This window comes from Eucyclogobius newberryi, unplaced genomic scaffold (assembly GCF_026437365.1).
Source record: "Eucyclogobius newberryi isolate DKJ021-1_F unplaced genomic scaffold, fEucNew1.0.hap1 SCAF_9, whole genome shotgun sequence".
Lineage (NCBI taxonomy): Eukaryota > Metazoa > Chordata > Actinopteri > Gobiiformes > Gobiidae > Eucyclogobius > Eucyclogobius newberryi.
In genome coordinates, this window is record NW_027316532.1 from 36,856,751 (window position 1) to 36,976,408 (window position 119,658).

Consider the following 119,658-nt stretch of genomic DNA (forward strand, 5'->3'; position numbering starts at 1 on the left):
GTGACCGGAAAGTTACTGATATAATTCCTGCATAAAAAGACAATCATCAATATATTATTGTGCATCATACTAAGCGTCTGTCAAAGCTTTTTTGTGTCTTTGTTCCATTTCTTGTTCAATTGTTCAATACAGCCACCAGGATATAGGGATCCAGCCACGAGCTTTACAAAATCGATGTTCCTCATAACATCACACTTCAGTTTAGTGTGAGCCAGATCCAAAAAGGACAAAATGTGCTCACAATTTTGCCTTAAAGAAAAGTTGAAAGATGTGTTTTTGAAGCTCAAAGAGAATTGGAAAAAAGTAAGCTGACATCTTTTGGCACGTCATTATACTGCAAAATGAATACCAATTAATAATAGACAAACAGAAACCTAAAAGTCTTTAAAGAAACCAAACTACAGCCTTTGCATATCGATTTAAAAAAGAGTGTTATCGAGAAAGGTCAGAGCATACAAAAATGACTCATTTAGAGAAATAGTCAGTGCAAATTCATGCATCATACGTCTTTGTTTGCAACATGAATTTCCTAGATTAATTTTGCAGAGTGCTTCATATTCCCATAAACAGGACAGACACAGGCTTCGGAGCTTGTAATAGCATAATGTGATAGATAAAGCTGACTTGGCAGATAATGGAGGTGGAAAGTGTTTTGAAGGTACACTTTAGAATAAACCTTGACTTGATACGGGTAATGAGCCGACTCCTCTGTGTTATTGGGAGGTTCTAAAGGAGGACAAGGTGAATGGAGTAAAACGTAACTGAATAAAGTGATGGAAAACCGCCAATGACACACAGGATACACGAAAAAAGACGGTCTCACGCGTTCGCATTTTCTGCAGCATTCGTCAGGACTAATTGAATTGATTACAAGTAAACGCACATACTTTGGCGTGGCACATGTTTTTGCGGGTGGGTTAAACTAGGCAGCAGCATCTGAACATGCAAATATTGACAAGCGCGTCAGGATTTGCAACAACCGCTTTGACCTATAGCTCTTGTGGTTAAAATAGCTCATTGTTGTGTTTAAAAGATTAAGATGAATGCATATAAAACTGCCCAGAAAAGAAGGTCAGGAAGATGCTGTAGATTTGACGTTATGTTTGATCAGCACAGATGATGAAAATGTACATAATAAGTCATCGGTTTGCCCAATGTTTCACACCTCTTCTCGCTCAAAGCTGATGACGTGAAAAGAATGGCTGCCGGGCGTCCGCACAGCTCCAAGTGTCTCCTTTCACCTTGCCGCAACACATCAAAAGAGGTCAGAGGTGGACAGGACCTAGAACATTACAGCGTGAACTTATCCCACTTCTGATCATGTGTTCTTTTGATTTCAGACAATAGCCACCGTCTCGATACCATCTGGAAAAACAGCTGCTCGCCCGCACCGCCGCGCGACGGAGGCCGGAGCCAGGGAAGAGGCGGACCAAATATCCCTCGCCAATATCCGAGGGGACCGAGATAACGTGTCGAGTGAAGCGGAGGAGGCATGCGAGGTCAGGAGCGAGTTCAAAACTAAATGTCGCAGCACAGACCTATTACATTTTTGATGCCGTTCGGAGGTAAACACGGTCAACAACACGCTGCCTCGGCTAAAACACACAAAGGGTGAGGGTCAAACCTGGACAGCAACAGTCCAAACATCAAATCTCAGTGATGAGGTGGGAAGGCGGGGTAATGGGGTGAAGTAACATCGACAATCACAAATGTTTTCCTTCAAATATAGTAGAAAATGCCACGGTTAAAGCTCCTGGTAAACTTCAAAAACCACTAAAACAGTCGATTTGCTCTTCAGTCGTCATCACATTTAAAGGGGCACTCTGCAACTTTCCCAGTGGAATGTAGCCTGCTGCTTGTCTCCATGGAGATGCTATTACTATGCTATCTCAGTGGAGGTCAAGTTACAGGTCAGATCTGTGGAGAGGCGGCCACGCGCACAGTAAGATGTGATGCGGGAGCCATTTTGAAAACAGAATTTGTTCAGAAAATTTTCAGAATTTTGGTTCAACATTTTTTCAACGATCATGTAATATTTATAACAGGTTTTATTTATCTTTATCACAAGGCAAAACATTAAGAACAGATTCTTATTCACAATGCTAGTCTGAGTGTCCTGTAGAGAAGGAGGGAGAGGGAGTGACCACAGAAATAATTGGCTTTAACTAAAATATAACAAATTAATTAGTAATTAATTTACACATGTTTTTTTATTGTTTAATGTTCTTTAGTTTGCATTTAAAAGCAGAACAAGAACTCCAGTTTTAGTTAATTCTGAGCCAAATTCCAAACATTAGCAGCAGCAAATCGATATTGGTACAAGTTGGTTCTAACACAAAGTATTGATTTATTTAATATGACTTATTTCCTGTTGAAATCAAAATGTCCTTCTTTAATCAATGCAACAAACAGTTGAAGGAAAGTGCAGACATAAATCAGGTGTTCACCTTTGGAGAAGAATCAATAATGTTGAGCACTCAAGAACACGTTGCTCTTTAAAAGTGAAATGGCACTGGCGTATGTTAATATTAACCTTACTTCCCCTCGGACCAAAGCTTTCTTTTCAGGAGTCTCATTTATAAAACATAGAATTCTGACAAGTGTGGACCAAACACAACCGTATTTAATAACATTATGTCATCTGTACAACAGGATTAATAATAGAATTTTTAGCCTGAGCTATAATTCCCAGCAACCCAAATACACAACAAACACTGACACCACTTGACACATGTTTCTACTGCATGTGTGACTGAAGTATCTCTGAGTTTGCAGTTGGTGCTGGTTCAGGGACAGACAACAGAGCTCACATCTGGCAGAATGTCTGGAGTTTGATCACAGGTGAGGGCCATTTTGTCCTGTAAAGGCAGTAATGATGTAACTAATCTTTCACACAGACCATTGCAGTCCTTCCAAATCAATGATTCCATCATTTGACCAAATTCCTGGTCTAGTAAAATGTTTATTCAAAAAATCAATGACTTTTTCCCTCATAATTGCATTCTTCTTGTGAATATTGTCTTTACCTTTCCCTTGCTTTTACATGTATGTGGGAAAAGCATGACAAATTAAAACCTTCTTGCTGCATTCATAGGTTAAAAAAATGCCAGATTAGCCACCGCTGGGTGCACGCCTCCGCCAGACTGTGTGTCGACCTAAGCATCATGAGCTCGAGTCCAGGCTCAGAAAACTTACTGAATGTCCTCACTACTCTTCACCCCCCCTTTTACCCCACAAGGTCCAAAACAACTTAAAGGAGACATATTGTGCTTATTTCAAACTATAGTGTCATAGTGACATTTCACTGTAACAAGTGGATTGTCATTTACATGTTTTTATTTTTGAAAAGTGGCTATGAGACATTTTAGAATATGTAAGTTACACTTTTCATTTTTCAAATACACAGCAAAGTACAGGGATGTGGGCGGAGACAGTGCATTTTCAGAGCCTTGGAGCTTCAGTGATAGGACAACACAGGAACTCAAACATGCAGGAAACAAAATACAGCTTTGAGTAAACTAATGATGAGGAAACATCATTGAAACAAGGTTAACAGTTTATTTAGCCTAATATGTCCTTTTTAATAAAGAAATATTGAATTGGAAACACATTACCAGTATCCTTCACCACATCTGCCCATTTCTCTGCCTGTCCTGATTTGGTCACGCAGACAGAGCCATCTGTTTGGGGTGTGATGTGATGATACTCTGGACAATTACCTCTTAATCACAGCGCTGACACCGAGAGACACATAACCATTTACACACACATTTGATTGCAGGGACAATTTAGACTCACCCTTTGCTCTCGTCTCAACCATTTTAGAAATACAAGGTTGCTCCCAATGGAATGGCACCGACGTGCAAATTTCTGGTCCAGCCATTGTCCTCCAAAACAATGAACAGTGAAAATGGAAGAATGGAATGTATTTTGCTCCTTTTATTTAGTTTACCCTCGATCTGCTTTTCCTCTTAAAGCCATTTTATGACATTGAGTCTAATTCAAACATTTTAAGCCAGAGAAAAAGTCTAGTTTCATGTTCCTTATTACATTTCCTCTGAAATGGAGACACAAAGTGGGTTAATTTTCATAGTTTTACCATTTTAAACACCCATGTTTAAAAATGCCACATGCCAAAAAGCTAAAATATGTTAATATATACATTTTTTGGGGAATAAATATTTTACTGCTGCATCTTTCAGTTTTGGTGATATTTTGAGAAATGGTCAAAACTCACACTCCCTCTTAAAGCCATTTCATGAAACGGGGAAAAAAGTGTTAATAATAATAATAATAATAAATATAGCCGCAAGCGGCAATGATCGGCCCTCGCCACGCCGCCGCCACACCGCCGCCACGCCGCAAGAGGAGGGGGCGCTAACGCGCCACCAATTGTCCTTTTATCACGCCTACTGCTGAATCTGTGACGCTGTCACATGTTCTCCCCTTTGTTTTACCATCAAAAAGCAATTTTATTTTGAATTCTTGGCAAAATGTGCGGCTTTGCCGCACAGACACCGTGACTCTTTGAATGAAAATGTGGATAACTTTTGATGGTCCTGAAGATGAGTCTCACCAAATTTCAGGTTAATAGGACTGACGCCCTGGGAGGAGTTTGTGAAAGTCTAAAGTGTAAACATGTTCTGGCCCCATTGGAATAACATGGGAGGTTTCGGTCATCGTTACGGCAACGCCATAACAATTATGACATGGGTCTCATTGACTTTTTTGATGGGGATGCTAAAATTGACTTGTGTGTCAAATTTCATATAATTTCGCAAAACTAAACATTTAACCTCCATATAAAATCTGTAGGGGGCGCTGTGGCGCCAAATGAATTTATTTCACTTCAAGTAGGTTTAGGGCAAAGAGTTTAACAACTGATTCTAATTTGACGCAATTCGGACTTTATCCGCGCAAACGGCAGAAATTTTAAATATGGGAGATTTCTGAAATTCTAGCTACAGTTTGCGGCTTCGCCGCACAGAGACCGTGAGAGGTATCAATGTAATTTGGATAACTTTTGATGTCCCACTCCTCAGTAGCATTTTCACCAAATTTCAGCTTTTTAGGGCCAACGCCCTGGGAGGAGTTTGTAAAAGTACGACGTTTGGAAAAACTCTGAAGTCATGTTTAGCCATTTTTGAAGCAATATGGGCGACATTTGGTTGGGCGGACGGCGTTGCCGTAATAATATTTTTTACTTCTCTTGTCACCATCTACCTCTGCGCCAAATTTCATGATCCTACGATCAGATTTTTTTTGGGTCATTTCCCATCTCTCAATGCATTTTTGGTACATTTGGGGGCGCTGACGCGCCAATTTTTTTTATTTTAGAAAAGGGAAATAGCCAGAATGTAGAGAGGCACGATTTTTAGAGGTGTGAACATTTTTGTGACTTTTCGTCAATGTTCACTGGGTGAAAAATAGGGGGGTTGGTCCCGAGAAGAAGAAAGAAAGAAAGAAAGAAAGAATATTAAAGCCGCAAGCGGCATCCAACGGCCCTCGCGGGCCGCCGGCCTTCCGACTCTGCTCTCTGCATTTTACAGAGATGGCGCTAACGCAATTGTCTAAGAACTAAGACAGCGACACATTGGACATGTACAATGCTGTGCTTAACCAGTGCAAATGAACACAAATGTCGGTCAAATGTGCAGCTCCAGCGCACAGAGACCGTGACACTTGGAATAAAAATATGGATAACTTTTGATGCTCCGCTTGTGTAGATTATTTTTCCCAAATATGAGCTTGATCGAGCTTTTGCCCACGGAGGAGTTCATTAAAGTGTGAAGCATAAATGTGAACATTTCAAGGATTTGGCGTTTTTCCCATTTGTGACAGTATATTTGCAGCTCCACGGCACAGAGACCGTAGCACTTAAAATCAAAATATGGATAACTTTTGATGCCCCATTTGTGTAGATGATTTCCCCAAATATGAGCTTGATCGGGCAATCGGCCTAGGAGGAGTTGGTGAAAGTGTGAAGCGTGAAAATGTGGTCATTTTAGAGATTTCGCTGTTTTCCCATTTCTGACATATATTTGCGGGTCCGCCACACAGAGACCGTAGCACTTAGAATCAAAATATGGACAAGTTTTGATGCCCCGCTTGTGTAGATGATATTTCCCAAATATGAACTTGATCGGACAATCGCCCTAGGAGGAGTTTGTTAAAGTGTGAAGTGTAAAAATGTGGTGATTTGAGCGATTCTACGATTTTCCCTGACTTTGGCTCTCATACTTGTATGATCAGGATGGCAAATTAGAATTTAGTGCAAAATGTCATGTCATTTGGAAAAACTCTATTGTTTATAGGCCACTCTGAAGGCCAAATAGTCAGAATTCTGGGAAACGTTTGCGGCTCCGTCGCACAGAGACCGTAAAAGTTATCCTTAAAATTTGGATAACTTTAGATGCACCACTTGTCTAGAGGACGTACACCGATTTTGAGGTTGGTGGGCAAAACGCACTAGGAGGAGTTCGTTGAAGTGTAAAACATAAAAATGTGGTAATTTGAGAGATTTTGCGGTTTTCCCATAGGGATAACATGGGAGGTTTCTGTCATCGCTACGACTACGCCGTAGAAATTTAGGCATTTTTGTGATTGGCTTTTGTGATCGGGACGGCAAAATAGAATTTTGGGTAAAGTTTAGACAATTTTGGTAAAACTAATTTTTGACCTTCAATGTTAATTCAAAGGTCACTCTGTAGGGGGCGCTATCGCGGCCATTTCAATTTTGTCAGCCTAAACTGGTCCAAACTAGAAAGTTTAACAACTGATTCAAATTTGGTCCTAATCGGACTGGTTTTGATCAAATGGGAGCAATTTTTAGATCTGCAATATTCCAAAATAAGTTGTCCAACTTTGCGGCTGCGCCGCACACAGACCGTTAAAGGTATCTCAAAAAATTGAATAACTTTAGATGCCCCACTTGTCCAGAGGACGTCCGCCGATTTTGAAGTCGGTGGGCAAAACGCCCTAGGAGGAGTTCGTCAAAGTTTGACGTGAACAAAATGACTAACACAGCGTATTTTCATTTTCAAAGGAAGATGGCGGCCATAGGGTAAGTCTGGGGGCGTGGCCACAATAATTTTTTTTGTTCGTCCTCACGAGAGGAATGCGTGTCCCGAATTTCGTAGCTTTACGCCAAAGTTGACCTCGGGGCGTCTCCCATAGGCGCAATGTATTTTGACTTTTGTCGGTGGCGCTGTCGCGCCATTTTTTAACGAAAAAAAAAATGGCCCAGAAAAAACAAAATTTTTCGCCGATTCTGAATTTTGGGCAAAGTTTGGTGAGTTTTTGAGCATGTTCAGGGGGTCAAATTAGAGCTCGAAAAGCAGAAGAACAAGAAAAATAATAAAAATTAAAGCCGCAAGCGGCATCCAACGGCCCTCGCGGGCCGCCGGCCTTCCGACTCTGCGCTTTCGACTTGATAAAGATGGCGCCCTTATTGTGTCTTGAATTAAAAAAGAACTTGACAGACGGCGACACATTGGACATGGCCAATCCAGTGCAAATGAACACAAGTGTCAGTCAAATTTGCTGCGCCGCCGCACAGAGACCGTAGCACTTGGAATAAAAATATGGATACCTTTTGATGCCCCGCTTGTGTAGATGATTTTTCCCAAAGTAAAGCTTGATCGAGCTATTGCCCACGGAGGAGTTTGTTAAAGTGTGAAGCGTAAATGTGAACATTTCAAGGATTTGGCGTTTTTCCCATTTGTGACAGTATATTTGCAGCTCCACGGCACAGAGACCGTACCACTTAAAATCAAAATATGGATAACTTTTGATGCCCTGTTTGTGTAGATGATTTTCCCCAAATATGAGCTTGATCAGGCAATCGCCCTAGGAGGAGTTCGTTGAAGTGTGAAGCGTAAAAATGTGGTCATTTTAGAGATTTCGCTGTTTTCCTATTTCTGACATATTTGCAGCTCCACGGCACAGAGACCGTAGCACTTGAAATCAAAATATGGATACGTTTTGATGCCCCGCTTGTGTAGATGATATTCCCCAAATATGAACTTGATCGGACAATCGCCCTAGGAGGAGTTCATTAAAGTGTGAAGCGTAAAAATGTGGTGATTTGAGCGATTCTGCGATTTTCCCATAAGGATAACATGGGATGTTTCTGTCATCGCTACGGTTACGCCGTACAAAATATGACTTTGGCTCTCATACTTGTATGATCAGGATGGCAAATTAGAATTTTGTGCAAAATATCATGTCATTTGGAAAAACTCTATTGTTTATAGGCCACTCTGAAGGCCAAATAGTCAGAATTCTGGGAAACGTTTGCGGCTCCGTCGCACAGAGACCGTAAAAGTTATCCTTAAAATTTGGATAACTTTAGATGCACCACTTGTCTAGAGGACGTACACCGATTTTGAGGTTGGTGGGCAAAACGCACTAGGAGGACTTCGTTAAAGTGTAAAACATAAAAATGTGGTAATTTGAGAGATTTGGTGGTTTTCCCATAGGGATAACATGGGAGGTTTCTGTCATCGCTACGACAACGCCGTAAAAAATTAGGCATTTTTGTGATTGGCTTTTGTGATCGGGACGACAAAATAGAATTTTGGGTAAAGTTTAGACAATTTTGGTAAAACTAATTTTTGACCTTCAATGTTAATTTAAAGGTCACTCTGTAGGGGGCGCTATCACTGCCATTTCAATTTTGTCAGCCTAAACTGGTCCAAACTAGAAAGTTTAACAACTGATTCAAATTTGGTCCTAATCGGACTGGTTTTGATCAAATGGGAGCAATTTTTAGACCTGCAATATTCCAAAATAAGTTGTCCAACTTTGCGGCTGCGCCGCACACAGACCGTAAAAGGTATCTCAAAAAATTGAATAACTTTAGATGCCCCACTTGTCCAGAGGACGTACGCCGATTTTGAAGTCGGTGGGCAAAACGCCCTAGGAGGAGTTCGTCAAAGTTTGACGTAAACAAAATGGCTAACTCAGCTTGTTTTCATTTTCAAAGGAAGATGGCGGCCATAGGGTAAGTTTGGGGGCGTGGCCACAATGATTTTTTTTGTTTATCCTCACGAGAGGAATGCGTGTCCCGAATTTCGTAGCTTTACGCCAAAGTTGACCTCGGGGCGTCTCCCATAGGCGCAATGTATTTTGACTTTTGTCGGTGGCGCTGTCGCGCCATTTTTTAACGAAAAAAAAAATGGCCCAGAAAAAATAAAATTTTTCGCCGATTCTGAATTTTGGGCAAAGTTTGGTGAGTTTTTGAGCATGTTCAGGGGGTCAAATTAGAGATCAAAGCGCTGAAGAAGAACAAGAAAAATAATAATAATAATAATTAAAGCCGCAAGCGGCATCCAACGGCCCTCGCGGGCCGCCGGCCTTCCGACTCTGCTCTCTGCATTTTACAGAGATGGCGCTAACGCAATTATCTAAGAACTAAGACAGCGACACATTGGACATGTGGACAACCAGTGCAAATGAACACAAATGTCGGTCAAATATGCAGCTCCAGCGCACAGAGACCGTGACACTTGGAATAAAAATATGGATAACTTTTGATGCTCCGCTTGTGTAGATTATTTTTCCCAAATATGAGCTTGATCGAGCTATTGCCCACAGAGGAGTTCATTAAAGTGTGAAGCATAAATGTGAACATTTCAAGGATTTGGCGTTTTTCCCATTTGTGACAGTATATTTGCAGCTCCACGGCACAGAGACCGTAGCACTTAAAATCAAAATATGGATAACTTTTGATGCCCCATTTGTGTAGATGATTTCCCCAAATATGAGCTTGATCGGGCAATCGGCCTAGGAGGAGTTGGTGAAAGTGTGAAGCGTGAAAATGTGGTCATTTTAGAGATTTCGCTGTTTTCCCATTTCTGACATATATTTGCGGGTCCGCCACACAGAGACCGTAGCACTTAGAATCAAAATATGGGTAAGTTTTGATGGCCCGCTTGTGTAGATGATTTTCCCCAAATATGAGCTTGATCGGACAATCGCCCTAGGAGGAGTTTGTTAAAGTGTGAAGTGTAAAAATGTGGTGATTTGAGCGATTCTACGATTTTCCCATAAGGATAACATGGGATGTTTCTGTCAACGCTACGGTTACGCCGTACAAAATATGACTTTGGCTCTCATACTTGTATGATCAGGATGGCAAATTAGAATTTAGTGCAAAATGTCATGTCATTTGGAAAAACTCTATTGTTTATAGGCCACTCTGAAGGCCAAATAGTCAGAATTCTGGGAAACGTTTGCGGCTCCGTCGCACAGAGACCGTAAAAGTTATCCTTAAAATTTGGATAACTTTAGATGCACTACTTGTCTAGAGGACGTACACCGATTTTGAGGTTGGTGGGCAAAACGCACTAGGAGGACTTCGTTAAAGTGTAAAACATAAAAATGTGGTAATTTGAGAGATTTGGTGGTTTTCCCATAGGGATAACATGGAAGGTTTCTGTCATCGCTACGACTACGCCGTAAAAAATAAGGCATTTTTGTGATTGGCTTTTGTGATCGGGACGGCAAAATAGAATTTTGGGTAAAGTTTAGACAATTTTGGTAAAACTAATTTTTGACCTTCAATGTTAATTTAAAGGTCACTCTGTAGGGGGCGCTATCGCGCCCATTTCAATTTTGTCATCATAAACTGGTCCAAACTAGAAAGTTTAAGAACTGATTCAAATTTGGTCCTAATCGGACTCTTTTTGATCAAATGGGAGCAATTTTTAGATCTGCAATATTCCAAAATAAGTTGTCCAACTTTGCGGCTGCGCCGCACACAGACCGTTAAAGGTATCTCAAAAAATTGAATAACTTTAGATGCCCCACTTGTCCAGAGGACGTACGCCGATTTTGAAGTCGGTGGGCAAAACGCCCTAGGAGGAGTTCGTCAAAGTTTGACGTGAACAAAATGACTAACACAGCGTATTTTCATTTTCAAAGGAAGATGGCGGCCATAGGGTAAGTCTGGGGGCGTGGCCACAATGATTTTTTTTGTTCGTCCTCACGAGAGGAATGCGTGTCCCGAATTGCGTAGCTTTACGCCAAAGTTGACCTCGGGGCGTCTCCCATAGGCGCAATGTATTTTGACTTTTGTCGGTGGCGCTGTCGCGCCATTTTTTAACGAAAAAAAAAATGGCCCAGAAAAAATAAAATTTTTCGCCGATTCTGAATTTTGGGCAAAGTTTGGTGAGTTTTTGAGCATGTTCAGGGGGTCAAATTAGAGATCAAAGCGCTGAAGAAGAACAAGAAAAATAATAATAATAATAATAATAATAATAATATTTTTAGCAAAAACAATATAGCCGTTTCCACTATAACAACAAATTATACATCGTTTGAAAGCTCTAAGCCTTCCCGATGCCGCCATGGGGTGGAATCATCATTACGAGCGCTTACGCGCTCGTCACTCCCTATTCCGTCGGGATGCCCCGCCCACTCCCCATAGACTTCCATTGATTTGAGCAGATACAAGCATGGCCCATGCCTGCGGCATGGATTCTCGCGTACGGGACGATGCCAGGAGGGTTTTTGGAGGAATGCAGCGCTTCGCGCTGCTGTTGTCAACAATTAGTGAATGGGCTACGCCCATTCACTAATTGTTGACTATTTCTGTCATAGCAGGAGTAAGTATGCATGATCCATGCCTTCGGCATGGGCTAGTTCACTGTACTTGCCAGGGGCGACGGGGTACCAAACATGCGGGCTGCGCCCGCATGTTTGGTCAGACAGTTGCAACGCTGCCTTCGGCAGCGTTGCGGGAGCAATAGGCCCTCCCCCTGCTGGGGCTCGGGCCTAATAATAATAATATTTTTAGCAAAAACAATATAGCCGTTTTTACTATAACAACAAATGATACATCGTTTGAAAGCTCTAAGCCTTCCCGATGCCGCCATGGGGTGGAATTATCATTACGAGCGCTTACGCGCTCGTCACTCCCTATTCCGTCGGGATGCCCCGCCCACTCCCCATAGACTTCCATTGATTTGAGCAGATACAAGCATGGCCCATGCCTGCGGCATGGATTCTCGCATACGGGACGATGCCAGGAGGGTTTTTGGAGGAATGCAGCGCTTCGCGCTGCTGTTGTCAACAATTAGTGAATGGGCTATGCCCATTCACTAATTGTTGACTATTTCTGTCATAGCAGGAGTAAGTATGCATGATCCATGCCTTCGGCATGGGCTAGTTCACTGTACTTGCCAGGGGCGACGGGGTACCAAACATGCGGGCTGCGCCCGCATGTTTGGTCAGACAGTTGCAACGCTGCCTTCGGCAGCGTTGCGGGAGCAATAGGCCCTCCCCCTGCTGGGGCTCGGGCCTAATTAAAGCCGCAAGCGGCATCCAACGGCCCTCGCGGGCCGCCGGCCTTCCGACTCTGCGCTTTTGACTTGATAAAGATGGCGCCCTTATTGTGTGTTGAATAAAAAAAGAACTTGACAGATGGCGACACATTGGACATGGCCAATCCAGTGCAAATCAGCACAAGTGTCAGTCAAATTTGCTGCGCCGCCGCACAGAGACCGTAGCACTTGGAATAAAAATATGGATACCTTTTGATGCCCCGCTTGTGTAGATGATTTTTCCCAAAGTAAAGCTTGATCGAGCTATTGCCCACGGAGGAGTTTGTTAAAGTGTGAAGCGTAAATGTGAACATTTCAAGGATTTGGCGTTTTTCCCATTTGTGACAGTATATTTGCAGCTCCACGGCACAGAGACCGTACCACTTAAAATCAAAATATGGATAACTTTTGATGCCCCGTTTGTGTAGATGATTTTCCCCAAATATGAGCTTGATCGGGCAATCGCCCTAGGAGGAGTTCGTTAAAGTGTGAAGCGTAAAAATGTGGTGATTTTAGAGATTTCGCTGTTTTCCCATTTCTGACATATATTTGCGGGTCCGCCACACAGAGACCGTAGCACTTAGAATCAAAATATGGGTAAGTTTTGATGCCCCGCTTGTGTAGATGATATTCTCCAAATATGAACTTGATCGGACAATCGCCCTAGGAGGAGTTCATTAAAGTGTGAAGCGTAAAAATGTGGTGATTTGAGCGATTCTACGATTTTCCCATAAGGATAACATGGGATGTTTCTGTCAACGCTACGGTTACGCCGTACAAAATATGACTTTGGCTCTCATACTTTTATGATCAGGATGGCAAATTAGAATTTTGTTCAAAATATCATGTCATTTGGAAAAACTCTATTGTTTATAGGCCACTCTGAAGGCCAAATAGTCAGAATTCTGGGAAACGTTTGCGGCTCCGTCGCACAAAGACCGTAAAAGTTATCCTTAAAATTTGGATAACTTTAGATACACCACTTGTCTAGAGGACGTACACCGATTTTGAGGTTGGTGGGCAAAACGCACTTGGAGGACTTTGTTAAAGTGTAAAACATAAAAATGTGGTAATTTGAGAGATTTTGTGGTTTTCCCATAGGGATAACATGGGAGGTTTCTGTCATCGCTACGACTACGGCGTAAAAATTTAGGCATTTTTGTGATTGGCTTTTGTGATCGGGACGGCAAAATAGAATTTTGGGTAAAGTTTAGACAATTTTGGTAAAACTAATTTTTGACCTTCAATGTTAATTTAAAGGTCACTCTGTAGGGGGCGCTATCACTGCCATTTCAATTTTGTCAGCCTAAACTGGTCCAAACTAGAAAGTTTAACAACTGATTCAAATTTGGTCCTAATCGGACTGGTTTTGATCAAATGGGAGCAATTTTTAGACCTGCAATATTCCAAAATAAGTTGTCCAACTTTGCGGCTGCGCCGCACACAGACCGTAAAAGGTATCTCAAAAAATTGAATAACTTTAGATGCCCCACTTGTCCAGAGGACGTACGCCGATTTTGAAGTCGGTGGGCAAAACGCCCTAGGAGGAGTTCGTCAAAGTTTGACGTAAACAAAATGGCTAACTCAGCTTGTTTTCATTTTCAAAGGAAGATGGCGGCCATAGGGTAAGTTTGGGGGCGTGGCCACAATGATTTTTTTTGTTTATCCACACGAGAGGAATGCGTGTCCCGAATTTCGTAGCTTTACGCCAAAGTTGACCTCGGGGCGTCTCCCATAGGCGCAATGTATTTTGACTTTTGTCGGTGGCGCTGTCGCGCCATTTTTTAACGGAAAAAAAAATGGCCCAGAAAAAATAAAATTTTTCCCCGATTCTGAATTTTGGGCAAAGTTTGGTGAGTTTTTGAGCATGTTCAGGGGGTCAAATTAGAGATCAAAGCGCTGAAGAAGAACAAGAAAAATTAAAGCCGCAAGCGGCATCCAACGGCCCTCGCGGGCCGCCGGCCTTCCGACTCTGCGCTTTTGACTTGATAAAGATGGCGCCCTTATTGTGTGTTGAATAAAAAAAGAACTTGACAGACGGCGACACATTGGACATGGCCAATCCAGTGCAAATCAGCACAAGTGTCAGTCAAATTTGCTGCGCCGCCGCACAGAGACCGTAGCACTTGGAATAAAAATATGGATACCTTTTGATGCCCCGCTTGTGTAGATGATTTTTCCCAAAGTAAAGCTTGATCGAGCTATTGCCCACGGAGGAGTTTGTTAAAGTGTGAAGCGTAAATGTGAACATTTCAAGGATTTGGCGTTTTTCCCATTTGTGACAGTATATTTGCAGCTCCACGGCACAGAGACCGTACCACTTAAAATCAAAATATGGATAACTTTTGATGCCCCGTTTGTGTAGATGATTTTCCCCAAATATGAGCTTGATCGGGCAATCGCCCTAGGAGGAGTTCGTTAAAGTGTGAAGCGTAAAAATGTGGTGATTTTAGAGATTTCGCTGTTTTCCCATTTCTGACATATATTTGCGGGTCCGCCACACAGAGACCGTAGCACTTAGAATCAAAATATGGGTAAGTTTTGATGCCCCGCTTGTGTAGATGATATTCTCCAAATATGAACTTGATCGGACAATCGCCCTAGGAGGAGTTCATTAAAGTGTGAAGCGTAAAAATGTGGTGATTTGAGCGATTCTACGATTTTCCCATAAGGATAACATGGGATGTTTCTGTCAACGCTACGGTTACGCCGTACAAAATATGACTTTGGCTCTCATACTTTTATGATCAGGATGGCAAATTAGAATTTTGTTCAAAATATCATGTCATTTGGAAAAACTCTATTGTTTATAGGCCACTCTGAAGGCCAAATAGTCAGAATTCTGGGAAACGTTTGCGGCTCCGTCGCACAAAGACCGTAAAAGTTATCCTTAAAATTTGGATAACTTTAGATACACCACTTGTCTAGAGGACGTACACCGATTTTGAGGTTGGTGGGCAAAACGCACTTGGAGGACTTTGTTAAAGTGTAAAACATAAAAATGTGGTAATTTGAGAGATTTTGTGGTTTTCCCATAGGGATAACATGGGAGGTTTCTGTCATCGCTACGACTACGGCGTAAAAATTTAGGCATTTTTGTGATTGGCTTTTGTGATCGGGACGGCAAAATAGAATTTTGGGTAAAGTTTAGACAATTTTGGTAAAACTAATTTTTGACCTTCAATGTTAATTTAAAGGTCACTCTGTAGGGGGCGCTATCACTGCCATTTCAATTTTGTCAGCCTAAACTGGTCCAAACTAGAAAGTTTAACAACTGATTCAAATTTGGTCCTAATCGGACTGGTTTTGATCAAATGGGAGCAATTTTTAGACCTGCAATATTCCAAAATAAGTTGTCCAACTTTGCGGCTGCGCCGCACACAGACCGTAAAAGGTATCTCAAAAAATTGAATAACTTTAGATGCCCCACTTGTCCAGAGGACGTACGCCGATTTTGAAGTCGGTGGGCAAAACGCCCTAGGAGGAGTTCGTCAAAGTTTGACGTAAACAAAATGGCTAACTCAGCTTGTTTTCATTTTCAAAGGAAGATGGCGGCCATAGGGTAAGTTTGGGGGCGTGGCCACAATGATTTTTTTTGTTTATCCACACGAGAGGAATGCGTGTCCCGAATTTCGTAGCTTTACGCCAAAGTTGACCTCGGGGCGTCTCCCATAGGCGCAATGTATTTTGACTTTTGTCGGTGGCGCTGTCGCGCCATTTTTTAACGGAAAAAAAAATGGCCCAGAAAAAATAAAATTTTTCGCCGATTCTGAATTTTGGGCAAAGTTTGGTGAGTTTTTGAGCATGTTCAGGGGGTCAAATTAGAGATCAAAGCGCTGAAGAAGAACAAGAAAAATTAAAGCCGCAAGCGGCATCCAACGGCCCTCGCGGGCCGCCGGCCTTCCGACTCTGCGCTTTTGACTTGATAAAGATGGCGCCCTTATTGTGTGTTGAATAAAAAAAGAACTTGACAGACGGCGACACATTGGACATGGCCAATCCAGTGCAAATCAGCACAAGTGTCAGTCAAATTTGCTGCGCCGCCGCACAGAGACCGTAGCACTTGGAATAAAAATATGGATACCTTTTGATGCCCCGCTTGTGTAGATGATTTTTCCCAAAGTAAAGCTTGATCGAGCTATTGCCCACGGAGGAGTTTGTTAAAGTGTGAAGCGTAAATGTGAACATTTCAAGGATTTGGCGTTTTTCCCATTTGTGACAGTATATTTGCAGCTCCACGGCACAGAGACCGTACCACTTAAAATCAAAATATGGATAACTTTTGATGCCCCGTTTGTGTAGATGATTTTCCCCAAATATGAGCTTGATCGGGCAATCGCCCTAGGAGGAGTTCGTTAAAGTGTGAAGCGTAAAAATGTGGTGATTTTAGAGATTTCGCTGTTTTCCCATTTCTGACATATATTTGCGGGTCCGCCACACAGAGACCGTAGCACTTAGAATCAAAATATGGGTAAGTTTTGATGCCCCGCTTGTGTAGATGATATTCTCCAAATATGAACTTGATCGGACAATCGCCCTAGGAGGAGTTCATTAAAGTGTGAAGCGTAAAAATGTGGTGATTTGAGCGATTCTACGATTTTCCCATAAGGATAACATGGGATGTTTCTGTCAACGCTACGGTTACGCCGTACAAAATATGACTTTGGCTCTCATACTTTTATGATCAGGATGGCAAATTAGAATTTTGTTCAAAATATCATGTCATTTGGAAAAACTCTATTGTTTATAGGCCACTCTGAAGGCCAAATAGTCAGAATTCTGGGAAACGTTTGCGGCTCCGTCGCACAAAGACCGTAAAAGTTATCCTTAAAATTTGGATAACTTTAGATACACCACTTGTCTAGAGGACGTACACCGATTTTGAGGTTGGTGGGCAAAACGCACTAGGAGGACTTCGTTAAAGTGTAAAACATAAAAATGTGGTAATTTGAGAGATTTTGTGGTTTTCCCATAGGGATAACATGGGAGGTTTCTGTCATCGCTACGACTACGGCGTAAAAAATTAGGCATTTTTGTGATTGGCTTTTGTGATCGGGACGGCAAAATAGAATTTTGGGTAAAGTTTAGACAATTTTGGTAAAACTAATTTTTGACCTTCAATGTTAATTTAAAGGTCACTCTGTAGGGGGCGCTATCACTGCCATTTCAATTTTGTCAGCCTAAACTGGTCCAAACTAGAAAGTTTAACAACTGATTCAAATTTGGTCCTAATCGGACTGGTTTTGATCAAATGGGAGCAATTTTTAGACCTGCAATATTCCAAAATAAGTTGTCCAACTTTGCGGCTGCGCCGCACACAGACCGTAAAAGGTATCTCAAAAAATTGAATAACTTTAGATGCCCCACTTGTCCAGAGGACGTACGCCGATTTTGAAGTCGGTGGGCAAAACGCCCTAGGAGGAGTTCGTCAAAGTTTGACGTAAACAAAATGGCTAACTCAGCTTGTTTTCATTTTCAAAGGAAGATGGCGGCCATAGGGTAAGTTTGGGGGCGTGGCCACAATGATTTTTTTTGTTTATCCTCACGAGAGGAATGCGTGTCCCGAATTTCGTAGCTTTACGCCAAAGTTGACCTCGGGGCGTCTCCCATAGGCGCAATGTATTTTGACTTTTGTCGGTGGCGCTGTCGCGCCATTTTTTAACGGAAAAAAAAATGGCCCAGAAAAAATAAAATTTTTCGCCGATTATGAATTTTGGGCAAAGTTTGGTGAGTTTTTGAGCATGTTCAGGGGGTCAAATTAGAGATCAAAGCGCTGAAGAAGAACAAGAAAAATAATAATAATAATAATAATAATAATAATATTTTTAGCAAAAACAATATAGCCGTTTTCACTATAACAACAAATTATACATCGTTTGAAAGCTCTAAGCCTTCCCGATGCCGCCATGGGGTGGAATCATCATTACGAGCGCTTACGCGCTCGTCAGTCCCTATTCCGTCGAGATGCCCCGCCCACTCCCCATAGACTTCCATTGATTTGAGCAGATACAAGCATGGCCCATGCCTGCGGCATGGATTCTCGCGTACGGGACGATGCCAGGAGGGTTTTTGGAGGAATGCAGCGCTTCGCGCTGCTGTTGTCAACAATTAGTGAATGGGCTACGCCCATTCACTAATTGTTGACTATTTCTGTCATAGCAGGAGTAAGTATGCATGATCCATGCCTTCGGCATGGGCTAGTTCACTGTACTTGCCAGGGGCGACGGGGCACCAAACATGCGGGCTGCGCCCGCATGTTTGGTAAGACAGTTGCAACGCTGCCTTCGGCAGCGTTGCGGGAGCAATAGGCCCTCCGCCCTGCTGGGGCTCGGGCCTAATAATAATATTTTTAGCAAAAACAATATAGCCGTTTTTACTATAACAACAAATGATACATCGTTTGAAAGCTCTAAGCCTTCCCGATGCCGCCATGGGGTGGAATCATCATTACGAGCGCTTACGCGCTCGTCACTCCCTATTCCGTCGGGATGCCCCGCCCACTCCCCATAGACTTCCATTGATTTGAGCAGATACAAGCATGGCCCATGCCTGCGGCATGGATTCTCGCGTACGGGACGATGCCAGGAGGGTTTTTGGAGGAATGCAGCGCTTCGCGCTGCTGTTGTCAACAATTAGTGAATGGGCTACGCCCATTCACTAATTGTTGACTATTTCTGTCATAGCAGGAGTAAGTATGCATGATCCATGCCTTCGGCATGGGCTAGTTCACTGTACTTGCCAGGGGCGACGGGGTACCAAACATGCGGGCTGCGCCCGCATGTTTGGTCAGACAGTTGCAACGCTGCCTTCGGCAGCGTTGCGGGAGCAATAGGCCCTCCCCCTGCTGGGGCTCGGGCCTAATAATAAAAATAAAAATAATAATATTTTTAGCAAAAACAATATAGCCGTTTCCACTATAACAACAAATTATACATCGTTTGAAAGCTCTAAGCCTTCCCCATGCCGCCATGGGGTGGAATCATCATTACGAGCGCTTACGCGCTCGTCACTCCCTATTCCGTCGGGATGCCCCGCCCACTCCCCATAGACTTCCATTGATTTGAGCAGATACAAGCATGGTCCATGCCTGCGGCATGGATTCTCGCGTACGGGACGATGCCATGAGTGTTTTTGGAGGAATGCAGCGCTTCGCGCTGCTGTTGTCAACAATTAGTGAATGGGCTACGCCCATTCACTAATTGTTGACTATTTCTGTCATAGCAGGAGTAAGTATGCATGATCCATGCCTTCGGCATGGGCTAGTTCACTGTACTTGCCAGGGGCGACGGGGCACCAAACATGCGGGCTGCGCCCGCATGTTTGGTCAGACAGTTGCAACGCTGCCTTCGGCAGCGTTGCGGGAGCAATAGGCCCTCCGCCCTGCTGGGGCTCGGGCCTAAATATTCCGATGCGAAAACAATGTTTCCCATTTTTCAAATATCATAAACTATACATTTTCGGAAAGCGCTCGCGCTTTCCTACCTCATGGTGTGGGTCCCTGGTCACTGACGGGTACTTTCGATAATTTTGAGTGGGCTCCGCCCACTTTGTGTTTTTGGCCCTCTATACAGTAATAATGTTCAATTTTTGCATTACATGCTTATATGCACGAAACATGCAAGAGATGGGGAACGTATTCGTGAGCTACTTAGCGCAAATGAGTGCTTTATATGGGGATGACGACCGCTTCGCGGTCGTCATCCCAATGTAAAGTGCTCGTTTAGTGCGAACTTTTGCACGGGCTTCGCCCGTTTACAACGGTAATGTTCCATTTTCCTACAACTAATTAGTATGCACGGGGCGTGCATGAGTGGAGGAGTGCGTTAGTGAGTGTTTGGAAGTGGGCGAGCGCTTCGCGCTCGATTTCGTGCGCACTACGTGCGCACTTTCGCAGCCGTGCTTCGCACGGCCTTACGAGATTAATAGGCCTCTCGCCAGCTTGTGGCGCTCGGGCCTAATAATAATTTACTCATGTGTCATAAACAATAATGTGCTGTATTTCCCACACAACAGTAAACAATGTAAAGTGATTCTAGTTTGTACAGATATTACTGGCCGCAGACTGGCCAAAAATCACCCAGAGGAGGTTTTTTGATCATCTTATAGTTTTGGTGTTTTTTAACAGATAATAAATAATAAATGGCTTCCTCTTGAAGCCAGTTTAGAGGCTTCATGAAGAGCTCTTGAGCTCCCAGACACCATGTGGAACATGCATGGCATGTCATTTTTTTCAACAATGTCACACGGAAACAAAAATGCACATGCCATTCTAGGAATAAAATAGAGCAGGGGTGCCCACACAATTTCGGCTCACGAGCTACTTTTATATTCAACAAAGCCCGTCGTAATCGACGTATTGGGCACCCCTGGAATGGAACATCATCATCATCATTGATGTCTGATGTTTTTTCCAGGGATCCTCTGTAGCCACTCCTCCAGTTTGGGGGTCACTGCCCCGAGTGCTCCGATCACTACGGGCAACCTCGGTATTTCTCCTGTTTCTCATGTTCCTTTTTCCGGCTTCTCTCTGCTGTTTATCCACCACCACAATGTGTGATTGGTTTGCCATCACCGTTCAGTGGAACTCCTCAGGGTTTCTACTTTTTGCCAAAGAGGTTTTGTAGTTTTTCCCGGCCGAGAAGGAGGGTCTAAGGACAAGGGAGCTTGAGACATTTGTCTAAGGACACGGGACGCTGGGACATTGTCAAGTCCTTATGAACATTGTTCAATCTGCTTTTTCACTGTCGCCCCTCGAGGAAACTGCTATTGTGATTTTGGGCATGACAAAAATGTAATTGACTTCAATTCCAGACCAGACTGTCTGAATCTGGAAGTCCCACAAGAGCTTGACTTGGTCATTCTCTACATCCTTTGGAGGTGTTTCCCACTTCGTCCTTGGGGTCTCTAGCTATACTCTGCACAGATGTTTCTACTCTTCTTACTCTTTCTTAGTGTACAGTCTCAGGGTGCTAGTGTACAGTCTCAGGGTGCTAGTGTACAGTCTCAGGGTGCTAGTGTACAGTCTCAGGTTGCTAGTGTACAGTCTCAGGGTGCTAGTGTACAGTCTCAGGGTGCTAGTGTACAGTCTCAGGGTGCTAGTGTACAGTCTCAGGGTGCTAGTGTACAGTCTCAGGGTGCTGGATTTGGGATGGAACCCTCCATGGTCAGGAGCTTCCATGTCAAAACATCTGTGGTCTGTACCTCCTCCTTTGGCCAACTGATTATTCCTGCACGGTCTGATCACTGGCAGGGCGTAGCTGTTTATTGCCCGGGACTTGTTCTTAGGACTTGCCTTACTCGTAGGTATTTGGCTGTTCCAATCCTTGTTAGGTTGTAATTTTTTGCCTGGGATATTCCCAGGTACCTGTAAAGATCCTCAATGTCTGCTATTGTTCCATCTGAGAGTGTGACCCGTTCTGTGTGGACTACCTTCCTTCTCTTTGTCACCATCATTGTCACAACACTTCTCAAGTCTGAATGACATCCCAATGTCAGCGCTGTAGATCCTGGTCGTGTGGATCAGTGAGTTGATGTCCCGCTCGCTCTTAGCATTCAGCTTAATGTCATCCATGTAGAGGAGGTGACGGATCGTGGCCCCATTCCTGAGTCGATGTCCATGGCCAGTCTTGTTGATTATTGGGCTGAGGGGGTTCATGCCTATCAGATCGGTGTGTCAGGTTCTGCAGTGTTGAGCAACTGTTCTATCAATATAAACATATAAATATAGATATGTGTTAAAATAAATAAATAAATAAACAAAGAAATAAATTTATACCAAATATTCTGTATTTACTATTGTATTATGTGGGAAATATGATTCTCACAATGTCCATCTGAAAAAAAAGAGGCATTTATTACATTTTATTTGATGTGTGTATTTTTCAACCTCAAATTCAAACCTGAAAAAGTGTGCCAGGGGGTTAATTGGGGTCAAATGTGTGTATTGAAAGGTCACATGTACTCTCACCAAAATATACCAAAACTGTCAGAATCAGAAAGGAAATGAAGGATAACCAAAAAATAAGCTTTTATTTTACTCTTCTTATGTCACCGTCTCATGTAAAGAGCTGGACTCCAATGCTCTACCTGGGCCAATGGCAAAAACCCAGACTGTCAAACCAAATTGGACTTCAGCTTGGAGAGAGGGGTGAAAATGGGATGGTGGGAGGTAATAACTCTGGTTGTTATTGTCCTTGAGGCTTGGTCTTCTCTGTCCTCTCTGGTGATAGGTTTTCAGTTGTTTTCATCTGTCCATAAGACAGATGGTGAGCTTGCTAACAATGAGCCATGGTCACTGGCGCTACACAATCAGGTGTGTCTGATGTGTAGATATGCACCAAATGAGAGGCTTTGAATATTTTCCATATTTCTGGTTGGGGTTTGTGTCTCAAACAACTCAGGATGGCACAAGGTTTTTAGTTGCACATCATTTTCCAGGTCTTTGCTTTTACAGCATCCACTTGCCAACAAACATTCAAATATTGTTAGAGTGTGGGAAGTGTGTCACCTTAAAATACACATAAGGTACACACTCTAAACACTGTGTAGGTTAGGTTTGCGGTAAGCAGTCGGATAATGCTTAAAATGTTTTCATAATTGTCCATTTTGATATTACAAATGGATGTTACATGGATCTGTCATGTATTTTGTATGTTCAAGATTTAACCATGTATCAAATATATATGGTCAATCAAGTGTCCATATTGCAAGAAAATATAATAATAATAATAATAATAATAATAATAATAATAATATGATAAGTTATTATGCTAAGGATTGTTATTTAGATTTATTGGTTTGTTTGGGTTTCTTTGAAAATTTAAAAAAAATGAGTCATATTGTGATTGTCATTATTTATTACTGAAATTGGCTTTGTTTTGACCTTTTTTTTTAGTTAATTTTCTACCAAATCAAATAATGCGCATATGTGTTTTTACTGTTCTTGACGCCAGGTGTAATTATCACAATAATGTGGTTCATTTTTCGTGCGCAGCTCAAATAAATTGCAACATCCTGACATATTCTCATTTCCACCAGAATAGCCCAATAGTTTCTTTGAGATATTTTTGACTTTTTACCAAAGCTGGTCACAAAGAGCTGTGATTATCTAATCAAAATGTCCTGTGCTTTGCAGTGTGCTCAATTATAATGTAATGACTGAGATTTTTGTAGCATTAGCACACTGTGTCCCCTCCGAGGAGACATGATTCTGGATGGTCCTCAAACAACAAAAGCTTCAGTCCTCTCATCACTAAACTACACAAACAATGTGTCTGTAATGGAAAATAACACACATAGGGCATATGCAATATTTTACAGTCAAAAAGAATAAAAGATGTTTTGAACTAGAAGTGTTGGGAAATATTACACTGTTAAAAGTAAGTCTCCTTGTTCTGAATAACCCAAGGTGAAGTTGTAATACCTTCTCCCCACAGTCCCACAGTAAGAAAGCGCTGTTTGTTTTGATTGTTATGTCTAAACCTGAAATTGAGGGCATGCAAGTCTCTCTCACTTTATGTCAGGAGGTCAAAGTAAAGCAGACACTTCCCAAAATGTGCTTTCTGAGATTACCCTGGCCTTTACAATTCTCTATTGTTGCTTGTTCTTAAAAGTCAACCAGGGCCCCTATATGCACACAGCTCTGAAAGAAAGCTGAGAAACGTGATGAGTTACAACTTTTGGACAGCTGGTGGCATAAAAGAAAGCATAGTTGCCAAAGCTAATACCCCACAGAAAGAATGTGCAAGATTTAAGGAGAGACATGAGACACATTTGAAGCCTTTTAGCATTTGGCCTCATTGCAAAGTCAATCCATGGAGCACACTCACTTGTCGTTAATTTTATGCACGAGTTCAACAGGTGGCAACGTCATGTAGTGAAACACAGGTCTCATTAAACGTTGCTTTATGTGGCTAAATGAGGGGAGGAACAAATGGTTTGATCTGCAGCCAGTAATACATATTTCAATCACAATTGATATGCCACGGTTTAATGGGAATTTAGCGATTCACTTTACACGTGCAAGTCTTTGGACAGAAAAAAAACAACAGCCTGTGGTCAGGGGATTGATGACTGACCCGTGTCTAGACAATGAAGTTAAACGTAAATAGGCGTTTTGTCCAAGGTCACCTTCACATTGACTATCTGAGGCCCTGGATATCTCATGATGGGTTCAAGAAGCTACAACTCTGAATAGAAATAGATTGTGCAAGAAAATACAAATATTTTATCAGAATACTATTACTTTAATTGTATTTAATGATAGAAGTCAAATTCGATTATGCATGGGTACGTTTTAATGCCTATTTTATTTGAATGATGCACTGACTGGAGCATTTCAGTTTGACTTTGACTGAAAATGTCAACTGTAATAGGTCTGCTCTGCGAGTCAGTCACTGAAAGTCAAAGGACCAAATTGTATTGTAAAACTTCACTTGAATTCACAAACATAAGGAACATGAGGTAAAAAGTCTGAATGCCTTTTATTTTTGTAGTGGATAAATACATTCTGTAACAATGCCATACAAATTCTCTCAGTAGATGAGTAAACGATTTCCTTTGATTGTATGAAAATATCATTGCTTTCCATCTACCATTTGACATTCAACTTTTTTTGAGTGAGGTGAGGTCTGTAATGTAAATGGTATGTACATAGAGTCAAGATTCAACACATAATTATTAACAAATAAAACTATTTTAAACCATATTACAGGTGTAACACACTCCATGATGAAACAAAATACGTTGACATTGCAACAAACAAAAACTTAAATTTTCAAATCATTAAAATTATTATTAACAATGTAAATTAAGGCCACACAACTTTCTCCTTTGTATATGTATTGCTTGTAGTAGCTTTTCTTTTGCATTTTAAAAACAGTCTTTTCTGTCATGACAAAGTACTTGGACAAGACTTAGTAAATATCAGGCAGCTGGGCGTATTTACGGTCCCAGTATCCACCGGTGAAGATCCAGTCCTGAGATTTGGTGTGTGGATTTTGGCCCTGTTGAAACCACCTGGAAGACAGGCAAGCTCAGTATTAGTATTCAAGCTGCTAGTAAACAGAGACACCAGGCGCAAAGACAAAACTAAAAGCAAGAAAAGAAGATTAGCTAAGCAACACATTGAGCTCTGCTCATTTGCAGAACATTTTAGTCTATTCATGGACTAAAGGTATTTTTCTAGTGGTTGGATACAGTCAAACTGAGAGGAAAATGATTGGCATCTTGGATAATTCCATTTAGAGCCAGTGGGGGGAGCTGTCACGCTGGTAAACCAATCACAGAATCTCCAAAGGGAGATTCTTTTTTCACAACATTCATTTTGTGGCCAATCAAATGGATCAGAGTGAAGAGTTTTGGACAGAGACAGACAGAGAGGCAGTGGGGTCACATGACACACATCACACAACTCAGACACATCAAGCAAACAGCAGGCAATGCTAACCTTGGGCCGAGGGCAGGACTCCTGAATATCAAAGATGATATGGTGCAGGTGGAAGAAAGACAGGTTTAGTACAGAGCAATTCAAAGCAACAAAATTAACACAGTTTAAACAGAATCAATGTTTATTTTTCAGATGTTGCAAGTACAAATGATTGCTTTTAATCTAGTGACCTTTATCATTGATTATTTAAATTGATTGCAGACTCAGAAAGGACAATATTCTTTTTTCCAAAGCATGAATTTGCTGACATTCTTCCCAAAATGAGGAAGAAAGTATCTGCTCTTCCATAAAGCACTACTTCCATAAGACACTTTTGATCCTTCAGCAAACGGCTTCACATAACATGTGATTTAAGTAATCATCTCTAACCTAATCATCATCAGTTGGCCCTTGTCAAGCTCTCTCAAATCCTCAAACTATGCAACTTTACCTCTTTCCAACACATCATCCTCGAGGACATATCTCACCCGCTCATATGGCTTAAAAGGTTCACCATGTAACTTTTCTGGAGGAGGGTTCCACTGGGATTTAGTTGTGTTGCCTAGAATGTTCCATAGTATGACGTTAAACTAGTAAATGGGTTTGTCAAAAGTATCAAAGTTCAGATACTAACTGATACTAAAACTAATATCAAAATTAGATACTCATTCTAATAAGTATCAATATTAAAAATCATTGTAACAGGAGGAATTGTCACATTTTCTGAAGTGTTTTAGCTTTTTAAGACCACAATGTTTAAAAAAGACTATTTATACTATTTTTTTGTAGTTTTGCAGTCTATTGTGTACCTTGAATTAAACAAATGATTTTTTAAATCATAGGCGTGGTATCAAAATAGGTATCGAGAATCGAGTTTACAGCTTAATATCGAAATTGAGTTTGAAATGTTGGAATTGTGGCATCACAGTGTTTTCCTGCATACAAACATACATCAATGATACGTTTTTACAAGAGTGTAACTTGTATAACTTTCCACATTAAGTTTATTAAAAGACCACATGACATGAAAATTAACGGTTCGGTTATTTCAGAGACGAGACAGAACAGAACCTGTGCTCGGAGACGAGAACATGTTTAATAAGTGTGTGTTTTGTCCGTACGTACACTTTTAGTCAAGATTCCACATGAAGCTGTGATCTTTGCCTCGTGGTGTTACCCGTTTATGTTCATGGAGATGGATAAGTTTATGCAAATGTTTACCATGTCGGGCATCAAGCAAAATGACACTGTGCACCTTTTTCACCCTGGTAGTGGCCGTGCTATAACGCCAGATTGTTGCATACATAAGTTCTATACTTTTGAAGCACGAGCGACTCACTGATACTTCACGTACCTGCTTTTCAACTCTTCGTCTGACTTGGCGCGACTTTTACGAGCAGCTCTTTGTTTTTCTTCAAGCCTTTTCTTCTCTTCACTTGCGAGATCTAGGAGGAAGAAAAAAGCAACCGCTAACTTTGATCTTTTGACACTTGGGGCTAATTTGGTTTAAGCCTGGATGAAAGGGGTGTTACCGATGTCTCCGTTCTCCATGGCTCTTATGTCTGGGCGCAGTCTGCAGTCGGTCTGTGGAATCACCCCCTCCATGTCCTTGCGAAGCTCATTCAGTTGCATTGCAAACGAAGTGAAGCTGTACATCTGCAAGTCACGCTCGATTTAGTCAAATAGATTTCGGTGTCAAAAAATGCTTCGTAACATTCACATACAGAGCGTTGAAATGTCAAAGATTCAAATTGTGGACGAAGTTTGGAGATTTCGAGCATAAATATCAAACTTAAAGGAAGTCGCTATCAGATCTCACAAACTCCCGCTTACTGCCATCTGTTCCTTGTAGATAATGGATGGAATGTAAATAGGGTCAAGCATTTTCAAGGTCAAGCATTTTCTAAATAAAATTACAATGTAAATGTAAGATGATAATTTTTAATAGTGATGACATATTCTGTCCGTGCGATCAAATTAGTCAAACGGAACCCAATTATAGTCTTACAGGCTTTTGGGAGATATATTTTTCAAAACTAAAATGAGCATGGTAAGAGTGCCAGAAAGTTGGTTAATTGCCTGGTTGTCAAATAAAGCAGCAGTGGGACAAAAACTAACAAGTTGTTTTGACATTTCGACAATTTTTCCATTTCTTTTCTGTTGGATTAGGTTACACTAGAGAAGTCAATTGCAGCAAAGTATCTGTACTGCTACTTTTAGATTGCCATATTGCACAGAGCAATGATAGTGATTTCTTGGCTCATCCCAGTGGTTGTTTGTACACCATTTGGTCCTTTCAAAGTCCCTAATCCAACACACTTACCTGTGTAGAGTTGGGTGGACGAGGGGGGATCCTCCACAGCAGCTGACTCCCAGGGATCATCTGAACAGTGTCTGCAGCGGGACACGGCACCTCCTCCTCTCCCCCCTTAAAGACAGACAAAAAAAACACTGAGTCACTCCGAGGAACTCAATTTTTCCCAACAAGCACCAACTCAGAAAACATTTTGCTTTGAAGTGGCCATTTAAAACTGAATGAGCTGACATCAAGGGGTAAAGCGGTACTTAACCCCCGCAAAACATCTAGTCAGTGATGTAAACTGAGTTTATCCAAGACTAAAAGGTCTAACACAAGATCAACAGAAATGAACAAAAGCTAGGTTAAGGTTGTCCCTGAGGGGAATTGTTGTTGCCGCTGGGGGAACCTGTGGACAGCAGTACAGCACACACAGTCAGGAATATCAAGGATGAACTAACAGTGTGTGGCATGTCAGGGGTGTTTTGCCTTTTAATGTTCTCAATATGGTCCTGGGCCCATTATTGCCCAGGTGGCGTTGTTGGTTTTCTGATTTGGATTTTAACAGTAACTGCTAAAGTTAAAACACCCCTGACATGCCACATTTAATTAGAAAACCAAGGGTAAAACATGCAAACTTTGCACAGAAAGAGATGGTCATATGAGACTAAACCAGGACTAAAGAGACTAAACAGAAAATAATCAATGCAATACAAAAAGTTAACCAGAACAAATCCAATGAGTCCCTCAAGGGATAAACCATTAACAAAACAAGCCCGGGAATGATCCAAATCAGCAATATTTCAAAAGCCAAGGTCGGTGTCCTCAGTAGAATCCTACCGATTTAGCCTTCTTCTCTTCAGGTGATTTCTTGTCGTTTTTCTTGTGCGCCTCCAATGCGGCGGGTTCGATGACGTACATGCATTCGGTCCATTTCCCGTAGAGAGAGCAGAGCTTCTTCTTGCTGTAGCCACACAAAGAGAAGCCTCAGGCCCAAACACTGGATAATCAGCTCTCGAAAACACTCGTACATTGTCTTCACGCCACGCGCTTTCAGACAAATTAAACTATCAACATTTCAAGGAGTTTTGGCACACATCAGAGAGAGAACCATGACAGCGCTTTATCACTCCGTGTGTTATCTGAACATTTTGAGTCATTCAATCTCAATTTATACAAAAAGTTGTCATGTTTTTGTCAAATGTAATGATAACGGATGGAAAGCATAATTACACAACCTTGCCTCAAAGAATATTTGAAATGTATAAATATTTATCAAGTTTTCATTTACATTCAACTCAGAGGCTGAACTTTGTTGGAGTTGTATCTAGTTTGCAAGACGTTGACACTTTCTCTAAATTATGTCTCACTCAACCATCTGCCTCGCTCAATTTTTTCATTAACTTTTTGGCTTTGGTCACATTTGAGCTGCAGCTCCCACAGTTGTAACGTTAAGCAGCGTGTCACCCAAGCACGGCCTGACCTCCACGTCTATGCATTATTAACTGGGAACCGTTAAGTCACATTCTGCATGATTTGCTATTTTGAGTTTATATTAATCAACAATAGAAATCAAGTATACTCTTTCTCTACTTCTAGGGATAAGGGATCAAGGAAATAATTGTTGAAAGACTCTGCAAATTTCAGACTATTCTAACAACGTAGTTTGTAATATGCAAGGGACTATGTGTTTTCCAAAAGTACTGATTTACAAATTAAACAAATCAAACAAATTAATTAATTGGACCAGAGAGCATGTGGTCTAATTACTGTAGCTGCTAGCAACATGGCTCTAGCGACAGCTAGCGCTTACGATGGAGCGTGTTCTGTGCAATTTGAGGAAGAAACAATAACGGAATAAGCTTGAAAGCAATACTAATTAGCTTTTATTGCTACATCACAGAACCTTGAGCCTGAGAGTCACTTGAATGTTTCAGAGTGCACGAATTTGAGACAGCAATGAATAATTCAACCTGTGAGACAGTAGGCCTACCTTTTATCCAAAATATAACCTTCCACTTTGTGTAGTTCTTTGCCAAAAAGACCACAGGGTTTGAAATTCAGGATACACCTTTCCCCAGTTCTGAAAAAGAAAAGTTGAAGAAAAGTGACTACAGAGCTCACGCTCTCAATTTATTCAGAACAGGACAAATCTCCTAAACACATCATCTTTTTTTTTGTGGCTGATAAGTGACAAGATAAGATCCAAAGAGCATTTACAACATCTCCATCCATCGATCACTGGATAGAGATAAGTTCTTCTAGCTCATCTTACTTGTGATTGGTAATCTCCACATTTCCATATTGCTCTATCCACAGCTGACCCACAATGATGTTATGGACACAACATGTTGGATTTGCCCATGTGTAGGACTCATTATGCCTATGAAAAAACAAAAAAACAGTCAACAACAATAATATTTGAGTCATTTTCTTTAATAGCAGTGACCTACTTGGGTAGCTCAAGTGTGATGATGCCTTTAGGTTCGGCTTCAACACTCTTGCCCCAGAACTTGAGTTTGGGATAGATGGAGCCGTGGAACACAAAGTCCTCTTGCAGCCCCTCCGCGTGGAACACACTGACGGGAGGGTGATGGCTGACCTGCTCTGATATCAGACGGAAACCCAGGTCCTCCCTGAAATGGGGAGTAAAGCCACCAGAATGTTATATTGCACTTGTGGAAAATTGTTTTGTTAAGCATATTTTATATTTTTGTCAGTGGAATCACAAGCCAGTGTACTTCTTGAGCCAGCTCCAAGCCCAGGTACATCAGGATTGGTCTGGTCATTTTTTGTATTAAAATCATTATGGCCCTACAGTCATTTTACAGCTTTGATTACAGATGTAAAGAAAATCACTGATATTGTTGTATATTAATGTCAATTGTCACGACATTAATATACAACACATTTTAGAGCAAGCATTAGTTTTTGTTTTTTTACTGCAAATACACTGACTTTTTCATGTACAGTTACAGATGTGAGAAGGAGAGCTGGCAAATTGTGCTGAATGTTTCCACGGTTTCAGCTCGGCGCAAAGACATAAGCTCCGTGTTCTGCGGTTCATCCTAATAATGCCTGTGTCGTCTGGTTGCTGACTCCACAGAGCTGTTATTTCTCCTGCTACAGATCTCAGAAGCGCCCACACACACAAAATGTCTCTGTTTTGGTCCATCCACACTACATCACAAATAAAACTGGCAGCTACTCCGGAAAATATCTCATATCTAGCTTGTCGTTATGGGGGCTTTGTGAAAAAAAGGGCAAAAAAATGGTCCAACAAGGATGATAGACCAACAGGAAATACGTACTGCATGCTACTTATATCCGAACGCTGTGTCTTCTAAAATAAACACATTTTCAGGATGTGGATTCTGGAATACAATCCAATATATACAATTTTAGAGAAACAAACTGTAACCAAACCTGTCTAATTATTTCTCTTGCTGGAACTGAAGTAATAATCGAGGAAAACAAAACATTCGGTTTGTTTTATAATGTAAAAAATACTATATTAATAATTTTATGTGTAGTCAGTGTGTAGTAGAACGTGTAGTCAGTGGTGTGCTGAGAAGTAAGAGTTGTGTTATAAAGCTGGAATAAGCTAAAGTGCTTAACAAACTAAAATGACCTTGAGTGGAGCTTGTGTATGTGGAGGTGGCAGAGCTATGGTCAAACAGTCAGACTAACTCTGAGCTGAGCTGCGGTCACCTGACCCCAGAGGCACTACAGGAGCTCCACTCAAATTACTACACGTCCCGGGAGTTAACGCGACCAGCCTCATTACAAGCTCACACAAACACACCGCTGTGAGATGAGGCCGCCTTCAGTTCAAAACAACATTTAAGCAGTGTCCGCTAAACAATGGGCCTAGGGTAACTTTTTATTATCTGTCTGTCAAATAGTTCCCCCACAGAGTTACAAAAAAAAAAGGATTCCGGTTACGATGCAATGGAATCTGCTCCAGGGTGTGACAGCTGCATTATCAGGGCTTCAAAACGACCATTATTTGTCATTTTAAAGCGTTTCATCAGTAACAGTTCTATCCATGATTTCATAATACCTTCTATTAGAATTGTACTATTCATAGTGTCACAAGATGGCTGCTGCAATTGCCACGGCAACGACAGTATCCATGATCTCTGTATTTCAATTACCCTCAACACCTGCCGTGCATGTTCAACCAGAAAGTACAATTTTAAACGTCACCAAAAACATTTTCAGTAAAGTCTAAAATCGAATTAGGTTAAGAACATTTTAGTAATATAAAGTAGCTGAGCAAACTTGCTATTTGCACTTTAAGTGAAATATGTATTTGGAGGCTCTTGGATGAAACACCAGCAAGTCACAAACTTCATTTAATTAGGACACTTTATTATTTCTACTGTGAACTAAGTCAAACAACAGCTAAGTAAATGAGTCAGAGGTTTTTATATTGTTTTGTCGATATGCATAAAAGTTAACTTTATAGCCATAGATAGTTCAGTCTTAAATACACTTGCAACCCTTAAAGATAAAACAAAACAGGATCAATACTGTGAACCTGCTTGAGGACAATAAGATGGTATAAAATAAGCCAGACATAAAATGGAAAGGTAAAAAAGGTTTGACTAGAAGTGTTTTGAGCAGCCAAAAATATGTACTGTTCCTTCAGAATAATATTAGTAGTACAAGTAAAACATATTTAGAAGACAACAGGATATTCAGTAGAACATAGAGCGTCCCAAGTATGGTCACTATAGCAACGTCGGAACAATTCTGTCAAATGAGGCGATGACAACTTACCAGGAAGTACAATTATAAACGGTTACACCACTGGATAAAATACTGATCATGACTGTGCAAGACAAAACTGTTGCACACGAGTCTGTGCCACTGCGTCTCCACATACCTGACCAGTTCATAGGTTTCTCCCAACAAAGGGTTGAATGGTTTTCCTGTGCGCTCCCACTGAGAGGCCACTGCTGAGACGGCGAAAGCAGCCACGCACTATAAACGGCGACAAACACATTATCAATACTTTTAATCGCAAGGTAATCAATCAAGAACAAGTTTGCTTCCTGTAGTTAATGATTTGTAAATGTTTAGCCCAGACTAGAGCTCGATTCCAGGCACTTTGCTAGTCAGAACCTGGTTTAGCCCTGGTGATCATGCACAATATTACAAAATAAAAGCTGTCAAAAGCACATTTTCTCACCTTCATGCGCTCTATGGAGTTTTGTGTGGCATTGGCCTGTTGTATAAGGTAGGTGTGCTCCATGTACTCAGTGAGCCGCTGCAGAAAACTTAGCGGTTCATTGAAAATCACAGGCATTGTAATCTTTGAGAGCTCCTGTAAACGCAGAGAAAGGGAATTAGGGAAAACGGCGAAACTAAATACTGCTGTGTGCTTCCTGACCCTCACTAATATAGCTTTCTATAACCTCTTTTCAATTTCCTGTCACGGCTGGTATGGGACCTTGGTGTTTTTCAGATTATAAAAGGCAAAACAAACAACAGGCAAAAGGATTGTTCTTTACCATTCCAATGCAGTTCCTCAGGATACTCCAGATACTGAAATCATTTCTGGAAAACATCGGGGCAGGAAGACTCATCCTAAAAATATATAAAGAATGCATCAATGGCTGTTTATACTACTGCTATAGCTATAGAAAGTGAGCTTAGTGGAAGACCAATGATGCAACAAGAGAGAAAGGTTGTGTAAAATGTGGTTTCCAAATCACCTATTACTAAATTGTTATTTATTGGGCTTGTTTATAATGTATTTTGGTTCAACACATTCACACAATGGCTCTGGTCAAACAGTATTCTTCTGCTCTTTACGACACATACCCACAAACTCCAGTAAAATGGATAAGACATTAGTATAAACGCTTGCAACACTGGGACATCTTTTCCAGGCTAAATTGTCAACAAAAGAGTAAATGGATTGGCGGCAGAACAAAGCTGTGGAAAATATCAGCAACCGTATCAGAAGTGGGGGATGGCCTCCCAAAATCCCATCTCCAGCTACGTTATAGTTTCACTCTTGCAGACAGAGAGGTCAAAGATCGCATGAGTGGTAAAATGTCTAGGATGGAGCAGATTGGAAAAGACGAGCTCAGAGGTAATGCAATACAGCCATTTTGAAGGTATCCAGCTATTACATGGAAAGGTCATAAAGGTTTTTACCATTAAGACTCGAAGTACTGTACTGCATGTAAAGAGTACTATTACACATCGGAATAATATTACTCTAGTTCAAGTATATGGTGTACAGATTTCTCATATTTCGAAAATACATTAAAGTCTGAAAAATAAATGATTATGTAAATGCATTTTTTTAGTGGAATTTCAACTATTTGCCCTGAGTGTTGTAGAATTTACCATTTGGTGCATAGTCTTAAAAATGACACCTATGCACTTCTCATTGTATCACTGAGCTCTTAGCTACTGTTTAAACCTTCTTGTATGGAAGCATAGTCAGGCTGGAATAGCCAATTCTAACGCAATGTGTTGAATATTCAAGTCTTCAGGTCCCGGACTGACAACACTTATTTTTCCTAACAGTTTTGGCATCATAAACACAGAGTCAAGACTAAACATGGGGAATCAACATTTCAATTTTATGCAGTTAAAATCTGGAACAGTTTCCTGAAGATATGAGTCAGGCCTCTGCTCTGACAATGATAAAATCTAGGCTCCAAACAGTTCTAATTAAATGTGTTCTGTGAAGCACTTTGAATTACTTTGTGAACAAATTGTTTCTCTACAAATAAACTTGCCTGTGGTAGAGTACACATGAAAGGCAATGCTGTTGTATCCAATAGGTTTCTCTTTTTTTTAGGCCAGTCCTAACAACAATAAATGCAGATTGTAATATCATGCCTGATTGGAGTAATTTAAAGTAACAGTTTGAACAGCTGACTAACACTGTCCGCAGCAATTAACCAACGCTGGGTCATACTGCAGTGGCGAGCGGTTATTATATCACACTGCGACCTAATCAATATTTAAAAGCGCCCACACAGAGCTTGGCCCTTTCATACAAGTCTTTCTCTTTCCTTCACCAAGCAGGGCATGCTAAATTATTCACATTGTGAAATAAAATAATCTGGAAAAACAAGCCATTTGTGTTCAAATACAAGAATACAGAACATATGCAGTGAGAATAGAGCATAACAGGTCTTTTTGAGCAATGTGTGTTAATGAACATGAGGCACATAAAAGACATATAAAAGACTTGGGGGGCACAGAGATGTTCTGACCTGTGCTCCGAGATTCCATTGGGTTGATTCTGGTCCTCGTCGCCATGGTGATCCAACATGGTGGTCGGGCTACTGCTATGGAACATCACAGAGTCTTCGTCGTCGTCTTCTTCCTCTGACGAATGACTGGCAACGGTCTCAAATCCACTCAGGGAACGCTCTGACTCGGAATCTAACACAAAATACACAAGGGTGAAAGAGTGTGAGGAGATAGAAGTATCTTTAGAGAATCCCTAATGGAAAAAGTGAAAAAAAAGTAGTTTAGGTGAAATTTGAGACATCAAAACCTCCTGACGAATGGGTAATTTGAATCATCATGTATCAGAAGATTGGATAAAATCAAATCAGCAAATGTTTTGTCTCATTATAAACACAATGTTGACTATTTATGATGGAGACGTGTAAATCTAGTGGTCGAGACAATGCACTGTAGGTTGAGTGGGCAGTAAGAAGGTCTGGGGTGGAAAAGATGCTCACTGTAGGTGCAGTAATCCTGATCAAGATTCTGGCTCAAGAGCTGAAGATGGCTGAAGGACAGGGTCAAATGCACAAGGATGATAAACTTTACAAATACAAATGCCATGCTCAAAAACAACACTAACAACAACAGAACGCCTGACGTAATTATGGAATACTGAAATCAAATGTCTTCCGCAAAATGCTTTCAAGAAAAAGACAAATGTAATATTAAGCATGGATTGTGTAACCAGCACACAATCAAAATATCTTTTTTAATTTTGCTGCTGCCAAACTTTCCTTCTTTATAGGAAGAAACTTACACAAAGACCAACTGTAATATCAACATCAAAGCATAAGAAATAGCTTTGTTAAACTATCGGCCGTAAACGTTGGATGAACTAAAGTCACACTGAACGACAAACTTTTCTGCCAATCAATCATCGTTAGTGCAGTCCAGTTCAAGTGCCACACAACATGCACTTTTGTCATTTATGTCGTCGTCGGTGTCCCATGCAACTGTGCCCAACATACCAGTCAGATTTACCCCCTGCCGAGACACTCCCAGGCTCCTATGGGCGAATGACCAAAATCACGTGACCAAAATCTCCATTATCTCCTCATTTTCCCCCCAAATTCCCCCCTCGGTTTGTCAACTCACCAGACACAGCGTCGTGAAACTCATCGTCACTCAGGGGACTGCGCGGTGACGATCCATTGACCAACGACTGCTCGAGTTCGAGGTGCTCCGTGGCCAGAGTCTGCAGCGCCTCGGACAGGATCTTATTCTTCTCCAGCTCCTGCTCCAATTTCAGACTGCGCACCTGCGCTCACGTCAACGCACAAGAACAAAACACAAACGCAACGACAAGGTAAACGGTAGTCAGTGAGTGATCATTTCGTTTTTCACCATTTGACAAAGTGCATACACGCAAAATCAACTTCAGCCGTTTTTAATCCCTCAAAAGAACAAAAAATAAGTTTGTATTGTATTGTATTACATGACGGTATAAAACATGCATAACTCTAATCCTGTTCAATTACCCATAGGCAGAAGAGCGTTGTCTACACTGTCTACTACCTGGATAAAATAAATTCCCTCATACTTAACTAAGCTATTAATATTTATGATTATGGTAAACAACAAATGCGTTTTATTTCCCAGCACTTTTGCGTATATCGATGGGCACTTAAGGCGTGAACCATTCATACTCCCACATTCAGCAGGGTTGAGCATTTTGCCCAAGGACACAAAAACAACTTTTGCACTTGTGGGAGTGGGTAACATTCACTTTAATGAGGGACGGTCTCTTTGGGTTGTTAGCGCAGCAGCTCCGTCTAATCCAGAGTCAAAAGAAAAGAGGCACTGGTCAGAAGATGGTCACAACGCCAACGTTCATCTTCAAACATTTGCTGTGCCTCTATTTATAACTTAAAGCTACTAAATGAGCAACGGCCACGGCACTGTACCAAGGTTGTACAGTTCACTTGAAGAATATGTTTCCCTTACATAAAAATGCATATCAAGAAACGCACTGGTGGTTCATTTTCCCGCTCCACAAAATATCAGCACAGGCTTAATTCTATAACTAGTACTTTAGTTCATGTAATGCTAGTTGTAGTTATAGTGATAGAAGGAACTGCAAGAGTAATATCATTTGTATCATTATTGTAAATGGCACAATGCTGCACTACGGAACAATACAACCATAAAACATAATGTCATATAAATGTGTGTACAGTTTGATAACATTTTCATCAATCATTTATGACTTCTTTGGACTCACCAGGCATCAAAACTTGCACTTTTCAATACAAACATTTCAGTACATTACATTTCAGACACCAAATTACAATTATTTCCAATCCTCGCATTGAAAGCTGTTGAAATAGCATAGATGGTTGTACAGTAATCATAATAATAGTATATATAGAGGTATCTGAATGCTTGGAGGTTACAGTAGTTAAAAAAAGAAAAAAAACATCAGTGGCTATTTATATTTGCAGCAGTAGTATAATGTCTGCGGTTTTTGAGTAAATTAGTCACAATATGATTCTGCTTGCGTGCAAAGTCAGGGGATGGGAGAGAGATGGATCGGAGCATGTTTTTGTGTAATGGAGGACAGCTGCCTTGATGTTGTCTTCTCAAATGGCCAGGCAGCAACATGATTCTCACGCAGGCGGAGGATCAAATAACCAAATGGCCTCAGATATAAACCATTAGCCAAACCTGTCCTTTTAGGCAGCTCATTAGTGTTAATATGATGTTTTTGACCTGTGCTTTTTGAACTTTTCACACAGATTTGAATGGTAATATCTAACAACAGACTGTGGAAAGTGAACTTGAACTGAGCATTTTTTTAAGGGATAAATACTGAAAAAAGATTATGCTTTTGCTATTACAGCTTTAATGTTTAAATGGGTAATTCATGCTTATTGTAAAATGTGTCCAGGAGCATTAAGACAGAGGACTGAAGCCACAAGCATTTCAGAACATGTTGTTGGTTGGTCACTGCAAATAGTGACCAACCCTTCGATTTAGACTTTGATTCAATGCGTTTAATCTCGCAGCAATGGGATTTGATAAAGCAAACGGTGAGTACGGCAAGTAATACTGCTGATACCATCCCAGAATCCTATCATCAACACTGCACTATTGTTGCAGTGGGCCACAACTTCTTCAGCTTTATTTTGACGTTGGTGGCTATTTTTAAAGTACCAGTATTACTTTTACCCCATTTCTGAGCTGTCTTTTGCTCCCACCCACTCGTTCGCTCTCAAGACGCGTAGCAAACAACCTCACCATTTCTCACAGCTCTTAAAATGAGACGCCACTGCTGATGTAGCGAGGCTGCTAAAACGTGTCCAGTGCATTTTGGTTTTACAGCCTGTGTGAAGTCAATGATCAGAGTGACAGATGATCAGATTGACAGCAATGACTCATACATGGAAGGGAAGTCCAATTTCAGTGTGACAATTATCATGGGAGGAAACATTGTCACAATTACACTGAAAAATGGTGAAATGTTTGAGCCCAGCCACTGAGTGACAGACCAATCACAGCACAGCATAGTGGGAGTCAAAAGGACAAACCTATACGTACTTTGGCCTATTTTAGTAGATTTGTGGCCTATTTTGTCTTTTGAAAACGTGCACATAGAAGCGCTTTGTGTATTTGAGGATGAGGAAGAAGTCTGTGCTTTTCTTTGACTGGATAAAACAACAGTTTGATTTCTCGGCTTGTTCCTGTTCTTGTCATCCTGATCATTGGTTACAGCTTTTCCCAAGTGCTTTCACCGAGAGCCTGTCCAGATTGATATTCCAGAGTAATAATACACATATCAATCTTGCCAGGTTAATTCAAACTTGCAGATTCTTAAATTGTCTGTGTCTTGTAACAGGTCATTTGCAATTTGGTTTGTTTTTTAGATTTCAGAAAACCTAAATCTATTAGTTATTATGTAGTAAAACTTATGTCATGAGTTTTTTATATATATAATACCTTGTGCCACCGTCTGTTTTCATGTCATGTTTTCTGGTTTTTGTTTAGGATGGAAAAAAAACAACAAATCTATATTACATTTCTGCTGTTTTAAAGTCCCCAAATTCCTACAATATATATATCTAGTATATTCACGATTTGATAATGATCATTTGTAAAAATCAATACTAAATCATTTCATATGTGTGTTATACTATGATGAAGTGTCTTCATGTGGCTCTGACTGTGTGATCCTGGTACTATCAGCTCCCACAGTGTCTCTGAGGGTCACGCAGCAGGAAGTTCCTCTTTAAAGTTCAATGTGTTGCATGGGGTTGTCATTACACTATAATTTATACCACCTCACCTTCGTGTCTTGTGTTTCCTCACCAGTAAAGGAAAACCAATGTCTAGTGATGACAAGTAACAAGGCAAGTCTGCAGACAAATCTGTACGCAGCATAACACACATTAAAAAAAGAAAATGAACGACAAATATGTACAGAACACGTGAAAAAAATTGCAAAAAATGATGGTAATAATGCACATATACATGCACACAATGATAAAGAAAATGTCATATACCGTATATTTCTGAAAACCTGTGATCTCTTTCTTAAATTGACACATGGTTTGAACCCTTTGCTTGTTCTGTTTTTGAAAACATAAAAATCAAAACGTTAAAAAGAAGCGTGCTGGAAATAGTTCCCACCTTTGTTGATTCATGAAGGTGAACACTTCCTGACAGACATATTGAAGAACCTAAGTGAGGATTCATCTGTGTTTGATTCGGGGCATCAAAAGCAGCTTCCTGCCACATATCAGTTTAAAGAATCAGTGGGGAGATGGCAAAGACTAATTCTCTCTCAGATTTGTCGCTCGAATAAAACTCAGAGCAGAATTTTTTTGCTTAAAAAGGACTTTGATTGCGATGAACTACATTTTTTGCATCTACAAAATGGGAGCATAGATTACAATCAGGGCTGAAATTAGATGCGTCCACTTTGATGAAATAGCGTGTAGTTGTGGGATATAGCGTTAAGACCAGCTGTAGCAATTACCTAATCAGACATTTACATAACTTTGTGCAGTGAACTGCACTTGCCTGCAGTAACAATAACATGCTTGTAAAACTGATTACTTCAGTGAGACAAGAGTACAACATATGTGGCAGCGCAGCCTAAATGCCGGAACATGTCGGCATCGGTGAAACTGAGATAAACCCAAAAAAAGATTTTTTTTTTCAAATGTGTGATTTTCGTTTTTTTGCAGAATGTGCTAGTTGAAGTTATGAATAAGCCACATATTTACTGTACAAGCTTTTTCTTAATAGCTATTTTAATGTTGCAGCAAGAGTCTAATATTGTTGAAAAGTCCCAGCAATGTTTTTGAGAAACTTTTGAGAATCGTATAGCAATGGTTACAAGTGAGACGCACAACCACACAACCACAGTGTGAACTTGGGAAATGTGATTCAATCCACCAACCGTTCGCTTATAAAACAGCCACACTAACGTTTGAGTAAATGTTAGGCTATACTGTACCTTAGGGGCAAACGCTTTGGTGTTGTGGGTTTCCTCCGGGCACATGGTTTTCCCCATCAACCCAAAACACACAAAAGAGGTAAAAATCCTCCAGCAAAGACCTGGAGATGGGCCCCTGTAGTGCAGCGACCACTGCTCCTGAGGAGATGCCCCAGCGGCATTGAAGGATGGGTCAAATGCAGGACACATTCCTCTACGGGGACAATAAAGTACCATAACCATAACCATAACCAATCTATGGAGACAAGCAAGTGACACCACCAGGCCGAGATACAGGTCAGATCTGTGGAGAGGCTAACCCGCTCATAATAACAATGCATTCTTTTCCCAAGGTATTTTTAGCAAATAATGAGTAGAATGAGTAGAATGAGTAGTAGTAGTAGTAGAATGAGTAGTAGTAGTAGTAGTAGTAGTAGTAGTAGAATGAGTAGTAGTAGTAGTAGTATAATGAGTAGTAGTAGTAGTAGTAGTAGTAGTACTAGTAGTAGTAGTAGTAGAATGAGTAGTAGTAGTAGTAGTAGTAGAATGAGTAGTAGTAGTAGTAGTATTAGTAGAATGAGTAGTAGTAGCAGTAGTAGTAGTAGTAGTAGTAGTAGAATGAGTAGTAGTAGTAGTAGTAGTAGTAGTAGTAGTAGTAGTAGTAGTAGAATGAGTAGTAGTAGTAGTAGTAGTAGAATGAGTAGTAGTAGTAGTAGTAGTAGAATGAGTAGTAGTAGTAGTAGTAGTAGTAGAATGAGTAGTAGTAGTAGAATGAGTAGTAGTAGTAGAATGAGTAGTAGTAGTAGTAGTAGTAGTAGTAGTAGTAGTAGTAGTAGTAGAATGAGTAGAAGTAGTAGTAGTAGTAGAATGAGTAGTAGTAGTAGTAGTAGTAGAATGAGTAGTAGTAGTAGTAGTAGTAGAATGAGTAGTAGAATGAGTAGTAGTAGTAGTAGTAGTAGTAGTAGTAGTAGTAGTAGTAGTAGTAGTAGTAGTAGTAGTAGTAGTAGTAGAAGTAGTAGTAGTAGTAGAATGAGTAGTAGTAGTAGTAGTAGTAGAATGAGTAGTAGTAGTACTAGTAGAATGAGTAGTAGTAGTAGAATGAGTAGTAGTAGTAGTAGTAGTAGTAGTAGTAGTAGTAGTAGTAGTAGTAGTAGGAGTAGTAGAATGAGTAGAAGTAGTAGTAGTAGTAGTAGAATGAGTAGTAGCAGCAGCAGCAGCAGCAGCAGCAGCAGCAGCAGCAGTAGTAGTAGTAGTAGTAGTAGTAGTAGTAGTAGTAGTAGACATTTCAACCTCCATGCATGATTTTTTGGCCAGAAACTTTATTTGACAGAACGGTTGTAGTGTGAAATTCAGGCCAGGAAGCGAGCCCACAATGCCACGGTGGTAGCAACACTTTTTCCCACTAAGTATTTTCAATCCGACTTGATCTGATCTGAAATAGTTTCCATCAGATTGAAAATGACTTATGGGTGGAAGTCGAAATGCCTTGATTTCTAAAACATTGTCCAGATAACTTTTGGAACCTTTTCTGCACTGAACCGCTCCTGGATGAATGTTGTGTGAGCATCAACTTGTGGAACTGTGAAAACATTCCTTGGTGAAGCAGACTCTCCAAACAGAAAGTTCCATATTGTGCTAGATTTTTCCACACATTGCTTAAACTTTTGCTCGGTACATCCTTAGCACCAAAAAACTCCTTTTATAACTTGTATTTTGACTATTCTTTTGGTATAGACCGCTCTAGCCTTTGGACAAAATGACATGCTTGAATCTGATTACAATAAATTCCCCTTTATAGCCTTGCTGTATGCAATGCCTTTGATCCTCTTCTATGCCAAAAGATACTTTTAGAGATACAACAGTAGCCTGCTGAAGATTTATGTATCAAAATGAGATGAATTTGCTGCGCAGCTGTTAAGAAATCTCACTTTCCTGATCCTGTTTGCTTCAGGCTCAAAGCGTAACAGATTTATTTGTTGAATTTGGGCTTTAGGTTGAGCATCCATTCATTCAGGTTTTCACCAAGCGCTTAACTGAGCCCAGAGCTGCCTTAAGCCAGCAACAAATACCGGAAACTAATCTTGTGTAAAACCCTCTAAATGAATAATATGTAAATGTACAGTCAATTATTGTTAGGAGCCACTTAAACAAACTTGGATAATATTATGCTATTGTTGCACCTGGTGTGAGAGCTGCAAACACTTCCATCTAGTTTGCTGCTGAAAAGATGTAATCCTTCTATTACAATCAAAGCCATTGAAAGTAGCACAAAGAAAGCCCATCGCACAGCCGTTAATCACAGCGCTGGACTGGGCTTCATTCAGACAAAACAGTGTTCTTATGAAAGATGTTTTGTTTTTACTGCTCCAGAAAATCACAAAAAGTAAGACCCGTCTGATTACAGTATGTAGGGCATATTATTTGTGGGGTCAGTTTTTGCTCCTGAGAAATTATAAATCCGGTAGCTGTCAAAATTATAGAACAATTTTGTGTCTGAAGTGTCCACCTGCTGTTTAAAGACATGTGTCAGGTACAGTCATTTGATGAGACGCTATAGAAAATGGATGTGAGTGGATGCTTGTCTGTCTGTGTCACTTAGTTTTATCCTTGTGACATGCCCTGTGACAACTGTCTAATGTATGCTTAATCTAAGGTCTCGCTAGTGTCTGGGACAGGCTTGAGCCACAGGTTTTATGGGCTTTCTGTGAGGCAACCAATTTACATAGAATACACACAACATTTTTGTGATTTTTGTTTTGTTTTTTGACGTGAAGGCCTGGTTGGAGGACAAATTGATACGAGAAATGGTGATGAAGCTCAGCATACAGCACATGTTGGCCAGTTAGGAACAGAAATAACAACCTACAGTTTCTAGGAGCAACTACGCTGGGGAAGTATGGCAGCTTGAGCACTTTCCTCTGCTTCTGAATACTTATTTTATCAAAAAATAATTAATATTTAATCTAACTTGCAATCTGTTCATTGTTTTTCCTTCTTCTTCTCCCACTTCCCCGCCGGGAGTGGGACAGGCACATCGATGACCCGTGGACCCAGATAATCCTCGAGTCTCTGGAGAAGTGGTCTCTACTCCATATGGACGGCTCTTCATCTACCTGAAGAACTGTTTTTTCACTGTCGCCCCTCGACGCAACTACCGTTGTGATTTTGGGCGTCACAAAAATAAATTGAATTGACATGTGCTGCAGCCAAAACCACTAGACTAATCTCTATTCACAGAGATCATGAATTAGCGAAATACACTTCCTCCTATGTGCCTATGTTGTGCATATTTCTACATGAAAATGAGGCTGTTTTTTTTATCAAATGTAAAACACATCTGTAGAACAAGACTGTAGTGAAATGTCCCAAAATACACCTGGTTCGTCCGTGTTTGTGTTTTCTTTGTGTGCCCTAAACCCAGCCCAGCCTTTCCTGGCCAGTGTGACACTCAACAATTATCATTATTATCATTACTCATTAGAATTGTATCCGGCGGCTGTAAAATTGCACAAATCTAATAATAAAAAAGGACGGATATGTTCGAGAGTGGTACCAAAAGTTAGAACTCAGTGTGCTGTAATTTTGAGTGAAGACCCCTTGAAAAATATTAAAAGACGGCTCAGTAGCGCCACCTGAAAAATCGATTAACATGGGACCAATGGGAGTTGCGATAAAAATATAACATAATCTACGCCCTAAATCGTGCAGGAAGTCGGCCATATTGGATCAAACACGGTGCTGACTAAAGTGCACCTTGTTGTACTTTTGGCATCTCCTCCAACAGTTTGCATTGAAAATACTTAACATTTGGCCACATAAGTACTTTTTTTCGAAATTTCAAGGTCGGTGAAACATTTGTTTTTTGGTGTCCAAAAAATGTACATCGCACAATGACTCGCTAGCGACACCTCAATTTCCAAATACATTAAGGCAATGACGGACCTTTTTCATCCTAGACTAATGAAACTTGGTATAAACTTACCTCATGTCATGACAAGTTAAAATGATAAATGTTGAATGACGTAGTAAAAAGTTGGTACTGTTTGTAAGGGGGGGGGTTCTTCACGGTGGCTCGTAACCCGGGGCGAGGGCCTTTATTGCTGTGCAATTTGGTCTTAGACTGAGAAATATAATATTTCAGCATTTTAATAAATAACTAATATTGATGTTTTAGTATTTTTGAAAATCAGTCCTACCAAAATCTAAACTGTAAAGATCAAGGGCTTTTGAAAAAGCATCCAGGCTTAAAACTGCTCTGACTATGTGCATCTCTTCCAGGTCTTCATAGGTTTTCATTATTCCTCTGAAGTGCAATACAAACTTTCTTGGTCCCAAACAGTAACTTTAAATAGGTTAAGTAATGCTGCATATTTAGAGATTCTGAGGACATGATTGGTCCTTGAGACACTCACCCCCTCCTGCCTGGAGATGAGGCTGAGACACACACAGAGGTTGGAGCTGGTTTTGCCGGACAACTCGCAGATTTCTTGCATCTTCTGAAGAAACGTTGATGGAATTTCTGCAAAACAAGGACAATGCACAGTAATGACACAGCAGCAGCACTAAAGATGAAATAAATGTGAACACACAGCTAAAACTGACGAAAACCGCAATCAGGGCAACAGCAAACCTCAGATGAAGGAAATAGATGGATCGAGAGTTCGGAAAAGCTTTGGAAAACACTTTTGTTCGTTTGTATTCACTTTATGACTATAAAGCAGACGGCTTTAATCGTGAGCTGTACGTTTCTCTACATTAGAAGCTCTGGGTCTGGGAAGTGTGGCATTTAAACAACACAAACAGCAATTAAAGAGATTTACTTTCAAGCTGCTCATCATGTTTCAGCATGGACATGAACGATATCAATTCACTTTCCAGTTTCTTATGACTGGTTTCTGCCACCTGCAAAAAAAAGAGCAACATGAAAGAAAACAGGCGACTTCCTTGTCCTCTTGGTGTAACTATGAACACAAATGCTACATCGGATGCTAATCAGGTACTCAGGGTGGTTGAGCCAGGGTCTCACAAAGACAAAGAGGATTCTAATAGCCCATTAAGATTCTGAATAGGCTACCTCGGTAGATACAAGGGGGGAGTTTCTGTTGAAACAAACAACTCTTTCTACTTCAGGAAGGCTCCGCCCAATGGGTGGGTCTTACCACAGAACAGTATTAATATCGGAGTTCTCGATCTAAATTCTTTTATTGACAATGACTCTTGGATGAGAGTCGAAACGTCTAATTTTTCACACTGAGTCCAGATGACTACACCTGAAGCTTTTTCTACTATGAACACAAACACACACAATTTAAAACGGTGCCAAGTAACTATTTCAGGGGTAAACGCTCTGTACTTTGAACCAAATAATTTACAGATTTCAAAATAGTAGGTTTATATATAATTTCTTGGTATAATAAATAAATAAAATAAAAAACTTCTTAAAATATTAAATATAATAACAAAACAAATACTGTAAGAATAGTAAGTAATATTTTCACAGCATTTGTATATGGACAGTAGACAGTATATAGACATGTTTGCCCACCTGTAGTGACTCGGACAGCTCCCCCAGTGACATCACTTCCTCCTCGTCCTCGGACTCGCTGCCCTGTTCCTGAGAGCAGTAGTGTGTGCTATAGGCCGAGTGCTCCTCCAATGCGTCCAGCCATGCCTGACAGGAGCACAAAAGAAAGAAAAATAAAGACTTCTAACTTTGCCAATAGCTACATAAATACAGAAGTGTGTTTTGGGTCTTGTAATCAAAGGAAAACTGGCGCTCACTTTTCTTGTTGCCTCTGGATCATTCTGCGCTGACACTTTGAAGTGATGCACACAATCATCAAAACACTTGAGAGTGAAAAAACAGTCGTCTTTGTCTCGGACCTGCAAAGGAAAACACGCGAAACACACTAGACACAGTACAAATGACGACACATAGTCGACACGCAGTGAAAACAGTTAAACAAGTGTACTTATGAAGCCATTTTGATTATTCTTTTGACTTAGGGTTACTTCTATGGCTGGTTTTCTTTTTTTGCTTGTTTATTCCTTAAGCTTCCACTCTATCAAATTGTATAACATCAAAGGTGCCTTTATAAATTACCCATAGATCTATAGAGGTAAATCAGGTAACAGGTAAATCAAAAAGGTGTAGGAATGTGAGAGCAATTACTTTTCTGTGTGCGTCAGCCTTGCAGCTCAAAGGCTCAAAAAATGCTGGTTTATCCTTCAACTACATCAACTACAATGTTGTCTAACACTGGTACTGAAAATAACGAATCATATTCTCAAGGATTGAGAAATGGATCAAATATGTTTTCATCAAACTTTTCAGACAATTGCGACAAATCAATTTTTACAAATAAAGGAGAACTTACCATGCAGCTGGAGCTGGTAAGAGACTTACAACCTTGCCTGTTGACATTGGCTACTGCATCTGACCTTGTAGTGGAAAGAAAGAGGGAAAGAAAGAGGGAAAGAGAGAGGGAAAGAAAGAGGGAAAGAAAGAGGGAAAGAGAGAGGCAGGTAGAGAGGGGAAGACATGGTTAGATGGATTCACACAGAGACAGAGAGAGTCCGAGAGAAAGAGACAGAAAGAGAGATGAATATTTTTTTTCTCTAAGATGCTAGAAACTCATTTGTCTCAAAAGCTGATCAAATTTCAATTGCGATTATATTGTAAGAGACTTCCATTTCTAACACCAGCACCTTCCTTTTTGATGAAAAGCAGGTAGTCAGACCTTTTCAGATGTCAGGTACAGCGATCAAAGACAATATGACAGGAGCCACATACTGTTTGGAATACCAAGACAAGACCCCATCTTGCAGAACGACCCAGTACGAGCGCCAGCCAAAGAATCTCGAGCTCTGTGAAAGACGAACGCAGGAACTGATTCTATTACAGCCAACTGTCAAGCAAAATGTATATCAAATTAAGTCCGGTTACTACCTTCCATAGAGGTCCCTCAAATTTCTTCACATGACGAACTGTCCCCTGCAAATTTGAGACTATTATAGATAACTCTACATTATATTCACATCCAAATACATAAATAAATAGACACGTTAATGATAAGTTAAGCAGACAATACGTGGTGTTAATATATTATAAACCAATAATTCAAATTAGCACACAATGACTGCATTTCACAGTATTTTATCAGGGTTATATGGAATTCATTATTAGATGGATTTGATATTCAATTTAAAGTAGCTTTCAAAACAAAGGTTGTAGAATTATCACAAATTTTTGACCGCCTTTTTCGTGTTTAAATTGTCAGCAAATAAAGGCTGTACCATGTCTTATTCAATGCTGACAAGTCATAATTTTGTTGGTTAGCTCATCTCCTGATGTCTTCAAATATTGAATGTAGATTTGAGAAAGTGTCTGTGCATTCGGGCTTATTCAAGAGTCCTTCTAAATCAGTGACATTGTTACTTAGAGCAAAAGAACCACTCGTGTATTTAGCTCTATAATTATCATGGTATTTATTATTAGGAGCATCTAGAGCAGAGTCATCACAGATACAGTTTTTTAAGGTTTGACGGTTGATTTGTGTTGGTAAATTAGGCAGCGGGCGCTTGTGAAGTAGCAAGGGCTTAAACATTGCAAAATAAATGCAATGTTCTCTTAAGGAATATAAGGAAAAGCAAGAAGAGAGGTGAAGAGAAAGTCCAAACACAAAAGCAGATAGTTTAAAGAACTCACTCGATTGGTGTTGTTTTCAAGGACTTGCTTCATCACACCATCATTGGCAAGGTCAAGAGCTGTCTGGCCTGTAACAAGTAAGCGTGCGGAACAAAAACTCACTAAGTCACTGGAGAGAAGGAACCCTAACCCTTTATTTGAGATAAAACAATATTATTGATCAGGAAGAATTTAGTATGTATAAACTTTCTTCACTTCAGCAGGTGGGGTAGGATTAGAATATGCATCAATAATGTATTTTAAAAGATATGCAACATTTGAGCTTATTGTTTATAGCAAAAATACTGCAAAAATCACGCACTCACTAAAAATGCCCAGATAACATGTTTGCAATTTTGTGAGTCATTTCACAGTTATTTCATATTTGTCTGAGAATTAAACTTCAACAAATAAAACAAATTTAGACATGTTTTAACTTTGTTGGTAAAAGCCCTCTTAGGGACAGAAATGTCAAATTAGCCTTTGTCACAAATGTTATAGTGTGACACGTTTAATTTACATACTCGTCCCTAACAAATAAATAAATACATGTTGAATTGGCCTATTGTCTAACTATCAGTATTGAAATAATAGAGAAATCAATGTATACAATAGTTTTTTTTTCTTCATGGCATCACACCAATATCTGCAATAGAAATTAAACTGGATGCCCTTCCCAAAGCATATCCTTAGGACCCATACAAAGAAGGCACCTGCATCTGCGAACTGGCTTACTTTCCCGTTTTCACTGAAGTTAAACATTGAATTGCTAACTATTAAAAAAGCTGCACTGACGCACTCCATTATAGATTATACAATAGATTATCTAGATTTTTACAGTGACACATTACAACCCGATATGATCTTTTCAGCTACATGCTCAGTTTCTTTATGTTTCCTTTTCTTTTTTTTGCATACAACGAACAATACTGCAACACCATAGTACAAGAGCAGGTAATTTAGGGTGATAGCTATAACAGTGAACGTGCCATACCCTGCTTGTTGTTAATGCTGGGACTGGCTCCGCTCTTGAGCAGCTTTAGGGCACACTGCCTCTGCCCACGATAGGCTGCAGAGTGCAACGGCGTGTTACCCAGCAGATCTGTACAGTTGATATCTGGAGGCTTCTTCCTGCTGAGCTGAGGCCAAATGCATGTAGCAGAAGCAGATGGAGTGGTGTAGCGGGTTATTATTCAGGAGAACACCCAAGCAGAACAGTTTGATTTGTGTATTTCGCAAGAGCAATTAGCACAGTGCATTTCTGATGTGTTGCTGTTGACGCTTCTGGCACATTTTGAATTTATAAAGTCAGGTATTGAATGTTTTAATTAGACCTTTTGATGACTTTTTTAGTGTTTCTTTTTCAGCAGTATTTTTTAAACTTATGCATTGCACCTTTGTTCTGTCAACTAACTTCATTTCAAAGTCTCAAAGGATGTTCGTTAATATTGGGTATATTAGGTTTGGCGCAGGAGGTGCAGAGCAGGAATCTTCCCTTCGGAGTCTAGACTATGAATATGGTGCTGATGTACAAATGTGGTGCTGGGGTGAAGGAGGGCTGCGTGAGCCAAACTGGTGAATGGTGAGGTGGAGGGTTGAGTTTAGAACAAGTAGGCTGAGCTCGGCCTATCAGGCAGAGCATAGGTGAGGCAGCAGGGGGAGTCTTCCTGTCATTTTTCACTTCATCCATGAACCTCCTCTGTCCTCTGTAGATATCTAAAATCTGCTAAATCTACAATGTCGGTACAACTTAATTTTCCTCTAAAACTACTAACAAGAGCTATCTCTCTGATGTACTTAATTCTAATCATACGGTTCAGTATCAATATCTGGTCCTTAACCTTTAGTAAAAAAAAAAATCTTAATGAAGAAAATTGCCCAAACAACACAAATAAATCTAAATGAGTTAAGACAGTATATAACAAATCACTATTCCCTGTTATACATGTATGTTATGATCCTTGAGATGTGTTGAAATGCACTGACGGAAGAATGGTCAATATTATTGTTTTATATATCAAATTATATATATATATATATATATATTGTTACATTTTCTCACATAGGAAGCAACAGCCATCACCATACAACCAATTAATGCAAATTACAGATAATTTTCAACACAACATTTTTAGGGTTTGGAAGATTTCTTAGTGCTGCCATCTATACACCATAAAAAATGTCTGGCTTTACAAAGTCCATAGATACAATATACTGTCAAAGTTAACAGATGTAGCACTGCCAACTCACCAATCGATTTAGTGTGGACAAGTCTCCTTCTCGTGCTGCTTCTAAAAGGCCATCCTCCAGCTTTCTCTCCTCTGTCCGCTCAGCCGCTACACTCAATGACAACGTGATTATAAAATAATCATAAATGCATGTGCTTGAGATGTAAAAGATGTGTCAGATTCGCTGGCACTCTCACCTTCTAACATGCATCTGATCTCTGCGTTTTGAGTGACATCTTTGGGAATCTGTGCGGTCCCATTGATGACAGTGGCACATGCATCGTAGTGCAGCAGCAGCATCACAACCTCCTGAGACATGCTCGTTTGATCAAATGAATCCATGTACATGCATATTTTAAACTCAAAACCATTTACATGTTTTTACCTTTCGACCTGTAAAGGCAGCTTTGTGTAGTGGTGTGTCTCCGATGTTATTTGGTAAATTAACATCGGCCCCTGACTAATAGAACACAAACATACAAATATAATTACTCGTTTTTTGATAAAATGAAATCAACTTCTTACCACAAACATACCCTAAGTAATTCCTCCACAACATCTTTGTGTCCAAAGTAACAGGCCAAATGAAGAGGTGTCCATCCGAAGTTATATTTGCGCTTTCCTACGAACAAATAAATGTTTTATTTATATTAACAAGCAAGTAATGGTCACTAAATCATTTTATAAAACTGTATACTCCAGATACTGTAAATGGCTGCTGATGTCTGTGCAATCCATATAAAGCAGATCATGTATAAATGGACATATTTTTCAGTTTTTACAATTATCCTTATAAAGATTCCCCTTGTCTTGATTCATTTTGTGTTATTTGAAACTCTAAATAGCCATAAAGAAAATAAAGACAAATTAACAACAAGAAATCCTTGACTTTTCCACACCTTTGCAGTTGATGTTAATCTGTATTTCTTGCCTAGATTTTGACAACAGGAGTTTCTTGATGCCAGGAAGGTCTCCATTCCTAGCACAATGCAGAAACTGTTCCTCTGGCTCCAAATCCTCCATGCACACCTGTTACATAAAGACAGTAGAATACATGTCTTTGTACAATGGTTAAAGTTGGCTCAAGAAGAAAATGACTTATTATAGAATTGTTACAAAACTATTGCAGAGGTCGCCGGTCGCCTGACAAGCCTGACAGGAAGAGAACATGAAGTTTCTTAATTCTTAGTTCACATGACTTTCTATATTTGCGAACGTCAAGTTGGAATGCATTCACCGATACAACAAACACCAACTTAAGTCATTGTTAAACCAAAGGATTTTTCCCCCCAACAATTGATGACATGAGTCAAGTTTTCAAAGCTCAACACTTTGAAAAATGTACACACAGAAAAGACTAAGAAAAGACAAACATTGCTGGAAGATAATGCTGCTCCCGTCGTTCTTAAGGTGCAAAAAACAAAAGACTAGTCCAGCTATCAAACAGGTTTACCATGCACGAAAGCATGTGACTCAAACTCCAACAGTTGATAACAGTCTTAGCATTCTTCGCACAGAAATTAGAGTAGCACATACAAAACAAAAAAGTAATTAAACATAATAATCCACTTGTCAATTGGATTTTATATTCATATTTCAAACTATATCAGTGAATTATGTAGGAGATGGAGGAGAATTTTGAAACAAATTCCAGAGTTGTTATGATGAGTAATTAAATCATGTCTCAATTTGCTTTTGTGTCACTGTGCATCTCATTAAGGCTCATGAATTTGAATACAGGACTCTATAATGTTCTACACACAGTACAGCAATGCTTTCAGTCAAAACAAGCCATTGCAGCCATAAGATCAAGATGGTTTAGCAGCTATGACTGAGGAAACATATATTATGGGATCTACTTACTGCTCGAATTAGACTTGAATCGTGAATCCCAGCAGTGTGACCAGGCTGTGCTCTTGCCTTCTATACAGCAGCATGTAATGTTTTAAGCCCCTCTGAGCCCTGAGGTGGTGGTGCGTTGCCCCTACAATAGCTGCATCTGCCTCCTTAGCCTCGGCGCATTATCCACTTTAACTCACTCCCAAACTGTCACACACCAAGTTGCACATCACATTTCCGCAGTCCAGTCTTCATCTGTCATGCGGAGCTTGCGAAACACAACTCACAAAACGCTCAGAACACACGCCTCTGCCTGTGTTTACACTCGCGTCAGCTGATTTTCACAAAACGGAAGTCAAGATTGCAGCCACCTTGACCTTTCAGCGTAAATTACATTGTGATTTTGAGGAGTTACCTAAAACTGCTTATAACCGTGCAACATTTAAAATACAGTTTATGCCCTACACACGCAAATAATATGTTCTATGTTCACCCGAAACTTTAAGACAAAGTTTCAGCTTTTTGGTCACAATTGCCGTTTACTTTGTATTTAACCCGGAAGTGCTGTATTTTTGCCAAAGCTGTTCTGCTCGTAGTAAACATGTGTTTCACGTGTTACGTTTCATCTGTCATTTCTACTGTTTTGCGTCTTTTTTCTACGCGCTATAGTATGTAAAAAGTGGTTTAAAGGTGTTTTATACTAACTTAAACATAAATGGCTGACAGCTCAAACCAGGGGAGTGGAGAAGATCTGCAGGCGCAAGTAAGACGCGTGACACAAACTCGTTTTATTAGGCCCGAGCGCCACAAGCTGGCGAGAGGCCTATTAATCTCGTAAGGCCGTGCGAAGCACGGCTGCGAAAGTGCGCACGAAATCGAGCGCGAAGCGCTCGCCCACTTCCAAACACTCACTAACGCACTCCTTCACTCACGCACGCCCCGTGCATACTAATTAGTAGTAGGAAAATGGAACATTACCGTTGTAAACGAGCACTTGCGGTCGTCATCCCCATATAAAGCACTCATTTGCCCTAAGTAGCTCACGAATACGTTCCCCATCTCTTGCATGTTCCGTGCATATAAGCATGTAATGCAAAAATTGAACATTATTACTGTATAGAGGGCCAAAAACAAAAAGTGGGCTCTCAAAATTAACGAAAGTACCCGTCAGTGACCAGGGACCCACACCATGAGGTAGGAACGCGCGAGCGCTTTCCGAAAATGTATAGTTTATGATATTTGAAAAATGGGAAACATTGTTTTCGCATCGGAAAAATTATTAGGCCCGAGCCCCAGCAGGGCGGAGGGCCTATTGCTCCCGCAATGCTGCCGAAGGCAGCATTGCAATTGTCTGACCAAACATCGTCGCCCCTGGCAAGTACAGTGAACTAGCCCATGCCGAAGGCATGGATCATGCATACTTACTCCTGCTATGACAGAAATAGTCAACAATTAGTGAATGGGCGTAGCCCATTCACTAATTGTAAATCGGGAAGGCTTAGAGCTTTCAAACAATGTATAATTTGTTGTTATAGGGGAAACGGCTATATTGTTTTTGCTAAAAATATTATTATTATTATTAGGCCCGAGCCCCAGCAGGGCGGAGGGCCTATTGCTCCCGCAACGCTGCGGAAGGCAGCGTTGCAACTGTCTTACCAAACATGCGGGCTGCGCCCGCATGTTTGGTGCCCCGTCGCCCATGGCAAGTACAGTGAACTAGCCCATGCCGAAGGCATGGATCATGCATACTTACTCCTGCTATGACAGAAATAGTTAGTGAATGGGCTACGCCCATTCACTAATTGTTGACAACAGCAGCGCGAAGCGCTGCATTCCTTCAAAAACCCTCCTGGCATCGTCCCGTACGCGAGAATCCATGCCGCAGGCATGGGCCATGCTTGTATCTGCTCAAATCAATGGAAGTCTATGGGGAGTGGGCGGGGCATCCCGACGGAATAGGGAGTGACGAGCGCGTAAGCGCTCGTAATGATGATTCCACCCCATGGCGGCATCGGGAAGGCTTAGAGCTTTCAAACGATGTATAATTTGTTGTTATAGTGGAAACGGCTATATTGTTTTTGCTAAAAATATTATTATTTTTATTATTAGGCCCGAGCGCCACAAGCTGGCGAGAGGCCTATTAATCTCGTAAGGCCGTGCGAAGCACGGCTGCGAAAGTGCGCACGTAGTGCGCACGAAATCGAGCGCGAAGCGCTCGCCCACTTCCAAACACTCACTAACGCACTCCTTCACTCATGCACGCCCCGTGCATACTAATTAGTAGTAGGAAAATGGAACATTATCCATATTTTGATTCTAAGTGCTACGGTCTCTGTGTGGCGGACCCGCAAATATATGTCAGAAATGGGAAAACAGCGAAATCTCTAAAATGACCACATTTTTACGCTTCACACTTTAACGAACTCCTCCTAGGGCGATTGCCCGATCAATCTCATATTTGGGGAAAATCATCTACACAAGCGGGGCATCAAAAGTCAGTCATATTTTGATTTCAAGTGGTACGGTCTCTGTGCCGTGGAGCTGCAAATATACTGTCACAAATGGGAAAACGCCAAATCTTTGAAATGTTCAAATTCATGCTTCACACTTTAACAAACTCCTCCGTGGGCAATAGCTCGATCAAGCTTTACTTTGGGAAATATCATCTACACAAGCGGGGCATCAAAAGTTATCCATATTTATATTCTAAGTGCTACGGTCTCTGTGCGGCGGCGCAGCAAATATATGTCAGAAATGGGAAAACAGCGAAATCTCTGAAATGTTCACATTTACGCTTCACACTTTAACAAACTCATCTAAGGGCAATAGCTCGATCAAGCTCATATTTGGGGAAAATCATCTACACAAGTGGGGCATCAAAAGTTATCCATATTTTTATTCCAAGTGTCACGGTCTCTGTGCGGCGGAGCAGCACATTTGACTGACATTTGTGTTCATTTGCACTGGATTGGCCATGTCCAATGTGTCGCCGTCTGTCAAGTTCTTTTTTAATTCAACACAATAAGGGCGCCATCTTTATCAAGTCGAAAGCGCAGAGTCGGAAGGCCGGCGGCCCGCGAGGGCCGTTGGATGCCGCTTGCGGCTTTAATTCTTTCTTCTTCTTCTTTCTTTCTTTCTTTCTTTCTTTCTTCTCGGGACCAACCCCCATATTTTTCACCCAGTGAACATTGACGAAAAGTCACAAAAATTTGCACACCTCTAAAAATCGTGCCTCTCTACATTCTGGCTATTTCCCTTTTCTAAAATAAAAAAATTGGCGCGTCAGCGCCCCCAAATGTACCAAAAATGCATTGAGAGATAGGAAATTACCCAAAAAAAATCTGATCGTAGAATCATGAAATTTGGCGCAGAGGTAGATGATGACAAGAGAAGTAAAAAATATTATTACGGCAACAACGTCCACCCAACCAAATGTCGCCCATATTGGTTTAAAAATGGCTAAGCAGGACGGGAGTTTTTCCAAACGTTGTACTTTTACGAACTCCTCCCAGGGCGTTGGCTCTAAAAAGCTGAAATTTGGTGAAAATGCTACTGAGGAGTGGGACATCAAAATTTATTCAAATTACATTGATACCTGTCACGGTCTCTGTGCGGCGAAGCCGCAAACTTTAGCTAGAATTTCAGAAATCTCCCAAATTTAACATTTCTGCCGTTTGCGCAGATAAAGTCCGAATTGCGTCAAATTAGAATCAGTTGTTAAACTCTTTGCGCTAAACGTACTTGAAGTGAAATAAATTAATTTGGCACCACAGCGCCCCCTACAGATTTTATATGGAGGTTAAATGTTTAGTTTTGCGAAATTTTATGAAATTTGACACACAACTCAATTTTGGCATCCCCATCAAAAAAGTCAATGAGACCCATGTCATAATTGTTATGGTTTTGCCGTAGCGATGACCAAAACCTCCCATGTTATTCCAATGGGGCCAGAACATGTTTACACTTTAGACTTTCACAAACTCCTCCCAGGGCGTTAGCCCTATTAACCTGAAATTTGGTGAGACTCATCTTCAGGGGTGAACCGTCAAAAGTTATTCACATTTTTATTCAAAGAGTCACGGTGTCTGTGCGGCAAAGCCGCACATTTTGCCAAGAATTCAAAATAAAATAGCTTTTTGATGGTAAAACAAAGGGGAGAAGATGTGACAGCGTCACAGATTCAGCAGTAGATGTAATAAAAGGACAATTGGGGCGCGTTAGCGCCCCCTCCTCTTGCGGCGTGGCGGCGGTGTGGCGGCGGTGTGGCGGCGGCGTGGTGAGGATCGATCATTGCCGCTTGCGGTTATATTTATTATTATATTATTATTGCCAAAGATCAAATACGTCGCCAAAGCTTTGAGCCATTATATCCCTGGTACTTATCTGTACATCTTAACCACCATAAAGAATAACGTAACTTCCTAATGTATTGTTTTGTCTAAATAACTATAACTAGTATTTTAACCATGGACTATACACCATACAGTAGACTCGATAGTATTGTATCCAGGGATCTATTAAATTAACTCAGTATTATATTGTATTATCCCATTGATCACAATTAGTGACTGGTATAATCACTGAGTTATGGCCCACATTTATATCACATTTTATAACCAAAAACGTTTCCTTTCCAGTGAAACAAATTTTGCAATTGATTACAGATTATTTCTGCTGTTCTCAAATTTACAGGGGCATGATAAACAGTGTAATATCTGAGATGACCTTGGATGTTCTCCAGTCTTCTTTATGCAGTTGGAGGACCATGGATGTTCTTAATGTTTTTTATGCAATTGGAGGACCTTGTATGATCTTCAAACTTGTTCTTTATGCAGTTGGAGGACTTTGAATGTTCTTAGTCAGTTACAGCTAAAGCTTACAGCTTATGTTCTTCAGTGGAGGCACTGGAGGAACAGTAAATAAGACATTTCGTAAGTTTAGAAGAATTTAGGACTGAAATGAACCCCAGTGCACATCAGCACCCACTTCCCCACACAATCTACTCCATAATAGACTATTTCTTTATTTTCAGTTAGGACAGATCTAAAATCTCTGAGGCAGATACAGGCACAATACTTAAGTGACCATCCTCCTATCTACATTACTGTAGACTTGGAGGAATGACTAATAAACACACTTTGGAGGTTCAATGCCAGGCTACTTAATGACCATTTGTTTAAGGAAACATGGTTAGACGTCATTAATACTTATCTGGGGGGAAAGGATTGTGGGGAAACTTCCCCGCCCATCTTCTGGGATGCTGCTAAAGCAGTTTTGAGACGAACATTTTTTTTGCCATAGCCTTTGCATAGAAGAAACAAAGGGTGAAAACGCTAAATGATCAGACAGAATTTATTGGCGGACGACAGAGACAAGATAACAAAATATGATCTTTACCTATAATGACTTGTATAGAAAAGCAACAGAACACAGCCGTAATCAATAGTTTGGATGCTGAGAAGGCTTTTGCTGGCCATATTTGTTTAAAAAAACAATTTAATCAAAAAACATTGGGGCTCTTTACGGTGGTCCAACATAAAGAATGAACCTGTCACCTGACATATCCACTGACTCTGGAAAGAGGGGTGAGACATGGGTGTGCCTGGTCCTCGCTTGTGTTCGCTTTGTATTTCAGAATCAAAACGGGTTTATCTCCATTGTCAATAAACAGAACTCACAAACATAGGAACTTGTCTTGGTGATTTGGTGCAACATAAAACAATGAATAAGTTAAAAAGAGAAACTGTTTAAATCTGCTATGGGATCAAAATAACAATAAGCTATAAGATAAAAGAATACAAATAAAAAATAGGCTAAATATGTACACAAATTTACAGTTGAGTTTACAAAAATGTAGTGCAGAAAGTGAACAGTGCAGTGAGTGATTAAATTATGGTTAAAATGATAGCTAAAAACAACTGATCAGCCTGAGTCTAAAAGTCTAAAACAGCAACAACTAAGTCAACCTTATTCAAGATAACCAGAACTATATTACATGGAACTTAAATGTGGGCTATACATAATAATTGTTGTATTGAGGGAAATCACTGTTTCACACTCTACAACATAAGCTCTGGGTGGTCCCACTGCACTGTGGCTCTGTCATGACTTTGTGCTGCACTGCCCAGTGGTAATCTACAGTGAGTGTGTCAGGCAAATTACCCGTAATGACAGGTGTATGTAGCAGCATGTAGTCTGTGGATGCTTTATGTACAGCTCAGATGTCACTGAGTGAAACTGAGCTGACAAATGTGGGATTTAGGTTATCAAGGTGTTATGCAACTCAAACAAAGTGCCTTTTCTCTATTTTCCAGAGAGAGACCTGGAATAAAAAGTAATTATCTTGCGCTATCCGACCGTTGAGGTAGACTCTTTTGAAATGTCCCCAAGGTGGTGGATTCATTAACACTTACAATGTCTGAATCTCAGCAGGTGTTACTCTGTGCTCAAAGGCTGCACAGTGACACGTTTTACAATCAAATCAGCAGCACAAAACAAAGGACTGACATTAATTAGCACTGCAGAAGGGACACATTGTCAAACATCTAGAAATACAGTGGTGCTGCACATAAATGACATGGTTCATTTTTCTTTTCATGATCATCATATAATGATACTAATAATAAAGTTACACAAGGATAAGAAGTATTTAATTAGCAAAAACCACGACACAACATGTGTGCAAATAATATTGATGTGAGATGGACACTGATGATCCATGGCAGCCCAAACTGCAGACCGATGGCTGGAGCAGAGACTCGAGGGGGCTCGTCTGTGCAATCTGCCCCCCGTCAAGATGTTTCTTTATAGTGGAGAAAAGAGGAGTATAGTGTTTCTCCAGGATTGTTGATAGGTCTTTGTGGAGGACTACACCTAAATATTATTAGTAATATAATGCAATTTAAATGGGCAGGTTATTCTAAAGGACAGAGGGGTCATACTGTACATTCAGTTTGTATCATGAAGGAAATGCATCACATTAGGTGTCATCTGCAATTTGATGTTCTGTCCCATCAATTGAGACACTATAAATTGTTTCTGATTGTCTAATTTATTGGGCCAATGGTTCCAAGTACAAAGCAAACAAAAGGGGGGGGACCAAGCACCCTTCTCTTTCCAAAGTCAGGGAGTCTGTAAATTGACCATTAATTTAGATTCTTGATGTTGGGCTATTGTAAAGAGTTCCAATATTTTATTATTATTGAATCATCTATTTTAAATTTGCTCATGAGTGCCCCAGCTTTGAAGGTGTGTTCGATGTCCAGAGTTCGAGAGTGTAAGAGTGACTCAGTGGTCTTTTTTTATCTGGGCTTAGAGGTGTGGCTTTAAGTGGGAATGACTTTAAGACTGGCTTTAACTCTCCTGATTTAGACAATTTTAACTTAAACCAGCACAACAACATGTAACCATAACAAAATATTGCAACATTGCCAATGAACATCATTAGTAGTTAATGATGAAAGTTGTCCAGTTGTCAGGCACAGTCAAGTCGATCACTGCCCTCTTTAGGTAACCTAATGACACTGTGTTATGTCTTGTTCTTGTAGATTGAAGAAGTGGAAGCTCTGTCTTCCATTTATGGCGATGAGTGGTGTGTCATAGATGAAGCCTCAAGGATATTTTGCATCAAAATTTCAGTTGACATTGAGCAGCCCAAACTGACTGCATGTCTTCAGGTAGAGAGATTGAATCCTGTTTTCCATGCATTTCTTCATAATAACTCTTAGTTTTACATTGATCAGATAATTCTCCCTGCGGACTATCCCAGCGCTGCCCCTCCCATCTACCAAATCAAGTGAGTCTATTTGCCTTTCAAATTTAATCTTGTGGCAGTCGGTCAAATTGATAAAACAACATCCCACTCAAAATACCACTTGTGGTCCTATTCAATAACCCTCTGTTTGTTCTTGGTTTTTGTAGTGCGGCTTGGTTGCGGGGACCTGAGAGGGCCAAATTGGCAAACAGCCTGGAAGACCTCTATGTGTGAGTGCTGCTCATAATTTCTGACTTCACAAGGGCGCACTGTTGGATAATATTATCAGGCCAAACAAACAAAAGCTTTTCACCAATGTGTTTTATGTGTAGACAGTGGAGTCAGTGTCTTTCAGAAACATTTAAATTTCAGCATTTCAACAGGCAGCACGCCGGAGAGAGCATCCTGTACCTGTGGGTGGAAAACGTCCGAGAGTTCCTTGTTGAGAAATCCCAGTGCGGGGAAACAGGTGAGGTGTGAAAAATGAAAGTCATGCTTGAGGGCCACACAGACACTGGAAATGTATCAATCTTTTTGACATTCTCTTATACTCTGACACGTAAAGAGACTTTGCTGCACCCGTTGGCTTAAAACAATGGGACAAATGGTTGTAATCCGTCATATTCATTATTTGTCTTTGTTGAGGTGTACTTTTCTTTTCACCTATGCTTCCTGTCTTATTAACAATTCTTAGACTAGTTAATAGAACTTGGTCCCAAACGGTTTGTCCTCAGCATTTTGATTTGGATTGGGCAAAATGGATTCTTGCTCATTGCAATAATATTTTAATTTTCCTTATATAATCACTAGTAAGGCAGAAGTGATTACTTTCTCTAGCCCGGCTTTTCATTAATTATATGTTTAACCCAAATGTGTCAACATGAGTGCCTCTATACATTTATATATGTGGTTATCCCTCCATTGATGCAATATGTTGTGTGTTTTATTGACTGAAACAGTAATGTGGTCCAAAATGTTTTTTTTTTCCTTGACTTGTCTCACACTACCTGGTGTCTCTCTGGATTTGGAAGGCTCTTCCTCCATTAGCAACACAATCATGATTTGGTCTGAGTCTCAGGTAAGATAAGCTCAGAGACCTGTTGGACAATATAAAAACCTTTTTGGGCCCGACTTTGAGTGACTGTTCTGAATTGAGATCAATATCTATGTAATCCCTTCTTTTGGCTAGACACTCCCCCAACCAAATTAATTATTTTCTGCACAGGAGTTGCATGGACCAAACATTTCTTTTTGTGTTGTTATGTTGTGGCTATTTGCAAAGTATATTAGAAATAGCTTTATTTCTTTATTTTCTATAGCAGTCTCTACTATTAATTTGGTAATAACTGGACGGAGTAGTTTAACCAAGGAAAAATAGCATCAATATATTATTACTCAGATCATTCAAATCACAGAGGCGTCTTGAGGGAAAAGGACATAGAGACAGATGTGATAAGCTAAAAGATGCACATTTTGGCTAAAAGGAAATGAAAAATGCCTAAACATGACAGAGAGGGCGAAGGAGTAAAGGAAGATAGTGGCTCCAATGAGGAAGTTTTTGATGAATGCGAGCTGACAGAAAGAGCAGATGTTTGTTCACTTGTCACATAATTTCACATACATGCATTGAATTCATAAAGTTAATCTATCAGGGCATAAGCAGCACACATTATTTATGAGAAACATCCAGGACAATAAACTATATGGCTGATTATATTCAGCCACCTCCATTTGAGCCACTGCGCCATCATTTGCTCTTTTATTTCCATATAAATGCCAGGGTCTTTTTTTGCCTGCTGCTCCTCTCTGGGGCACTTAACTAGAGGCTGAAAATAGGTGTTTGTCTAATGAGCAAATAACTAAAGCCTGCTAAAAGCACAGCTGGACAGGAAATAAATTACGTCTTTTTTTGAAATATCACCAAATGTACAATAACATTACAATCACAGTAAATATTTGTGGCATTGGCTCACAGCAAGTTGTTTTAAGGGATCTTTATCAAATGTGTAAATCAAAGCCACAGTAAATAATTGTTTGTGGGTCTGCAACATAACAATAAAAACAATTTAAGCCGTACACTGCGTTAAAGCCCCCCCACCCCCAAACAGTACCAACATTGTACTACTTCATTCAGAGATGTTCTTATATTTTCCCGGCCGCACAGTTCAAGATAGAGTTATGTCCCCATTGCCTTTTTAGTTCAGTGTGATGTGGAGAGTAAGTTTTCTACATTTAAACTGTCTTTGACAAAGTACATTTTTTAACCCATTCAAAAATATTTGTTAACCAAAACCCATGTATGTCAATGGTAATATTTTTCACATTGCCACGGTAACATGCTTGCAGATAGAGGTATGCCGCCATTGGCTTTTTTGATCAAAATGGCTGGACAAAACAGAAAACACTGATTATTACAAAACAGAAACACTCATTATTGCCCCTGATGATGTCATTCCAGGGATGAACCAGTATTTGTGTGATCAAGGCCTTTGAATCATACTTTTTTTTTTTTTTTATTAAAAAAAACAAACAAACACAAAATAGCTACAGTGTTTTTACGCCTTGGCAAGTTTAAATTCTGCCTTAGTCCTGGTTAAATCTGGTTTTAGTCAGACCAAAATGAGTGAGGGTGCATTCAAGTTTCAAAGGGGTGCAAAAACAATGCTTCCATCAAGTAGAATTGTTCTTGCTCTTGAGTGAGGGTGCAGACATGAATGAGATTAAAATGCATCATTTTGCACCTCTGTTGTCCTGAAATATCCCCAGTCCCATTGTTTTAATTGTACAGATGTTTCCTGAGGTGGTGGTGATTGACAGAGTGTGAACATATTGAAAATCCCCTCTACTGCAATAGACTATGTGTACATTATTGCAGGTTTTGCTATGATCTTTTTGCTCATGGAAGCATCTGGTCATGCTCTGTGGCCAGAATACAGACAGTTGGAGCTGGCCTCTAGTTGATTCCTATTACGGACCAAGGAGGCTAAAATCGGAAAGAGAAAAATACATTTGAAAGAGGGTTCACTTCTGGGGCACAGATGGCAACTTCTGTCACAAGACTAGTCAAAAGAGTCTGAATGAAAGCAATGACTAAAGTGATGCCCACATTTGCATCAGCATAAGAGAAGTTTAGAAGAGGAGAGGAAATTGGGTGATTGAGCCTTTTGAAGGGGATTTAATGTACAGGGTCATGTACGGGCATTGGCTCGGGGAAGCTCAAAAAACATAAACTCACAAGGAGTTTAAAAAAAGTTATATCAGTGTCACTTCCATTTTGATTGTCCATTGAAAACATTACAAGCTACATCAGATTCAACTGAACCTTTAGCAAAAGTTTCTAATGCAATCATAAATGTACAGCAATTAAGTATAAAACATTTCTACCAGAGCCAAGAGTTTTTGTCTTTATTGTCTTGGCTCGGGTCATCTGTGGTTTAGACCAGTCTTGGTTTGGTCCTGGTTTATCCACAGCCAATTCTCAGTAAAATTCTGTGGTTTGGAGCACAGTTCAAACTTTGGGAGGGAAAAAAAGTGTTATTTTTATTCACAAAATGAAAATGTGTATTTGTAAGGCAATATCATATATATATAATTGTAATATCACTCAGTTCTGCATTTATATCTGTACAATGTTTATATAAAATGTAATTACTTTTAAAATGTATATTTATCCCATGTTTTCTCACACAAACAAACCCGAGTTAACCTCAGAAAAAGATTTAATAATAGTAATAAATACTTTTCCTTCTCCTGTCCAACGGAATCAACACCAATGACGGATCTCGGAGCTCTAAAAGTCTCTCTGCTTCTCATCTTTTTCCATGTCATCTTCATTCATCTTAAAGCAGCAGAGGCACCAGCAATGATCTATTATGGATGTTTGCCCTGCTTTAATAGGTTGTGAGTGTGCTGTAGTGTTAGTAAAGGTCATTGGGATTTGATTCGGCAATAAACAGCTCAGTAGGAGGGGTTCTTAATGTCAAGGTGTAAACTCGGGTTCTTCAGAGAGTTTAGGGAATTATATCTTCCGCACAAGACATATTTGTATTAGGTCATTTTAGATCAAATATAAAGTTAACTCTGTGTGTCATTTTTTAACAACTATGACCACATCACTCACTAAAATGTTCAGGACTCATATGGGTTCAACAAATTAATGATTTAATAATAAATTGAATAATTTTTTCTCCGTCTGTTTTCCCTAAAATGTCTGAATAAACTTTCTCCCAATTCAAACTGAGGCTGTTCCTCAAGGAGCACAAACAATTGGCTGGATCTTTGTGAAGCTTCTGATTTACCCTAATTATAAGTGGAACTGACAGAACGTAGACAGAGCATTTGTTGGATATTTTCCAAAACATGTTTCCTTCCCCGGAGCTTGATACTTATTTTTATCAGATGGTGGACAAAATTCTTAGATTAGAAACTGCACGGTGGCACAGGGGTCATCGCTGTTTCTTCACTGCATGAAGGTCCAAGGTTCTCCTGGGTGGTATGGGGCCTTTCTGTGTGGAATTTGCATGTTCTACTTGTGTCTGTGTTTCCTCCAGGTGCTCTGATTCCCCTACTGCTAAAAACATGTACAATTTACTCCTCTGGGGCCAGGACTTTTTCTTGGAAATGTGGTTTGGTTGTAAGTCTACAAATACAACAATTATTATATTTAGAAATTGCTTAGAAAAACATTTACAAACAGTGCAGATAATACTATTTTTGTCATTTGTTTTCATTAGCATTACTGCGGTAATGCATTGCGTTCCTTAATACTGCTCTACATCCAACACAACATCACAGAGTCCGGATTAGCCTGTTTGTTTTTAATTGCAGAATAATTAAGATGGCTAGCCAAGATATGTCCTCACATTGGTTTGTTTAATTACTACTGTTACAGAGGACCACCAGGTTGAAAATGTCAACGTAACAAGTGAAGAGGAAGCGATGGAGGATACTGAGGACATACCAGACTTCAGCTCTCTCAAACTGACAGAAAACGCACACCTTTTTATGGACCATTTAAACGGTACCTTGTTAAATGGGCCTATTACAATTATATACGTGCAAGTGTTTGTGAATATATTAAACCTACAATTTCATTATTCAGATGACGAGATGCCGCCAATAAAGCACGGTAATGCCATCACGGACCGACGGAGCACTTTCCAGCCACATTTAGCCCCCGTGGTCACACCAAGACAGGTACTGCATGTTTCACGGTTCAGTATGCGTTCCATATTGGCTCTATAAATGCCTCTGACTTTGATATTGTGCTGCAAAGATTTAAGTCTCATTTATAGTATGTATAAAATGCAAAGCCGTACACCAGTGTTACTTCATCATATAACTTCACAGCACAAAGGTCTAGGGTTCTATTCCCCGATGAGGCACACTTGTGGGTTTCCTCTCGACACATACATCTGGCTCCAGCTTGTTACTCCTGAATTTGAACCTGAAGCTCTGAAGAATGCCTTATGTTCACCCATGAGGATTTATTTCCTAATACACATCTGAATCTTATCACTAAAAGTAGAAATTTGAAGAAGTTGTCTTGCCCTTGCAGCAAAGCACCATATTACCATCCTCATTTTGGTTTGAGTCCAGGTAGCAGCTTAAATCCAGCAGTGTTAAAAATGTTCTGTGGCAAGGGTCTCGGAATGCTACATTTTAAAAAAATCGTTTTGCTGTCACCGTACATTGCAAAAACGATTCTAACCCTAACCCTAACTTAACTGTCTATTACTTATTTTATTTGACTCTTCTGTTTGAGGCAAAGCTGTTCAATTCACAAACTACATCAAAATTAAAATCGAGCTGGCTATGCAAAAACGACACGAACAAGCTATCTTCATGGGGCTGCTGACTAACCCAAAATACAGCATCACTCAGCTCTTTGTGGACAAAATCAATTTTGAGATGGATCGTTATAGATGGTATTAAGCATAAACCCATGTTAAAACTTCCACAAAAGCACTTTCTAGCCTCGATCACTGTTATTATTTTTACATTCTGGGTTTTTTATATGAAACTATGTGTTTGATGTGCAAGAAAAAAATATATATTTATTTTTAAGGCTCCTTCAAAGCGTTTTTGAAATTAACAGAAGTCTTTGTAATGGCCAGTTTTATAACTCATAACAAATGCTCGACCGATGCTAACATGAACAGAACTGTTGGTAATTACGGTAATGAATTAGAGAGGTTTACGATTTAGATATTCTGGCATGTTTGGTGTGTTTTGTTTATAATCTGTTCAAAGGGAATCAATAAAGACACCGCATGCGTTAACGATAATGCCCAGCTTAAATGGGACTTTGTAATTGCTTGAACAAAAAAGAGCATTACTCATAGGAGCTTAGTCGACGTGGAAACCATAGTAGCCTCCAAATCTCCTCGTGAAATGTTATGTTAGTCTCTTTCATGTGTGTATTTGAGCAAAAGCCCCCTTTAAATAATATCACATGTCTTTTCAGCTGGATTCGTTTGGTCTCCAGAGGATTGTGTGTCTGTACTGGTAAACATTTGAAAAGTTCTTCTCGGCAGGTGCACAAGCTTTTAAGTCGCCTCTGAATTAGTGGGAAACCAAATAGTAGAATGAGATTTATGCAAAAACAGGCCAGCGAGAGTTTTAAATGTTTTGTGTGAATTGGCACTTCTTGTCTGTTTCAATTTTAACATAATTTAGCATAGCTGCAAATGGTTACCTAACCCTAAAGTGTAACTAAGCCTCCATGGCAGAGTGTTCTTCAGCCAAAAGTAAAATGTGAAAATTGGAGGCGGTTTGAGGGAGGGGTGAGAGGAGCAGGTGAGGAGGCGGGCTCTTGTCCGGTGATTGACTGCTGCTGCCGACAGGAGGAAACACTGCGCGGGCTGACTTTCTAATCTAGATAGGAGCGGACATTTGCACTTGGATTACCTCTTTCCCCTCTTCTCCAGACCAGATGAGGCATCGCAGAGTCAGGACAGGTCGCTGGCTCAAGGCGGTGCCTCTGTTTGGCCTGAAAGCCATAGCAGGTTTCCTCGGAGGTTGAGGAAACCTACACAGACACAGGGAGAACATGCAAACTCAACACAGAAAGACCCATCTGGTCAGGGAATTTAATCCAGGACCTTCTTGGTAAGAGTGCTAACCAGTGTGGCGCCCACAATAATCCCCTCTTCAGTCTTTCTCTTTTCTCCTGGGCTGCCTGTCGTGCTATATTGAAAGTGCAAATAAACACCTAAACTCTGCCCACAACCACCGTCCAAATAAGCTGTTAAACTGGGCAATGTCTGGAGGACTGAAGGGAAATTGAGGGGTGAAAGGGAACCAACAATGAACAGCAGGCCCTCTCCCAATACTTGCACTATGCACTACACACTTGACTTTAATTTGTAAATGCTCAAGGTTGCAGGGTAAACAGGAGAGATGGGACCGTCCGCTCTTCAGTTGAATTAATCACAAAGCCACAGCTCAGTTTAGTATTTATCATTTGTTGAATTGGCCTTAAAAAAATGAGAACAGGCTTATCGTTTTTACAGTGTTGTTGCTGGACAGTCATAGATTTATTTTTATTTTATCTTAATATATTCCTTTCCGTTGTTTACAGTTAGCTCTCACTGCAAAGTTACTATGGTCACTGTGCCATTGGAAAATATTACAATGAAATGCAATGTGGCAAATGTACTTGCCTGAAGTCTGCGTCACTCACACTTGCTGGAAGTGCAGAGTGTTTTGCAGCACTGCTCGTTTTTTGTTAGTTTTACCAGAAAGCTGCAATTTAACCTAGATTGTACTGAAATAGCAAAAAAGGAGAAAAACAGTAGAGAATCCTGCTAAAATACTATGTATTCAGTTGAGTTGAACAAAAAAATATATGTTTGATTAGTCCCACTTTAAAATTGCACCAATATGTACCGGTATTTCAAATTGGTTCTATCTGGACTTTTACATTTCGTCTCAAAAATGTACATATATATGCCAAATGTGCCTGTCTCAGACAAACTCAGAACTGTTATTCATTACAGTCCTTACACAGATAAAAAAAAATTACCTTTTCATATTAGCCTGTGGTACAGGAGGCATTAACATTGTGCTGAGACAGGTTAACTCCATGTGTCAGCACTTTCCTTTGCAGACTGGTATAATGCATGTAAAAGCAGGTGAGCACACAGTGGAGCCATGTCGTGATGCCCCTGTTATTTCTGCTGTGCTTTGCAGGTTAAAATGGTCCTTGAGAAGCTCTATGAGAATAAGAAGATTGCCAGTGCCACTCATAATATTTATGCGTACAGGTCAGTATGAGACAGACATAGAGTGATGCACTGTCTGGTTTTATATTCAATCAACTATCAGCCAAGCATTACATTTTCACAACATCTCATCATTAATCTCTCATTACAGGGATAAATCATGCAAAATTGACCTTTATGTGCTTTTGCTCATGCAATAACCGGTTTCCCTCACCTATAGCTCACTATTTTTATTGCTCTATGCATGTGAGAGTAATCATGTAGCAAATGCATGAATGCAAAATACATTAATAAGATACTAAAAATATGCATGCATCCAAAACTAATGACTTCAGTATAGTCATGCAACATAAAATACATCATATTATTATTTCAATATTTTTTGTCAACAAAACCTTCGGGCAGTATTGGCGTGCTAAAATGAGCCACTAAAACTATACGGATGTACATTTTAGTTTTCAGTCCAGTTGAAAACTGTGGAATAGTAAGTGCAGACATCTATTCCCAAATGTAGAGAAGCAAAATCAAATAAGCATCCACTGCAAATACTTAAAAGGACACATATCAGGCTAAACTAACTTTTTGAGCTTTTATCCGTGTTCTCACAAAAATTGAATTGTGGCACAACTTGTATTTGTGCCAAAATTGGCCCAAAATGGAATGTGTAAGCTCAGTTCCTGTTCATATCCAACTTGTTTTCAATATAATGTTAAGAAAATAAATGGATGCAAATATGATCCAAGCTTGTGCCCCTGCTGTTCTTTCTGTCTTTGAGAACAAGTTTCATCATTAGATAATGCAAGCCTTGGTTTTACTCGAGTATTAACATGATGTTTGAGTATTTTTACAGTTTATAGTTAGATTATTAAATACATTCCCCAAGTGTAAAATATAAAATAAAGCACTTTTCTACCCCTCTTACTTTAAGGAACCATTCACACATTCATATATGCTCTAGTGTACAGACAGTAAAGCCAAGACATCTTTCATTCTTCCATTCCCTTTACCTTTGGATATACTATTATAGGTCAATCCAGCAAGACCACAATTGGTGTATTTTAAGATTTAACCTTCTTTTGTTTTGCATTAACACATTTGTCAGTGGGATGTAGTAATCACACGCGCGCACTCGCTCACACACGGCAAGGTTTGGTCACTTTGACAGAACTGCGAGGTAGGGGGGAACATAATTAGCCAGTATGTAAAAGAAAAAGGCACATATCAAGGATACCACATTGTGTGGTGATCTCATTGCAATTGCTTTCAAAATAAAAGTATATCTACTTCAACAACAAATACACTCTAGGGCTGATCGATTATTATCGATTGTTTTAGTTATCGAGTAATCTATCAATTATTTAGTTTGATTAATCTCTTAATTTTTTTTTTTTTTACATACCATAAACTATTTTTAAAAGCACTTTTTTAAATAAATGTTGTAGTTCATAGTAAACAAATAACAAATAAGGAGTAAAACTGTTTGTGCCCCAAAAACGGCAACATTTCACTTCAACAGTCCAAACTGTTCTGTTTGTATATAGAGAATATATAAAGGACTAATTAACTTGTCACCAGACTGTAAACAGTTGCTATGAATTATTTTGCGTTTTATGTCACATGACTTAAAATAAGAAACTTGATCCCTGATGTTTTGAGTTGTCATTTTGCAGCATTAGCTCCGTGTGCCGTTCACTTTACCTCTGTGTCTTCGCCCCATCATCGCGGACTTTGTTTCATAATCGCGGTCCTCTGTGCTCTTTCACACAACAAAACTACATTTCCTAGTCACACTCGTAAGTTAAAATACACCGCTCTCTCCTCTGTTGTGGTTTAGTTGCTGCAGGTTCGCGCGAAACAAGCTCCGTGTGAAACAAAAGCGCCACAGATTCATGCGGCTTTAAATAAATATGTAAAATAAATGAATCAATCATCGAGGCAATTAAATATTCAAAGTTTATTTTGTTATCAATTTACTCAATTTCAGCCCTAATCCACTCCACACAGACTTTCACATTGTACCTTAGTGGATTTTGATAATAGTCGTCTTAAAGTTCAGCTCTGATAGAGACGAGCATTAAGTAACGATTGAACCCATTCTTTCTCCTGTAAAGGCCACATCTCTGCAATGAAAGGTCAGCAAACCAGTGAAGGCCCAAAAGCTCCACGCACCTGTGTCTCTGGATGGTGTGTCTATTTGTCGTAGTTGTGTTTGGGTTCTGTTCTAATGAGGATGAGCAGCTGATGCACAACCAGTGAAGTCATTGCTCACAGCGAGATGTTGACATTTAAACCACTTTTTAAAACATCAAGAGACCGCAGCTGTAGTCATCAAAATGTCTCCCACTTCGAAAGCAACACGCATGTAGAAAATGTACTGTATGTAAGAAAGTATTTTAGTGGGACTTGTCATTATAATGCCTTATTTGTCCAGGAGTGTTCCATCGTAGAAAAGGAAAATAATTCAAGTGTAGTCATCTGGGCAATTTTGAAAATGAACATTTTCATCCAAAAGTCATTCTCAATTTGCAGACCAGGTCTGAGAACTCAGATTTTTTCATAAAATTTAAGTTTTCAGACCGGGGCCTCATCTATAAAGGCTACCTGAAGCTGGGATCTGCATACTCATACTGCGTACCCACAACATGCACTCTTCACAGCTCCAAAATGCCATGAAAGGGACATGCAATATGACATATGAATGAGATTTATATAAACATAAGCCGATAATTATTGGGTGTAAATGCACGCGGGACAGAGATGGCGGTTCAGTCATGCACGAGTAGTCTATTTTGCAGATATTGTTTTTGTTGGGCTTCAGACTCCTACACCTTGTGCGGTTCAGGACCCGCACAGCGTTTTTGACCAGATTCACATGGTTTTGTGCCAGAATACTCGTCTAATGACCCGGAGGCCGCATCAGACCGCTGCAGTCTCCAGCAAGATAGACTTCTTGCAGATTCTTTCCACAGATCCGCGCGGCCGCTGGACACTGTGTTTGGCAAGGTCTGTGTAGATTTGACTAAACCAGCCTTCATGTCTTGAGAATAATGATAATAAAACAGCCCACTTCCATGTTTAGGCCAACATCTGTTTAAATGTGATCTCTGAATAAGAATATTTTTAGGATAAAACATATTTGCTGCTGATTTTCTAAATCCAACACTTCCTCAAACACTCTGCAGTTCTCCACGCAGAGTCTTTTCCTCCTGTCTCCAGACTTTGGACCTCCAGAGGGTCTCAGTTTGTGCAGAAATAAGCAAAGTCCTGCGCCTAGTGGCACTTTTATAAATACTATGTATGGGGCAGAGGGCAGCCTACGCAATGCACAAACAAGATTTATAAATGAGGCCTCAGGTCCTCAGATTGAGAGTGTAACACTGGTTAAGTGTTCAGGAAGTGCAAATATGCTTTAATAACAAAGCAAGTCAGTGTGGGTCAAAACAGCCTTAAGGCAGCTTTTAATTACAACAAGATAAAAGGTTTGATTGAGAATTGGTGAGGTTCCACTTTAAGCTGGGGAAGGAGAGGCATGCTACAAGTGACAAACAAACAAAGATTAATGCAAACAAATCCATTTCCATAACAGAAAACACCCAACAACAAGTGCCACCATCACCAACAACTATAAATGAAATCACTCACTTAAGTGAGCCCCAATCCTCCCCAGCAACCTCAGGACCGACACCAATTACTATTAAATACAAATTTAAAAAGTTTAAAATAAGCGATATATAACTGTATAAAACAAACTATATAAAAACTGTATGAAAACGATATGAAAACGGTAACCAGCACTGAGCCTGAAAGCACAGTGCAGTTAGCGTTGCATTAAACAGTTTCATTAATAATAAAATCAAATATAAAAGCGTACCTTTTAAAACACTGGACTGTTGAGGCCCTTTAAAATGCATTATACAACATTACAAAATAGTCTTTTTACGTAAGGTTAAAACAAAGATCCAGACACCACCATGTGCTCAGGGCTGCTCAGGAAGAGGAAGTGACACACCTCTGACCTTTATAGCCTCATGTGACCTCAAAACTGTTTCCAGATGACTACTCTTGAATCCTTTTCCACAATTTAGTGGGACTTCTTAAAAGGAAAAATCTTGTTTTCAGATTGTAGAATGAAAATCACTTACACTCTCGTATGGAGTTATGAGCCAATATTTCCGAATCAAGTGGTAAGACCCCTCAAAATCTACAAATGTCCCACTTGGATTAGTGTCCCACTACATTTATCCAAACATACCAAATATAAGCCTTCTAACACAGATCATTTTGCTTACTTCACAACTACAGACATATATCTCTGACGTCGTCTAAAGTTAGTATTTGTACTTTACTACAGTTTCATTCGGATACAGTGAAGCCATATGCAGTGTAAGTCTGACTGCAGTTATTTAATCAATAACGCACCCAAATAATGAATAATTCCATCTCTTAACAGAATATACCGTGAAGACAAGAACAGCTTCCTGCAGGACTGTGAAGATGACGGAGAGACGGCAGCGGGAGGCAGATTGCTCCATTTACTACAGGTTATCCATTCTACACTAACATCACGTACATTCAACGAGATACCATGCAATATATGTTCTATATATGACGATATATATATATGTATATATATATATATATATATATATATATATATATATATATATATATATATATATATTATTTTTTTGCGTGGTACATCCATAGTATGTATGGTATTAAAACTATGTTATTTTGCATTTATAGAATTGCAGGTGTTCTGCCTAAAAGTCCTTGAAAAACAGTACTGTGAGCTGGCTCTATTCTCTATACAGATCTGGGGCCTCATTTATAATGGATTTCATAGGAAGCAATTGCGTACCTTTGGTGGTCACAAGAAGCATATGCCATGCAAACTCCTGATTTATAAAACACGCTGTGCACTCGCCACCATGTAATTTGTGCTTTATAGAACCCAACTGCTGCTGGAATCTTCCTACCTCTAAAATGCCATAAAAGGCATTGACCAACTTGAGGGACAGAGAGGGAGACGCTCCACGCAGCAGCATGCAGGGTTTTTTACAATTACAAACAAAAGTGAAATCATAAAAATGTAGTAGCCTATACTTGAGATGTGCATGAGGATTGCCCTGTTCACGCACACACATCTGAATGGAAAAAGTGAGCATGCTCATGCTCTTAGTGAGCATGAGAGACACAGATGCCCTCCCCAAAAGAATGAAAGGAGCGAGAGAAAGAGACGCAGATTTTCAGTTGAGGGATAATCGCTTCTGCTGCAGCAGAGACAAGTTCATGTATAACACAAAAGAATGTAAACACAGCTCTGATTCTGCCAGTAAAAGTCTGAGAGTATTGTGCACAGGCTTGGTTCAGGTTGGCTCATTTAGGCCAATCTAGACTCCTGCGCATTGTGCGTGAAAATGAGTACTATGTTTCAATAAACCAAACATCGCTCATGTGCTCCGTCTGAAGGAGGCGTTTTCTCTCATGTCCGATCATTGTTTTGTAGATCCATTCACAAATTCAGTGGATCCTCTCTGCGCTGGGTCACAGACTGGACACGGCCCCACTGAGGAAAAGCAGGACAGGCTCATGTACCATCGCATGGCTTCAAATGTGTCATGTGTTGTTGAGAATAATGAGTGGAATAAACAGCCCTTCTCCCCTCCGTGTTTAGCTCAACATCTGCTTTATTGCGGAAATATGAATGAAAGGATTTCTTGCATCAAACACTTCCTCAAACTCTCTTCACTTCTGCACGTCTCCATGTGTGTCATCCTGTCGTGTCTCCAGACTGTGGGCAGAGCATACGTTAAGGTCTCAGTTTGCGCAGAGATGAGCAAAGTGGTGCAACAAAGCTTGCAACAATGCTTTATAAATGAGGCCCCTAACTTGTAACTTGCCCTGGTGTTGTCACTGCAATAGAGAATCGTATAGAATGGTATAGAAACAGGTTATAATTCTTAGCCTGATCTAAGGATGACTTACAATTGTTATCTTGTGTATTATGATTACTTATATGAAAGGACCTACTTCACCAGTCATGACCCTGGCATAAAACCTCAACATATTTCAAAAAATCAACACAATTTATCCAAAAGATGTGAAGTTATGTGACAGATTACTGTGTTGTCGGCTTTGAGCTTCACATTGCAGCAAAAAAGCAGAAAAGCCGCGGTGGCAGTTGACATGGAAACATTTCTCTGTGATGTGAGGAGAAAACGACCAAAAGGCAACCCAGGCCTCCTTTTAAGTAGGAAAGGATGTATAATGTATGTGTATGAAAACATGTTATAAAGCAGGACCATATATACTTGTTAACTGACATTTGGGATAAATTGTTTAACAGCGAATTTCAGATGTATAATATATGCATTCCCGTGTGCTTTATGGAAATGCATTACTGTGCAAAGTATTGGACAAGTTTATAAGTAGTTACAAACCGTCATGCATATAAATTAAAAAAGAGGGAAACAGCATACATATCTTCTGATAAGTTGTAACTGTTTTGGCGTCACAGTAGAGAAAAATCAACTCTAAATCCACTTTATTTGAAATATTTGAAGAACATTCTCTGCCAAACTAAATCTCTTGAAATGATAACATAATGTGCCCACGCTTATAGTCAAACTCTGGGATATTTTATCTAGTGTCAAAAAATATACTATAAACGCTTTGTAAAGCAATTTGTGAAGATACCATGGTTTAATCAGCCATTTACAGATTTTATCCAATCAATCCAATCCACTTTATTAATGAATTATTAAAGTTCTTTGTACAAACTGTTTTCAAAGTGCTGCACATTGTTAAATAAAATCTACTAGTTTTAACAACAGTTTAAACAATAACTAAAACTGTAAATCAGAATAAAAATGAGACACACAATGAGACTTAATATATAATAAAAACAACAAGAAACACAATAAAACAAACTAAAAGGCATGAATAAATACAAAATCAAAGTGGTCGAATTCAAGAATGTTTTTCTCGACCATGTTTCTGAATCAATGTTTCACAAGTTTGCCGAGTCGTTTAATAAGCGCACAGTGAGAAGGTTGGGGGTTCAAAACTGTACAAACACAAACTCGAGAATCTGGAGCTGCCTGTGAGGATTTTTCTCTCCTCGTGTCTCAAACCATCTCAGCTGCTTTCAGTGAAGTGCAGTTTGGTTAGAGTCAAAACAGCCCCCCACTGCCCAATGATGCTGTGTTCAATAATACACGCTGACAGTGAGATGTCTCTTGCATTCACATAGAGTCATATTGTTTTTGTTAGATATCCAGCTTTATCAATTGGGACTGGAATGTGTAAGAGCTTTGATGACGACCAGCAAGACATGTTAGGATGGGGAAGGAATGTATTAAACAAACATGGATATTATTATAAGGTTATTGTTACATTGCGCAACTGTTTACTGTAGATAATGCCTCACTTCGATTGCTCTTGCCAACTGCTGAAAATGTATCCTTTCATTAGCGATAATCTTGACTAGTCGACAATAAAAAAAACACATGAATCACATTTTGATAAGCCGGACTACAGACACTGAAGCACATATGAAAAGACCGATCAAAAAAAATATCTCTGAAGTTGTTTAGTTGACCACTAAAATATTAGCTGCTGCCTTACTCGCAAGCTAGAGTGATTCAGTAGTGACCAGAGTCTTCAACAAAGTGTCGTATTCACTGCGTTCCAAATTATTATGCAGATGATATTTTTCTATGATTTTGCCGGTAAGTCAATATAAATGACAAATTTTCAAGTCATCAACCGTACAATTTAAATCGTAAAAACTGAAAATGCACAACAAAGCTTGTTATTGTTGTAAAGAACTGAAAATGGTCATTTGTTAAATTAGAAGCATTAGCAGCTCATATTTACTGAAATAAAAAATCAGGGATCCTAACATAGGACCCCTTATTTTATAGGAGCTCCACGATTCTTGCATCCATTGAACTTGTGAGTGCTCAATAGGGTTGAGGACGGTGGAGGGTGGGGGCCACACCATGAGTTTCTCTTCTTTTATGCCACAGCAGCCAACGATGCAGAGGTGTTCCTTACAATATTATGAGATGGTGCATTGTCCTGCCTGAAGATGATTTTGTCACTGAAACCACGGTTCTTCTATTTGTACCATGGAAAGTGGTCAGTCAGAAACTCTCACTTACTTTACAGTGGTCATGTTCACACCTTCAGGGACTCTAAAGGGGCCGAGCAGCTCTCTCCCCGTCATTCTGACCCAAAACATGACTCCACCTCCTCCTTGCTGACGTTGCAGCCTCTTTGGGACATGGTCCACCAAACATCCACCAATCCATCCATCTGGACCCACAATAGTTGCAGAGCACTCATCAGGGAACAAGACTGTTTGAAAATGAGTCTTCATGTATTTCTGGGCTCACAGGAGCTGGTTAAAGGTGGACAAATAGAAGGTTTATGTGTAAGTGTAAGCCTCGGGAGGGTCCCTACACATGATATTCACGGGACTCTAGAGGCACCAGCAGCTTCAAATACCTGTTTGCTGCTTTGTAATGGCATTTTAGCAGCTGCTCGATGTATTTGTTTGGCAGAAACCTTCCTCATTGTGCGATTATCTGCACAAATCTGCGTATGCTCTGAATCCACTACAAATCTCTTCCTAGTACGATGATCACGTGTTTTTGTGAAATATCTAAGGTTTTTATACTTTGTACAAGGCATTCAAATATTTAATGCTTTTCGGCACTAGAGAGATCCTTTTTCTTTCCCACATTGCTTGAAAATGGTGGTCTACTTAATAATGTGGAACGTCCTTCTTAAGTAGTTTTTTCTTTAATTGTATTTACCTGGCAATTTAATTTAAGGTGTCTGAGGTTGATTTCTCCGACCCAAAGAGCCCTGAGACACAATACCCTGAGTTTCACTGGAAAACAAACAAAAAATATCTTTATGACAAACACCATTTGCATAATATTTGGAGCGCGGTGTAGAGTATTTATAGAAATGTCAACAAGCTTTATTATCTTAATTGGAATAGTACTGAGCAACATGGCAGCGCAATCCATTTCGTCCAAATGGATTGTCAAACACACTGTCTTTATGTACATCTGGCATTGACTCACAACATTTGAGCAACTGTTAACACATTAAATTAGGAAAATTGTAAATGTTCAGCTGAATAAATTTGTCCGCTTCATCGCCACATACAGTGTTAATTTGTATCAGCGAGGACAAAATCGTTATCAGGAAGCCTCCTTATGATAAGTGGAGCCTTTTTGGGCCAGTTATTTATTAATTTCTTTGAGCTTTTTAAGAATGATTATGCACCATTCATCAACATCACTTGTGCGTGATGTTAATCTCAAATGAAAATGTGAAATGGTCAAATATTTGATTGGTCAGATATGCCGAAAAAGTTTCACTTGTTCTGGGAAATAATTCCACTTTGCTCATATTTGCATAAACTATTGTGTCACCCATTTCTCCAGCTGTCACTTTGGTTTGATTTGTGAGAGTGTTGTCAGATGGCAGCGTGAGTCAGTCGCACCCGCATCACAGAACTCGTTGCCTTTGTCCACCATGTTTTTTGTTTTAAATTGGGACGAGATGGAGTGTGACGAGAAGGTGTCCTCATCCAGTCTCTCACACTTAGCATTTGTTAATGAGGTGAAAGTTCAAACTCATTCAAAATATGAGCACAACACTGTGCCAACATGTGAGTGTGCGTGCGCCTGCAGCTTCGATTCACTTCTCTTTCCTCACAGGCCATTCTCTTCTCTCTATCCCATTCTGTGAATCAATCCCTGCAAGTCAACTATAGGATTATAGGAAGGTAAACTAACACAATTAGATAACTAAGCACATATTTAGATACTTCACCTAACACCTGCATGAATCTGGACAGAGAACACCAACAAGGCAGATACCACATATATTTTAATGTTTATACTACTATACTCTCTTAATTATCTTCAATGGGATTTTGTTTGCATCCATCGACCTAAAACATGCACATTTAACTTATCCTCCTATGTATTCCTGACTAAGATTCTAGGTCTGGATAAGGGAACTTCTCTGCGCCAATTCCAGTGGCATTAATGGACGTGTAAAATGTCGAAAACAATGTCCCTCTGTGGAGATAATTATTGACTTAAATAGCATTATTATCATCATTATTATTAATATTTAATCCTAATGCCATTCCTTCTCTTTCTCTTTGCGTTTAGTCCAAATTCTTTCAACTATGACTGCATTGATCCGCACCAGTTTTCTCTCAATTCAATAGCAGTATCATAAACCAGCCTCTCGTCCAAATCATGTCAATCTCTGCTTTTTGTTCTTGTTTCATGCTTAGCTTCCAAATCCTTTCCTCCTGTGGGCTTCTTTGTAGGACTCTTAAACCGAGACGTATAATCGGGTCGGTGTTGCGGCTCACTGACCTGCCGTAGCACTGGCGATACAATCACTCTCATTGCTCCGGCTAACATAGTGATTAATCTTCTAGCAGCAATCTACAAGAAGAGCTCCCATTCTTAATCTATTCTACCCTAATCTCATTCTTGTCCATAGCTCTCTGCTCATTTAGACTTGGTCGCTTTTTTGCCAGCGCATGAGCAGGGGTAATGGCATGAATAAAAGAAAGATTGGCCTAATAGTGAGACAGATTTCTCCCTAAAAGCAACAGTATGTCACTTTCTGGAGGTGGCACATCTCCTTAAACAGAAAGTAAAAATCATACATACGTTTTTCAGTGCAAAAAAAGAAAAATCTAAAAAGAAAACTCATTCTTTTCAAGTTTTTTTTTACCAACTTAAAGGTGATATTACAAGTAGTTTGCTCCAGATTGAGTCACAGAGGTTAAGACTTCAATTTAATTAATTTCCATTCTTTTTGTGTGGAGTTTACATTAACTCTCTTATCCATGCAGTTTCCTTGTACAACTTGTAACTGTATATACAGCATTGTACCTGCCTGACCTGATCCAATCCCAGGCAGAGGTTTTAACGTGCCACGCTGACGATACGGAAGTAGCTTTTCACCCCCGTTCCAAAACATTCAAGATGGCGGACCCGGCTTGTGACCCGGCTCGTGACCCGGTGTTTACTTCTGCTCTCGCTTCGGTTTGAACAATCAGGAAAGTCCGCTCTACTCGCCGTGATGAACGTGCGTTAGATGCGGTTATACGAAGGGCGTCATCGCGATTCAGGAGACATTTTCTGCGTTCGGGGACGGATAACGCGGAACACGCCTTGTTGACATGGGCTACGTAATATCCGGTTAAGCATGTCGTGTTTTTTGCGTCACTTCTGGGTTTATGTGATTGGTTCTATCTCTGCTCTAAACTTCACCCTAGAAATTGAACCGCAGCGGTCGAGTCCCAGACCCACACACATTTTTGATAAGTACTTTGCCAAAACGTGTTGGGAATGGCTGGTCAGGCAAGGCATTTGTCCTTTTCCTATATGACCTGTAAATTATTATTTGTATTACTGGACCATGCAAACTCCACATAAGCTGCACACAGAATGATACTTAACCTGTCACTATTATTATAAATCCTGTTACATCCTGTAGATCTATTCTTCCATCAGTTCATTCTGGTTTACATCCTTTTGCTCAAACGTTTTTTTTCCAACAGACGAGCCAGTGTAATGCAATGAATAAAAGAAAGATATCTTTGAAAGTGCATCCCTCGATCGACATTCCACTTTAATACCACATTGAGCAGGACTCAGATTCAGTGTGCGTAAGGATTTGTCTATTTTATAATGTCTTTTTTGTACTTAGAGCAGCATAATTACCCGTGTGAAGTTGGAGAGGATGGGCACTGTGTAACTTTTCAAACACTAAAGCTGACTCTAGCAGTAAGTTGGGGAACTGAACATAACAGAATTTTAATTGCATTGACTAGATGGGATATGTAAATTAGATGACTTTGGAGTGAATGGGATTCTATACAGGTTGTGTAGGTACGCTTAAAAGCAAACATATGCTTGGAGAAGTGAATGTGCAGAAGTTTTCTGTCAGGGCAGCAATTGTTCACTTTGGTCTTTGCCTCCTTCCATAAAATTCAATCATCTTAAAGGAGGCTCCATTTTCTGTATTGTACGTTCTCTAGACTCCGGCTTGAATCAAAATAGCTCTCTAGTCAATTGCAGTATGAATAGATTGTATTACTGCATGAGTCTCCGTAGTGTGAACGTGAGCTTGATCATGAGATTGATGTATTTAATACAATATACTAGAAGAATATTTAATAGTTGGATTCACAATATTTAGTTTCCTATACTAACACATAGTACATCATATTCTGCTTATGGATTGGCTGACAATTTGCAGCTTGTCTTAACTTATTCTAATTGGTCCAGCACAATACACAAGACGGCTTCGAAAACGCACCTTGAACACCTGTAGTGTCCTTCTGTACTAGTAGGGAGCATTTTGAAGTGATGGAATTGTTACTCTGTGTCTAAACTATGGCTAAAAGAGGTCTAAAATAGGACTACACAATTGCTCTACTAGTTTTTAAGCCAGGACAAACTCAAAACAAAATGCTGCTGCCCATAGAAAGACTAGAAGGAGACTTTGAAAACACTGGACCAACCACTGGTCCAGTCATTGTAGAATCTTGAACAAATATCATTTTCAAACTTGAGATGACTTAATTCTGACTTAATTCTGGTTTATAAATCCCTTCATCATCTGGCCCCACCCCAGATCAATGAGTCCATGCAGTTAAACTTAAATAGGAATATGCAAGGTCGAGCAGAGGAGACTGCAAATCCCATTTAGAAAAACTTCATTTCAACAGTCTTGCTTTTTCAGTCCGTGTCACACATTGTTGGAATTTGGTCCCCACATTACTTATTAAATACGCCAAATTCCAACATTCAGCCCCTCCTTGTGAATAATGAGCACTTTAGTATGGTGTTATACAGTGTTTGCTAGCGTTACTTTTAAAAGTAACTCGTTAAGTTACCAATAATCAACATTATTGTATAACCGACATTGGTTACTGGGACCTCGCACTCTGGGTCACACCAGTCCGGCAGTGCTCTGATTTGAGCTGAATTAAAGTGATTTTTCAGACAAGGTAGGCACAAACCACCATTTTGATCTAATCATCCAGGAGCCGGTTGGGGATGGGAACCGGTAGAGTCTGGAATAAACGGAGAAAACTGGGCAAAACACACATTTTAATAGTTTCCTATGCTTTGGCTTAGACTTGAATACGGTTACATTATTCAAGGTTTTTCTTTATAGAGGAAAAAGGGTTATAGTTCTTAATCAACTGTTTTCTGGTATTCCTGTTTCCTTATGTACATCACAACACCTATTCATGCTCTGCCTATGAGGTCTCTCTGCCATTTTATTGGACCGGGAAAGCCATTTTATTCAAAGAGCTTGGCTAACCTTGATCCATCGGGATTCTCACAGAGCCCTGCGCAGCTATTCTTTGCATAGCGACCAAATAAAGAAATCCTTTTGGAAAACCTGGCTCATCACTGCAGCGGGTTGTGACTGACAGAAACACCTGAGAAAAATACACTTACTGCCTGTGGTGGGAAATATTTGTCTTGCTGAAAATAACCATAAAAATGAGGTGTTTGAGCCACAATTCGCATCCTACACAAATCCCGCGTGTCTATCTCGGCCTGTAAACCCGTTCACATATTTTTTTTCCCTCCCTGTAGATTTTGGATGTGTGTAACGTCATGGTTGTGGTGTCACGATGGTACGGTGGAATATTGTTGGGGCCCGACCGCTTCAAACACATCAACAACTGTGCCAGAAGCATCCTGCAAGAGGAGGGGTACATGGGCCCAATGGGGGTAAGGTTTTATATTTAGCTCATTGCATTGTCAAACTTTCACTGATGAAACATTTGTCAACCGCAACCTTTTTAATGGTTTGAGACGGGCCACCTGGTATCTGGTAGTTAAAGGTGAAAGGGTATGAGAGGTTTACTAAAGTCAACATCCGGAATATGATGCACTTTTTTCAATTAGAGGATAGTTGGAACTTACTTACAACTTGCAGCAAGTTTGATATAAAACACAAATACAAAATAAAACTTATTTGTTTCTCTCAACTCTCTATGGTAGAATATAAAAGGCTGTTTGAACACATTTACTATCATCATTGCAGTTGTAATGTGTGATAATAAGTCAATTATAATCTTGTTTGCTAAATTAATCTGATTGTATTTTTTGTTTCAAATTAAGTACATTAATATTAACAAATTCACATAATCCTTAGGTTGGATACCTTCTCAATCTGATTTTATACCAGAGATTCAAATTACTACCATAATTATAAAACAAATGACAAATCACTTTGACTTAATTTGATGTGTGAGTGTAAACCATAATGTTAATTGGCATAGTTCATGTATTAATCAGTTTAGAGTTAGAAAATCAATTAGTCCCATAACTAAATGTATTTTGGTGTACAATACAGGTCATAAAAGTTCTATTTGTTCCTTTGGCTAGTGATTATGTCAATAAATCAGTGCAAAGGTTATTTTTTTCATTTTAGTAATCTTAGTCGACGTTTCAGTCAATTTCCAGCTGTCATTTCCATAATTTTGTCAATATCAATGTTGAAGATGGTTTGTGGTTCTTATAAAACATGTTAGAATTAAAATCTGGGACATTCCAAAACTCATGGTGTAATTTGACATGGTTAGAAAAGACAGAGAAACATTTTTCTTTCAAAATGTCTTTCTAAGCTTGAGATTATGTGCTGCTCCCTAAATGTGGTATGTCTGGTATGACAAATCCTTTCTTTTTCCTTCACTTATTTTTGATGAATCCAGTAGAGTGCTCTGTAACTTGTTATTATTTTCTTATTCATGGATACATCATTTTTAAAAAGCACCTCTTCTGGTTATTGTCATTTCACTGTTGGATGGCCTGGGCCCCAGTGGGCAGTGCCCGCCTTGGACTTGTGGTTCTTAGTCCTTTTCACACTGTCCAGGAAAGCCAATTACTTACACAACACTTAAAATAATATTTGAATACATTCTTTCATAGCTTTTTAGGACCAACTTCTGTGCTTAAAGGCTAGAGAGACATTTGACAGAATAATTGAAAGTGTCAGCTCTCGTATTGTGTTTCCATAGCTCCTCCGTGGCCCTCATCTTAGGGATATTGCTCCATTTGAAGTGTCTGGTGGCCTCATGTTGCGTGGAGATCAAACACTTTCTGAGGCTTTTACCAGTCTGAAGTTGGGTTCAGTCTCTTTGAACTCATCTTTGTGTCCTACAAAGTTATTCCATTGATAACATGATTGAACTTTGAGCTGTTTCCGGGACATAGATTAAAGGTAGACCGGACCCCACTCCTAAATGTATCCTACTTCAAAACATCCACGGCTTCACTGTAAAAAAATAAAAAAAGAAAGAAAGAAAATCGCCCAGCTAGACTCGGTCACAACTAATTAAGGATAAGGACAGATGTCGGTGACAACAGATTTGCTCTTGTTTGTTTAATTTAAATGTGCCTGTAACAGTTGACAGTTGAATAATGTAATACTAATATGATTGAGATATAACATTTTTAAACCACTCCAGAACCAAATCAATGAAAGTGACTGTGACAATTGTACAATTATGACATTATGACATTGTTGATTAAAATGGTGGTGCTTTCACACAAAGATCTCATTAAGATTAAGATATTATGACAACATAGTAGTTGTGATATGTTGCAGAGACGGCATACTTATGTATATGTATTAGATATAATGAAGTGTATTTCTGAGAGTCTGCCAGGTCTTGACAACTCTCCAAAACTGGTCTGCAGTGTTCAGAATAATTCAAAATTAGCCCAAATAAACACAGTTGATGCACATGAAGAGTCAGTGTGGTCCAATCGAACAGACGAGCTCCAAGAGTCAAAGACATTATGTAAATATCAGTTCTGAGAGAAAGGTTTCACAGACAGAGCATCTTTGTGCAATACCCTGTGTTTCCTGAAGGCCTGGATTCACGGCAGATACACATCATTAACGCCAAGTATAGGAAAGAAGGTAGTTCTCTGGTGTACTTGTACTTGTAAATGTACTTGTACATGTACTTGTAAATGTGCATGCCAACACATTTCAAACCTCCAAAACCAAGATGGGCACATGCACTTTATTTTCCTTATGCGCTCACACACTTTAGCTGTTCTTTCAGTTTGACTGTTTCATTTGCATATTTAAATGTTGGTGATAAGGGTACTTGAAAAACACAAATAAACCTGACATCAGAATTCAGCCTACGGTTAAACCAAATGAGGCAACATCTCCGGCAAATATTTGGTGGAAAATGTGAAATACACGAGAAATACAAAACATTGAATATTGTATTTTATTTCTTTAATCTTCAAGTAATAGTGACTAGTCCAGTACAACTATGAGTCACTGTTTGTAGTAATTGCCTCGACACCACTGTGAGATCACAGAGTGGCATTAACATCAAAGATAATGTTTTAGAATATTGTTGACTTCCTGCTGGCCATGTTGGAGGCAACTGTTTATTTTAGGTGTGGTCACAGTGAATGCATCCTCTTTCACTTGATACTTATATATGTTTTATTCCTTGCAGCTCACACCTCAGCGTCTTTCTGCATTTTCACACGTTCCAGTGTAACTTTTCTGTTGGATGGATACGTTTAATGCCCTACATGTGTACAACACCAGACATGCAATGGGAAGGAACCTTACTTTACCAAAAGTAAATTGATTATTTAAAAATGAACAATAATGTGAGGCATGAATGAATGGAATCAGATTCCAAAACAAATATCACAAATAAGTTGTAAAATCTTATTTAAATCAGCCATAAAAGAATATCTGGGTAGTGATGGTAAGAGCAACTACAAATAATACAAGTGTCAGATTTAGAGTATCTACTATTACTAAGTAGAGCTTTATAATCATAAATACAAAATAAAAATATAAACAAACTGTGGAACATTGAGACATTGACAACATTGTACGAGTATAAGGGCACTACGAGAATAAAGTCATTACATTTCAACATTAAAGTCATAATCTTAAAGTCGAAGTCAGAAAAAAGTTGTAAATTAACTAGAATAATCGTATTATTTAATTAGATTATTCTCATTAATTAACGAGAATAAACTCAGAATTTAACGAGAATAAAGTCGTAGTTTAGGGTCCGGTGTCAATGTTCTGATTCTAATGTTCAGTTCACTTTCAGCCCCACGGACTCAAAAGAAAAGAAGGCGCCGACAGGAGGAGCAGCCTCCGTGTTATATTCACACATTCTCTGCTCCTCTATAGTGTTGTTTCTCTACGTGGGCACTTTACGCACCATCACTATTCTTGTGTGGCGTTAAGTTTTATGCATCGATTCTAACCTCTTGTCATCCCTTGGACAAACTCAGTAAAACACACAGAACACAAAACAGCTGTCTGCAGTCTGCGCTTCCACTCAGCTCCATCGGACGCCTCGATCGTGTTTGACACAGCCAAAAAACAATATGTTTTACGCACACGCATCATCCATACAACTGATTCCACCTCTTACAGCCGAGTAACACAACTACAGCCTGACACACCCACAGCCCGGGCTGATGACTACAATGAGAGGAGACTGTAAAGACATATAATGCTTTATAGTCAACAGTGCACCAACACCGGAGTACGTCATTTTATACATAATATCCCAACTGTGAGGCACTGCAGCTCCACCAGCCCCTCGTGATCTGATGTAAAACCTATGCACACAAAAAACTCATATGAACAGTGACTTTGTACAAAGTTTAGAAGAGGCAGAAGTGGAGGGAGAAGATTATTGGTGGAACTGGTCCCTCGCCTGCTGCGGTCTGAGCCACACACAGGACATTAACCAGAGGGACATGTGACACTGCACGGGGGAAATGATTGTTTGTGATGTCTAAAAGGCCAGCATTATAAAGATCCACATCTATTGTGGGCTTTTGTATTCACTTTTAACACATCCAAGTCAAGCGCCATTTGCGTCCTGGCGGTGGTGCTGAAAGTGAAACGCGTATCTGACCCTTATGCTCTTTAAATTATGAGTTTATTCTCATTAATGAATGACTTTTTTCTGGCCTCAACTTTTTTCTCATTAATTAATGTATTTTTTCTCATTAATTAATGACTTGTCCATGTTATGGGAGTGACATGGATAGGATAAAGAATGAATCAGAGGTGGAGATACAGCGAGGCAAATTGAGACGTTTAAGCTCCTAATATTCATTCACAACCCAGTTTTGCCACACAAATGCAACTTTGCATTTTTATAATATAATTTTTCACAAAGGTTAAAGTTAGGTTTAGAATTGGAGTTAAGGTTAGTAACAGATTATTATTTGGTTAAGTTTAGGGCTTTGGGACAGGTTTGTCCTTCTCACAGAACACAATTGCCCTCATAATTAGTACTAAAGTCCCCCTTATAAACATTTTTGACATTCACAAAATTCTGGAAGAATCCTATGAATTTTTTGGGCATTTTGAATTGCTGCTGTAGTTGTAAAACAGCGATAGTCTGTTGTGACTTCCTTGTTCACATTCATTGTCGCCTTCAAGGCAACTGCTGATTTTAGGCATTACAACAATACATTGAATTAAACTTTCTTTTTCCTCTTTGCTCCATCGTCCTGTGGAGCCCAAATACATATACTTTTTATGTGACATGATAAACATGGTGTTTGTAGATTAAAGTTCTTTAATTTGGTGCAAGTCTCATTTGAGAAGGAGTTTGAGAATTTGGTGTAGACATTTTCTTAAAGTGGAAAACATTCTTGAATGAGGCCCATTGTTATGTAGACTTTATCTCGTAATGTATCTCATTCAAATCTAACTCTATTATTTCACCTCAACGGCCAGTCATGTCTTAAAATAAATGTAATATTTACATATTTTAATATTTATGTATTGCTTTATTTAACATTGACTAACATTAGCAGCCGGAGCCCGGCACACGTGTGCTGCGCCCCAGCCACTCCACCACCGGGTGCTGCCGCCGCCGCCGCCGCCACCGCTGGCACATCCAAGATTTAGTTTATTTTTTGAAGATACTAAATTTTGTTATAGATTTGTAATGGACAGGGAGCATATTCCATAAATTAGAACCGTTCACAGAAAAGGCTGTTCGGGTGAAGCATGTTTTACAAAAAGGCACTTCACAGTGTCCAGATGAGGCTCTGGACCTGCCACAGTCCTGTACTTAACAGAGAAGCTGCTCAAAGGCTTTGGAGCAAAACCACCAACACATTCTAAAAAATAATCTAAAAACTAAAGTTAATAATATTTGAAAATTATAAAAATTGTGCTTCAAAAATGTTACAGTGTTATATGAATTTATTGACTTTACCCTTTTCTATTCTGGCCCCCGGTTGAACCTCATCTGTATCTGTGTTGGTGAATTATGCCCCTTTCCCTTGATTCTTTCTCATACACTTTTATCTCTCATTTGAATACATTAAAACAGTATGGCATGCAGCAATCAGTACATGGCAATTTTCACTTTTCCGTAAAGGCTTGGGAAACTCAGCGGGCGTCTGCACGTCTGTCAGAAAATATTTAAAGAGAAAGAAGAAAATTACTCATGAGCTGGTTAAACAGCACTCAAGTTTTAATCTTGTAAATGTCTTGGAGTTGTTATGTGAAGCGCTAATGCATGATAATGATAAGTCTGTTTGCACACTAATTTCTCTTCCCTCTTCCACAGGATGAGGCAACCAAATCAGGAGGGAAGAGCAAAAGGCCAAAAAACAAGAAGATCAAGTGAAGTTAATAAGACAGAGGCGGTTAATCAGAGACTTCAAACACAGACTGCTGGCTTTTGTGAAATGTCAGTTTTTACGCAAGGACTATTTCTAAACATTCAGCAAAATCACATGACTTATATGTCTGTCTATAATCTGCCTTAAATAATAATGTATAGAATCCTATCATTGTCTTTCTTTTCTTTTTTTGTTGCCTGTAGGCTTTATTGAAGAGAAAATACACCACATACAGTAGTTAGGATTATTCACCATTATTTACAAAATGACAATGAACAACAGCCTTCATTTTCTTTCCTTCACATTGTCAAATAGATTACCATTGCTTTATCTGACCAGCTTTATTAAATCAATCTCTGAATGATTTAGTTAATGTGACATGAACAGACAGATTAAAAAGCACTTTCAGATTTACCTTAAAGCAGCGTCAACCTCGATGCTCAGGCTGGGTGGGTTAAAACTATAAGAAATAAATAGCTTTATAGCCTAGTAATAGTTATATGAGGAGACTGTTGCACAAATCTGCAGCTGGTGAAAGACTGACTCCATATTCATGCATCAGCTGCAGGAACAGGAATATGGACTTGTAAAAAAGCATAAATGTCCAGGTGGAATCCATAAAAGTCTAATTCATTTTTTCATTTTATTTTAAGGTACATTTGTATTTGTGTGTTTGGAGTACAAACGAGCCCTAATGCTTCCTAGAATTATTGATTTGACTGGAAATAAGAGGGTTACAGCTTTATTTGTACGTACAACGTAGCTCGAGAGTTTCCTTTTATAAGATAATGGACAAAATGGAATAAATAAAGAAAAAGTCCAATGCCCCGCCCATGGGACGCATTAAGTGTAATATGTTTGGCAGGCGTCGGCAACCTTAAATGTTCAAAGAGCCATATCGGACCAAAAAAACAAAACACATATCTGTCTGGAGCCGCAAAAAATAAAAGCCTTATATAATATAATATATAAGCCTTATATGAAGGGAACAAAGTGTATATTTGCTGTATTAGCCTACTATCAAAATGACAAGGCTACATATATATAATGAACATTCCTGATTAAATGTTTATTTTGCAGCGCCCCCTGGGGAGAGTGACGCACCACGTGACTCTGCTATACCATATTTGGTGCTTTAAGTTTAACTTCCATTACAATGTTGATGTATCTTATTTTGTTGCATTGATGAAAATATAGAAATACAAATTAAGAAATCAGACTTTTGGTGTCATTTTAATTTTGAGGATTCGAAAAAAAAATGGAGCTGCGGGTTCCCGACTCCTGGTCCAGGGGGCCGGATGCGGCCCACGGGCCACATGTTTGACTCCCTTGCCTTTAAGTACTGATTTAATTTAAATTACATATTTTCCTAATAAAATTCTCAGTTATGTATGTTTTTTAGTCCTTACAATTATATTGTGACTTGAATAATCATGATTATTGATTAAACAAAGAATCTTCAGAGTGTCTTTCCAAATGATTAACTGCAGTGTCAAGACAGCGCTGCAAAAACATTCATTATAACTTTTGCTTTTTGAACAAAGGGCCATCGCTGTATTAATATGTAATAAGATTATACCTCAGATGCCCTCCCTGATACACCCCGCACCAGTTGCAACAGTATAATTGACAACTTTGATGTGTTACTACGTTCAACTTTTCTTTTTTTTTAAGTCTCAATCGTGCAGGTCTATTACGAGGAAATTGCAGTTTTCGTATCATTTGAAAACAATAGAATTCTGTTCCTTTTCATTTTTACACACTCAGAAATGGGTGGAAAGCCCATTTGTAATCAACAGCCTCGTTTTGGTCAGCACCTCGCCATTAAATTTAAGTATTCCCAGTGATGATGGAGTTATTATCCCAGCTTCAATTCATTCCATCTTGCAGCTTAAAATCTGCATGTGAATGAACTGCACTCAATTCACTTAAATGTATTCTGCCTCTTTTTACAAATATGATCAGGCGAAATGAAGTTCACAGAGTTTCAGAGCCACTAACACCCTCACGCCCACTCACACGTCTGCTATCCTCAGTATGTGCCTCTTCTAAAACACTTAAATATTCTTACTATCGCATGTTGCCTTCGTCAGCCATGGCACTGGATCCTGGGGGGTTTCGGCCCTCACCTTTTTTTTCCTTTTTAGTGTCACTCGAGCGGTGGGAAGCCAGGGTGTGCATATTAACCACCCCGAGAGCAGAGGATGGCTATCTAAAAATATCTTGGGACTCATCTGCGCTTTTGGTACTTGGGGTTTTCTGTGCCACAACCAAACTGTTACACAGACTAATGACACATTTTAAGACTTCTCCATTACTGGTCACAGCTGCCTGATCATTCAAATCATCAAGAACAATTACAGCTAATTCATTTTGCTGACAGGCTGTCATCATGCAACGCACTCCATCAAGGAATTCATCTCTTTTTTTACAGTGGGAGAAAAATGTTCTTCAAGTTCAAGAGAATAATTAGACTACTTAACACATTTTCAGATTCCAACTTGACTAGCTGGTAATTGTGACAACACTTGTGCGCAAAAGGAGGATTATAACTTTTCATCATGTGAACTAACTCATGTGAATTTAAATTTATAAGAAAGAGGCTACTTGACTTTGTTGGAATGTTAGTTTGTCACAGAACTTTTGTTTGCCAAAGTTTTGTGACCCACATTTTAAATTAAATGACTGTGGTCACATTAAAACACCTCAGGTGAATAAATAATCAATAATCAGGCCCATATCATCTATTTTTGAATCAAATAATGACGATGGCCATGTTCTTTTTGTTTGACAGAGAAAACACTCCCCTCAACAAACACCGTCCTCCTTGTTTGTGTAGACGCCTTTGTAAATATATTATAAATTAATAAGATAATAAAAGACGTGTGTCAGTGTCAGTGTCAATGCCTCTGTCTGTGGCTCTGCCCTGTTGCTCACACTAACCTGGAGTCAGTGAAACGCACGCGGTGGGTGTGACTGAACCGTGTGGCACGCGCTGAGCCGCGCGCGCCGCACGTTCATCTCAACGCGCCGCGCGAGCGTCTTAAACACTTCAGGTTGTGATTGCAGACATCTGCCTTTGATCAGACGCGGCTGCCGCGGACAAAGAAAACCTCAAGTTAATCAAGATGAACTCATCGGGGACAGAGACCGGATGTTCTGTTGTCTACACAATAAGAGCTGCTGGCGTGCGAAAAGCATCCAGAATATGCAGTACACAGTTGGATATACACATTGGATTATCCCTGCAACTGTCCTGTTTTAGCTTTGTATAGACGCACTAGTAAAGACATGTGATTCTTTCATAAGGCCAGTTGTAAAACGGCCTAGTATAAGATACATTGAACTGTCCAAGTGTGGGCATCTTATCCAACGCGTTAGGTTTAGTTTGAAAAGCAGACCGGATGCAGTCTGCTGCAGAGCCTCGCGCCGTCACAAAGGCAGCGGTGCGCTCCTCTCGCAGCAGCAGCCGCGCTCTTCACAAATCCACTGACCACCGTCACAGACAGAGGAGAGCGCGCGCCCACGCTGGATCTACTGTCACCGTTACGCACAAAGTTCTATCGAAACTTGGGTCTCCGCAGATCAAACTCGCTGGCAAAAAGCAAAAATGGGATTTTGGGGCAACGCGTGTTGTCTTACGCACATATCTCCATTCATGATTTACCCGTTAGAAAAGTGGAGAAGAACGTTTGGGCGCGTAATTGGACTTGGTCAGTGCCTCTGAGCGTGACATGAAACAGCTCTGCGATGGTTCTAGCGGCAAATTAACATGGGTGCGCACGTTTTGGAGTCCAACTCCAGCGGCAACTTGACCCCTGCTGTGTCCGAACCTGGGACTGTCTTCCCGGGTTATCTTGCGGTGATCCTGTCCGTGCTCATGGTCACTCTGGTGGTCGTGGTGGTCGCGGGGAACGCGCTGGTCATCATGGCTTTCATTGTGGATAAAACCCTCAGAACTCAAAGCAACTACTTCTTTCTGAACCTGGCCATATCAGATTTTCTCGTGGGTGAGTTGCCTGCCTTCTGCTCTTTGTGCCACCTCCTTGTCTCTGGTTTGGCACATTTTGTGTCTTTTGTTCTTTTCAGTGTGAATGAAAAATCACGCCTTAAAACACGTGCTGTGCTGTTCTGTGTCTGTCATCATAGCATCCCTCAGTTTGTCCCTTTGCAAGTTTGGGTGACCCTGTTGTCCTTCATTCACATTACTATTGTACACAGTATTTTATTTGTTTTGTTTGTCAATTCAAGCAATATTAAATGATCAGCAGTCTTCAATTAATACATCAATTTTATTCAAGCAAACACATTTATGCTTTGATTTATTGCGGTTAAATTTGTATTCAAGCCACACGTGCAGGCAGTTCTTTGTTTGAATTGCACTGCAGTGGAACATTTTGTGGTCACTGGTTCACCTGGTTTTGCACGTGAATGGCGAATTGCGGAGCGTTTCATCGTCCAGCAGCCGGTATACGCATGTCTCTGTGTGTGTGTCCCATGTCCAGGAGCCTTCTGCATCCCAGTTTACATCCCATACAACCTGACGGGCCGCTGGATGCTGGGCAAAGGGCTCTGCAAGGTGTGGCTGGTCATGGACTACCTGCTCTGCACCGCCTCAGTCTTCAACATTGTGCTCATTAGCTACGACCGTTTCCTGTCAGTCACCAGAGCAGTAAGTACAGACGAGCACGCACAATGTGGCCAAGTCCTGTGACGTGGGATGATGGGATGAAACTAAGACTTCATTGCATTTTGGACCACACATGAAAAATATTTGCTTGCAGCACAATTTCACTACAGACTATTGTCGGTGTAATCCCTCATTCGTCCAGGCGTGTTCCATAGTAGAAAAAGCTTCAGTTGTAGTCATCTGGACTCAGTTTGAAAAAATAGACGTTTCGACTCTCATCCAAGAGTCATTGTCAATAAAAGAATTGGGCCCATTGGGAGGGGCCTTCAGGAAGGCCCCTCCCAATGGGCGGGTCTTACCACAGAACAGTATTAATATCGGAGTTCTCGATCTAAATTCTTTTATTGACAATGACTCTTGGATGAGAGTCGAAACGTCTATTTTTTCAAACTGAGTCCAGATGACTACAACTGAAGCTTTTTCTACTACAGACTATTATTATCTGTCATTCCACAAAATGCATATGCTGAGCACCATAACCCTAATAGTCAATAACCTTCTTCAGGCCATGTGATCCGTCCTCTGCTCCGGTCTCTTGTTGAGGTCCACCTAAATCTGTTCCAACACTGAACGTACAATTAATTTGCTCCACAAATATTGTCAGGGCAAACAGTGGCAGAAGTGTATACAGCCTACAGCCTACGCCACACTCTCCCTTAAATAAACCCTTGTGACACCATGCCCTACATATTCTGTTTTAGTCCATCAATGTGCAGCTTTTCTTTCAGGCTCCTGATGTAACAGGTTATTCTCATCTATTAGGCACAGGAAGGCAGATTTTGTGATTTATTTTTGAAATTGGAAGCTCTCTGCGCGAACAATGCATTCTCAAGTGCTGGGCCACAATAAATTAATAGCCCAGTGGAGTGGCTCCTTTTTATAATACATTTCATTCGACGCCCAAGTGGATTTGTAAAGTTGCTTATTAACCACAGAGACAATTAGAAGCATCATTGTTTTGCAGTCAGATCTCCAGCTGGTGCAACTGCAGCGATGATTTCAAACAGCAAATAGAAACTGCTTAATAAAAGACAGTGGTGAATGAAAGAGGCCGTTTAATGATAGACTTTAGACTGGCAGAGGTAAAGTGCAAATGCAGTGCGCGTGCACAGAAAGTGTTGGGTGATGGGAGGAGGAGGAGTGACTCTCTGAAACCAGATGTCTCTTTCACACTTTTGTGTTGCACTGGTGAATGTGCTCCGAGCCTGACATTCCTCCTCTTTAGCGCCAGTGACACACGGCTTCATGAGTGGGTTTTATTTACACAGGCTGAGGTGGCTTGTGACGGCACAAAGCCACTCTGAGCAGACGCAGTGCATCTGTCAGTGTGTACAGGAGTCTTTAGCAGGAGGAGAAATGAGTGATTTGTTAAATATGAACTGATGACTCTTGTGCCCTCTGTCTGCGGCAGGTCAAATACCGAGCGCAGAGGAACATGACCCGGCAGGCGGTGCTCAAGATGCTGGCCGTGTGGGTGCTGGCCTTCCTCTTGTATGGCCCCGCCATCATCTTCTGGGAGTCTGTGGTGGGGCAGAGCGTTGTCCCGTCTCACGAGTGCTACGCTGAGTTTTACTTTACCTGGTACTTCCTCCTCAGCGCCTCCACCTTTGAGTTCTTCGCTCCGTTTATTTCTGTGGCTTTCTTCAACCTTAGCATCTACCTGAACATCCACCGCAGGAACAAGAACAAGAGTGCCTGCTCCGAGGAGGAGCCCAAACCTGAGCCCAGAACCAGGAAGCACAAAGAGGCTATGGCGTGGTCCGTGTTTTTTGTTAAAACTCGTAAAGTGTCGTCTAGTGAGCCCAATGCCATTTCAGCGGTCATCGAGCCCGATGACGTGCTGTCACCCTCCTCCAGCGCTGAACCCACCACCTCTCAGATATTCTTACAAAGCGAGAAGTTTTCCCCTCAGAGGAGAGGCTCCCGGCTTTTCCAAACTTCTGCTTCATGTATAGCTCCTGGACGAAGGGCACCGGGGTCTCGGCTTTCTCGAGACATAAAGATTGCTAAATCGCTTGCGGTAATTGTGTGCATATTTGGGATTTGCTGGGCCCCATACACTCTCCTAATGATCATCCGTGCAGCGTGCAGTGGCGAGTGTGTGGAGAACTATTGGTATGAGATGACTTTTTGGCTGCTCTGGCTGAACTCTGCCATCAACCCCTTTCTGTACCCTCTTTGCCACAGCAGCTTCCGAAGGGCTTTCTCCAAGATTCTGTGCCCCAAGAGACAATCAGTCCAGCCTCAAATCGAGATACAATCCTGTTAGAGGAAATCAGTTGCACTTCCATTCTTTATGAATGCAGTATTGTATGTTGAGGTCAAAACACTGTAAAAAATACACTGTTCTTCCATTGAAAAAATACATGATTTACGGTTGTATAGACAATGTTTGCATCAAAGACAGTTCTGTGTGATAGCAATAAAAAGAAAAGAGGGAGAAGAAACTGCACTTTTAGTATTAGTTAATTATTCATAATCATAGAATAAAACCGCTGACTTGTTTGTCACCTTTAAGAGCGGTTGTAATTGGTCTTGATTAAAGGCCTGTATGCTAGATGTCAGATATTTTAAGATCTGCCTCCTTGTTCGTTTTCGAATGTGCACTCACCTTTGTTAGACAGCAGACAATCTTTTGTGAGAGCCAGTGACAGACCTAAGGCTTTAAATGCGCAGACATTATTATGCATAGGAGGGCGGTTAGCATAATTTAGGCTAAGATATTATGTAAGTAGTTTGTGTGGATGAAAAGGCACAGACGGAGTTGACAATAGCGTTTAGCGTGTTTCTTGCAGCTGCCGCGGCGAAGCACCGAGCTTTTATCTGCAAAGACCAAATTGACGCGCATACTTTGGCTGCCTTGATTTTTTATTTTCCTTCTTCTCTTCAAAATCGCACAATTCATTCTTGCTAAGATAATACCATTACCTTTTAGATTCAAGCTTTTGCAGCAATATAGAGATTAACATGATAAACTATGGAGCACTTAAGTAAAAGAATAAGCTGTGTTTATAGACTGACTATTGTGTGTAATACAACCATTGTGGTGTATCATTTGTGAAATGGGCCCATACAGGGACAGGATGGATATCTGCACTTATTTAAATTATATTGTTCATGTTGATGTTTAAAAGTGTACAGCACTATAAAAAGACATTTTTGTTCAGTAATATCTATGCGAAGATAGATTGTTGTGTTCCTAAAGCACATTATTTATTCAAATACGTTTTACAACAGAAGCAACTATAAGCTACTTGACTTGACTTGACTTTGTATAGCTCTTGGCTCTGAATGTTTGTCAGTGTAAGTAGCCAAAGAAATAATAAAGATGGAACTGCCTAAGGTTATGAAGGCGTGAGACTTGAGTGTCTATGTGTGTATTTTAACATAAGTTGTCCATCTACACGTGTTTAATCTATGCACTCTATTCATGGATTTCAGAGTGATTGAAATTTAGCACTGTTGCCATAGCAATAATTCAAAAATAAAGTTTATCTTTTGAATGGTAAAAAGTCCTCAAATGTCCCCTATAATGGAGGAAGTTGAAACCCATTAAAATATTGTTCCCAGCCCGTTGTCCTTGAAGTGTCCCCTGCTTGAGCTGGAGACGACCCAAACCACAGTAATAAAATACTTGTATACAAATCTGTATTTGGAGAAATACATTGGAGGCGGTTCTAATTGGATTGTCAAAAGATGGACCTTCTTTTGTTTGGTGAGTAGAATTGTTAGAACATAGATAACAGTGTTGACCTTTCAGGTATTTGGACCGCTCTATAGGGCGGGACTTCTCTAAAAGTGGGACTTCCTACATTTTTGGGCAGTGGTATCAAGGGCAGGAAATCCACTTAAACATACAAAGTGAAATATTTCTGAAAGATGAGGAGTTTACTTTTTTTTTAAACTAGTTCATGGACATTGTCATTCAAAAAAATGAAATAATAATCTATGTTATTTTTTTCTTCATTGAAAGAGACAATTGTTACAGTTCCATGTTCCTGGTCAAAACATAAAACCTTTGGACATTATTGGGTGACATTTAGTTTTTGTAAAGAATGTGTTAATGATCCTGAGGGATTTGGTGGGAACCATATTGACTTACATAAGCTGAAAGTTAATATTATCATACAGAAATGATTTGCAGTTGTTTTGAAGTCAAGCTTTTATATGTTAACACTTAACACAAGAGAAGGAGACGCGAATGACTTATTGTTGAAGATTCAGCCTGTTCTTTTTTGCATATTTCCTAAATGAGAAAATAAACTGGAAAACAGAGTAGTGAGGATTCCTCTGGGATTCAGAATGTCCAGGAAACACCGCCAGCACTGGGCCTGGTGGGAATTTGTGACAGTATTCAAGAGCAAACGCAGAGCCTCTGAGAATACCATAAAACAAAGCTAAGACTTCATAATATAAACCACTGGCGCATACAGTAATGTCAACAGCACAAGTTATAGTAGAAAAAGCTTCAGTTGTAAGCTATGCAAAGTAAACGCTATAAAATGGATTATACTTACCAGGAACATTCATTATTTTTTTACAGTGCATCTGAAAAGTCACTTTCCACATTTTGTCATGTTACAGCCTTATTCCAAAATAAAATCAATTCCATTATTTGCCTCAAAATTCTGCAGCATTAGCCCATAACAACCACATGAAGAAGGTTGTTTGAATTCTTTGCAATTATATTAAAACAAAAATAAAGCACTTGTACATAAGTATATTCCCAAATACTTTGTTGAAGCACCTTTGGCCCCAATTACAGTATTTTTGAGAATAATGCTACAAGCTTTGGGCAGGTTCTCCCATTCTTCTTTGCAGAGCCTCCAGCTCCATCTGGTTGGACCGTGAGCGTCAGTTCACAGCGAATTTCAGATCTCTCCAGAGATGTTCATTGGGTTCAAAGTCTGGACTCTGGCTGGACTCTCAAGGACAGTCACATAGTTGTCCTGTAGCCACTCCTTTGTTATAACGTGTTTGTGTTGTTGTCTTGTTGGAAGATGACCCTTCACCCCAGTCTGAAGTCCAGAGCGATCTGGTGCGGATCGGAGGTCTACAGACAATCCCATGTGACATCACTGTTAATCGTTCAACTGAATCTATCCAGAGATGGACTCCAATCAAGTTGTAGAAGCATCTCAAGGACGGTCAAGAAAAACAATGTACCTGAGTGTCATTGCAAACATCCTGAATACTAATGTAATTTTAATTAATTTTAATGTAGAATTTTGAGGTAGGTTAAATTAATCCATTAGGGGTTTATTTAATTGGCGCTGCCATTAACAACAATAATGTATTTGGGCTTGTGATATCTTTGTTTAGTACTCTATTAATGCATTTTAGGAAACTGGTGTTAGCAGAGTTCAACATGTTAACATAAGCAGCATTCATTTACCAGCACCACATATACCGTAGTACTCGAACCACATTGTACTCCAGCCATGTTGGCAGGGTAAAAAGTGCAGTCTACTTGTTTTTGTCAGCGTGTGTGACAGAGACTCGAGGGATTCATAGATTCTTCTGGTGTTGAATGATGTCCGTATGTCCTTTGACCCCATGTGCCAGGAGCTGTTTAAAAGCTCCTGTCGCGTTACTGGAAGGTGTGGACTCACCCGGGCCCCTAGAGAGAAGAGTGAGAACCCATTCTTTTCAACAAGACTTTTCAGACAGGGCTCACATCACTGTGTTTGTGACATTGTGTTGTTGTTATAAAATACATCATTCTTTTGGGGAAAAATTGAGATTAACAATGAAAGAAACGTGATAATTGTGATTTTGATATGGCGGTCTATACATTAAAGAGAGCCAGGGAATGTATCTCTTGGTCCAAACAGGAACAAAGAGAACCATTGTTGAGATTTTAAACTGAGGTCAGACCATGGACTTACACAGCTGGACACCTGCATGCTCGGTGGGATGCTGCGTGGTCCGGAGGGCGCAAGAACGGATCACACACTGTGGTCAGCTCGGTCTGATCTATGTGAGGATCTCCTGTTGTTCTATCAGTCTGTGCCAGTTTTACGCAGACTGGGACAAGGATTTTGAGTGACTGTGATGTTTTTCAAATAGACGTTCCTCTCTAAGCTGAGCACATGAGTCTGCATGGTCCTGTCTGGTCCTGTCTGGTCCTGTCTGGTCCTGTCTGGTCCTGTCTGGTCCTGTCTGGTCTGAGCAAAGAGCTGTAAAGGCCAATTCACACTCCATAAGAAGCAACAAGTTTGTTACTTTACCTAGGGCTGCGAGTACAAGAACAGAGGCATTAACACTTCAACAGAAGGATCGCAGCTGAACTCCTCGAGACCCCGCCCTCGTGATCCATAAACAACTGTTTCCACGCTGTTGCTATGGAAATTATGATCACAGACAGCCCAGTTGAGAGATTGTTGAGAGAGGAGACAGTGGGGACTTCGCAGACGTGTTTTCTGTATGTTAAGTTACACAATGCTTTGTGTTTTATTAGAATCAGTCACATATTCACAGAGAAACGAGCCAAACGAGGAACGTGAATTGAGTGAATTTGCCATGAAACAGGCGGAGCGCGGACGTACAACTCATCCCAACCTGCCGCACAATTATATGAGCATTTCTTGTCCCGGCCCAACAAGGGAAAACACAACCTGCGCATCACCAGAGTCCCGAAGTTTCCCCTCATGCTCGGCTCTCTCCTCGAATATAAACCCCACACAGGTTAATATTGGTCACATGTGCTTGAGGAAAATATCTAAAACTCACTAAACATCCTCACATCAACCTCACGCCGACCTGCGAGGCAGAGGGGGAGAGGGGGGAGAGGGGGGAAAGAGTGCGCTTGTGCAAACTGTGGCCCGTCCCATCACTCAAAAAAGACGTCCAGCATGAACAGTTTTGAGATTAAGTAGGTGTTTTATGTGTAAGTCTGAAACGCAGCCCTGCCGAACAGACTTCTTGCCTCTGAAGTATGAATTGGCTTTAAGAGCTGTTTATATGAGTGCGTGAAAACAGAATAACTATGTAAAATGTGACTACTAGGGCTCAAGTCAAGTCCCAAGTCTTGGATTCTGATCCAGGTTCTGGTCTGTTTTAGTCTCAAATCATCAAAATACACTGCATTCCAAATTGTTTTTCACAGATTTTGCGTAATATTCGATATAAATGATTCATTTTCAAGTCATCAACTTTTGAGGTATTTTAACAGTATTTATTTTATTTTTTAATAAAAACTGAAAATGCACTGTTCCAAATGATTATGCACAACAGAGTTTAAACCTTGTTATAGTTGTAAAGAACTGAAAATGGTCATTTGTTAAATTAGAAGCATTAGCAGCTCATATTTACTGAAAAACAAGCTATTTCAAACAAAAGAGCTTAACAAATCACGTTACATTTGAACATAGGAGCCCTTATTTGACAGGAGCTTCACAGTTCTTGCATCCATTGAACTTGAGTTTCTTTGAGAGTCAGAACAGCCTCCCAGATCTGCTGTTTGGGTGTGAACTGCCTCCCGCCCTCATAGATCTTTCGGCTGAGGATGCTCAAAGGTTCTCAATAGGGTTGTGGAGGGTGGAGGGTGGAGGGTGGGGGCCACACCACAGCAGCCAATGATGCAGAGGTGTTCCTTACAACGTGAGATGGTGCACTGTCATGCATGAAGATGATTTTGTTATGGAAACCACAGTTTTTCTTTTTGTACCATGGAAGAAACTGGCCAGTCAGAAACTCCACATACAGAGGTCATTTTCACACCTTCAAGTTATGCATTTTGGGACTGTCCAATTGTTCATAAATACTGGGCTGAGTTTAACAAAGGACCGCAGACTCTTTTCAGCATCGGTATAACACAGGATTTGTATTGGGCCTCAGAACTCCTGCTATGAACACAATAAATGGATCCCTATGGAGCATACTTCTGGTCGCAGGAAATCAAAATTGTATCAAACATTCAAACATTTGAGAAAAATCAATTGACAGTGAATCTTTTGACGTGGGACTTGTACCTTGGACAGTTTGTGCTCTATTGTCATTCTGTGTTGCATCTGTCTGTTGTGTTCTATGTTTTATGTTGTATGTGTTTCAATAATTGAAATAAAAAACAAAAACATGTATTAATTAAATTGCCGGCTATAACAACAAATCCACAAATGAGTGGTCACACTCCCCGATGGGGCTCTTTTGTTCTCTATTGCTTGGAGGGCATTTTCACAAGAAAAATAACTGGAAAAAACATACAGTTTTAGTCAATTGTACCAGCGGGAGAACAACAAAACATCTGCACATTAACAACAATAATTTCCCTTTCCCCAAGTCTATATTACATATTATATGGAGTGAGATGTTAATTGCAGGCAGCACAGTGGAAAAGATAATTGCTTTCAGTTGACGACCACGTCTCAAAGACAATAAACTATAACATGACTTATTGATTTTGAATGTGGGAGTTGTTTTAAAGAAGTAACTTTAGTAAATGTACGCCCCCACAACAGTATAAATAATCTAGCAGTTGCAGTAGTGCTAACAGATATGAATTTAATATTTCCCATACCACAAACATACACATACTAAGTCCACCTGAATTCACACATTACATGCCATCAACTGAAACATTTGAATTGACATCGTGAACTGGCTTAGATGATCCGTTTGAAGACTAACTATTGGGCATTAAGTCTCCTGCTGCGCACAGGAACAATGTTGATACAATTGGTTTTCTATTTGTAAGTCCAGCTGAGGCTCTGCGCGGGTCGGCCAAACCTCCACTCATCCTATCCCTCTCTCACCTTTGGAAAAATCTACCCAAATTGAGACTCTAAATCTAAAAAGTCCCTTCTTGTTCTGCCACCAGCTCTATTTCCAGACAAGCCTGTTATGAGAAGCAACGGTCTGGAGGTGTTCAAAGCTAAGCCTGTATCCTCGCGTGTCCAATTGTGTGTCTCTGTCTGATGTGATCCGTTGCTGACATCGTAAGATCAAGGGCCGTATTTTGTCCCCCGTCTTTAGCGTTAACGTGGGCGCAGCGGAGCTTAGGCCCTGACATCCTACAGTTGGGGCAATGGATGACGGCGCATGTGAAATTGCGGTGTGGAATTCTTAACAAGAAGTGAGATTATGCCAAAATATGAGGTGGAGTGAATCAACTTGAGGGCGTGGTCTGGTATTCTGTGAAAGGCCAGAATCGTAACTAATAAACGTCAAAACTAAAGCACTGGAGTCGTGTTACTGTCCCCACAAGGAGGGACAAATCATAATAAAACAACCTTTATGGGCATAAATAACACAAATTCTAAGTTATAGAATAATGGAAATGTGACTTGAGATGATTTGATGCTTCTCTGTTTCCAAAACTGTTTTCTCTCTTTGTTTTGAGAAGAACCAGTCACAAAATCATATAAAGTGCTAAAGTATGAGTTATTTTCTGTCATTCGGCACAATGACTTGAAAGGACTTGTGGGCCATTGACTTGAACTCCCAAGTCGTATATCTACTGACATACTGTGTAATGTATAGACCTTCCCATTCTTCGAGCGCACACTACATGTTTTCATGCGCATCATTATCTGATTTCTGGAGTTAGCAGATGATTGAAATGTCATGTAAACAGGTACGTCTGATGTGAGAAATCAGATTTGTTTATGATTCCTGTTTTGACGAGGAAAACTATGCAATTAAATATTGTGACAAAGACAAAAATTAAAGAGAAAATATTACAGATTGGAGATATTTAAAACTATACATATCTATATATATTCTTAAGAAAATGTGCTTGTACAGGTCTTGCTTCGATGTTGCTCAGCTCACAACAGTGCCTCTCATTCTACTAAAAAACAATTGCAATCCTCAAAGCGCGTTTCACTTTTAAGTCTGTGATGCAACATGGCAGCCAGTTACAAAGGCCACATCTGCTCTTTCAATCCTCTGTGCTACTTACCAAACAACACATCATTACAGATGCGGAAATCGAACTTATTCTGTAAACTAGCTCTTGAAAGAAAAAAACAAACAAAACATTACCAATAATACAAACAGTTGCTTCTCAATTTATTTCCTACTCAGAAAAAGAGCCTAGATGAAGCAGCAGCCATTGATGAACCACTTAACCAATCATCCACATGGATCTCACTTCTCCAAATGATTTATGATGTTACACAGCCTCCATTAGTCAAAACAGACACAACTTAAGTGTTACAAACATCCCAGCTCACTGTAATGTAAATGGCATCGACTAGCCTCATCCTCACCTCGTCCCAGAAATGCTAATTGGGAACATTGAAACGTACCATGAGACGCTCAGAGCACAAGAGGTCAATCAAACGTGACTTTTTCAATCATTAATTTCATTGTTGCGCACCGCTGTGGACTGCTTTACTGGCTAATTGCCACAGCTACTTTTTTAAATTGTAGGTCAAAGTCATCCAAAAGTTATAGTGTAGATGAAGGACATGTATCTCAAAGGGATTAGAGGCACTTTTCATTTTGTTTAGGTAAAATGTAGCATGCAATAGGGGATTGTGGTAGTAATAAATATGATGTAAAGATGCACTGCTGTTCTGAAGGAGAGTTCACCGTTGAGTGGAACGTCCAGAATCTCAGCATCTCTCTGACACTTTGAGCCAAACTCAGACAGAACTGTGCAATCAGATTTGTTTATTTCTTATTTTCTTTGATCAATAATTATTTGATTAATTCATTATTATTATTATTATTATCATTATTGTTAGCATTATTAGCATTAACAGAACAAGACGCTGGGAGTGAAAAGACAAAACCAAAAATAATATTATAAGTAATTAGAAGTAATGAGTAGTACAAAAATAAAAAATAGTCACTGCATTTTTTTGGACTGAGATGTCTGAGGTACCGTCTTTTCCGGACTATAAGTCGCACCTTTTTTCACAGTTTCGGCCGGGGTGCGACTTATACTTACATTTATACTTATACTCCGGAGCGACTTATATGTGATATTATTTGTAATTTTCACACTTGCAACTGCATTTCATACTCCAGTGGAACTTATAGTCCGGAAAATACGGTATTTCCTGCTGTAGCCGAGCGCCCCGATGACCACGGGCCCCACGTTCGCCTTCACCTTCCACGCCTTCTCCAGCACTTGGTATCGCCACGTCAACCACAACGGCTTTCCTCTGTTTATCCACCACCATGTTGGTTCGTCAGTACCATTCTGTCTGTCAGTCTGTCTGTCAGTGTAGCTATAAGATAATAATGTTGCATTGTCCCTTTAAGTGTACAAGCACAATTTGCACGAGCACCAGTAATAGCTAAACATTTATATGTAATGCTTTTACTTTCAAACTGACAAGCAATAATACTATACATTCTTTTTACGTGGACATGTTATGATTGGCACTCTTGGCAGTTGTTTATTCACCTTATTCCGGAAGGTTCCCCGTGTGTAATCCGTTGTAATTATCTTTTCGGTTGTACTATTTTACATAGGGTTGCCAGTTTCAACATAAACTTGGACACAAAGCCGTTTTCAGGACGCACAGGGAATCGGTGCAGTGTTGAAATGTTGGTGAACACAGATTCATATATTTTATAGCATATTTTAGTTTTAGATTTATTCCTTGTTCTCCGCTCGAATGGACGCGCCATCTGTCGCAAAAAGAGGTAAAAGTGGCTGGAATAAGCTCAATAGTTACACATTATTTTACTGCTGCAATAACTTTGCACACTCACAGCTCTGTTTTTGTAATGTTTGTAATGTTTTTTTTAATACTGTATGTGCCTTTTGTCTCAAGCGAATACAAAAAAAGCACAATGGCAACCGCAGCAGTGAAAGTATCTGACTTTTAGCTTTGTGCTCATTAGAAAGACAGTGATGGGCAGAGGATAAAAGCGGAAAGGCCTCTTCACTGGTGACAGCGGGAACATTTGTTGCAGATCATGAATCTCGCTTGTCAAAAAAAAAAAAAAAAACTGTCACCGTCAGTCAATAGTAAGGAATAAGTGGCTTTTAAATAATTCATCAGGTCTCCAGGATGACACCTCAATTTGATGGTTATGGTTGAATATAGAGCCTGACCAATCACAACAGCTTATCTAAAAAGGATTAATGTCTTTGTGGTTGTTTCTTTCCAATGCGTCCTACTCACGTCTATCGTTTATTTTAATCTCTTATTTTTTTAAATCTCATACTAGATAGAAAGTGGGTGGTACAACGTTTTAATACCACTGTCTTCAGTGTCTGTGTGAAGTGATATAAAAATAAAGGTTTGTGTAAAATGACATGACTTGATGGAGGTGTAGAAAGCTTACATTTCGATGAGGTGAAAAAACATTGAAAAATACTGTGTACACAAGGTCAATAGGTCAAACTTGAAGGAATTAAATGCATCGTCTTCTTTTATTCTTAAAACAAGGTAAATTGATTCATAAAGACATTGCAATAATAGCATTCAAACACTCATGTTATATTACAGGTCTACATTGTTATTCCCCCCCTTAAAGTGAGTTTCAGGTTAACACTGAAAAGCAGCATTTCAGCTTTCCTCGCTGGATAAACCACCCAAAAAATAAAAATCTGTCTTTTTAAAATGTCAAAGGGATTCTTGCAACACTCACTGCAGAAACCCAAACTCTCACATCCAGCTCACACCGGAATAGTGCATTTTCAGAACTGGTATAGTTCTCAAACTTTTATTAGTAGTACTATTTTATTTTTAGAGCATTGTTGAATAAATTAAAGGAGAAACACCTCATAACTTTTCTAAACCTGGTGTTGATCATCACTTGGGCACATACCTGGACTAAGTGATCTTCAACATTTATCCAGATCAATTAGTATGTAGTAGTAGAATGAATCGATCAGGACAAATGTGTGCCAAACCCAAGTCTGAATCAATCCAAAAGCGCAATATTCTTTACTATTTAAAATTGAGGCAGTTATGGCAATGTTATTATCAACAAGCATGAAGTTGTGTTTAGTGTCACTCGTGCATTTTAGAGTAACTCTGCTCGAAAACAACTCAAAGGCTGTTGTGATGTCATTAGGAGGCTGAACCAGGAAGTGTCACGTGTAACTCAGTGGTTCTTAACCTTTTTGGAGGTGCTGAACTCCACCAGTTTCATAAGCGCATTCACCGAACCCTTCTTATTTGGAAAGATAAATATGATTTTTTCCAATTCAAAACATAGGTATGAACCTCAATTTTCTTAATTTTTGTGTCCAGCATCCTCGAAAAGGATCGCTCGCAAATCTATTATAGTAGTTATAGAAAAGGACAAGGGAAATGGCCCCAGAGGCTGATCTGGTGCCCAGTCTTAGCCCAGAAAGGAGGGCTTTGATACAGGTTAGTCTCTTGGGACTCTGGCCTTTTAGGTGCAGCTGGTCCCAAGACTGTGAGAGCTAAGTTTAGTTTATGTATAAGTTCGTATGGAAATCTACAGTGTTGATATTTTGTTATTAATGTGTAATTTTATGTTTCACTGATAAATAATTTGGTTGTTTGAATAAGCTAAATTCATTTGATTACATTTGTTTTATTTGTAGAATTTAGTTAGTCTTTTGCCTACTGTTGTAAATATGTTACTGTCACTTTAAGAGAGACAGCGCTCAGGGGGGTACAAGGAACAGGGGGTACAAGGCTCAGGGGGTACAAGGCTCAGGGGGGTACAAGGCTCAGGGGGTACACGGCTCAGGGGGGTACAAGGCTCAGGGGGTACAAGGCTCAGGGGGGTACAAGGCTCAGGGGGTACAAGGCTCAGGGGGGTACAAGGCTCAGGGGGGTACAAGGCTCAGGGGGGTACAAGGCTCAGGGGGTACAAGGAACAGGGGGGTACAAGGCTCAGGGGGGTACACTGCTCAGGGGGTACAAGGCTCAGAGGGTACAAGGAACAGGGGGGTACAAGGCTCAGGGGGGTACAAGGCTGAGGGGGGTACAAGGCTCAGGGGGGTACAAGGCTCAGGGGGTACAAGGAACAGGGGGGTACAAGGCTCAGGGGGTACAAGGCTGAGGGGGGTACAAGGCTCAGGGGGGTACAAGGCTCAGGGGGGTACAAGGCTCAGGGGGTACAAGGAACAGGGGGGTACAAGGCTCAGGGGGGTACAAGGCTCAGGGGGGTACAAGGCTCAGGGGGTACAAGGCTCAGGGGGGTACAAGGCTCAGGGGGGTACAAGGCTCAGAGGGTACAAGGAACAGGGGGGTACAAGGCTCAGGGGGGTACAAGGCTCAGGGGGGTACAAGGCTCAGGGGGTACAAGGAACAGGGGGGTACAAGGCTCAGGGGGTACAAGGCTCAGAGGGTACAAGGAACAGGGGGGTACAAGGCTGAGGGGGGTACAAGGCTCAGGGGGGTACAAGGCTCAGGGGGTACAAGGAACAGGGGGGTACAAGGCTCAGGGGGTACAAGGCTCAGGGGGGTACAAGGCTGAGGGGGGTACAAGGCTCAGGGGGGTACAAGGCTCAGGGGGGTACAAGGCTCAGGGGGTACAAGGAACAGGGGGGTACAAGGCTCAGGGGGGTACAAGGCTCAGGGGGGTACAAGGCTCAGGGGGGTACAAGGAACAGGGGGGTACAATGCTCAGGGGGGTACCAGGCTCAGGGGGGTACAAGGCTCAGGGGGGTACAAGGCTCAGGGGGTACAAGGAACAGGGGGGTACAAGGAACAGGGGGTACAAGGCTCAGGGGGGTACAAGGCTGAGGGGGGTACAAGGCTCAGGGGGGTACAAGGCTCAGGGGGTACAAGGAACAGGGGGGTACAAGGCTCAGGGGGTACAAGGCTCAGGGGGGTACAAGGCTGAGGGGGGTACAAGGCTCAGGGGGGTACAAGGCTCAGGGGGGTACAAGGCTCAGGGGGTACAAGGAACAGGGGGGTACAAGGCTCAGGGGGGTACAAGGCTCAGGGGGGTACAAGGCTCAGGGGGGTACAAGGAACAGGGGGGTACAATGCTCAGGGGGTACAAGGAACAGGGGGGTACAAGGCTCAGGGGGTACAAGGAACAGGGGGGTACAAGGCTCAGGGGGGTACAAGGCTCAGGGGGGTACAAGGCTCAGGGGGGTACAAGGAACAGGGGGGTACAATGCTCAGGGGGGTACAAGGCTCAGGGGGGTACAAGGCTCAGGGGGTACAAGGAACAGGGGGTACAAGGCTCAGGGGGTACAAGGCTCAGGGGGGTACAAGGCTGAGGGGGGTACAAGGTTCAGGGGGTACAAGGCTCAGGGGGGTACAAGGCTCAGGGGGGTACAAGGCTCAGGGGGGTACAAGGCTGAGGGGGGTACAAGGCTCAGGGGGTACAAGGAACAGGGGGGTACAAGGAACAGCAAAGCCAGGAGCGCAGGAGACAGCGCAAAATACAGAGCCAAATGGTTTTCTTACCGTAGTATTCTATTTTCTGAGAACAGCTGTATTTGATTACTCCTGTAAGAAGTGTCACAAAACTGTGGATGAAACTTTGTTAAGTATTTTTTACATCGGAGTCCTGTGGGAGTTATTTCTCATCAATTAAAGTACACGAGTAATACCATCGGCAAAAACAAGGCCTCAGCCACACAAATACTTGAAAGGTGGTCTTTGATTCAGTCTTAAATATTAAGAAAGAAATCACAGGATGTACATCACGACAGTCACAAGTCGACTACTGAGCACCAAACTCCCTGCAGCCAAGCGGGGTGTGTCCAAGCGGGGCGTGTCACGAATCATATGAGTCGGATGTGTGTCTTGACCTCCGCCGAACCCAGGTTAAGAACCACTGGTGTAACACCTTTAGCAGACTCATTCTGATCAATTTGACATCTTAACGTTGTAACTATATTGATATTTGCACAGAACTCAGGGCTATTACGTTTACGTTTTCTACGCAATATTTAAAGAGCCAATTAACTTTTCTGGTGGAACCACTTGTCTCCATGAAGATGTTATTGATTTACCAGTATGTTCCACAGTGTCGTATAGATATCTTCTTGAAGAGAAGCAGAGAGCAGCAGATCAGATCTGTGGAGAAGCCTCCTCACTGCAAGCAAGTTTTTCAAGTTAAAATTGAGCAATAAAAACACTCTTACAAAAGAAAATGCCTCTATTACAATGTCCCCAGAGTAAAGAAGGTAATTGAAGGTATGCAGAAAGCCTGAAGCTGTTAAAATAATATGATTTATTCTATAGATTTATAGTATATAACCAGATAAAAACCCTCAACAGAAGCCCATCCAGTACCGTTTAAGACCCACTGCCCCATTTCACTATTTTATCCCTCAGGACTAACACCATTTAAGCGATCAGCTCTTTGCACTTTCCATCAAACTCTTACAACACCAGGGATTTTGCGCTTCGTATCTCGTCCTTTTTTTCCCCAACTAGAGTCAATTTACAGCAGATCAAATTGAAGGGGTAATTTTTGCATTGAGATCAGTGAAATGGGAAAAAGCACATGCTCGCTGTAATGCGCTACTTCTAGTCCTCTCGCCCACTTCTCTCATTCCATCTTTTTATTCCCTCTCTCTGTCTCTGCCTGACTCTGACTATACCGAGTCTTTCCCCAAATTTAGACTTTGGTCTGCCAGGGACCGAGACACTTGAATGGTAAAATAATGAGCATCAGACATGTTACAGGAAGGAGCTACAAGATATAATATTCTTAAGAAAAGACTAGACAGATGGATCCTGAATTGTACCCTGAAACCCAACATTAAAGATATACACCTACCGGTAATTCTTTTCACCTTTCAGTGGATAAGAAGTATTATTATTCTGCCAAATCTACACAGATCAGTGACACATTCTAAGTTTGAGAATTTATTTTTAACTAAAGTACAGTATAGGCGCCAAATCCAACTGGAAGAAGTCGGTTTCAGTGCTGGCTCTGATTGATTTTCCGGGCACAACAAGCTGCATTTTATTGTGGTTTATGGATTCGCAAACTCAGTCCATCTTGTCTCTTCTCCACAGGCGTTTTACAATGAAGGTGCCACAACATATATAGAGTAGTCAAAGATATTCAAGTATGAGTATCAGTTACTTTTAATATGACTCTGAAGTAAAGAGTTGCACGATCCAAAAGCTGTTTCATCATCATTATCTTATTCAGAATTGTATTTTTGATTGATTCTTGCATGTAAATGTAATCCTGTTTTCTTTACCTCAGAAAACGTCAGGTTTCAACCAACACCTATCCCCGCCCATTGAAATAAAACATAAAAATCATACCCTTAAAGTATTGTGTAGCCCTTTTTTTAATTAAAAACATGATATATCCCTATGTGCGATAGCAGTAATAAACACATAGTCAATAGCTTCTTTTATTGGGTCGTTTTAGTCAATAAAGTGTGTTGTTTCCCGTACTGAATTACTTTTGCATTGTTTCAGTGTTTTTCAATGTAGCTGTTGCTTCATTTTTCACTCCATCCAGCTCACTTGAAAGCATAGACCGTTTGTTTAAGTGGACAGAGCTAAACCAAACAGGAAGTAAGAGTGCGAATGGGTCTGGCTCCCATTCACTTTCTATTGAACCGTCTGCACCTCTTTCTGTAACTGCTGCTGTCAGACTTGTCATTCTGGTCTTACTCCTATATATACAATGTATACTTGAAATGTATACTTGTCACTTCTTTAATACATTTTAAATACATTTGGGAAAGTGGTATAAATCCTGGAAACTTGGGACTGCACAGACACAGATGGCTGTTATTGGTGAGTTAAGTTATGTGAACAAATAAAGTCATACGTTTCAAATAAACTATTTAATATAGATTTTTTTTTAGTACAGTGCAGCTTTGTTTTCTATTGATTTATCAACTGAATTGTTTTCAGGCTGCACGATTGCACATTTGACGTCCCGATTTGACAGGTGTTTTCGGTCGGGCGAGTGGACAGACACTTGATGACCGTCTGGGCCCTGGACTACAATGGCTCTGGTTTAAATGCTTTCAGGTATATAATTATTTGATGTCTAGTTTTTTGTTGCCATGACAACCATGACTAATTTGCGTCAGCTGACATGTAATTCTCGCCAAAGTGGTGTTAATATTGATTTGCCGCGTCGCCTGTGTTATCTAATCACGCGCAAACAATGCAAACTGAAAACATGACAAAGAGTGTGATGAATAAAAAAACAATGTGCACAAGCTGCTGGTATTCATGGCTCTTTTTCTGTGCAAAACAAGAGAATTAATTAAAAAGGTGATGTTTGTATTGGCGGAGCGGCAAAGCGGTACATGATGGGGCAGCAGACATGTGTTTTGCTAAATATTTTTTAACCAGGATAATCATCCTATTTAGAATCTATTTTTAAGAGGAGTCCTAGTCCAATTGTACATTATGTTTTGTGGTCGAGGAAACCCGAGCGTACGCAGGGACTTTCTCTAATGCTTAGCAACATCAAGAAAGAGGAAAACTGACAGAAATGAGCGATAATGTGCAATAAAGTGTCTTATTTGGCATCTCATATTTGCAAGTTAGTCTTTGTGTGTCATCATTATGGCCTTCCCCATGTCTCAAAATAGTGTAAGACCCACAAAGGAGGTGTAAAACCACCCACACCATGTGCCGCTGGACACAATGCACAACTTTCACGTCGGGTTTATGGGCAGTAACAGAGTGGGGCAAGGACACCAAAACACGGTTACAAAAACGACACAGAATCCATTTGAAGTTGTGTTACATCATCACATCACTGATCGTTGCAGGTGCTGTGGGAGATCAAACTCTGCACTTCAGGAAGAACCGTGTAAATTATTAAAATATAATACAAATATAACTGAACAGTTTTATATTTGACATCGTTATAGTTTAGTATTAACAGCTTTCCTCCATATTTGAGTGGCATTGCATGTTTTGTGGCAACACTTTATAATAACTATACTTTTAATAACTTTAATAAAGCATGAACAAAAGACCTAACTCTTAATGAACTCATTTTTATTATTTTTTTAAGAATGGGCTTACTAAAGCTACTTAATTACCTTAACCAAAACTCCTTATTTAGTTACTAAGCCTGAATATTGATAAAGTTTGTTCATTATGAGTTAAGTATTTGCTTCATTAGATCTAATTAAGTATTAAGCGTTACCAAAATAATTGACTTAACCATTTTGAAATCCAACATTAAAAGAGCACTTGACCTGATCACAGCTCATATCCTTACGCCCACATAGAATTCTATTACCATGGTGCGCTGAAAGGTAGTACCACACTATTAGCCCAATGAGTAGTGAAAAATAATAAAGCACACATTAATTTACTCATACAGTGATTACTTTGGACAGAACCATTGTGCAGGGATTTGTGGTTATGCCAGATGCCCTTCTCTGGGGCTTCTGACCTTGGATGTTTTTTGTCGCAGCAGTTCAGTAGTAGGTTTCTTGTACACAAATAAACCAAATCATGTCTTTCTCTAAACGCTATTCTCCACCATATACTTTATGATCACATGCAAGTCAAGCTTTTAATAGTAAGAGACTTTGTTTGAAGTTTGGGACTGAAATAGTCTCCCACTCACACACTCTGAGTCTTTCAAGGTCACTTTCATTTTCTATGAGATTGAGACACATTTGGTTTTTAATCCATCCCACTGGCAATTTGATTATATTGGGGCATTATTGTGTTTTTCGGCAGCTGTATAAAGAGGGAACACAGACAATGATTCATTACAAGTGAATGACCCTGGGGATAAAATAGATAAACGTCTTCTTTTAACGGCTGATTTAAATATTCATCCCTTGCTCTTTCACTTCAGAGTTCACTAGTTGGTGTTCCACATTCACTTGCACATGGGCTGTTCTCATTTGAGACTTCACAGCCACATGAAAGAGCTTTTTGGGCTTCCCACGTAAACATTTAACAACTCCATATACATATTATACTCAACTCAATTCCTCAATTCATCCTGACAGAGATTATATCCCACAAAGCAACGATTACAAAAACACGAGAACCTGTCATATGCACTTGAACATGCGGAAACATGGAGAGCATTGATCAAACCCAAAACTTCCTGCCTGAGAAAGTCTTTTGCATTTCATATTACGCCACTGAAAATTCTTATTATATATGATGAATGTATTTAGAGAAGGACAAGGTGTGTTGTTGAGTCGTACAGCAGTGCAAACAGCTCAGATGGTTTAATGAAGTGAAGCAAAAGCCACTAGCACGAAAAAAGTAATGATCGGAATGTCATTATTATATGGAAGGTTAATGTTGAAACTACATTGTCATTCACGACATTGATGTGTGCATGGGATGTCCTGAGAGAGCACAAACAGAATCAGAGATGCACGGGCTGAAGCTGAGGCTGTTTTCATGGCTGGTTGTATCCCCTGTCACCGCGCTGTCAGTCATGTGTCTCCATTCTCTAGGACACGGCGTCATCTCCACTCCGTCTAGACCCTGATTACTTTTGACCTGGATATGTTAATGTAGCCACACGGAGAAATAATCAGGACTTAAGGATGAGTGTACAGAAAAGTCATTTGCCCCAGCGTGAGTTTTTGGATGATTTATTATTTGGGTATTTTGACACATCTTACTCTTATACAAGAAATAACATGTTTACTGTGAAATTAAGGTCCCCTTCATTATTTGATAACCGAAACTCAGCCTTTTCACAATGTGTTTAGCCCTGTGGTAGCCTTAAACACTCGTCGCCTTTGGGACGCTAGATTAATATTTTTTCTAATATAATATAATATAATATAATATATATATAGGATGCACGGTGGCAAAGGCGGTTAGCGCTCTTGCCTCCCAAGAAGGAGATCATGGGGTTCGCGGACCAGACCAACATCACATGATCTCTCTGGGTGGAGTCTGCATGTTCTCCCCGTGTTACCGTGGGTTCTCTCCGGGTTCTCCGGCTCCTCCCACCGTCCAAACACATGCATGTGTGAGACAAAATTGGTGACTCTAAATTGGCCCGAGTGAATGAATGTGAGAGTGAATGGTTGTCTGTAATGTCTGTGTCTCTGTGTTGACCCTGTGACGAGTTGGCCACTGTCCAGGGTGTGCCCCGCCTAAGGCCCAAAGTCACTGGGATAGGCTCCAGTCACCCGCGACCCCGAAAGGGAACAAGCGGTAGAATATATATATATATATATATATATATATATATATATATATATATATATATATATATATAGTGATTGACATATCATGATAATTGATGTTTCAATCATGTATCATGGAAAAGTATTTGGTGCATTACTGTGTTTTGAATGAGAGAGATTATGTTAAAACAAGTCTCACTTGTAACCTTTGGGACCCTTTAGGGTCCTCACGTTTAATTGGCCATAAAATCTACATAGATTCAGATTTTTTCGTGTCATTTTTTTACTTTTTTGAGATTGTGAACTTTTTCTCCGCTTTTCAGATCTGCAGTTTTGAACAGGAAGTTAATCAGTTATGGATCCATTTTAGATCAATATTGCAGTTTACGATGAACAAAATGCACATTGATAATCTACTAAAAGTACTTAATAGCTGAAAAAAACCCTTTATGTCTCATATAACTATCCTGCAGGAGTTGGTGTTCACTAAATATTGAATGTGAAAACAATATTGATGTTGCAGTAACGATGTTGTAGTAAAAGTACTCACAGTTGGTCAGAAATAACTTTTATCCCTGCTTGAAATTCATTTGATCTACCAGTATTTATACTTCTTTATACTTCTAGACACACAGTAAAATTAGCAGATTTGAGTATGAAACCCTGAGTGTAAAATGGTAGTAATACACTGTGTCGTAGTTCACTGTGTCGTAGTACACTGTGTCGTAGTACACTGTGTCGTAGTACACTGTGTCGTAGTACACTGTGTCGTAGCTAGTACATTGTGCAGTAGTACACTAGTACATTGTGTAGTAGTACACTGTGTAGTATAGTAGTACACTGTAGTAGTAGTACACTGTGTAGTAGTGTCGTAGTACACTACACTGTGTCGTAGTACACTGTGTAGTAGCACACTGTGTAGTAGTACACTGTGTCGTAGTACACTGTGTCGTAGTGTCATAGTACACTGTGTCGTAGTACACTGTGTCGTAGTACACTGTGTCGTAGTACACTGTGTCGTAGTACACTGTCGTAGTACACTGTGTAGTAGTACACAGTGTAGTAGTAGTACACTGTGTCGTAGTACACTGTGTCGTAGTGTCATAGTACACTGTGTCGTAGTACACTGTGTCGTAGTACACTGTGTCGTAGTACACTGTGTCGTAGTACACTGTCGTAGTACACTGTGTAGTAGTACACAGTGTAGTAGTAGTACACTGTGTAGTAGTACACTGTGTCGTAGTACACTGTGTAGTAGTACACTGTGTCGTAGTACACTGTGTACCTGTGCAGTGGCTCCTGGAGGGAGATTATAGTTGGTGCTTTTGTTTCTCGTGTGAGAGTCCCTGGGGGCCTCCTTTGGCAGCCCTGAAAGAACCACTGCTCATTTACTATCAAGTGCCTCTGCTGTGCCTGCTATAATTAGGCCTTAATTTGTTAATGTATGAATTGATATACTACTTTATAACAGGCAGAGTCAGTTCATGGTTTATTTTTGTGGGGAAATCCAAATCTGAAATTACATTATTTAAGAGAGACTGTCCGTGACAGTCTCACTGACACATCGGGCGGGGTCATTTGACTATTGCTCAAAGCTTTTGATTTGATTTTATTGGGGCCAGGGCTTCAGGAACCTCAGTAGAACTAGCATAGTTAAATAAATAATAAATAATGTATAATAAAAATGACTTTCAATATTAATGTCCTGAACATAAACATAGACGTTTAATCGTTGTCAGTCTGAACGTGCTTTTACCGACTTGAGGCTGTAGACATCTCAATAAGCTGATCGTTAACAATTAAAAAAAAGAGAATATAAATCTTGATTGAAATTGTATTGATTGCAATCCCTAAGTGGAAACATTTATATTCTACAGTGTCCAACGTTCCATGGTGCCAGACTACAATCTTTTGCCAAATGTATATTTCCTGATAAGTCTACTTCAAAAATAACAGCTCTGTCGTCTGGAGAGATTCTGACAAGCTCATAAATTAAAGAGTGGAAGAGCTTTGTTGGCCGAGACGACTGCAGCCATAACAATTGTTCCATTTACAAATACAGAGAGTTGAGCGCAGTAATGATTATCTGTAATGTGAAGCTGAAATAGAGGTTTGGTCATTTAACTCACTTATAAAATGCCACAAAAGGAACTTTTTAGAAAGTGGATCCTTGTTTGCTGAAGTATCCAGGAAATAAAACCTGTGAAAAGTGAGAGATATTGCAGTTTGATTTGGATCGTAAGGTTAAAGTTGTAAAAAACAGACACAGGTAAAATGGTATATAATTAAAACTGTATTTAACGATTATATTTGTTTTGAGTCACCATCAACATGCATGAGTTGCACCTCTAAAAGTAACAAAACATAGTGTTGTTTCAAAGTCACAAGATTTGAACATAATTGCACGCTTAACAGTCTCCACGCACGATCATCTGACCACGATCACACTTTGAGTAATTGTATCATCGCTTTTAACATTAACCACTGACTCACCACTGACACATAAACCATGAATGGCATTGATTGTGTCTCTGAGCGTGAAAGAGCCTCTTCAAAACACAACACCCCTTGACCATGCCGGGAGCTACTCAGACACCTTCTTTTTCTTCTCACTGCCATAACTGTGGGGTATTTAAAAAAAATGTTTGTTGTATTTGAGAGGCTCTTAGTGTGGAGAGCTCGTTTCCAACCGGCAGAGGACTTGCATACGCCCCATTGATGCCTCTGCGTGTGTCTGCCAATCGCAAACAAAACCTATCTGGTGACACGGGCCTGGCCAGAGCTCTGAGCTATCCCTCTTCTCATCTTCCAGCTGGCAGTACATCCACGTCTGGGATTGGAAATCTTTGGCTTCGAGAGAACACAGAGCGAGAGAGAGAGAGAGAGAAAGAGTCATGGTGATGGACACATTAAGAAGGATTTCCACACCTTTTTAAATATGCCTCCTGTGAAACGCAACAGCTAATGTAGTTACATGTATGAGTGGGTTGCCAAATATTGCACCAGTCTCTACATCAGGCCAGCGGTGAATTCGTAAGGGAGATAGATTATAGAGTAAAGTGCACGGACATCGAGCTTATGGTTGTTCAATTGGTGAAAATCCGGAGTGTACCTTGCTTTAGGCCTGTGTTGAACTGGATGAATGGATCTTCTCACTCATACGTTTACGTGCACAGGGAACTCAGTGTGGGCTGAACAGTCAAACGACATGATTCTTTCCCCCCAAACCTGTCAGAGCACTCCTGTTCCAGTCTGCATGCAGCTAAAAAAGAACCAAGTAGAGCTCCTGCACATGTCGTCACACTATTTCACCTCCAGACTACACACTGCATTTGCATTGAGACTAACAGCGTCAGTCTTAAGGATCAAACTTTATTGGGGTTTCAGATTGTGAATTTTTTTCATGCAACAGGATGTACAAATGATCGTGTGTAGAGGAAAGACAGCGTTGTACCCAGTGGCGCCTCCAGAAGTTTGAAACACTGGGTGGCCAGAAGAGGGTCTGTGGGTCCCCCCCCCCCCAAATATTTTAATACAACAAATCACATTTTCAATCATCTGGTGCACTTTTGGGGGTTTCTAGCAAGTCAAAGATAATTTTGGTAATTAAAGTTCTATTGAAAATACTGACAGTAATATAGGCCTAGATTTGATGTGGTGAACCAGCTCTGATTGTCACAGATTGTACTTTTTAAAGAGTGCGTTGTTTGTACTGTGACATTCACATATTCACATATACATATGGGACGCATTCAGCATTTCAGCTCTGCATTATGCAAAAACGGCCCCATTCTCACCACTTGGTTATTTATTTTTCCAGTGTAAGCAAATAAAGCAGACCTTTATTACAGCAGCTCCTCTAAAGCAGGACAATTGGAATATAACCAAATCAAAGAGAAGAATGCATTAAAGTGCCAATTTTCCGTTTTCAACCAATCAGACATGGCTTGACTACCAGGGTGATGTGTGGGTCAGGTTTCCACAATTCTGCTGTTCTTGAACAAAACCCCATCAGTTTTTTCAATCCGCCCTGACTTGGCCCACGTCCAGATAAAAAGGTTGTGAAATGAATTGCGGTGTAATTTGGCTTATGGTTTTGATTCGTTTGCCTGAAAAGTACCTGAAAGCTCCAAACATGTTCACAAGTGCACAATATACATTCACCTTATCAGGAGAGGTGCATTGTACCAGGGTGTAGCTCCAGTGCTAATTCCCACCTGTAGTGCCCGGACAGGCTCATGTTATTAAGTCCCACTGAAGCCCATTGTACATGTTTTTAGTGGTACCCAGAGGAAACCAACACAGACACCAGGAGAACGGGCAAACTCCACACAGAAAGGAATCAATCCCAGGACCTCTCAGTGGCGATAACCACTACGCTACATGTCGCCCAAGTGACCACATGAAGGATCTGCACCCGAGTGCAGGAGCGCAGGAGCAGAGGGAGGCAAACACAGAAATTGAGAGGAATCAAGGACAGAGGGGACAGTAGGGACTGCTCGGGCGTGTTCTCTGCATGTTGAGCTTCTGGTGCGTGTTCTGTTATAATCCGACTCATATTCACGGAAAATGTAGCCTAATGAGGAACTGAATCTGGACGTGACTAAACGCGGCTTTTAAAACTCTTAATTTTAGAGGTGCTAGAAAGCACTATTGTGGCTATTTAGATATATCAGATTAATTTATTTGATGTCTTGTATGTTATATGTTTCATATAGTTTACATTGTTTTTGATGTGTTTATGTCCCTCGTGGGACAATAAGGAGAAGTTGAACTTGAAACATATTATTTCTGTGGCTGTTTCTCACCTGGTGCAGTTGAAAGCCTCTCCCAGTCTGCGCTTGTCTTCATCAGACTGTCACTGTCACTGTTACATGCAGCAGCGATGCGACTACACATGCACCGTGTTTTTGAGATTTTTGAGATTTGAGTCAAGACACCTCAATCAAAGATACTGAGTTTACGTGCATTTTGAAAAATCTATTTAAATTGAACTAGTTATCTGGTTTTCCTGGTGCGCTTGTAAACGTAATTGACTGTCTGCGTTGGCCCTAATGGTTCAGTACAACAAATCATCATGTACAATGATTATGTACAATGATTATTGAGTGTCTGCGTAATGACGCAGAACACTATTTATGTTCTTGTATTGTGTACTATTCGGCGCGCTTCAACTCCTTAACGCTTTAACCGATTTCAACAAGTTATAACCCCATTACGATCGCTTTCACAGTATTACGTGTGCTATTACTTTTGACATTTGAACAACTTGTACTTTTTCCCCATTGAAATGAATGGGGCATTAGAATTATTATTCTTTAGACTTTATTCTTTAGACTTAATTATTTAGCTTTAATGTAATTTGTTGTCAATTAAATCTGACTTTTTATCTTAAGTAGTACCACCAGTACTACTTACACACATGTAGTACTCTTACACACATGTTGTACTTTTACGCAAGAACGCAGACACTCGCAATGGCTTCAGCCACTGCATATTATCTAGTTATTCATGTTTTGTCTTAAGATTGATGCATTGTCCTCAATGAACAAAAATATGTTTATTTATATTCAATATACTTATGAAGAATAATCATGTCATGACCATTTTGCTATTCGACTGCTAAAATTCACTGTAAATGCAAATACAATAAGCTGCTAAGAAGTCTCATACACGTTGTAAAGAAGGTTGTCTGACCATTTCAGAATTTCAATGCTGTAATTTGTGTCATCAATTATGTAATCAATAATGGGTAACACATCTGTACTGTCTGTA

The 119,658-nt window shown here is 40.2% G+C and overlaps 3 protein-coding genes across 4 annotated transcripts; 2 read left to right on the forward strand and 1 right to left on the reverse strand.

The window, feature by feature from the left end:
• Positions 1-24,789: 24,789 nt before the first annotated feature.
• Positions 24,790-52,763, reverse strand: LOC140353558 (oxysterol-binding protein-related protein 1-like). 2 transcript variants are annotated; one of them, XM_072438159.1, is made up of 28 exons: positions 52,533-52,763; positions 51,569-51,698; positions 51,206-51,291; positions 51,055-51,129; positions 50,867-50,978; positions 50,692-50,777; positions 49,436-49,580; positions 48,463-48,530; positions 47,704-47,748; positions 47,548-47,621; positions 47,132-47,195; positions 46,536-46,637; positions 46,300-46,425; positions 45,575-45,656; positions 45,167-45,273; positions 36,413-36,575; positions 35,296-35,467; positions 33,568-33,643; positions 33,246-33,380; positions 32,940-33,037; positions 30,502-30,684; positions 30,324-30,431; positions 30,042-30,131; positions 28,889-29,012; positions 28,076-28,171; positions 27,285-27,408; positions 27,107-27,197; positions 24,790-25,343 (listed from the first exon to the last, which is right to left on the reverse strand). In XM_072438159.1, exons 2-28 carry the CDS (start codon positions 51,690-51,692, stop codon positions 25,241-25,243), a joined length of 2,859 nt encoding a protein of 952 aa, XP_072294260.1. In that variant the 5' UTR covers positions 51,693-51,698; positions 52,533-52,763; the 3' UTR covers positions 24,790-25,240. The 2 variants fall into 2 exon arrangements, with proteins under 2 accessions (XP_072294260.1, XP_072294259.1); XM_072438158.1 differs by lacking the exons at positions 24,790-25,343; positions 27,107-27,197; positions 27,285-27,408; positions 28,076-28,171 and having other exon boundaries at positions 28,859-29,012; positions 50,867-50,988.
• Positions 52,764-53,084: 321 nt separating this feature from the next.
• impact (impact RWD domain protein) lies at positions 53,085-88,394 on the forward strand. Its single transcript, XM_072438164.1, has 11 exons — positions 53,085-53,271; positions 60,056-60,184; positions 60,251-60,303; positions 60,429-60,491; positions 60,645-60,730; positions 65,153-65,281; positions 65,363-65,457; positions 68,455-68,528; positions 72,937-73,027; positions 82,160-82,297; positions 88,174-88,394. The coding sequence occupies exons 1-11, from the start codon at positions 53,224-53,226 to the stop codon at positions 88,231-88,233; spliced, it is 966 nt and encodes a 321-aa protein (XP_072294265.1). The 5' UTR covers positions 53,085-53,223; the 3' UTR covers positions 88,234-88,394.
• A 3,308-nt stretch (positions 88,395-91,702) lies between these two features.
• On the forward strand, positions 91,703-95,370 carry LOC140353979 (histamine H3 receptor). Its single transcript, XM_072438778.1, has 3 exons — positions 91,703-92,238; positions 92,734-92,900; positions 94,330-95,370. The coding sequence occupies exons 1-3, from the start codon at positions 92,001-92,003 to the stop codon at positions 95,185-95,187; spliced, it is 1,263 nt and encodes a 420-aa protein (XP_072294879.1). The 5' UTR covers positions 91,703-92,000; the 3' UTR covers positions 95,188-95,370.
• The last annotated feature ends 24,288 nt before the right edge of the window (positions 95,371-119,658 follow it).

Bases quoted from the DNA above. Each gene is read 5' to 3' on its own strand.
- LOC140353979 (XM_072438778.1), top strand. From the start codon at position 92,001: ATGGGTGCGCACGTTTTGGAGTCCAACTCCAGCGGCAACTTGACCCCT. The intron at 92,239-92,733 runs GTGAGTTGCCTG...TCCCATGTCCAG, and splicing joins CATATCAGATTTTCTCGTGG to GAGCCTTCTGCATCCCAGTT. The intron at 92,901-94,329 runs GTAAGTACAGAC...TGTCTGCGGCAG, and splicing joins TCCTGTCAGTCACCAGAGCA to GTCAAATACCGAGCGCAGAG.
- LOC140353558 (XM_072438159.1), bottom strand. From the start codon at position 51,692: ATGGAGGATTTGGAGCCAGAGGAACAGTTTCTGCATTGTGCTAGGAAT. The intron at 46,638-47,131 runs GTAAGTTCTCCT...TTTCCTTTGCAG, and splicing joins TTACCAGCTCCAGCTGCATG to GTCCGAGACAAAGACGACTG. The intron at 45,274-45,574 runs GTAAATCTCTTT...CTTGTTTTGCAG, and splicing joins ACATGATGAGCAGCTTGAAA to AAATTCCATCAACGTTTCTT.
- impact (XM_072438164.1), top strand. From the start codon at position 53,224: ATGGCTGACAGCTCAAACCAGGGGAGTGGAGAAGATCTGCAGGCGCAA. The intron at 60,304-60,428 runs GTGAGTCTATTT...TGGTTTTTGTAG, and splicing joins CCTCCCATCTACCAAATCAA to TGCGGCTTGGTTGCGGGGAC. The intron at 82,298-88,173 runs GTAAGGTTTTAT...CCTCTTCCACAG, and splicing joins GGTACATGGGCCCAATGGGG to GATGAGGCAACCAAATCAGG.